The sequence below is a fragment of the Heloderma suspectum genome, chromosome 2, assembly GCF_057233095.1.
Source record: "Heloderma suspectum isolate Gila_16-S chromosome 2, 16-S_ref, whole genome shotgun sequence".
Taxonomy (NCBI): domain Eukaryota; kingdom Metazoa; phylum Chordata; class Lepidosauria; order Squamata; family Helodermatidae; genus Heloderma; species Heloderma suspectum.
The window spans coordinates 23,884,950-24,029,128 of NC_139459.1; the positions used below are offsets into that span (position 1 = coordinate 23,884,950).

Genomic DNA, 144,179 nt, shown 5'->3' on the forward strand with positions numbered 1-144,179 from the left:
TTCTTTGGGATGGATTTCGTTGCTGCCTCCTGAACAATGTTAGGGACCTCCGTCCATAGTTCCTCAGGCACTCTGTCTATCAGGTCTAATCCCTGAAATCTATTCCTCACCTCCACTGTATATTCATCAGGGATATGGTTTAGGTCATACCTGAACGGTTTAGTGGTTTTCCTGACGTTCTTCAATTTAAGCCGAAATTTTGCAAGAAGCAGCTCATGATCTGAGCCACAGTCAGCTCCAGGTCTTGTTTTGACTGACTGTATGGAGCTTCTCCATCTTTGGCTGCAAAGGACATAATCAATCTGATTTCGATATTGACCATCTGGTGACGTCCATGTGTAGAGTCGCCTCTTGTGCTGTTGGAAAAGAGTGTTTGCTATGATCAGCATGTTCTCTTGGCAAAACTCTATTAGCTTTTGTCCTGCTTCATTTTGTACACCAAGGCCATGCCTGCCTGTTATCCCGGTGATTTCTTGACTTCCTACTTTAGCATTCCAATCCCCTATGATGAAGAGGACATCTTTTTTTGGTGTTAGTTCTAGAAGGTGTTGTAGGTCTTCATAGAACCGATCAACCTCAGCTTCTTCGGCCTCAGTGGTTGGGGCATAGACTTGAATTACTGTGATGTGGAATGGTTTGCCTTGGATTCGTACTGAGATCATTCTATCATTTTTAAGATTGTACCCCAATACTGCTTTTCCCACCCTTTTGTTGACTATGAGTGCTACTCCATTTCTTCTAAGGGATTCTTGCCCACAATAGTAGATATGATGGTCACCTGAATTAAATTCGCCCATGCCTGTCCATTTTAGTTCGCTGATTCCCAAGATGTCGATGTTCAATCTTGCCATCTCATGTTTGACCACCTCCAGCTTACCTTGATTCATTGATCTGACATTCCAGGTTCCTAAACAATATTGTTCTTTACAGCATCGGATTTTCTTTTCACCACCAGACACATCCACAGCTCTCCAAATCCCTGATTGGCTGTGCTGGGTGGGGCTTATGGGAGCTGTAGTCCAAGACATCTGGACGGTACCAGATGGCCTAGCCCTACTCTGAAGTAAAGGCTGCTTCGTGCAGCAAATGCTGAAAATTTCACTTGGAGACATAATTCCTCTTGCCAAATGGTGGATGGAAAGTAGTATTTATTTATTTATTTATTTGAATTAATAGTGCATGGGAGATTTTCCTTAATGAAAGCTAGGCCAAAACTCAGTGGGAACCATCTTATATATTGGGAACTACTTACCAGTATCAAAGCACATTTTTGTGCACCCATTGGCTTGGCTTTTTGTTCTATTCCTTGATGTAGCAAATGGTTTCCATGAGACCCTTCTTGACCATCCCCTGGTAGAGAGATAATTTGGAGAAAGGTGTATTATTTGGAGTGGGAGTCCATGGATAAACACTTGCAGCAGTTTCCATGAACCAAATGGCATTTGTCTGAGCTGCTGCAGTCAGCAACCGAAATTGCCGTGAGAATCTACCTGTGGAGTGTTGCTTCAGTCAATATACTTCCCTATACAATTTGTGTATATGGGAATGGTCAGGAAGTGAGCAAAAACTAAGCAAGTTCTACATAGTTATAGTGTTTGTTGTTCAGTCGTTCAGTCATGTCCGACTCTTCGTGACCCCATGGACCATAGCACGCCAGGCCTTCCTGTCCTGTACTCTCTCCCGGAGCGTGCTCAAGTTCATATTCATTGCATCCGTGATGCTATCTAGCCATCTCATCCTCTGCCGTCCCCTTCTCCTTTTGCCTTCAGTCTTTCCCAGCATCAGGGTCTTTTCCAGAGAGTTTTCTCTTCGCATTAGGTGGCCAAAATATTTGAGCTTCAGCTTCAGTATCTGTCCTTCCAATGAGCACTCAGGGTTGATTTCCTTTAGGATGGACTGATTTGACCTCCTTGCAGTCCAGGGGACTCGTAAGAGTCTTCTCCAGCACCGCAGTTCAAAAGCATCAATTCTTCGGCGCTCAGCCTTCCTTATAGTCCAGCTCTCACAGCCATACATTAATATTGGGAAAACCATAGCTTTGATTAGACGGACCTTTGTCAGCAAGGTGATGTCTCTGCTTCTTACTATGCTGTCTAGGTTGGCCATAGCTTTCCTCCCAAGGAGCAAGCGTCTTTTAATTTCATGGCTACAGTCACCGTCTGCAGTGATCTTGGAGCCCAAGAAAGTAAAATCTGTCACTGCTTCCATTTCTTCCCCTTCTATAAGCCAGGAAGTGATGGGGCCAGATGCCATGATCTTAGTTTTTTTAATGTTGAGTTTCAAACCAGCTTTTGCACTCTCCTCTTTCACCCTCAACAAGAGGCTCTTGAGATCCTCTTCGCTTTCTGCCATTAGGGTGGTATCGTCTGCATATCGGAGGTTGTTGATAATTCTCCCAGCAATCTTAATTCCGACCTCTGATTCATCCAACCCGGCATTTCTCATGATGTACACTGCATATAAGTTAAATAAGTTATAGTGAGCCCTATGTAAATAGTACTCCTGTGTGTGTGGAATCCTTTATCATGACTGCTTGGATAAATAAGTTTCCACGGCTGTTAATTTTTTCATTTATTCATTTAAGCCTATTTATACATTTAACAAAAAGGTTTGAGATATGTTTCCAAAAGAAGATAGTACTGAAAGGGGCTTTTCCTGGGAAACTAAGCATTACAGATGCCAAGACTACTTTCTGAGAGGGGTGTTGTAGACCCTTGGGGGTAACGTGCTACTGACCACATTCAGTCAGGGAAACTGCATAGGAAGGGGCAGTTAAACACCTCGTTCCCAACTCTACTGGCCTGAACTTACTTGGGGATGGAACAGTGACTGCTTTCAAGTAAAGAAATGTTGGAAGGTATGATCCCGTATATCCCACATAGCATGATGTTTGGTCCGGTTTCATAAAAGGCAAAACCTTTTTTTTTTTTAAATTTTCTCAGGCCTTTAATAGCTTTACTCCCTCTGAAGTTGGTTTTTATGCTTTTATATGCTTCTATTGCTGATGTATTTTTTATGGATTGTATTCATTTTTAAAATGCTGTAAGTCACCTTGGGAATAATCATTTTGAAGGGCTTTTTATAAAATTTAGAATAAATCAATCAATACAGGAATGTTCATCAAACTTGGCACAGGAGCCCCAAGGCCAGGGTTGAGGGGTTCCATGGCAAAGTACCATTTGTGGGCCCTCCTTCCCTCCCTTGCCTGGACACCCATTTTAAAAGTTAAAAAAAATCTCCCCCTGATGCTTTAGTGTCAAGTGGCTTCTGGCCACCATCTTGGATTTACCATCCCCCCAAATTCCCTGGAAGTTGTGGTGCTGGCACACAGCCAGCAGTGTGGGAACGATAGCCACCACCACAAAAACTGGCACCCACGATGCTTTAGAGGCGGCAGCCCCCTCAATACTCTGGAATGATTTAACTTCTGGGGTATTGGAGGTAAATCCAAGATGCTATCTGAAAGCCACTTGGTACTAGAGTGCCCCCTCAAAAGATGTAAATTAGCTCATTTGTTTTAAGGAATGGGGCTCAGGGCAGGTGTCCGGACTGGGTCTTCCCAGAATGCTTGGGCTCCAACTGCTGCCAAAGTAGACTTTGTGGTGGTGTTGGGCCAGACCAAGTCCCAGAATACTTAGATATTGGTCAAGAAAAAGGCATAAATAGGCTAGAGTCACAAAGGACTTTGCGAATGAAGAGGGCCCATACATCAATGGAAAATCAATGGTATTATGTTGCTAATATACTGAGTATATGCATGTGAGCGCAAGTGAGGCCTTGAGAAAAAATATGCACATACTGGCCATTACAAAAATGGCAATGTGATCCCTAGACCTGGTGCCCAGATTAACTGAGCTGAGAAATTTCGTAATGAACTGTTGAAGGAGGATGCTGCTGCTGTGTCAACTGAGAATACAGAGATATTCTAAAAATAAAGATGTTTATCAGAGAAGTAGTCTGACTGAGAAAGAGCCAGCCAAGAAAATAAAAGTGAAACCATTTCTGTGTGTCCATGGAGCAGAGCTGAAAAATATCAGTGTAAATGGAAAATGATCAAGGGTTTTAAAAAAGTTTTCTTGCTTTCATTATGGCGTATAAGTTACTCCTAAATAAAGGCAGCCTTATCAAAATATCATCTGAACACCGGGTTGCTGTTTAAGAGTGACCCAAGAGAAGGCTACTGCAGGTAAACACACTCAACGAATGCACCCCAGTAAATTTCAGGCCAACATGTCTGAATGCATTATCATTCTACACGCATTCCAAACACACTCTTCTGGGTATGAACCAAACTAGAGAAGGAGGGACAGAGTGTTTCCATTTTTGTTGTGGCAGTGGGACCCTGGTTTCTTTTGACTGTAAAATTTTACACTATGCCAAAGGAAGGCTTTTAAAATGAGGCACACACACACACAACCTGGGACTATCATTTTGAAGAAACATTCATTTTTCTTTGCTTGCCTGAATTTTCTTTCTTGCCTGACTATTCCCCCCTCCCCCCATTTTTAGTGTGTGGTATAAAATATCACATTCTTGATATTATTTTAAAAAAATAATAATTAAAAATTGGTTAATTTGAACACACACACAGTCATGCCTCAGCTCGGCTACTCCTGTTCAAAGGAAGGGGAGAGCGAACACGTTCCCTTTTGTTTCTTGTCAATCCAAAATGCCCCTCGGGCCTGTTCAATCTGGTTTCACGAAGAGGATTTCAAAACCCCACCAGCCCAGCAACCCCTGCAGAGAGCCGCTTCGGCGGGTCCCACCTTCCACAGCTTCTCCTTTCTTCCTCGTCCTGTAATTAAAACATGCCAGGGAGGGGCAATGGCTTTTAACTCCTTTCGTCTTCTCTGTTTTCTCCACAAGAGGGAATCCCTGATTTATTAAGGGGGGAGAGAAAGAGAGAAGAAAGCTTCAGAACAACCACTAATAAAGGGCGGCGGGGGGGGGGAATCTTTTCTCCCCCCCCCTTCACACTCCAATGACAAGTTTTAAATTGAATCCACAGGGGAGATCTTCTCCTCCACCTACCCCGCCATCCCTTTTTCCAAGCCACAGAAGCATCCCCCCACCCCCCACCTTTTCCTCGTCCCTGCAAGAGCCTCTCTCTGCCTGCCTGCCTGCCTGCCTGCCATTATGTGCAACCATCTTTTAAAGCCAGGCCTCTCTCTGCAGGCTCCTTTGGCAGGGAGAGGGAGCCCTTAAACATGTCTGCCTGAAAGCACCCCTTGCAGGATCAGCCCCTCCCCGGGTTGGCAGCACACTGGCCTCTTGCCCAAGGCTACCAGCAGCAGCAGGTCTGTTTGCATGGGGGTGAGGAGTTTGCATGCAATGCGGGGAGTCGGGGATCTCTATATATTACGATGGTTATTTTTCCTTGCCTTCCCTCCGTCCACCCTGGTGGGGCCTGGCTGCTGCAGCTCCTTACTGGATTAGCCCTTTGCTTGGCGCGTACACACAGAGGGAGAGGCACACATCATGATTTTTACAGCTCCCCCCCCGTCGCCACCCCAGCCCCCACCTCTGGATATTGCAAGAGCGGCGTGTCTTGGGGGGAAAACGGCAAGAAGAAGAGCAGCGGCTGGTGGTTCCTCTCCGGGGCTCCCGCTGCAATGACTGCGCGGCATCGAGGAAGCGGCCGGGGCTGGGGGGCGGCGGCGGCGGCGGCGGCCTCCGCCGAAAGGGATCCGGGGAAATCTAGGAAAGGGCCCCGGCCGGCCAGGCAGGCCGCTGGAGCTTTCTCCAGCCGGGGAACGCCCGCAGAGCGCTCGCCCGGGAATGGGCAGGCGCCTGCCGCCGCCGGAGATTAGGCCATCGGGGCTGGCGGCCGAGCTACCAGACCCTGAGGGTTTCAGCGCCGGGTTAGGGTGGAGGGTCCCCGTCATAGTGCATCATATAGCTGTTCTCTAGTCCCAAGGTTGGGAGGCTTCGTGTTGCTTGTCAGATTTCTAAAGCCTCTTCTTTTTTTCCTTTTTTTGAGCCTGTCTGTGCGTGTTACATTCTTTCCCCGTGGAAGTCCTTTATTTGCAGCCAAATATGGGACCAAATCATTTACAGGGGAGGGCCTGCTTTGTGTCTCTTTCAGCCTTTATCTTACAGGACGCTCTTTAAATATCTTCGGAGCCCGTGTTCCTTCTTCGCCTCAGCCCTCCCCATAAGTGGGCATCCCTTGTATGCAAAACCCTGCAGCTCCATCGAACGCAGAAGAACTAGCACAAGTCCTGTACAATGGCCCCTGTTGTTTGTGTCTTTTTGGTCCCTTGTTTTTTTAAAACTGACAATTCCTACCCCACCACATACTTAGAGCATCATCTTTATGCTGCACAATCCTATGCACACACACTCAGAAGTAAGTGTCAGTGAGTTCAGGGGAGCTTACTCTCAGGTAATCATGTGTAGGTTTCTAGCCATAGTTACATTGGAGCTGCACAGAGGAAAGGGCCTGGAGGCCAGGAATTGTTGCCTTGCTATCAGATGGGCACATGGGTATGATTGCTTAACTTTGCCTTTGGCACTCCTTAGCACCCTTTAGTAAACAGGGGTTTACTGAAGGCATTTTACTTGTAGGGGTGGTAAAAGGATGAATCTTCCCCTCCGAATGCAGGCATACGGACAAAGGGGGATTCTAATCTGTGTTAGTGATTGTGCGAATAGACCTACTGCGTGGCTGGCACCTGTGACTACTTAGGGAGATGCCCATCTGCAGCCTGTGACTGCATAGACAAGCTCAGCATGACCATGCCTTTGTCTCCTTGGATTTCTGAGGATCTGCATTAGAGTGGTAATGCAAGGCTTAGCCATATAATCAGAAGCTACACGTAACCAAGTTTCTGGCCATGTGTCTTTGAATCGTCTGGATCTACTCTAAAACTCTGTCCACATGTAATGGATAGTGGTGGTCTTGAACTGGGAAGAGCCAGGCTCAAATCCCCACTCAGCCATGAAACTTACTGGGTGACTTTGAGCCAGTCGCTGTCGGTTACTATCCCACAGAATTGTTGCGAGGACAATATGGGGACGGGGCATGTATGTTGCCATGAGCTGTTTGAAAGAAGAGTGGGATAAAATGTAATAAATAATATGTTGCATTGGTTGATAGGGCAGCTGCTGTCAAAATCCCACTTCCATGTGGTTAGGGCTTTGTGTTGCAGCGGTCATGTCTGCAAGCCCCAGTCACGTGGTTCAGCTGGATGGCTTGGTTCCATCTCATACCAGTAGTTGTGATGGAGATGTGGCACTGGCATGGAAGTAACCATGCTATTTGTGTGGCTGGTGCTTGCACGTGTTATTCCTGCGTCATGAAGCTCCCATACCACATACGTGGTTTTTGATGTCAGCCATGTTGCCAAAGCTGTTTTATGCCAGGTCAGACTATTTCTTTATCTAGCCCAGTACTGTCTATTCTGACTGGCAGCGTCTTTCCAGGGACCCCAACAAAGGCCTTTCACATTACCTGATCATTTTAACTGGAGACAGCAGAGATGAAACCTTCTGCATGTACAGCATGTGCTCTTCCACTGAGCAATGGTCCCTCCCCTATCAATCATTGGATAATACTTATCCTGAAGGAACAATGGCTAGAGAATTGTGAGGAAGGGACAAAAAGAAAGTGGCGGATGGAAGGAGATGCGAGTGAGTGTGATAGAGAAAACATGGTTAGGGCCTGGTCTGGGGTGATGATAGGAAAACTACTCTGGACAGAGAGTAGGCCCAGCACTGCATTACTTTTGTGGAATGGTTGCCACTGTAAAGCCACTCCTTTGTGCCTGGCTCCAATCCTGTACCAGAATATATGAATGTTTGGATGTCATAGGTGGGCTGGATCAAGGGTTATCAGGAGGATCTGATCCTATATCAGGAGGATGCTAGCATGGGAAATACCTTGTGATCAGTCTTCCTGTGGTTGTATGATGCACACCTCCACATGTTTTCATTGTGGTATGGGAGCCAACCACTAGCAAGAAGTTTTGGGCTGGCAAGCTCACGAGAAAGGCACCCAATGAATCAATCATAGACAGAAGCCATTGTAATATGAAAGAGAAGTATGGGATGAAGGATTAAGGTAATCTCTTTAGGAGCTGCATTTGATTGAGGATGATGGAGACTACTTGGTGCAAACAATCAATATTGTATTTTTTACTGTAGTGTGTAGTAAACCTAGTCATGGGCTCAGGCTCTGTTTTAGGCCTGGTAATAGGCCTTTAACAAAATGGTGTCTTTAGTCCCAAAGCCCTCACATTGAATGACAATGATCAAACCAACTAAATAAATACAAAGTTCAGGGAAGCTGGTAAAAATAGTTGTGAATGACCCTCATTGCATGGAGGGGAAGGAGAAAAAGGAGTTCATTATTATTTTTAAAAGACTGTTTTCAGAAGCCATCTCTTGAGTGAGGAGGGTTATGGAAACATACAAAGATGGTGTTAAGGAACTTCACTGCTTTGGGGAGAATATATAGGGGTGGGCAACTCATGGCTTTCCAGATATCTTAGCCTACAAGTCCCATCAGCTTTAGCCAGTATAGTCAATGGTGAGGGGTAATGGGAATTGTAGGCCAAACATCTGGAGGACCACAAGTTGCCCAGCCCTGGAGTACAGAGTAGCTTATGGCTGTCTTGGTGAGAAGACATAGACAGATGTTTGAGTTAAAATTATGAAGGAAAGATGGGGAGAAGGACATCTGTTAAATGGTTACCTTGGTGCAAGATAGGGGGGCAGCCCAAAAAATTTGGCACAGGGCAGGGTTAGTGGCTCCATACTTTTAATAGTATAGAAGAAGGAATTTCAGACATTGAAGCTTGTCATGACAGTGTTTCAAGCTCGAGAAAACCTACACCTGCTGAATTTCCTCCTCTGTTTCCCTCTTCAATTAAAAGTAGATGATGGACCCCAGGATCTGGGTGAGGCACATAAAACACTGTTTTGTTTTATATTTAGGCAATAACATCCATGCAGAAAGAGACAGACACAACTTTGTGAGGCAGGAGACTTGTGTAGGTGAGAAAAAGGCCTTGCTGTTTAGATCACCTTCTAATGAGTACTGTTGCCACATGCCCAGTATTTCACATGTGCATTGCTAATGGCTTTGGGTGGGTAGAAAAAACTTATAATAGACAATATTGTGAGGGGGGAGAATGCTTTACAGCCACCCCAAATGCTAGAGTTGGTTTCTTGCTCTACAGATGGCCAGGTGCTGAGGGCAATAGGGAAGGTATGGCACTCATTAGGAGCATCTCATCCTCTTGGGGAGCAGAGACAAGGGGGGAAACCCTGCTTAGCAGTCACCCTCTTGCTCCTCTGGCCGAGTATCCTTTGTGCAGCAAAAGGAGATCCTGTGAGGATTTTTTTTTTTTTACTGCGGTCTGTCTTTGTTAGCTTCAGACACACACAGCTTTTCAGCCAGGTTCTGGGAGGTAAGTTGTGGAGGAAAAAGGCAAGGGGAAATGCTTGTCATGGAGAATGCTGTTGTGGGGGGTGGGTTGTGTGTAAGGGGGCTGTGACTGAAAATGGGGGGATGAAAGACAGAAATTGCCCTTGCACCAGAGAAGAAAACAACCGAGCCCCTCTGATTTTTCAGGATTTGTTGGCAACTCAGCGAGGGTTGCCATAGCTTTTTATGTAGGGTGACCAGAACCGGCTGAAACTGGTTTGAGGCAGATCAGCTCCTGAACACAATGCAGTCATTGAGCTACTACAGTGGGATAACTTCCTCCCTCCATGGCAGCCAAAAGCAGAGGATCTTCTAGAAAGATACCATCCCCTAACAATATGTGAATGCACACTTTAGACACACAGCGCTGGTATGTGGCTAATGTAATAGTCATAAAGGTTTCTGTGTATCTATGTACATATTTTCAGTAACTGCGCTTACTTTGGCTGGTTCATGCCTTCTTTGTTTTTTTGGTTTTTTCCTTTGGTAAAGGAATGGACAAGAGCTGAGATTTATCACCCTGTTGAAAAAAAAATGCTTGCTTTTCTAGGTGGGACACTTGTGTATCTAGATGTGTGGGTTGTTTGTTTTTAAGCTGAACAAAATAAAAATGGAATGAACGATCTGTATTTCTGCTTATTGTTTGTGACTCAGGATTGCTGCATTGCATGTTGTTTTATTTACAAGATGCTGTCTTGTGGGTTTCTTTTCAGGAAAAAATATATCAAGTGTGTGTGCGTGTGTGTAAGTTGTGTCTCTGTTAAAGGCCAAGAGCAAACAGTGTTGTGGAATTGTGCATGAATACATTTGCAAAAGAGACATACTCTTCTTTTTTCCTTGTAGGCCTATTGATTGAGGCTGCCTTTAACCCTTTCAGGTTTGCAGTGGTTATGCATCTGTGGCTATATAGCTGATCATTGGCTTAAAAAAAAAATCTGTCACAGGTCAAGGTACACAAGGTGAGCGATGGTATTTTTTGAGTATGATCACAATAGCATGGCAATAACATGTGTACAAAGCCTGAATGCAGTTTGTGATAGCACACCCTGGCACATTGGTGAATAAACAGTGATCTAAATTAGGAGAGGAAATGCTATTAAACTCATCCAGGTTTATTATTATTAAAGCTATTGTTTCTAAAGGCTTATTGATAGCCAGGCTAACAATACTGCCTTTGTTTGGTATACCTTATAGATATTTCCTCCCCACTGTTAAATCATAAAAGAACAGGCCCCTGTATGACAGTCATAAATTGTGGAGCACAGGGTGGGGAGCTGTTTTGCATTACTTGGCCATTACAGATATATATATATATATATATATATATATATATATATATATGTCTTATTTAAAAACGATTATTTCTCATCTCCCCATCCATTTTTTGGCCAAATCAGATAACCTTGTGATTATTTGTAAGTCAAAGGAATTTTGAGGCAGACCATATATTTTTGCATAAATAGGAAGGTGTACATATGCCAAACATGCTATTCATTTTGCTTACTAAACTATTGTGTTGATGGGTTTTGCAGTCTGGTGGCGGGGATGTGTTTTAAAGGTATTGTAGGACTCCAGTGGATTACCAGTAGGGTAAATTACAATACTTGAGCATTAATTACATACAAATAGGAAACCGGATGGACAATGCATCAGCTGGTAAGAAATGTCTCCTGACTCGAAACCTTCAGAGCTTCAGATAATGGATAAGACTTGTTTTCCTTCTTTAAAAAAAATAAATGTGTGCTTAGATTAGAGCAGGCATTTTGCATTTTCTACTGAAGCTGAAGGCTCCAAGAGAAAGGGAGCGGGGGAGGTAGGAGAAAGCAATAATGAATGTGGCAAAGGAAAGAACAAAGGCTCTTGGAGAGTAGATTGGAGCACTAAACATTTTTGCCTTGGGGAATCTTGTGCTAGAAACTGACTTCCTAAAACAGGAAATCATCAGCAACTCAGGATTTTACATGAATTATGATGTTACTAAAATCCAGCATGTCCTGGCTGGCAGCTGGAATTATAAATCTGCAGTCATGGAAAATAACAAATAAAGATGGAGGATAAACAGTTAGGGGGAAAATGTGTGCTGATCCAGTTTGAAATTTAGGTTGTCCATTGTATTCAAGCGGAATAAAGTAGACAATCTTAAAAGCCTTGGGAGTATTTTGATTGGGTAAGTTCCATGGAGGCTGGTGACAGGCAGGGTTCGCTGCATTTAGAGGGTGACACAAGCATTAAGGAACCTCTTTATTTCCTGATTGTGCAGCAGATGATATAAGGTATTTAAGAAATAAATTGTAGTGTATTGAAAGTCGCATGTGATCTGTTAAGCCTGAAAAATACTTGATTTTAGACCAGGTATAGGATATTGTGTTTCTCAAATCTGACAGGGCATTAAATAGCTTGCATGAGGGAGCCAAGTGTGCTGTGATACCATCTTTGTGTTGTGCTTAATATCAATATACAGTGGTTCAGTATTTGGCTGTAGATACCTGGTTTAGAAGCCACTAGTCCATTTTACAGGATGGGGAGAATATGGATGGTTGCTCTGCATTGGGTCTTGTTTTCCAAGGGTCAGCTGAAATCCATAGGGTTACATGAGATCACTGTTATATGCTTGTTAGGCTTTGCTAAAAACTGTAAGTACTAACACTTCATTTTGTGATAATATTCATGCCAAATTTAGGTTTTGGAAGTAGCATTGCACCAACCATATGTGTGTGTGTTTCTGTGGGTTGTCTGCTGCCTTTATTTTCTCTTGCTTGCTGCAAAGGTTTTTTTTTTTTCCCTCCCCTTCATTTAAATATTGTGCTGGGAACTGTTTGCTGTAACATGGGAAACCTGAACAGATATTGTTGGTGATTCTTTTGCTGTTTCTGTATAATAAATTCATTTCTGTGGGTTGAGTTTTGTTTTTTTTTAAATTACATGTAGGCCATCCTTTTTAGCTGAAAAAGCAGATTAATATTTGAGGGCTGGCCCTCTTCGCAGGAACTGCCTCCTCTCAGTAGCTGATTCTGAACAGGGGCACCATGTGTCTTAGATCTTTTCTGAAATGAAATATTTTGCTTGTTTTTCACTAAGATTATCAGTATAGGCTAGAAGGTACATACATTGATACTGATTTGACTGAGCAAGTGTGAAAACATTGACCCAACCATTTCTAGGGCCTACTTCTTGTCAGCCATTGTGTACTTTCTTGGACTTACCTCTGGCTGTCTTGAACAAAGGATTGCCAATGCAATCCATTCCATTTTGCTTCAACAGATTAAAGAAACCAATGGAAAGCCAGTGTAGTTAGAATACTATTCTTGCTTTTTGTTGTATTTATACCCTAGATCCAAAGAATCCCATGAGTGTGCCTAGCTCCTCTGGTGCATGCATGGGAGTTTTCCTGGTTTCTCCTTCCAATAGCAGCAGCTTCTGCTGCATTGGAGGTGGATCCTAAGGGTCCCCTGACTTTGAAAGAGGGTCTATCTTAGGTGGGAGGGAGGGGCTTGAGGTAGGGGGAGGGGCAGAGGCGTTGTGGTGCTTGTTTAGAAGCCATGTACATTACCCTTTCAATCTCGCCCAGGATATTTTTGAGCCTAATATACAATGACAATGGATTGTCCTGTTGTAGATCTGTACATGCATCTGGTACGCAACTTTTGTTTACGCTGGCAAAATACATGGTGCAGTTTCTACTTGACCTGGGTGCATGTGTCAATTTCCTTCTTGAGGGAGCCTATCTATATGCATCATGTTAATCAGAGTTGATAACCTGAATGTGTGATACCGTTGGCACGAGTTACCACAGATTATTGCTTCAATGGGAAAGAATCCAAAATCCGCATTGGGCAACACCATTATTAGGACCAACCAAAATGTTACAAATAGTAAGCAAGCTTTAAGGAAGTATACCAAATTGGGGGTGGAGGTGAAGCTGGGATACTATCAAAATAAGAACTGGATGAATATCCACCATTTGGTGACTGAAACTATCCATTACGGGACCTTATGCTTTTTCTTCGTTATTCATTTGTTTCTACTAACGATTTGGATGTTGAAAGATCAACAAGTAATTATTATAATTGCAACTGAAACTAAAGTGCAAGATATTTTTTTTAGAATAACATTGTGGATGGATAAAAAATTCCGAAGCCTAAGAACTCCATACCCAAGATCTTGAATACTCCAGGCATTCTGGTTGCCTGGAAGTCTGGGATTTGGTTGCTGGCAACCAGGCAATGGAAAGATGGTTTACCTCTGTGCAGACTAGCTTCTTAAAACAACAACGGACACTGGGGCCTAGGAATTGGGAATATGTATTGTAGCCTAGCACATACAAAAAGTGAATATGGACCCACATCTGTTACCACTGCCTCCTTTTCCTCCACAGCAGCACCTCACAGATCCTACTCAAGCTATAAAGCAGGGGTGGGAAGCCTTTTCCTTCCCTGAGGGCTTCAGGGGTAATGTGTTGGGGACCTCATGTTGCGGGCTGGAGGTTCCCCCATCCTTGCTATAGAGTTATAAGAGCCCTGCTGGATCAGACCAAAGGTCCATCTATCCAGCGTTCTGATTCCATTGTAGCCAACCAGCTGCCTCTGGAAAGATTACAAGCAGGGTATGAAGGCAACAGGCCTTCCCTGCTCTAGTATTCCAGCTTTTTTAGTACGAAAAAGTATACTGGCTCTGAAAATGGAGGTTGAATTTGGCTATCATCACTAGTAGAAGCTAATAGGCCTATCTTCCTCCAATTTCTCCTATCTTTTAAAAAGCCATCTTGAGTTAGTGGCCATCACCACATCTCTCTTCGTCCTCCCTTCTGTACAAGTCCCAGTTCTCTGTATCCCATCCCATTTATCCCCTACCCATAGCCCTGTAACTTGGCTTGTGATTTCTAGGGACCTTCTAATGCCACTGAAATTGCCTCCTTGACTGTGATGGATTATGGGGAAAATGTATGAATGTGAACTTTCTATTGCAGCCTTCCCATTGACCATGCTTGCTGGGGATAATGGGAGTTGTATCGTAACATTTAGAAAGTGCCAGGTTGGGGCAATCCGCTCTATTGTGTTTGTAACCTTACATACATACTGCAGGCTTTCTCTCTCTCCCCCCGCCCCGCCCCTTTTTTAAACTTATTTTTCTGCTCATTTTGTTGAACTGCCCAGGACCTGTATCTGAATTCTCTGGGAGCCTCATGTAGCTTATTAGCCACTGTGGTAACCCCTGTAGTAATACATGACTGTGGTTAAGCATTTCCGTTGTAGTCAGTTTTCTGTAATGGAAGTATTATATTGCTCTGACTGAGTATGTGAGTCAGAAACTAAAGCTTTAGGACATGTTCAGGTCATGATCAGGCATAGTCCCAAAGAGTAATGTTAGACAGAAAGCCTGGGAAAACCTTGGACTCTGCCCCATCCCTTAATTCTTACAGCATCTAAAAAGGACCGTAACTTGAGTGGCTAACATTGCACTGTACTCAGTATGGTCACTGCTTATTTATCCCAAATTTCTCAAAGCCCTGGTAATGGGTGTTGTTTATATATTATTTATTTATTTATTTATTTGATTTATACCCTGCCTTTCCACCCAAAAAAAGGTGCTCAAGTCAGCCAACAGTAATACAACCAAGATTAAATAAAAAACTTAGTTAAAACAACCATGAAAATAAATCAGTTAAAAATACAGTTAAAAAACGCACCAGTAAAAGAAATAAAAACAGCCAGTCCAATAGAACCTACTTCAACACCGATAAGCTTACATGTCAAAGGCCTGCTTGAATAAAAATGTCTTTGTCTGCCAGTGTAAGGACAGCAAAGAGGGAGCCAATGTAGCCTCCCTTGTCAGGGAGTTCCAGAGCATGGGAGCAGCCACAAAGAAGGCCTTCTCTCACCTTCCCATGAAATGTGCCTCCTATGGTGGTAGGCTGAGAGAAAGACACCAAAATTTGTTTGCAGTGGTGTTTGTTGCCCCTTAGATTGATGCAAAAGTTTTCTCGTGGTCCCTAGATTGTTCTCTTTTTCTCAGCGGCTTTGAGTCCTGGTCCACCGAGGTGAATGCCAGAAGGGGATTCTGGGTCCAGTTCCAAAGTATCCAAGAGGCTCTCCTACTAGGTAGCCTTTGGCTCTGAAGCACCACTGAGCTTTGCCCAGTCTGATCAGGAGTTGGGAGAACTTCATCCGTTGCAGTTGAGTCCATAGTGTCAGTAGGAGGCTGGGGCAGGTTTACCATCCTGGTACCAGAAAAGTTATCAGAGAAGTAGGAAATGCTGCATACACAGATTTGACCTTCTAGCGAAGTGGCAGTTGCTTCGTCTCATCAGTTTTAAAGAGGCAGAGTAGATACCTGGGTTGCAATCTCGCAAGGGTGCAATCTCGTCAAGGATGATCACAGACTGTTGTATAACACCCTGTCTCTCAATTCACAAATTTTTGTGAACTGCCCAGAGAGCTTCAGCTATTGGGCGTTATAGAAATGTAATAAATAAATAATAAACTACAGTTTTCTTAATGCTGATCCTGAGGGAGCACGTGGAGCACCTGAAAGGGAGATGGTCCATGAGGTTTTATAAGGGACTTTGCTCATAGTCACTGAGCATCCATGAACTACACTTCTTTAACTAACTGTACCTTGGTCATAGTATTTAGGAGGCAATCAAGACAGTATGAATTTGTCATCTGACCTCCCTCAGAGGCAAAATCATAGTTCAAGGACACTGAGAAGAAGATGCCCAAACAAACTGGGTCAAGGAGACAGCCCTTTTCCAGGCTGCACTTTATGGCAAAGCTATTAGACACATCCATCAAACTACACAGTGCTATCCAAACAGAAGCTTTCTAAATCGATGATCCAAGGTTTGGGGGCTGGGCTGTGTGAACAACCCACTCAAGCATATCAAAGATTTCTAGATGGATTGTATCCACAGGTTTGGAGAGTGGTGTTGCCATAAATTTTGTCAGGGGCTATGTAGTGGATATCCATGAGTAATGTTCAGAATGGAGAATATAAAACAGCCTTCCCCAACCTAGTGCCCTCTAGATATTTTGGACGACAACTCCCAGCATTCTTGACCACTCCCATGCTGGCTGGGGCTGATGGGAATTGAAGTCCAACACATCTGGAGGGCACTATATTTAAAATCACATTCACAAGTAGGGCCTAGCTGTCCATCTGAGGACCAAACTAGATGTGTAAATGCAATTAATATGTGCATTTTAAAAAAGCAAATAGCAGCTGTAAGGGCACCAGACCAGCATCAGAACCCCAGGGGGTAAGGAGGGAGAATTTAACCCTTTCTCACCTTTCCATGGTCCTGATTAAAATCACTCCTCCCTCTGCACAAAAATCCCTGGTATTTGCATTGGGAGGGAAGCCTCCATTGTCACCAACAGAGGCTTACTTCCTGATGCAAATAGCAGCTTCAGGGCTATTTGGCTGCTATTTGCCATTTTAAAGTGTGCCCTAATTGCATTAATGCAATTATTCATGTAATATATTTTTAATATCTTGATTTTCTGTATTGTACACTTTGCAAAGGAGTATAATAAAAGCAATAAATATGACTGAATGTCAGATTTAGTTTGGCCCTGAAGGGGCTGGATAATGGGATACAGGAAGGCATCAGGTGGAAGGGCAAGCAAAGAGACAGGCACGGAAAAAGAGAGAGTGGAGGGAGTCAAATAATCTTTCTAGTCTGACTAGGTCAAGGAGCACCAATAAGTTGGCTGAATGTGGAGCCATTTCAGAGTACGAGGAGTCCATTTGCCATCCAGGCTGCCATCCAAAATGCAACGCAAGCCAGGAGATTCTAGGTTCATTTTGGCAGACTCTGACACAGTCCCATTTTAAGATTCCCTTTCCTCTCTCCTGCCTCCCTGTTGTTTAACATGTTTGTGTACGATATTTATCGATGCAGAGTGTTTTAGTAACTGAGTAGTCTCTGCAAATTAACAAACTTATAATGCCATGGTCCGACCACAGTTGGAACACAATATACAGTTTTGGTCACCCGCTCCTCAAAAAGGATATTGCAGAGATGGAAAAGGTGCGGAAAAGGGCAACCAAAATGATCAAGGGGATGGAGCAACTCCCCTGTGAAGAGAAACCACAATATTTGGGGCTTTCTATATAAAATTATGCATGGTGTGGAGAAAATGGATAGGGATAACATTTTCCTCCTCTCTCATAATTCTAGAAGGCTTTATTGGTTGTTCCACAACCAACAGTGTGTCATCAGGTAATGGCACATATGTGGTAGTGGCACCCACCTTCTGGAATACTCTCCCACATGTGGCTTAAGGGCAGAAACTGGTGAGCCCCAGATGCCTCTTGAAAACGTGTTTGTTCACTCAGGCTTTCCCTGACTTGTAATCAGTTTTTGACACTGCTCTGTTTCACTACTTTTGTTGTAATGTTTTAAAGGTATTGTTTTATACTGTTTTTATATTGTTTTTATATTGTACTGTATGTGTTCTTATGTAAACTACTTGGGATGTCAAGTTGTATAGAAGCAGCTCAGATCGATTGATAGAACCCAAGGTCAACTAACGAAACTAAATGGTGAGGATTCAGGACAGATAAAAGAAAGTACTTTGCAGTGCATAGGTAAACTATTGAATTCTCTACCACAAGATGTAATGATCACCATCAACTTGATGGCTTTGAAAAGTATTAGACCAGGGGTAGGGAACATCTTTAAGCCTCAGGGCTGAATTCAATTTCGGGAGAAGGTCTCAGAGCTGCATTCCAGCAACAGGCAGGGCTGAAGGCAAAGGGGGCACTGCCAAAGGTAAAAGGGATGGAACCAAAATACAAAAAGTAAAAAGGGATGGAACCAAAAAAATACAAAGGGATGGAACCAAAATGCAAAAAATACTAGTATATTGTAGCTTAAAGCTTTTCCTGCCAGTAATTAAGCTTTAGGGGAGGCTTTTCAACCTTTTAGAATGGGGCAAAACTGAACAAAAGCTGCGAAACCACCAAATGAGGCAAGGGGGCACAGCCATCTGCGGAACCCTGATTTGGTCTCCCCAGGAAGACCAGTTTTGGTCTCTGGGTCTGAGGTTTCCCACCACTGAATTAGACAAATTCATGGAGGATAAGGCTATCAGTGGCTACTAGTCTTAATGGTCACAGATGACCTCCAGTATTGGAGGCATTGTCTCTCAATACCAGTTGCCGGGGCACATGAGGAGGGAGGTGTATTGTATTCATGTCCTGCTTGTGGGCTTCTGAAAGGCATCTCCTTGGCCACTATGGAAACAAAATGCTGGACAAGATGGACCCTTGGTCTGATCCAGCAGGGCTCTTCTTATGTTCTTAAATGGAGACTGAAGAGGAAAGGAGAAGAACGCTAGTTAAACTAGCTTTTCCTCTTTTCATAAAATATGCACTTGATTTCAGCTCAGGCTGGTTTGTGGTTTTGATGGGAAGCAATAATACTTCTGTGGTAATGAAGAGGGATGAGTGTTGGGAATAATCTATATGGATTCCCCCCCCCCCCCGCTTTTTTTTCCTGGAATCGTCCTTTGGGCTGAGTTACTCTGCTCTCTTTGGTATGTCCGGAAGTGGCAAAAGCAATCATGGTTCATTACGAGGCGCATGGTAAATCAGTTGTTTGAGTGATTCACCAAGAAGTCAAATTCAAGATGACCAGCAAGCCTGCACTGAGAAAAGAACATCACACTTCATAGACTCATCAACATCTGTGTTTGTGAGAAACGTATTTAGGGCTCAATCCTATGCATGTTTAGACAGAGAAAAGACCCACAATTCCCAGCATTCCCCAGCCTTGCCTTGCTGGCTGGGGAATGCTAGGAGTTGTAGGCCTTTTCTCTGTCTAAACATGCATAGGACTGTGCCCTTAATCATTGATTCATTCTAACAGTTGAAGAATATAAGAAGCAGGCTCTTGAAGTGGCTTGCAACTTGAAAAACCTATTGTCCCATTAAATTCAAGACAAACGTATTATTAAAAATTCATAGCAACCAAAACAATAAAAACAAAACTTGTTAATACTCCAATAAATGACCAAAGAAAGATCTAGAGCAGGGGTGGGCAACTTTCAGAGATCTGGGGGCTATTTTTACCCCGGGTGGGGGGCAGGGGAAAGAATATACTACAGTGGTTAAATTTAGCTTGTTTTCAAGAGAAACTTTCCTAGGGATGCCTTGGGGTGTGTGTGTAATTTTTAAAAACATTTGGGGTGGGGGATCACTTGTTGCCTACCCAGATTTAGAGCCATGATAATCACAGACTGTCAACTTCAGATAACTTTGTGGCATATTGAAAACTGAGCCAGCCCAGAGCAATTTAGGGGCTGAAGTAGACAATTCAGACGGCAGCCTCCTTCCTGCTTCTTCCATTCACTGTTCGTTGAAGTGAACAAAAACAGTGGAAGAGTAGTAGTGTTGTTCGTGCATCTCACTCATTTCAGTGGGGATTCCACCAGAGATCTTCACTGGGCGATTGTGTCCTGTGAGCCAAACTTCTGTCTCCCACTCATGCCGTCAATAACGGCATCCAAACTCTGCTGCCTGAGAAGGCTGCCTCACCTCTTCGTGTAGCAAAGCTGCCTCCATGCAGAAAAGTTGTAAGCATTGGTCCTGAGGTGTTTCCATTACACTATGGGCCAAACTAAGCATTCTGGTAATCCAGTGGAGAGCTTTTTCTTTTTTCTAACCTCCCACCCACACAGGATGTTGGAATTTTGGGAAAAACAGGTGGGGGGAAAGGTTTAGTGCCCCCTCCTGAATTGCTGTGATGCCCCCACCCAAATTGGTGTAAGCGCATGTTGCTGCAGTGTAAGGAAACCTATCATACATAGCTGAATGGATTATCAGAACGTTTTGTTTGGCACTATGAAACACAGCTGGAGACTGGCATCTCCAGGCAGGACTGGGAAAGACACCTGCCTGAGACCCTGAAGAGTCACTGCCAGTCTGTGCAGACCAGGGGTGGGGAACTTGTAACCTCCAGATGTTGTTGGACTACAATTCCCGTTATTCCTGACCACTGTTCATACTGTCTGGGCCTGATGGGAGTTGGAGTCCAACCACATCTGGGAGGTCTAAACCAACGTAGATGGACCAATGTTCTGACTCTGGTATAAGGCAGGTTCCTATGTTCCTTTATCTTGTGATTTCCATTTGGATGTTTCAGTTGTGGTCTGTTGGGCCAAGATACAGCCCCCAACCCTAGGGTCCTGGGTTCCCCCACGTATCCTGGAGAACTATAATGCTACACTGTACACAGCTGAGGCCGAAACAGTATTTCTCTCCACTCAAAAAGTGTAATTTCAAAAAGCTCCTTGCTTCCTGTGTGCATTCTTCCAACTATGTGCAGCATCAGTATGCCAACATTGTAGATCCCTTGTAATTACTGCTGTGGGGAGACCTGCATAAGGAGCTTTACCTACTCCAGGGTTGGACACCCTTTCATCTGTTGAGGGCTGCATTCCCTTTGGGGTAATCTGTCGGGGGCTGCATGTCAGCAGTGGGCAGCACCAGAACCAAAAGTGGGTGGTCACCCCTCTTCTATCCCTTTCCCTCTCTTCCCATTCACCAAGATGCCAGGGAAGGAATGGATCACTTCTGAACTGGTCACATGCAGAGGATTTTTGAAATTAGGCCATGGGCTGCCTGAAATCAGGCCAAGGGCCACAGGTCGCCCTCCCTGACTTACTTTGTGGTGTACCACTAAGACAATATGAACAGCCATGCTGTGTCAACATCTGCAGCTTGGAAGACACAGCTTTTACTGGAAGCCAGTGGCATGGTAATGAATGCAAGGCCCGTGGACAAGCTGCAGGATCTTAGGAACATAGGAAGCTGCCATATACTAGGTCATACCTTTGGCCCATCTAGTCCCCTACTGTCTATTCTGGCAATGGTTCTCCACAGTCTTTCCCATCAGCTGCTACTTCTACATTTTAATTGGAGATGCCAGGGATTGAACCTGGGACCTTTTACATGCAAAGCATTAGATCTCTACCACTTAGCTATCATCCCTTGTGCCTTGATCTTCTACAGAGCTAAAAACATAGCTGAGAGCCTATGGATGGGGCAGATGGTGATAGCATCCCTACAGGAGACTTTAGTTGCCCCTGGAGGTCTCTGCAGTGTATCAGGGAGAGCAGAGACAGCTCATATGAGCTGGGAATTTGCGTCAGAGGGCTCCCTTGGTGTTAGTTGTCTTGCAGATCTCCCAACCATTTCAACGAGGCCCAATGATGGGGAGGAGGAGGAAGTGTTGAATTTTACAAGTTGCCCTCAACTAGCCCAACGAATCCACAAAAAGGGCAAGAAATGCATGGCATATGTTGGACTGAGCCTGGGTTACTGTGATGTACTTGTGGGCCACGCAACACACCTATCTTTCGCTCATACACACCTGGTGTTTCTTGGTCAGCGAGGCAGTGGAGCAGGGAAGAAAGGGTTGCCTCCCACTTCTGTAGAAGGCAGGGCCTGTGACATTGAAGTTTTGTCCCACTGGAAGGGGAGAAACCCTCTCTCAGCCTTAGCTCTGCCTCCTACAGAAGAGCAAGGTTACTTGTTTGCTCCCAGATTCTTTGGGAGCATAGGCATTTTTTCTCTCTTACACCTTTCTGTCAGTTGGACAGGAATGTTAGGTTTTTCTTATATTCTGGGTTGGACTCCCCTCATGAGGATGAGTGAGAGACTCTCTCAAGACTCCCCCCACTTCCCCTCCTCTCTCTCTTTCACCTCAGGCTATTATTTCAAAAAAAATTCTATAGGGAGGGGTTGTTTTTTCAGGACTGTTGCTGCCCAAGGGAGTCCACCCCCAATATGCTGGTTGTGGGCTTAGGGAGTACCTCATGACCATGGTCCTGCTGGATCTCTCAGCATTTTGACTGAGGGGCTGTTTCCCAATATCATTAGTTCCCCTAGTGTGCACGGGGCTCCAACCAGGCAAGACTGCCTCTGCCACCAATCCAGATGCCTTGTCCTTAAGGAGTTGGTGACAATCACCTTAATATTCCTTCTTCAGATGCGGCAAGTAAACTTGCGCTATGGGAGTGGGGATGTCCCACAGTGTGGAGGAGAGAGATTTCCTGTGTGAGGGAAATTTCTTTGCATTGATAATGACAGCAGCAATAATATGTGACACAAAACAATATCAGTAGAAGGTTTTTCCCTTTGGTTTTTCCTCTGGGTGCTCATGGAGATCATGGTGGCCCTTGTGGGACACCTCAGGGTCGGGGGGAATTCATGTTTACCTTTATTGAAATGACCTACTCATCAGATCGACAACTCACTGGAAGGCGGAGGAAATCTAAGGAAAACCTTGATCTGTCTCTCAGACCACGGTTTTGGAGTGAACGTGTCCAAGGGTCACCTGTCACGAAAGCAATGTCTACAACACTTGAGTGTGATTATTGACACCCAGCAGAAGGAATGGGTGATAAACATTTTGGACACTCTGGCCTCCATGAGAGCATCAGGTAGCCCCATCCTGATGAGTTTTGCATGCCTCCTGGGCTTGATGATCATAGCCATTGATTCAGTGCCCTGGGCGGGGTTCCACTCCCGGAGCCTACAATGGTTTTTCCTCAGATTTCAAGACCAGATCTTGAAAAAGAATATGAGGCTCACCCTACCTCCAGAGGTCACCAGCTCCCTCCCTTGGTAGTCACACAGGAAGAGCTTCTCTCAAGGCAATCATCTAGAGGAACCATCACATCCAAGTGGTGACAGATGCCAGCTCGATGGGTTGGGAAGCACACCGCCTCACACAGTTTGCAGTGGACTCCTGGTCACAGCAGGAGAAAACACATCCCATCAGTTGCCTGGAGTTGAGGACCGTATGGCTTGCTCTCCTAGCTTTTTCAGAATTAGTGAGTCAGAAACACACCCTAATATGCATAGACAGCGTGACCACAAAAGCCTATGTGACACACCAGGGCAGGACAAGATCTAGCAACTTGCAGAGCAAAGCCGTACTACTTCTCTCTTGGGTGGAAAAGAATTTGGCCTTGATCACAGAAGAGTACATACAGGGGATGCTCAACATGCCAGTGGATTAGCTGAGAAGAGCGAAAGTGGACCAGGGCAAGTGAGCCCTACATCCTCAGGTATTTTGGCTCCTAACCCAAGGTTGGAGGTCTTACAATCATAGACCTATTAGGCAAGTGAGCCCTACATCCTCAGATATTTCGGCTCCTAACCCAAGATTGGAGGTCTTACAATTATAGACCTATTCGCCACAAATAAAAATGCAAAGGTAAAACTATTCCTGTCTTGCTACTAGAATCATGTTGCTGTTGCAATGGATGCCCTCCATTCAGATTGGCCAATAGGTCATCTATATGCTTTCCCACTGTTTCCCTTGATTGTGAGAATGCTACACAAGATCAGCCTTCTAGGAGCAGAGGTGTTAATTATCACTCCACACTGGCCCGGGAGGCCCTGGTTTTCAGACCTGGTGAGCCTCAGCATGTCCCCTCTTAGAGACTGCTGACCAGATCTAATCTTCCAGGGGCCAGTCTTCCATCTGGATGTCAGGTGGCTCCAACTCTATGCATGAAACTTGAGAGGACGGTCTGTAACACAATGTAATGGATACAATCCTTATATCACGAAGGTTGTCAACATCTAAGATATAAGAGCTAACCTGGAAGGTGTTCCATCAGTGGTGCAAGCGACACAGACTGACTCTGGAGAGATCCTCAGTTGCAGAGGTCCTCAGTTTCCTTCAAGAGGGTTTGGAGAATAGTCTGGCACCAACCATGCTTAAGAGACAAGTGACAGCATTGGCATGGTGCTCCACCAGTCTCCTCTCTCCTGCAGGTCAAATACTTTCTGCGGGGAGCAACCCTCATTTCTCCACCAGTGATTCATCTTTTCTTCTCCTTGGGCCTGACAGAGGTTCTCAAGGCATTGACACGTACACCTTTCAAATCGCTCCACAAGATCCCTCTACACATTCTCACCTAGAAGGTTGCCTTCCTAGTAGCATTAACTTCAGCCAGAAGGGTGGGGAAATTGAACATATTGTCTATGTGCAAAGTCCTTTGTTCTTTCCTACAGGATAGAGTAGTTTTTAGACCTGACCTGGATTCATGCCAAAGGTGAACTCCACATTTCATTGCAGTCAAGAAATTGTCTGCCTGACTTCTTCCCAAACCCTTCACGTTCAAAGGAAAAGATCTGGCACAAGTTAGATGTGCCCAGGGTGCTGAAGATTTACCTGAAGTTCATCATAGAGACAAGACATATGGAGGCACTTTTTGTCTCTTACAAGCCAGGAGCCCAGGGGAAGATAGTTACACATTCCACCATCAGCAGATGGGTAAGGGAAAGCATAGCACTGGCATACTCTTCACAGTGAACCTCCAGTAGGTATTCCAGCATGCTTGGCCAGAAGTCCAGCGTCCACAGCTGCACTACAAACCAATGCACTGCTAGAAGACATTTGTAAGGTCTTTGCCTGGTTCATATGCCTTTGCTTCATATGCCACTATAAAAATGACAAGTTTGCTTCCACTGCGGCATCCTCCAGACATTCTGTACTACAACTGGTCTTATAATTGTGTCCTACTCTACTTGGGATGCAGGTCTTATATATGCCTTTCCTCCCTGCTCCAATCCCTCGCTTACCAAGAACAGAAAGTTGGACTTACCATGAAGTGGTGTTCTGGTCAGCAAGGTGTGGAGAGTGGAGTCCCTCCCTGCATCACACACATAAATAGCAGGGGGAGAGGGGTTGCACTACTTTTGTGTTTGTGTGGACACACACACCCCTTCCCAGTTAGTTCAGGATTCCACTCAATTCGCTCTATGTTGTTCTACCTATGTTATGATGGTTAATTTATTTCTAGCAGTTATTTTGAAGTGTTATCATTTTCAAGCTCTTCTGGTACCTGCAGCAAGTCCTGTGACTGAGAGGGGGTTCCTCCCCTTCCTGTGGGACACAACTTTGATGTGATTGGCCCCGCCTTCTACGGAAGTGGGACTTAATGTGAAGTGGTGTTCTGGAGCATCTCTATACCAGCCTAACATTCTGAATTTAAAACAGGGCTTTCTGCTTCTGTTTTAAATGCAGAATCACAATGGACTCCCTTTACACGTGCTTCCTTCCCTTCTTTTCCCCCTCCTTTCCCCCCCTTATCTAAGTCTTCGATATGTTTCATTATACAACCACTAGATGGTGCTGTGGTCTAGCTCCTCTTATTGTGGGTTTCCCTCTTTTCAGGAGGGAACTCAAGCTGAACTCAAGCACTGTAATTTGATAGCTCATTATCTCTGATCTTTAAAAAAATTGCAATAAAGGTCATTTAGTGTAGGAGACGACGTCATCTAAAGGACGTGCAAACTTCTGTAACCAATCTCAATAGCAGGATAAAAGCTCCATGTGAAGAAGCTGCTGGTCAGTGAGGTGGCCACAGAATCATACTATTCTATGATTCTATGAGGTCCAGAGGTTCCTCCCAGATCCACACCTCACTGACCAGAACATGACTTCACGGGAAGTCCAGCTTTGCATTCTGCTGCTCTGGTTGGGGAAAAAATAGTGGTTGAGTAAGAGACCTCCGCTCCCCCCCCCACACACACACATGAAGTGAGATACAGTATCAGAAAGGGAGTGAGTCTGTAGCACCCTCATCTCTTGACATTCACTGCTCCACACACAGGAGCATGTAGACTGGTTTGTTCTTGGTCACTTTGCTCCCTAATATCATGCTGTCCTGTGTCAATTTAAAAAAGCATGCTGTCTTCCCCCTTACTTCCTACTGAAGTGCTCCACCTCAGCTGGACTGCTACTACAGCACCATCTCTTGGTTGTTTCCCATTGGTCCACGTGGTTTCTGCTGTTTGCCCTTGATCCTTGCATGTACTTTACCGCTACCACAGTTACTTTGGGTCAGTGGGCACATCTGGAATTTTGAGAGACTGTCATAGGTGCTTTCACAAAATGGCTGCTATGGGTGGATTGCCCACTCAAAATGGCTGCTATGGTGGGCATAGCCACTCACAAAGCACCCATTTCCCAGAATGCAAACTGGTGAGGCTAACAGAAAAGTTGCCAAGAACAAGTACAAGACACAGCAGGGATCTGAAATCCAAAACAAAAAGACATACTCTGGAACCCATTTTTCTGCTCCAACACCCATTTCAGAGAAAAGCATCACCACAACTCCCCCCCCCCCGGCAAAACAGACACAGGCTGAACACACTACACCAGAACAAACCAGCTAACATATACCACATCAAGAAAACAATAAGCGAAGCAGCCCCACTTGCTTCTTGCCATCCTATCTAGCCCCTCCCCCCCCACACACACACACATCCATCTTCCAAGGACAATGATCCCTACCACCTCCCAGCTTACCCTTTTCGTTTTTTATGGGCAACTGGACGCCTTTCAAAATAAAGCACTGGGTTGCAGCCTTCCACTTTTTTATTTTTTAAGAATGCCTCTGGGACCCATATGGGGCCCATCGGCATTCTAAGAAATAAAGAATGGTCCTGGAGGCTGGCGCATCTCTTTGCAGCACGCCAGCCTCCCAGTTTAATTTTTAAAAAATTAAGTCAGGAGAGAAGGGAGTCTGGCAGCTGCAGAAGGAGGCACCCTGTTATTCACTCCAGTTTGTTTCCTGGACACAGAGCCTAAATGCTCTGTGGGTACTGAGAGAGGATGCAATGGCTGTCCCCTGACCTATACCTCCCTTGGTCTTCTCGCCCATCCTCATTTGCTATCTTCTAAAGAACAAAATTGGAGTCCTATTGGCCAAAGTGACCTGGGGAGGATGGTGGGTGGGAGTACTAGTGGAGGAACCAGCAAGGGAAGCACAATCCTGTAGTCTTGCTGTGTGCCTTAGAGCATTTGAAGATATAAATGCCACTTAATGAAGGAGGACCCACCAATTTAGTCTTCATCTTGCATTGGGCTATAGCTTAGAGTTGGGCTGCTAAGGGCGCCATCCTATGTGTTTAGACAGAAAAAAATCCTACGACTCCCAGCATTCCCCAGCCAACCTGTCTAGGAAATGCTGGGAATTGTAGGACTTTGCCATCTAAACATGCACAGGATGGCGCTCTAAGGCAGCCTTCAACATCTACATCCTTTGATATCAATACACTTATGTAAAACATTTACATGAAATACATTCTGCCCTTAATCATAAAGCTGGCAATGTATATTTTAATATGCTTCAAACTACAAGAAAGAGTAGATTTTAAATGATACAAATTATAGTAGTAAGAATACACAGTCACAGTTTACCAAGGCCGTATGTTCAAGTCCTGTGGGCAATTCAAAGCATGCTAAAACAATCCCTGTACCCAACATTTTAGGTTTTTTCTGGAAGGTGAGCAAGGATGAGCTTTGTAGGAAGGGAATACCACAAAACTAGAGCTACAGATGTAAAGGCCCTCTTTGCCCCTGGTTATGTTCCTTTGCAGGAGTTGGCATTAGAGCAGGATCTCATCTGATTATCATAACAAGAGGAGGAGCGCTCCCTGGGGTATACTGAGAATGGTGTGCTCTGAACTCACAGTAACCTTTCCCTTTCATTCCACTTTAAAAATTAATTCATGTTCCATTTATTTTCTCTTGGATTCCGCCCCCCCTTTCCAGGTTGATTGTATCTGTGCTGTTGTTCAGTTCATAGGCCTCTTCGTATGTCCAGTTGTATTTTTTTCTAATCTTCATTTACATGTAAAACGCATTCCAATTCATTCATATCGAAAAGGATTTATTATCATGCTGCTTACTCCCTCATTGAGGTCATTAATGGGAGCAATAAATAAGACCAAGCCTACACCTACTCCACAGCACCTTCCAATTTCTTAAGAGGATGTACTGCATATTGTTAAATGCATTGACTAGGCATCAGCTACAATATCCTAATATTTACTTCCGTAACACACTGAGAGCCAGTGAGGCATAGTGGCAAGAGTGTTGGACTGGGAGTCAGGAGATCCGGGTTCTAGGCCCCAGTTGGCCATGGATGCTCGTTGGGTGACTTTGGGCCAGTCACTGACTCTCAGCCCAACCCACCTCACAGGGTTGTTGTTGTGGGGATAAAATGGAGGAGGAGGAGGATTATGTACACCTCCTAGGGTTCCTTAAGGAGGAAAAAAGGCAGGATATAAATTAAATAAATAAATAAACTTGCTATATGTACCATAAATACTTGTGGGAAGGGAGTGGTGCCTGACAAGTTGCAAGTGAAAACTGGCTACATTTGAGTAGGACAGAATGATAATAATATACATCTTATCCTTAGGTGGTAACAGGGCCAGCATCAAGAGTAGGCATGGTCGGGCACCTGCTAAGGGCTCACACCCCAGTAGGAGCCTACAGACAAGAGCATCCTGGATTTGCTTCTCTTCATCACTGCAACCTGCTTCTTCACCTGCCTCTTGCTCTGGCTGAGACAGTGGTGGTGGTGGTGGTGGTGGTGGTGGTGGTGGTGAGAGGAGCAACATATGATATACTGCCTACTAGCAAGGAAATTGTGCCCGTAATGAACTTAAGCAAGGCATTATGGATCCCTAGGCCCCTCTAGAACTTCAGGTGACCTAGTTACAGGCCTGGGGCCAATACAGCCTGTCAAGCAAGCAAGTGGTAGCAATGATGAGAAAGAGGATAACGAGCAACAACAGCTGGTGACAACAGTGGTGAGAAGGTAAATGCATAGAGGAAGGGGGCCCATTGAGAGTGCCTTGTCCAAGAGTACTCAAAACCCTGGAGCTCACACTGGTTGGTAAGCAGGGCGTTCACACCCGTAGCCTCCTTGGCAGGGCTTAATAATGTAAAAGAAGGAGCCTTGGACTGCTTTATATTCCAACCCTGGAGCCAAAGATTAAGCTGATTGTTTTAAATTGATGTACATTTTAAAATTAAATATGCCATCTTAGCATAAACCTAATGATCAGATGGCCTGAAATGGTTTTTAATGCATCATTTTCTAACATTTTTAATGTGAGCTTGATGTGATGAAATGTAACGCTTTAATGGGAACATCAGGCATTATTCAGGAAAAGTATGGTGGGGTCTGGTCCTAGAGGAGAGAAGGGTTCCTGTAGGGTGACAATCCTGAGTTTGCTTACATTGTGGTAAATCCCATATTTCTGTGTGGCTAGAAGATGGGGCTACAAAGCACACAAGGTTACTTAAGGCCTGCTGCCTAAGCAACTATTATTTGTTACTTATTTATTTATTACGTTTCAATTCTGCCCAGTACCCGAAGCTGTCAACGTGCTCGGCTTAAGTCCGTTGGCCCATGTGGTGCAACAATGTTAGTGGAGTTTGAATCCTAGCTTTCAAAAAAAATAATCCATAAATGGCTAGCAAGTGGCTGCTTAAAAGAATTTTATTTGATAGGTTATTTTATCTTTGGGGCATCTTATACCGAGTTCATGCTTCAGCCAATGTAATTATGCTAATCTGGTTTTTGTAATAATCTCTGAACAAAATAAGATACATTCCCCTTTGCAACAACACAGTTGAATGGAATCTTTTTAGTATTTCAAGATTAGTGACTGGTCTCAGCAGTTCACCTAATTTGGAGGCAGTAAGGTCCAATAAAAAAACAGAAACTTTGGAGGAAAATGACTTTGCTTTGGAGGCTTGTAATGGAAAATTTGGAAATTGCATGTAGGGATACTGAATAAAAAGTGGCCTGTGATTTGCTGTTAACAGGGCCTTTGAGCCATTTTTGTGTGACGCACAGACTCAATTCCAACTCTTCATTTTGCCTTTGGTATTTCAAATTATTTAACCTCATATCAATGTTTGATATAAATAGGTTATACAACTGGTGTTGCCAAACCAACTTTGAAAAAAGGACTTACACTAGTTTAATAGTAAGTTATTTGCATAGAACAGCTGCATTCATATGTCATGATAAACTAGGCAAGCCTCTGGCTCACATGCTCTCCCCGCCCCCATGGTCACAAAAATATCAGAAGATTTCACTTTCATGTTTATTAATCACAACTTAGTGTTGCATCTGAACCCTAAACAGGTTCATTTTACTATGGTTTGTTTGAAACAAACCAGCTTCATAACCCATGGTTTAAAGTTGCAAGCTACAGTTGATCAAAAAGTGAACGCTTCTGACAGTCCCCTTGAGACTGCGCCGGATAGAGAGAAAGAGGAAGAGAGTGTGGACCACAAGAGCCTGAGCCTTGCCTAGAGTTGCTCCGATTACAATATCATAGTTTACTGTGATGTCTGAATATAACCAGTGTTGTCTTGCAATGGCTTGAAAGTAGTTTTACTGTGACAAAAGTGACTTTGTGCATCTCTGCATTCCTAGTTTTCATTTGGTTCCCTATTCATTCACTGCATTAGGTCAGTGCTGAGAAGTTATGAAATTGGCCTTATAGTCCCAGAGTGGAATTAGAATTTGAATAACTCTATCTTTGCATTTGTTGAATTATTCTGAATAACTGGATGGTTACATCCTGTTGGATTTTGGTTTCTGTGTTCCTTCTACCTCCCTACCTTTTATTTTTAAATCATCAGTTTGTCTAATTGTATATTCTTCAGACTATTGTGAGCATTTTAGCACAATGTGGCGGCATATATAAATGAACTTTTTTAAAAAAGTTGGAATCCCTACATATATGGATTCATTCGTTTTGTATATCCCACTTGCAGGAATATCCATCAAGAAGGAACAGCAAAGGAAGGATTTGGTACTTGCCAGTGAAACAGTTTCCCTCCTCCTTCTGTTGGTCAAAAGTCTGACCCTTTATACATTCCTAGCTCTTTACATGAGAATAAAAATAAAGCAAGCTTCAGCTGCAGGCTACGTGATTAGTGTGACATGCGGTTTGACTCTTATTCAGTGATGTTTCCTTCTGTGTTCAGAACTGGAAACTGAATATTTTCTTCATAACTTTATTTCCTTGTTTCTGATCAAGAGTTTTCCTCTTGAGGATTGTCTGGGAAACTGCAAATGTGTGACACGCACACCCATTAAAATTTGTTTGCCTCCTGTCCCTAGGGAAGGACATATCTGTGTTGTGAGACTGTCCACCTGCAGAGGAAAACAGTAGAGTTTGCCCAATAAACATCATATCCTCTCAGCTACAGCATTGTAACTTCATTTTACCTGGAGCTTAAACTAAATCCCACCTCTTATCAGTGTGCTTGATGCTGGTCAGATATAGGAGCGGCACAGGGAAGACAGGTTAGAACTCTGAAGTCTCCAGTGTGGTGTCTGCAGGCACCAATATGCCTGCAGACTCCTCTCTTGGTGCCACCAGGCTCCCTCCCCTCCTGATTTTTATTTGATTTCTTAAGATTTTAGAAAAATCATTTTGTTTTTAACTGGTAGGGTGGCATGTTGCAAAGCAAACTGCTGCCCTCTGGTACCATCTGCATTTGGGCTCTGCCTTGTTCTTAGATTCTTGGGCAAGTTACTTTTCTTTTAGTCTCAGCAGTTTGACTTCTGGGAAGTGAGTGTTTTGTGATCAGCCATGTCTATCATGGGCAAGCGCCCCATGGCAGCCATTTTGTGAGAGCACCCTCAATACTTTCTCAAAATTCCAAATGTGCCCACCAATCCAGAAAGTTTGGGGATCCTCAGGTTATGTGTTTTGCTAGAACTTTCATGATGTTATATTGGAATTCGAAACTTGGATGTGATGTTTTGATGGAATCCATAATATTATTCTGAGACTGCCTGTCTTCTGCCTTACTACATTAAGTACTGGTATGGTAGGTCAGATGCTTATCACTTGTGACTGGAATTGTCCTGGAGTTTTGGTAACTATCTAGTGCTGACTTGGTTTGGGTGTACACTAGAATAAAGTTTCTGCTATGACTGCTTAAAAACAGAACTTATGTGTAAGGCCTCAAAATAATTAGAGTCATCTGAATGTTCTTATGGATTCAGTGGTGAAGTGGCAGAATTAGATCTGTGAGAACAAAGTTTAGAGGATATTAAGCGGTATAAAAGTAGTATAAATAAAGTTATTGAGCTTCAGTTACTACTGATAGAGTATTTGTGTGTTAAAAATCATAGTACTGATTTAAAAAAAAACCTTTTCTGTTCATTTTGTAGATTTACTTCTAAACAATTAACGTGACCATGGGAGATATGAAGACCCCAGACTTTGACGACCTTCTTGCGGCATTTGACATTCCCGATATGGTTGACCCTAAAGCTGCTATTGAGTCTGGACATGATGATCATGAAAGCCACATAAAACAGAACGTGCATCCTGATGATGATTCTCATGCACCGTCATCATCTGATGTTGGTGTAAGTGTCATTGTGAAAAATGTGCGGACTATCGATTCCTCTGAAGGAGTGGAGAAGGATGGCCACCATTCCACAGGCAATGGTTTGCATAATGGGTTTTTAACAGTATCAGCTCTAGAAGGCTATAATAAAGAGGAAGGCAAATCTCTCAAGGATGAGGGCTCAGTTTCGGAGACAGCACTCAAAGAGTCTGCCTTCAACCAATTTAGCCCTATCTCAAGTGCTGAAGAATTTGATGATGATGAAAAAATCGAGGTCGATGACCCCCCAGATAAAGAAGAGATGCGTGGAAACTTCAGAACAAATGTATTAACAGGGTCTGTCTCTCAGCAAGACTATGAGAAGTTAAAGGTACTTGGAGGAGAAAGCCTGATTAAACCTGGAATTGCAGGTTTGGGTAATGCTGATAAAAGCAAGATAGCTAAAAGGGACTCGGAAACAAACTCAACACCTTTAGGAATATATGAACCTTTTAAAGCAAGAAAAATAGATGACAAGCTGCTTAAAGAAAATCCTGAAAAACTTCTTGAAAATAGGGTACTTGATGGAAAAATAGGCACTGAGAAAGGAGAAGCAAACCTTTCCAGTATTTCACAGTCTAAAGCAAAGTCATCGGCAAAACTTTCTTCATGTATTGCTGCAATTGCAGCGCTTAGTGCTAAAAAAGCAGCAACGGACACTGGTAAAGACCCACAGTCTAATTCAAGGGAGAGTTCTCCCTTGCCAAAAGATACAAATGAAAGTCCTAGGGCCATTGACAAATCACCTGAATCTCAGAGTCTCATTGACTGTGCTAAAAAACCCTCTGTTAAGCAACCTGATAGTCCTAGGAGCGTATCAAGTGAAAACAGCAGCAAAGGGTCTCCATCATCACCTGCAGGCTCGACACCAGCAATTCCAAAAGTTCGCATCAAAACCATCAAGACATCATCTGGGGAAATCAAGAGAACGGTTACAAGAGTGTTGCCAGAAGTTGATCTGGACAGTGGTAGGAAACCAGAACAAACAGCTTCCATGGTGGCCTCCATGACATCATTGCTATCCTCCCCGACTTCTACTGCAGTCCTTTCTTCTCCCCCTAGGGCACCTCTTCAGTCAACAGTTGTCACCAATGCTGTTGCTTCTGCAGAACTTGCTCCAAAACAGGTCACTATTAAGCCTGTGGCCACTGCTTTTCTTCCAGTATCAGCTGTTAAGACAGCAGGATCCCAGGTTATCAATCTGAAACTTGCTAACAACACTACGGTGAAAGCCACAGTAATATCTGCTGCTTCGGTGCAGAGTGCCAGCAGTGCCATTATTAAAGCTGCCAATGCTATACAGCAGCAGACTGTTGTGGTGCCAGCATCAAGCCTTGCCAGTGCAAAACTTGTGCCAAAGACTGTCCATCTTGCCAACCTTAATCTACTGCCTCAAAGTGCTCAGACCACCTCCGAACTCCGCCAAGTGCTCACCAAACCTCAGCAACAGATCAAGCAGGCAATAATTTCCGCAGCGGCTTCACAGCCTTCAAAAAAAGTATCTAGAGTCCAGGTGGTGTCATCTTTACAGAGCTCTGTAGTCGAAGCTTTCAACAAGGTGCTCAGCAGTGTTAATCCTGTCCCAGTTTACATTCCGAACCTCAGTCCTCCCGCAAATGCGGGTATCACTTTGCCCACGCGTGGTTATAAGTGTTTGGAGTGTGGCGACTCATTTGCACTTGAAAAGAGTCTGACGCAACACTACGATAGGAGGAGCGTGCGGATTGAAGTCACCTGTAACCACTGCACGAAGAACCTTGTTTTCTACAACAAATGCAGTCTTCTCTCCCATGCTCGTGGACATAAAGAAAAAGGGGTGGTAATGCAGTGTTCCCATTTGATTTTGAAACCAGTTCCAGCAGATCAAATGATAGCTTCCGCTACAAGCAATACTTCCGTTACATCATCCCTTCTTCAGAGTCCCATCGGAGTGGGCACCCATACTGTAACAAAGATACAATCCAGCATAACTGGGACAGTCATATCGGCTCCTGCAAGTACTCCTGTTCCTCCAGCTATGCCTCTGGATGAAGATTCATCAAAACTATGCAGGCATAGCCTGAAGTGTTTGGAATGTAATGAAGTTTTCCAGGACGAGACGTCTCTGGCGACACACTTCCAGCAGGCTGCTGACTCAAGCGGACAAGTACAGTATCTTACGTTTAAATTCCAATGTTTCTGCAGTATACATAGGAGAGTTGGATGCTTTGTATATATTCTTTTACTTAGATTTTTTTAGTCCTACTTTTTTTTTTAAAGAACAATGGTAAAAGATAGGTATTTTTAAAATAGGGGTGAAATCATTCCAAAATTTGTTATTCCTTTTAAAGAACAAAGTGCTCTTACGAATTTTTAAGTAGCTCTTTATGCTTCAGTCCTCAATCAATGGAGAATAAAAGGAGGCACTTATTTGGATTTAGATCCTGCTTCTTACTGTAAACTTAGGACAGGCTATAACAGTCCAGAGGTCGAAGGTAGAGCCATCTCGAAATAATAAAGCATACAGCTCTTCTGCGTGTTAGGGGAGAGCACCCCACCAAATTTCAGGGGTTATGGGCTAAATCCATAACTGGGGTGGTTGCCAGTGAGGTCATTTCTGTGTTAGTTTTGCTGAGATCTGGAAGCACATGGTTCCCAAGAGAAACATTTCAGTCCCTATGTCTTTCTCTGTGTAGTACTTCCATGATTGACAGGCCTGTGGAGAATGCAAACCACTGCTGTTAAAACAACCAATAAGCTTTCTTTCAATCTTTAAAAGTGTTGTCCCTACATAACTTCCTCTGCAAAGCCAGCATCTTTGGTACCTTATCTTAAAGAATCATAGAATCAGAAGGGGCCTACAAGACCATCGAGTCCAGCCCCCTGCTCAATGCAGGAAGCCTGATTCCCAAGCGGTCTCCCATCCAAGTACTAACCAGGGCTGACTAGCTTCCGAGATTCAATGAAGCAGCTGCTTGTTCTTCAACAAACAGAAGTTCTTCCTGTCTCCTACTTTTCCCCCTAGTGATGGGCAGGCAAACACACTTGCATATATATTGATTCATTCCAAAACTAATTTTCCAGACACCTCCAGTGTCTGGAAAATCATCCCAGATTTCAAATTGTGTCTGGTTAGGACACCTAGACCTCAGGGCAATGTGACCTCAGGTCATGGATGCTCCCATGTATGTTGGTGTGTGATACGCCCAAGACAGCTGTGAATCATCTGATCTGTAGTTCCTTTGGCACTGAGATGTTCAGGATGCACCATGTAGGCAACTTTGTACAAGGAGCCTCTGGAACACAAAATGAATACTCCCTGGTGCATCTGATAATTAGAGGGAAAGAGACTCTTTGTATCTGAAGGCCACAGTAAGTCTCAGTCTTAAGGCCCTACACAAGATGGTGATGTCATCACCATGGTCCACTGAATCTGGAAGCAACATGGTTCTTGAGAGAGACATTTCAGTCCCTATGTCTTTCTCTGTATAATACTTTCATGGTTGTCATACCTCTTTACCCAGGCCTTTGGAAGTGGATGAAGGATGAGATTATGTTGTTTTCCCCTGTGGTGCAGCTGTGTTCTGCATTAGTTCGAATTGTTTTTATAGTGGTTTTAATGTTGCTTTATAGTGTCTTATTGATGTGTGTATAGCCCAATCTGGAACGGTCAGGTAAAGAGTGGGCTATAAATTTAAACATAATAATAAATAAATTGGAGCATCTAATGAACTTGATCCAGATTTATTTTGGAGCAGGCAAGACCAAAAGTTAGAGGTCTGCTCCAAAATAGATCTGCTGAGTGCAGATAACCAAAATCTGATGTCTGGATTCCTGTTTTGAATTTTGAAGTATTATCTCCATGTTAAAAACTGGGGTGTTGTGACTGGAGATTGGGCTTGCCTTAGGCCACCTACTGAGTCATGGCTGAAGTGAGTTTGATTTTAGCCACAATGTTGCTTAACCCTTAAAAATGATTTTTATATGTTTAGGGCTGTTAGCCACACCTTCACTTCCAGCTTAATGTTTCTATAAACACTATATGCCTTCTAAGTATGGATGGGGGAGAAATTTGTTTGGTTTGCATTTTAATATGAACCAACCTAATTTGCACTTCTCAAAGTAATAAGTGAACTGGAACGCAATTAACTCTTGGTTGTCGCACTTCTCCAAATTTTGTGATGCACCTCTCTGATCAAAAATTACATTATGTACATTAGGGGGAAATGCATACCACAGGGAAAATTGTGTACAAGAAGGCATACGTTAGGGAATGTTGCTTGCAAAAGATGCCCATATTAGGAAAAAGTATGTACAAAAATGCACATATTAGGAAAAATGTGTGTGATTTTTTGTGTGGATTTTTAACTAAAAAGTTCACAAACTGATACAGACGCAGGATGGAATGAACCTGTGTTTCAAAAAATTTGGAACTTGTAGAACGTGAAACAGACAGATGCATCTAATAACTCCCCACTCCCCCCAGTACAAGGGAGAATGATTTGGTAAAAACTGATAGCATCAGAGAAGCAACCCACCACACAATCCTCCTAGTTCAGATTTTCCAAGGGAGGCATGCTTCTCTCTACTGCTTATTAGATGGGGTAGAGGTGGTGCGCCACCATGACAGCGGAATATTCCTGCTCAGAATAGCCATTTGTGGGTTATATACAGTTAAACCCATAGAGCAGCCTTCTCCAATCTGGGTTCCTCCAGATGTTTTGGCCTACAACTCTCATATCCCCAACCATTGGCCATGCTGACTGGGGCTGAGCAGAGTTGTAGGCCAAAACATCTGGAGGTTGGGGGAGGCTGCCATACAGAATGCCTCTGTGCATGCCCGCTACATGTGTTCATGGTTTACAGTGGGCAGGGTCAAGTTTAGCTATTGTGATGGAACATAGATGAGAAAATGATCTCCAATATTCTCTATATGAAATCATTCCCAAAGCATGTACAGCCCAGTATTATTTTTAGTGGGTTTTATTTTGTTTAAAACAGTTAAATACCACCTTTATGCTATAAAAAGTCCTCAAGGTGGCATACAAAAATTAAAATCCTAGCACGAATATCAAAAGCAAACTGTGGTTAAATTGAAATAAAATAGAAGTTCAGTTTTATACAAAAAGCCATATAGGACAGAAGTAGCAGGATAAAATGTATAGAACTATTGATGTTAGTTAAGAGCTCCAATGAATAGGATGGACTTAGCCTGGTGCTTATATGATGGAAAAAGAAGTACCAAGTGAACCTCCCTGGGGTGGGAATTCCAAAGACACGGTGCCACCACAGAGGAGACCCTTTCTCCCATAGGCACCCACCTCATTTCAGAAGGTGAGGAAATATGGAGAATGGCCTAGAAAATTATCTTAATTGTTGGAGAGGGCCAGTACCACCCTCTTGTCTGCCAGTGGGCCTCAAATTCAGCTCTCCACAGTTGAGCCCAAATCTTTCTGAACTGCCCAGGATCCCTTAACTGGAGATAAAGGGGGTTAGATCTTGGTTTTCCAAATGGAGTGCAGTACATCTTTCACTTACAGGTCTTATTTTATATTAAATTAAGCTTTTTTGCCATAGGAAGATCACTGGAATATAGTCAAACACCTCTTGCGACATGTTCCCACTCATTGCAATAGAGTCAGTTGTGTGACCCCATCCTTGTATCCTCAATTGGATAACTTCCTTGGGCCGCGGTGCACCAAACACTACCTTTGGATAATCTCTGTTCAAGGTGGCCACTGAAATTATGAATTGCCCAAAAAGAGAAAACACATCACCGAAAAAGGGGAGAAAAGAGGATAGCAATTTGTATAAAATTTGCATGTGCTAAATTATATGTATGGATGCAAATTATTATTACAATTTAAAGATAAATATGGTGCATCTCACCATAGTGTGAAAGACTGACCATGTGATCTGTGTGCTTGCCTGTTCAGCCTCCTGTCCAGGTGCTAACTGTGAATGGGCCACAGTTCTTATGGGACATTATTTTTAAACTGGAATTGGACAGGGCAGCCCTTCAAATACAGGATTGTCCTTTGTAAAAGAGGACACCTGGCCACCCTACCAGCAATCTACAGTGCCCCAGCAAGGGCTTGACAAACTCTGTTCTTGCTGCCTCCCTGCAACTAAAAAAATGGGGAGGGGAGTGTAAGATACATGTGAGGCCCAGCTGTATGGGACACAGGTGTCAGGATGGAACCCAGGCTCCCTGGATTGGTTTCAGATTCTGAGTCAGATTTGGAGGTAGAGCTAGAAGAAGCCCTGTTGAGACAGAGAGCGGGGGAGGAAATTCCCCAAGACTCTCTAGGAGTCAGGGATGAATCTTCCCAGGAGCTTATTGAACAGGAGGGCCAGGTTCAGAGATCATCTCTCCCCATTCCCCCCTTGTGGGAATTCAGCCTGGGAGAGGGAGTGCCAGAACTGACATATCCCAGAGTCTACTGCAGAGTTAAGCAGGCGGAGTTGGGAGGAGCTGGGAGGCAATCCGCCAGATTGGATGCACCTGCCAGATTGGATGCACGTCAGAAGTTGGGTCAAGAGGAGCCTCCCTGAAGGAGGAGTCCAGTAAAAGCCTGTTGGGCACAGCGGGAAACCATCTGTTTAGTTGATAGGCAACTGCCTTACTTTGTTTAGCTAATTAGATTTAGATGACATCTCCAAGCCTTCACAGTCACTACAACGTGCGAAGACGTGTTTTAACTGAATAAGGACTTTGTGGATTGCACAACAAGTCTCTGTTGCCTCAGGGAGGGTTTGAAACTCTGACAGCAGGTGTGATTGGCCTGGTAACTCATCCCACGTTCTGCAGGCTGTCCTGGGCATTTCAGTAGCACCGCTTCATGAACACCGCATGCCCTACTGGAATGAATGGAGACAGTTTAACAGCAGTGTTTGTTCAGTGGAAGTGGCCTTTAAGATGGCATATTTTGAACATGGATCTAAATGATCAGGGATACTGAAAGGAGAAGAGGGGGGGGAAGGCTGGAGCCCCCATAAAGAAAGGGGAATCTGGAATGAAAAATAAGACAAATCCCTGAACGAGTATCCTAGTCATATAAAAACAACACTGTAAAAATTACCAGGCTGTTGCACAGAGGGAAAAGAAAACCATGTAAGGGGGGTGGCATCTAATTCTTCACTGTGCATTGCCCCTTTGGCCTGTAAATCTTTATATTTTGTTTTTGACAATTGAGAATGGCCTGAAAAGTTGTCTGTTTTTAACAAGTGCTTGTAGTAGTTTTAGCAACTGTTATTCAATGCTTAAATTGTACAATAGAATCTGTGTCATCAATATTTGCTAGTTGATTGACACAATCTTCAGTTTACTTTTTTCCCTGTAGTTAAATTTCTGTATAAAGTTTCTCCATCATTCTGAGCACTTGTCTTTGGAGCTCTATTAATGTGTGAAGTCCATGTAAAGACATGTCTGCTGTAGTTTGCAGGCTGTCATAAACAGTGCTGAAAAGTGGTAATTAATAGCTTCTATTTCTTGCTCTTTGGCAGGTTGTGTGCTTGACATTGCTTCTCTTGTACTTAATGGCTGTTACAGATGGACTAATTTTTTATCCTTTCCTAACGTGGACTTTGTATTAAGGTTTTTCACAGCGACTGCAAAGAGACTCATAAGTAAACCACAAAGTATCAGAGTAAAGTACAGGCGTGTAACGTTCCAAAACAATATAGTTTTGCCAGTTTGTAAAAAAAAAGGGGGGTGTACTTGGCAAGTTAAAAACGACTAAAATGAGGTAAAACACAGGCTGGCTGTCATGTGTCGGTCTTCCCTAGCCATTGACTGTGCTGTGATGTCATGGAATGTTCACAAACATTTACATAATGTAAATGCTCAAGTAAAAAATAGCACAAAAGGCCTAGGGACAGAAAAGACATGGTACTGTTGGACATACAAGGTGCAGAGACTTAAGGGTGGGGGGGGGTAAGAGGGAGAGGGCGGGGGAAGAACTACATATTTCTCAGGGATTTTTGCATCCATTCCTAGTGCAGGGCAAAACAGGATAGAGTTCTGTTAGGGATAGTCCCTCGGCCTGATTATATGTTCTTGTGCTGTTGCTGGGTATGGAGAGATGAAAAGGGCTGCATTTAGAATAAACCTGTCTGCAAATGTTCACAGGTGTACACTTGGACAGAATAAAATTGCTGTCTGCACAGTGGAGCACTCTGTTGCTTGAGGAAAGCAACATTGGGAGCCAAGTAAAACTAAGGACGTGTGATTTTTAGGGCTAAACTAGGATGGTTCCAAACCAGATAACTTCCTGGAATGCATTCCTGTACAAATCCATGACAGAGCGTATAGCTAGTAAAAACTTGCCAGCATTTACCTCTCCAAACCATCTTGGTGTTCCTTCTAATGTCTCTTATAAACAACGCAGTTCCCCTTAACATTTGTGTAGCTTGCCCTATGGTTGCTTCCCCAGAAAAGTAATTGTTTTATTCTCTCTCCCTTGCTCTTCAAAGGATGGCATCCCTGAGGAAAACTTAGGCTCTTTACCACTGGGTCAAGAGAGATAAGCAGCAAAATTGGTGCAATGCCACCCTGACCCACAGGATTCTTCAGCTGTGTTGGAGTGATTTGTGTATAGCAGTCTGGTCATTGCTGCCCCCTTTTTAGGAAATCCCCCTTTTCATTCATAAGCTCAGAGAATATGTATGGGTCAGTCAGGGGACAAATTCTTTCTCTTTCATGACCCACATCCTCCAAAGGAAGAGATGTGGATTCATTCAGAACTGCAAACGTTCACCAAGAAACCTGATGGTTTGGGAGTCATAATAATTAGATCAGATAATACTGTTTCCTATCCAAGTTCAGTTAAAAGTGTTGATAACAACCTCATCCCAGGCCTTTTAGGATTTTAAAGGTTATCTTAAGAGCTACTTTAAGCCATATGAACCTACTCAAGGTTTAATATCCACATTGGAATCCCTGCGTTCTGGCCCATCATTAGCCACGATCTGATTAGTGAGTACCAGGAACAGGGCCTTCTCTGTAGTGGTACTGCAGTTGTAGAATTCTTTCCCAGGGGAGATCTGACAAGCTGCCTCCCTTTCCACTTTTAGATGGCACTTGAAAACGTTTTTATTCTGAGAGGCGTTTTATGATTGACTCTGCTGTTTTATTGTGTTTTGGTGGGGGGGGTTGATGCTGTTGTGTGTCTTGAGTGCGTCATTCAATATTCAGATTGTGTTTTATTGTTATAATATGTTTCCATAGCAGTTTACATTAAAAGAAAAGTAGTTTGAAAAGTGTTGTATAAATAGTTTCAATAAATAAACAGATCCTTGCCCAGAGTTTCTCTAGGTCAAAAAGAGAAAACAGTTCAATAAAATATATAGTCAACTCCAGATAGTATAACAATGCAATACTTAATTCAACAATGATAATATACATGTATCCAAGTAGCCCAGAGGAGAATGATGTAGCTAAAATCCCCAATGAACAAGTGACTCGTTAGCATAGCTGTTCTTTAGTTGGTTATTTCCCATAACACACAAGACTCTGGCATGCTAAGTAGTTACGCAGGCCCTGAGGGACAAATCTATATTTTATGTAATTCTTCTTACTACTCCCATTAGAGTTTTTTGTGTGTGTGCAAGTAGCCATCATCTTGTCTCTTGAGAGCCAGGATATGTCTACCTATGAAAGAGCTTCATTCTGGATTTTTTGACTGCATTATGTTCAGCATCAGGATTTTTACTCACATCTTTCTCATGTGGATTGTTTGGATACATGTATATTATCCTTTTTGGACTATTGAGATTCCATTGGTATTGTTATATTTGCATTGCATATATTTTGTTTTATGGAGGAACTTGCAACTGTAGATATATTGTGACAATAAACAATTACTCTCTGGAATTGACTATATTTTATTTTGGGTATCCTCTGTCTCAATAGTGATATTTTTGGCAGTCTTATTGTGCCTGCTGTTTTGTTAAGTTGTCTGTGTGTCATTCTGGGTCTTAATCCAGGGACCCTTTCCCAAGATATGTCCAAGATTGATTTGCTCATAGGGCCTTTTCTTCAGCACAACAAGCCAGTTCCAGGGGCTCTTTTGGCTCCAGCCACCTGCATAGCATAACTGTGTAGCCGTTACCTTATCTGGGCAGCCACTGTCACCACTAATCTAGATCACAGTTCCAGGGTGACCAGTCAAGACCAGAGTCATCTGTCGTGAGGACTCAGCAAAGGGGCTCACTGCCAACCTCTTGAATTTCTCTGAGGGAGCAAACAGGAGCAAGGAGATGGTGGATCACCAGCTTGCACTTGTCTCTCCCCCGGGTAGGTGTCTGGATTGGAGCCAGAAGAAGGAGAGCAAGCAAATGGCCCAAACCTGAAGCTGTCATTGTGATCATTTGAAATAATTATTTCACTCAGGATCACAGCGTGAGAATCACTCCTACTCCTGAGGCCTGCTCTGAACCACGGTTGTCTAAATGGGATTATTATTGCTATCACAAATAAAGATCTTGCTCCTGAGATGACAGGGCCCCCCGTAGAAGTGAGAACAGGTCTACAAGCCCTTGCGCTCACAGGCCACTGATTCTAGGTCATCATGTTACCTACAGATGGTGTAACAAAGAGAGAGGATGGGAGAGACCAGGGGCCCATCTCCACAGAGGTGCTTTCCAATGTGATTCAGTTTAAAGCCACATTTTCATGTAATTGGATTTGGTCCTCCCATGGCCCATTCAACCAATTAAAGTGGCCCATACCCCGCCCAAAGGAAAGAAGACCCGCTTTTTCATGGCAGACTGCATGAGAAGTGGCATTAGATTGGGCATATGTGGGTGGAATCTCTTGGCATCAACAATCTTCCTTTTAAAAAAAGTCATTAACCTGCGCAGTGCAGTGGACGTCAGTGGGAGGCAGTGAGGAGCACAGGCAGTGGCAGCAGGACAGCAGCTTCTTCCTGCACCCCTGTGCTGCCCCTTTTGCTCGCTTTCTCAACATCTTCCCCTCCGCTGCTGGAGGTCCCTCCCACACCCCGCACTCACTCTCGTGAAGGCTCATTTGGGGGAAAACAAAGCCCAGTCACCTCTTAAAGTCATTAACAATATGGGAAGGTCTACTCCTGTGCACCTTCACAGATCTGAAACAATAGGCTTCTCCACCCGTCCATCCCTGCTGAATTAAGCCCCCAATAACCCCCTCTTTGGCCTGGCAAAAGGGGACAAGCAAGAGGCAGCTGCTTGTAGTGGCAAGCCGCTGCTGTCTCTTTCTCTCCCCCCCTCTTCCTTCCACCTACCCCCCCCCCCGGTGTACTTTGCACTGCTGCTCCTCTTCTCAAGGAAGTTTCCTCACACCAGTTCGCACCTCCGCATGGTGCAGCAGCCTGATTCGCACCTCTTCTCTGACTCCGCCCGCCTCTGGGACTGGGATCAAGTTCCCGCCAAGTACCACCACTACTATGGAGCCAGCTGCGCCAAAGAGCCCCCGGAGCCCCATGGCCAGGCTGGCAAGAGGGTGGCGGGGAGGGCAGGTGGTGGCAGAACAGTGGCTCCTTCTGTTGCCCCTTTGCCGCCCACTTTTGCAGCCTTTTCCCAGCTGTTGCATCTGGCTGCATCATTAAATTTATGCAAAGGCTTTCCCACTCCTCCCTCTGCTCCCCGCTGTGCTCAGTAAGTGCTGTGGAAGTCAATGGGAATTACATCAGTAGAGACATGTTTAGAGGGCTGTTAAGGCTCATTCAGGGAAAACAAAGTATGATTCTTTGCTGGTGTGCACCTCCGGAAAAGCGCTTATGATGCAACTTTCCCTTCCTCTTATCAGCGCTGTTCCCCCTAGCTGCCCGAAGCCAGTATCACAAGTTGAGTCACACAGACTCCCAAACCACACTGAAGCCAGCACAACGGGAAAATCCATCACAAAATGACTTTGGGAAAATCCATCACAAAATGACTTTGCAAAAATGTGGGTTTTCCAGTATGAAAATCCAAGGCTGCTGCAAGGGGAACATCATGGGCCAGGAACACCTGTGAGGCGCAGTAGAACCAGAGTAAATCCCCCATGTCGGTGGTGCCCAAGTGAATGTGTGCCCAAATAGGGGAAGTTCCAGTTCTGGGCAATACCCATGTAAGTCCAACACCGCCACCAAATCTCCAGCTGCTGTCACTACCTGAAGGATGCGTGTGTTGGGGGATAATGTCTTAGGTGTTCTTCCCTTAGAAGACCAGCCAGGATAGTGCTAGGACTCCTTTCTACTGCCAGGCCTTGCCAAGTCAGATTCCCAAGTTTGAAGAGCTGTTCGGTTTAGTAGAAGGACGAGTACAAGAACATTTTGTTTCTGTCCTGAATGCTTTGACATGTTGTCAGGACTGGCATCCACAGTAGGCATGGTTGGGCACCTGCTGAGGGCTCACACCTCAGCGGGGGCCCTCTGACAAGAACCACCCTGGGCTTGCTCCTCTTCACCATTGTAACCTGCTTGTTCACCCGCCTCCCCCTCTGGCCCAGAGAGCAGAAGGAGGAGCAGTAGATGCTGCTGCCTGCTTGCTCATTGAATCTCTGCCTGTCCAACAAGCAAGGGGCAGCAATGATGAGGAACAGGCTGATTAGCAATAGCAGCTGGAGACAATGACAGTGGGAAGGTGGATTCCTTGAGGGAGGGGGACCACCCAAGGGCCCTCCAGAATCTGGATGCAGCACTACATGTTGCTTCCTAAAGTGGCCAGAGCCCTTCAAATATCTTTCCTGGTTCTGTTAGAACATACAATCAAGGCGGACTGTTCATACAGCTTGTCTAAAGGCATAAGGAAGTACTTCTTCACACAGCGCATAGTTAAACCATGGAATTTGCTGCCCCAAGATGTAGTGATGGCCACCAATTTGGATGGCTTTAAAAGGGGGGTGGACAAATTCCTGGAGGAGAAGGCTAGCAGTGGCTACTAATCCTAATGGCTATGTGCTACCTTCAGCACCAGAAGCAGTTGCTGGGGAACATAGGTGGGAGGGTGCTGTTGCACTCATGCCCTGCTTGTGGTTTCCTAGTCAACAGCTGGTTGGCCACTGTGCGAACTGAATTCTGGACTCGATGGACCCTTGGTCTGATCAACAGGGCTCTTCTTAGGTTCTTATCTCCAAAGCAAGGTAGCTAAGACATAGCTCTTCCTCTGTCGAATGGAGATTTACCAGGTGATTAAGGGGTTGTGCAAGACTTAGGTGCTGCAGAGGGACTTGATCATGATTTGAACTTAGAAAACCTCTAAAATTGAGTAATTAGAGAGCAATAGTGGGTGCACCCAAACTGTAGTGGAGTGTGGACTGGTGTCAAAGATAGGCTTGGTTGGGCATCTGCCGACAGGCCACACCCCGGCGAGAGCCCACTGGCAAGAGCCCTCGGGACTTGCTCGTCTGCTTCACCATTGTTCACCTGCCTTCAGGTGTGGTCCAGACAATAGTGGTGGTGAGAAGGAGAAGCAGCAGATGGTGCCACTGCCTACTTGCTCCCTGGCTCTCTGCTTGTCAAGCAAGCAAGGGGTGGCAATGATGAGAAGGAGGAGGAGGAGCAATAGCACATGGTGACAAGGCTGGTGAGAAGGCAGATGCGGTGCCCGAGGGGGCCCATTGAAGGTGTCTTGCCCAAGGACCCCCAAAACCTGGAGCCAGCATTGAGTGAAGCTGTTTTGCAATCCATTCATCACTAGTAGTCTGCCACCACCCACCCACCCCTGACTCTCTGTTGTTGTTATTATTGCTGCCTGCTAGGCTCCCATCAGTTAGCCATCTTTCATCCCTCGGGAGAGTTGTACCATCTTGGGTCTAGCCAGTACAATCTAGCAATGAAGTTTTTGTCTTACAAATCGTATACAATAAAAGCCAGTAATGTTTATAATAATACAGATAGTTGTGGTACCTTTAAAGACTAAAGGCGCACTCCTATGGACTGTGCCCTCGCTGCTCAGAAGCCCTTGAACTCAGAGGCTTCCGCGATTCCTGTGCCTTGCCGGGCTGAAGCCAGCAGGGCGGGAGGAGTGGCGGAGTTGATCTTTGCATCCCTATCCTCCAATCTCCTGTATTTTCATTACACAGGCTTTTCAGCCCATCTAGCAAGGGCACTTTAGAGGGGGTGGGACGGAGATTGGAGAAGGCTCAAAACAAATCATATCCTGGCTTCTCCAGTCTCCTCCCCTCTCTATACACCGGAATGAGCCCTTTCCCACCTCCTCAAGATTTTCCAACCTCAGAGAGGCAGCCGTGGTTCTCTCTCTGCCGGTCACAAGGAGGCGGGAGCTGGATCTTCAACTCCCGCTTCCGACATATCCTATGATCTCTGGGATGCCCACCCAGGGACCATAGGATTGCTTTCTAAATAGTTTGCTATGGAAGTATGCTACAATGTATCTGTTAGGCCTGGTGCAGATATATGTGTCCACTTTGTTAACCATGGTTAAGAGATTGGGAGCATTCCACAGACTTCCCCTCCTCCTCTCTCCCATGCAAATTCCCTCCACCGCAACCTTTACTTTTTTCATTAGCCATGATACAGCTTTATGTCTGTACTGACGCTAATCATAGTTAGCTTTAAACCAGGGTGTGAAACTGTCAATCGTTGGCTTGCAAACCTTGATTTAAGGTAATGGTTTGCATTAACCTTGAGGCAAGTATAACCCTGCATCATGGTTAATTAAAAAAATGAGGGGGGAACCCCTAGAGCAACACAAGGCAGTGGGCACTTCTGATCGCCTAACCATGGTTAAGAGAGGGGAAATATCTGTCTGCTCGGTAGTTCATTAATTGTAAGGTGCCTCAAGACTCTCTCAGCAAAAAACCCAGACTCAATACATCTACATCTGTAGAATTAAAATCTGAACATATATTTGTTTGCAGTTTTATCTCATAATTTAAATAATGATTTTAATTCTACTGACTTTGGGGCATTAGCAAATTCAAGTTTCCACTACCGCATCATAGTATGTTATTGTTAATAATAATTATAATGTTGCTTCTACTGGCAGAGTTTGGTGGCTTGTTCTAAATCAGCATATCTATTAGAGCAGTGCTGAATTTTTGCCCATGGTCTTGGAGAAGGAAAAATGTCATGAAACCTCATTTGCTGTCTTTTAAAAATGTGCTGTTCTCTGCCTCTCTGCGGCTGCTTCCCCAGATCTCTAGTTTTGGCACATTTTTTAAAACATGGGCTTCTTCCTGCTATGATCTGTGCCAACCACAACAAATGAGGCAACATGATGATGATGTCAAAGCCAAATCAGAGTGAGGGCCATATTGCGTGCCTTCACTCTGAATATACAAACACTTTCACCCAGTTTTGCAGGCCTCCCCCAGCAAAATCAGCAAAACTGGAGGGAGATGTCTTGGAGAAGTAGTTCTTTGTGAAAGGTATCCTTACCTCCTGTCTTGGCTGAGCCCTGATATCAATTCAATTCAAAGTACTGCAGTACCACTCTAAAAGAAAAAAAAATCTCTTGAATTGTGTAAAAGGTGGAAGTTTAAAAAATAAATTTTACTTTTATTTCATTTTGCTTTTTGTTAAGTGACATTTATGCAGATCAGGGACAGGGAACCAGGTTTAGGTGGGGAGCCAAATTGTCAGGCCCTGTGTGGGATGGATGACATCAGTGGGTCTGGCCACACCTGCTGATGTCATCACCCAGTCCACGAGTTCCATTCCTCTTTCAGCACAGAGAAAGGGACTTAGCTTTGAGAAAGCAACTCAGAAAGGGGTTCAGAAGCTGTTTCTCCCAACACCCACCAAGTCTCCAGCTTCATACAGTGCATGTCAGCCCCATGGGATGGTATGCACTGTATGTACAGACTTGAATGGTGCTGGGATTCAAGAATGGGTCTTGAATGGGAACAGCCATTCTTCCCAGTGCCAGCTGAGTCCCCCGCTGCTCGCATCCCTGCTGTTATCTCCAGTCTCAGATTGGAGATAACAGTGGGGATTCCTCCAGCGGATAATTCCCTAGAGGAATCCAAGGAGGCTCCGCAAGCTGGATGGGGAAACTATGCAGGCCAGATTAGGCTCGTAGGCTGGAGGTTCCCCTCCCATGATACAGAACCACTAGTTAAAAAAAAAATGGTGAAGAAGAAATTCTAAAGACGTATGTTATCCCATTATTTGTAGAAGATCTTTAAGCAGTGTACAGTTACACTGATTTTAGATTTGTACAATAGAATTTCAGTGTGTGTGTGTGTATCTATATTACCTTTGATCCAGCCCCTGCAAACGTGTTATGCAAAACAGCTGGTGGCTCCAGATACTGATGGATAAAAAGAGGAGGGGAGGCACGTGTACAGGAAAAACAACAACAGAGAGAAGAAAATGGAGAAATCCCAGGTGCCTATAGAAAAAGTTTTATTGTAGTTCTTTTATATTGGCCAAGTATCTTGTTTTTTCCAGGTACTGATGCACATCCACACTGACATAAAAAGGCACATCTAGCCAGTTCAGAGCAGTGCAGGTTGGGATGTGTAAATAGATGCACATTGATATTGGCAGTACACATCTGAGCCTCTAGCATGGTCAGATCTTGCCTGATTTAAACATGAATTAGTTAAATTTGGAAGCATTGTGATTCTTTTCATTTACTTATTTATTCATTTTGTTTAGTAGATTTATATTCCACTTTTTGAACAAAGTCCTCAAAGCAGCTTATAATATTTATAAAACACAACACGTACAAGAACCGCATGCTCAAGAAACAAAACTGTACAACACAACCAGCTCCAATTGAGCAGGAGCCAGCCTGCATCGGATGTTCCTTCGCACAGGACTGTTGATGTCGTTTGGCCTGGTGGGGGGGGGGAGGTGGGCTTTCCAGCTGGAGCAGGCCCAGATGTTCTCTTTGCCTGCTCCTGTCTCACTTGTTTCTTTTTCCTTGGGTAGTTTCGAACAAAATAAAATCTTGATCTAAAAAAGCAGCCAGCTTCTATGTCAAATTGTACTTATGGAGTAGCATGAAATGTCTTCCAGGTTGCTAGGTTACCTATAGATTAACTGCAGAATCTATTTCTCTCTTATTTCCAGATTTAAAGCCAATCTGCACACAGAATGAGGTGGTAGAGTTCTGGATTGTACCATTTAGGACTACAGGTGATAGTGGGGTCACCTCCCTGCATGTAATCAACTAGAACATCAGAGAGAACTGTGTACTATACACCACTCTCTGATGTACTAGTTCATTGCACATTTTTTCTTAAGGAAGCATTAAAAACATGACAACTATGTATTGATGGGCAAATCTATCCATTTTGGTTTCCAGTTACAACCATAAGTTTGTTCCATCCTGTTCCCACAATTTTGGGAGCATTTCCCCCCAATGTTTTTAATAACTATGCATGACAATTTGTATGCATTTTTGTGCACATTTCTCCCTAATATATGTATTTTTGTATGCACTTTTTATAATATACACATTTTTTGGCAACCAATTCCCCCTAATGCTCATTTTTAATTGGAGAGTTGCATCAAAACCCCCAGAGAAGTAGAAGTATTGAAGGAGAAGTGCACTTTGCTTCATGTATTGGTTCAGTAGGTGCAAATGAGGCAAGTTTGCATTGAAAAGTGAACATATTTCTCCTCCTAACAGCAAATTCAGGTGGTTGAGTTGCAACAGTATTGGAACTAAAATGGGACTGCTGAAAAACAAGAGGGGAGATATCAGAATGCCCATTTGCAGAAAAACAAAGACCATTTTTAAAAACAACAACCACTCCAAAATGTTAGGGAGCAGCCCGCTAACATTAGCCCAATGAGGATTAAGCATGCTCAGTAGTCCCAGAATGTGGAGTATCAATTGGAAAAGAAAAATGGAAAAGGGAATGTGGGGGTGCCTCAAACTGTGAACAAGAGCACCCTGTTAGGAGGGAGAATAGACAGCACTATTTTCTTGTAGGTGCTGCTTGTTCTGTGTACTGGGACTTTTAACAGTCCAATCCTAATCATGTTGACTGCAGAAGTAAGTTCCATTGTGTCTTAATGGAACTTTCTGTCTAGTAAGCGTGATTAGGGTTGTGGTCTTAGTTATGTTCAGGGTGGTCTGATAGTGCTGGCTGCTCTGGGGAAGAGAAAAGGGAGTGGGCTAGACAGTGCTGCAAATGAAGATTCAACATTAGATTCACTGCCATTGTATTTTGGTTATCTATTGTTATGTTTTTATTTGGCCGCTTCCTCCAAGGTACTCAGAGTGTTGAATATAGGATTCCAATGTAGTCTCACATCCAAGTAACAGCAAAACCCAGAACAACTTAGCTTCAGAGGTGCAACCCAGCCAGCTTGGCATGGTGATTTATTTTGACTGGAGAGACCTGGGTTCAAATCCCTGCTCAGCCACAAACCTTAATGGGTGATCCTGAGCCACTCACTTTCCTCTCACCTTAACCAGAATCGTTGTGAGGATAAAATGGCCGGGGGGGGGGGGGGGGATGTCAGGGCACACTCGGCATGTACACCACCCTGGGCTCTTGGAGGAAAGGTGGTATGAACATGAAATAAACACATCCTGAAGGTTTCTGGTGGTCACTGCAGAGGCCATGATACCCTCAGCAGTCTTTGTACCCCATATTTGCTAATGCAACAGATCATAGGATGTTGTTATTTTTGTTTTCAAAAACGATGTTTCATTATTTTTTTTAAAAAATCATTAGTTACTGCAAGGGTTTTATGCTTCTTGAATAAAAGGGAATTATTTGCCCCCTTCAGTGCCTTTTAAAACAGACATAAAGTACATGGTGTTTCTTTTACAACTTAAGCAAAAGAAGGCAGGTCTCTGCCCCAAAGAGTTTGCAACCTAAGGTTCTAATCTTATCTTAGTGGAGAAGGGAAAGAGGGGTGGGGGAGGAAAGGGTAAGGAAGGATACCACCTGTACATTGCAGGTTGTACTGTACACACTCTGTTCTTCTTAACCTAGATGTATTAACAGTCAGGAAGTAAATTAAAAACAAATGTAGATAATAGTCTTTTGATTGTTTTATTGTTATTCTTTTAAACTGATACGCCCACGATAGTGCTTTGTACTGTTTTTATTTTAAAAGTTTGTTTTGAATCATGACCACCTCTGTAAAATATAATGTGTGCCTAAGGCAAATAGCTTATTATCTCATCTGTTTTGGTTTATTGTGTAGAAGACCTGCAGTATATGCCAGATGTTGCTTCCAAACTTGTGCAGTTTTGCATCACATCAGAGAATTCATCAGCATAAATCACCATACACGTGTCCTGAATGTGGCGCAATCTGCAGATCAGTCCACTTCCAAACCCATGTCACAAAGAACTGCCTACACTACACTCGGAGAGTCGGATTCCGGTCAGTATTATGCTTAATAATAATAATAATAATAGTAATGTTTTGAAACTATTCAGTGGTATAAACAATAGCCCTGCTAGTCAAAGCTCATGATGGTCAGGAAGGATTCCTCTCTTTCTTTCCAATATCTTGTGCTGTTAAGAACATAAGAAGAGCTTTGCTGGATCAGACCAAGGGTCCATCTAGTCCAGCATTGTGTTCACATAGTGGCCAACCATCCGTCGACCAGGAACCTATAAGCAGGACATGAGTGCAATAGCAACCTCCCACCTATGTTCCCCAGCAACTGGTGTACATAGACTCATTGCCTCTGGTTCTGGAGGTAGTACATAGCCATCAAGACTAGTAGCCATTGATAGCCTTTTCCTCCAGGAATTTGTCTAACCCCCTTTTAAAGGCATCCAAATTGGTGGCCATCACTACATCCTGTGGTAGCGAGTTCCATAGTTTAACTATGCACTGTGTGAAGAAATACTTCCTAATGATTGATTAGAGGTTGATTAGGTTGATTAGAGGTGGTGAAAAAACATTATTTTGGGGAGACTTGTGAGACTTTTTTTTACCCTCTGGATCAATCTGATTGTTGTGTTTTTCCTGAAGCAAGTTTTACTTACTGCTTAAGTAACTGCACGATAAATGGTGATTGTGGCGGTAATACAATTATGATCATTTAGGCCTGTTTAACTTTTAATTTATTAATTACCTGCTTTTAAACAGTTAATCAATTAAAATGTAAATATATCTGTCACCAAAACATCACCATGGGAGTTCTGTGCCCGACATACAGGAACTCCTCTGCAGACAAAAAATTCCCTGAATATACAAAGGGCTGGTTCAGATGTAATGCTAAACCATAGTTTACCATTATGAGAACAAGCCTAGGCAAGCCTTGGGATCACTCACTTTCCCTTCCTTTTCCAGTGTAGCTGCAAGGAGGCGCTCAGAAGTGTTCACTTCCATTCTTGATTAACCATGGTTTGTCATGTCGTTGGAATCCAGCAGACTGTAGCTAATGTTAACTATGGTTAGTAGAGTCAGCCAACTTCAACCCATGGTTTATGAAACTGGCTTGTTTCCACTAACCATAGTTAAGAATCACCACAGTTTAGGTTTTGAACAGCACATTTTGTTGTTATTACTTACTTGAAAAATAACCATAAGGGTTTTTTTTTTAAGTGTTGGGGAATTGGGATGTTACTATTCATTGAAAGCCCTATTTATTTCCCCATGCAGAACCCTAGGGAAGCATTATGGTAAGAACAGTTCAGAGCTTTAGCTTCCAACATCTGGCAGATGCTTAGCTTTCCAGTCCCCTTTTCTCTGAAGCAGCTTCCTGGTTTGTGTCTTCAATGCAAAAAAAAAAAAAAAAGGCACTTAGGTCAGCTTTAAAGGACAATAAGTTTCATTCCTTTTCCAGCTTATTTTTGAACGGGGGGGGGGGGGGGGATGGCAGTTAGCAGACTGAACTTGAGAAAGTGTTATGGGAACGCTTATACTGCAGCAGAAACCTCCCACCTAAGCTATTTTTTAAAACTTTTGGCTGTTCTCATGTTGTACAACAAATTAATTGTGTTTCTTTGTTTAAAAGACACATTATTAAAGTTTTCAATCTTTCTCTTTGTGTTAATTTTATCAGCCATCCCCATCAAAGCCTTGGATAAAAAATAGCAGTCTGTCTTCCCATTGATATTAACAAGCAACATACATGTGAGGTTGCCCTTAAAGAGAAATAGAGTTTTGCTCTGTTTGTTTTTCTTTTAATTTGGCTCTTGTTCGCTCTCTTTTTCCTAAGTCATCTGAGAGGCGCACCCCACGATCTCTTGGCATGTTGCTGAGGATGCTGAGATGCAGTCCTCTGATCACACGTGGCCATGCTCCCAGAGTTGTGCCCAACGTCTGGTGCAGCTTTGCCAGGGATTCTGGGACATATCTCTCAGGTCATGTGACACAGCTGCTTGGGTGGCAAAATGTCTTGGGCCAGTGCTGTCCCCTTTTGTGTTGCTGAATAGACGTTTGTGGATCCTTTTCCATGTATTTATTGCAAATTCATTTTCACCCTAAGAATCTTCCTGTATGCAGAAGTGAGCTGCGGGCTTTCTGCCAAACCTCTACAGAGGAAGATAAACCTGTTGGCCCAGTTCACAGTCCTTTGCTTTCTCTGCAGTTGCACTGAGAACCTCTGATGATATATGTACCTGGGAATTTGAGCATCTTGAAACATTTGGCATCCTTTCTGTTTCCTGTTTTGGAATGCTGTTCTGTGTGGCATTAAAGCGGTGTTCTTATACATTTCCTCTGCAGTATCCTCTATTGCCTCTGTCCTGGTGAGAGTACTGGCCCACAGACCAGGTGTTTTACCCACAACTCCCATCAGCCCTACCAGCATAGCCAATGGTCAGGGGTGAGGGGAATTGTTGGCCAAAACATCTGGAGGGCCACAAGTTGCCCATCCCTGCCATAGATCCTACAACGCTGTCATGTACAACAGAAAATATTAAAATAACTCTCCATCTCTTACAGCTGCATCCACTGCAATGTGGTGTACTCTGATGTGGCAGCACTCAAGTCCCACATTCAGGGTTCTCACTGTGAAGTCTTCTACAAGTGTCCCATTTGCCCGATGGCCTTCAAATCGGCACCCAGCACACACTCCCATGCCTATACGCAGCACCCTGGAATCAAGATAGGGGAACCTAAGTAAGCAGTACTGATCTTTGCTTCCTACTTGACCTTTTAATAATAACGACTGGTCACATTACATGCAAAATTGTGCCTATTGTGCTAAGAAATAGGTACTTTCCGTTATGATTGGGGGTCTTTTCATATGCCATTAGAAAAGCAGGAAAATACAAGGCAGGGGGCATATTTATTTATATTTCTAGACCTAATGTGCACATATTAGACATTTTAGGTGTACAACCTATTTATTTATTTATTTATTTATTTATTTATTTAATTTCTATACCGCCCAATAGCCGAAGCTCTCTGGGTGGTTCACAAAAATTAAAACCAAACACACAATAAAACAATTTAAAATATATAGAATATTAAAACCACAATATAACAATACAACCACAATAAAATCTAGCAGCAGTGCAGGAGTTTAAAATACAGATTTAAAACAGCAAAGATAAAAATTTAGAAAGCTAAAATGCCTGGGAAAATAAAAAGGTCTTCACCTGGTGCCGAAAGGAATACAGTGTAGGTGCCAGGCGAACCTCACTAGGGAGCTCATTCCAGAGCCGGGGTGCCACAGCAGAAAAAGCCCTCCTCCTAGTAGCCACCCGCCTCACTTCCTTTGGCAGGGGCTCACGGAGAAGGGCCGCTGATGATGATCTTAACGTCCGGGCAGGCACATATGGGAGGAGGCGATCCTTCAGGTAACCTGGCCCCAAGCCGTTAAGGGCTTTGAATGTTAACACCAGCACTTTGAATCGGGCCCGGAAATGGACTGGCAGCCAGTGCAGCTAGAAAAGTACTGGCGTAATATGAGCTCGCAGGCCAGTCCCTGTTAACAATCTTGCTGCCCTATTTTCGACCAGCTGAAGTTTCCGGACCGTTTTCAAAGGCAGCCCCACGTATAACTCATTGCAGTAATCCAGACGAGAAGTTATCAGAGCATGGATAACTGTAGCTAGGCTCTCTCTGTCCAGATAAGGGTGTAGTTGGTATACCAGCCTAAGCTGATAAAAAGTGCTCCGTGCCACTGAGTTCACCTGTGCCTCAAGTGACAGTTCTGGATCCAAGAGCACCCCCAAACTACGAACTTGATCCTCTAGGGGGAGTGCAACCCCCTCCAGAACAGGTTGAATATCACCTAGCCGGGCAGACGAACCACCCACTAACAGTACCTCCGTCTTGTCTGGATTGAGTTTCAGTTTATTGGCCCTCATCCAGTCCATTACCGTGCCCAGGCACTGATTCAGAACAGCCACTGTCTCACCTGGTTTTGATGAGAAAGAGAGGTAGCTGGGTGTCATCTGCATATTGATGGCACCTCAGCCCACACCTCCGGATAACCTCCCCCAGCGGTTTCATGTAGATGTTAAACAGCATGGGGGATAAAATAGAGCCCTGTGGAACCCCATGGCACAATTGCCATGGCACAGAGCAATAATCCCCCAGCACCACCTTCTGGAATCGGCCATCCAAGTAGGAGCGGAACCACTGTAGTGCAGTGCCTCCAACTCCTAACCCAGACAACCTATCCAGAAGGATACCATGGCTGATGGTATCGAAAGCCGCTGAGCGGTCCAGGAGAATCAACAGGGTCGCACTCCCCCTGTCCCTCTCCCGGCAGAGGTCATCCCACAGGGCGACCAAGGCAGTTTCTGTTCCAAAACCAGGCCTGAAGCCCGATTGAAATGGATCTAGATAATCCGTTTCATTCAACAGTGCCTGGAGCTGTCCTACAACCACCCGCTCAAGCACCTTGCCCAGGAAGGGGATGTTGGCCACTGGCCTATAATTGTTAGCATCCTCTGGGTCCAGGTTAGGCTTTTTCAGGAGTGGTCTAATTACCGCCTCTTTTAAAGCGGCAGGCACCACTCCCTCTCTCAAGGAGGAATTTACAACCTCCTGGACCCAGCCGGACAACCCCTCCTTGTTTGATTTAATAAGCCATGAAGGGCAAGGGTCAAGCACACAAGTGGTCAATCGGACTTGGCCAAGCACCTTGTCCACATCCTCAGGCCTCAGTAACTGAAACTCATCCAATAAAACTTAGATGCAATGTATAAATGAGACACATTTTTACACACATCTTTGTATCCTACAAGTACAGACATTGTAGCTGCTGAACCTCATAATGACCTGGTTCTGAATATGAATTGCCTAGCTCACATTGTCTGTACGCAATATGGAATGATTGTTATTTCCCTCAGAAGTCTTCCTATAGCTCAGAATATAAAATGAGTTGTGCACATGTAGAAAGAGTACTTTTTAGGTGAAGTCTTGGACACCACCTATTGCTCAGAGAAAGCTAAGCTAATGCCCCCAAGCTCAGATTTTTAAGGCTCCAGTAACAATGGACAAGCCCTGTGAAGTTCTGGGTCCTCAGGGAAAAAGGAAATGTACAATTCCTTAGATTTTCTGACCAGGTTTAATGTCCTATCCCAGCTTCCCCCAACATCTGGTGCTTCCCGGATGTTTTGACGTATGACTCCCATCAGCCCCAACCAGCATAGGCAATGGTCAGGGATGATGGGAGTTGTAATCCAAAACATTTGAAAGGCACCAGGTTGTGGAAGGCTGCCTTAGTCGTGGGTCGTGGGCAATTGCTTTAGAGCGACAGCCTCATTCTAGGCAGCTAAACATCCATTCCATTAGATTGAGTCAAGGGAGTTAAGAATAAGTGAGGGTGACGAGTGAGTGAAGAGAGTTAAGAAGAAAGTTAAGAATCTGTGAGTGAAGTGGGTTAGTCAGAGTAGGAGGGAATGAGTGATTAATGAGTTAGGGGGCTATCCTATGCCTGTTTAGACAGAAAAAAGTCCGACAACTGCCAGCATTCCCCAGCCAGCACTGGCTGGGGAATGCTGGCAGTTGTCGGACTTCTTTCTGTCTAAGCAGGCATAGGATTGCGCCCTTAATGTATGTTTGTTGCTTCATTTGTTTGAATAATTATTCTCAAGTTCTTTTATTATGCCTGTCTCTTGTATAAGTGTGAAGAGAATTTCTACCAGTTCCTCTGCCTGTGATACAAGCACAGCAAAGCCCCCCCCCCTTCCAATCAGCTTACTGTTACTACAAAGGCTTTAAATACACTTCCTGTTAGCTAGCCACCTAGCCATTATTTCCTTGACATTTTCAACTTATGGTGAGGCCAAACAATAAAAATAAAAAGTGTTCCTCCCCAGATGACTCAGTGTGTGCAAACACTCTAATATAATATAAAACAGGGGTGGGCATCTGTCCCGTCCCTGGCAGCCCTGCATGGGAATGAAGAGGAGCTAAAAGAAAGGGGTGGAGAAAGAGAAAAGGGGTGACCCACCTACTTTTGGCTCTGGCCCTACCCACTGATGACATGAGGCCCCTGAAAGATTGCCCACGAGGGAATGCAGCCCTCGACAGAAAAAGGGTTTGCTCAGCCCTGATATAAAGTGTAGTGTAATGGTGCTGTTGAAGGATTGTTTGGGATTGTTTACTCATATTTCTATTGCCCCATGGTTTCTCAGAGTGTTGTATGGACTTCTCTAAGGAAGGCACGGCCTTCTTCCAGGTACCCTCTTTTCCTATACATTTTTATGTGATTCTTCATTACGTTGTTGACTGATGATACTGGAGGATAAAGAGACACCCCTCTTTTTTCCCTTTTGGGATTTTGATACCTGAAGTCTTTGTTGACCTTGAGATGGCCCATGAAAACAACTGCCCCTACTCTGACTTTTGATTTGTAACCTTTGTATTTAGAACTGAAGAGTAATGAAAATGTTGGCCACTGTGGTGAAACTTGACTTACTGTGGACTTAAAATCTTAAGAGATTTTAAAGGTTTTGAGTTTTTCCAAAGATGATCGGTGCCCAAATACGACAGCTTCTTCACAGTGGTTTTGCTTTCCCCTCTAAGTAGATGTTATTGCTAACCAGCACTGTGCTCCTGCATGAAAGCTGAAAAAATTATGCAGAGCTTCATTTATTTTTAGTATACTGGAAAGGTCTGAAGTCAGAGCCAATTTCAGCCTATATTTTCTCATGGAGAACTGACTTCCATGTAGGAATTTTGTGGCAATTGGAGCGTCACTGTCTTTCTTTTCACAATTCCTTGATTTTTCCTCGGTACTTCATTGATGAAAATATAGGGCAGCCTTCCCCAACTCAGCACCTTCCAGATTTGTTGGACTACAATTCTTATCATCCCCAGCCAGCAAGCCATTGACCATGCTGGGTTGATTAGAACTGCAATCCAGCACATCTGAAGGGCACCAAGTTGGGGAAGACTGATATATAGAGAGTATCTGCACTCTCTCCAGATGTAAACTGGCTTAACTGATGTTCCCTTTCCCAAGGGAAAACTGGGAATTGTAGTTCTGTGAGGGGCTTTGGGATCTTTAACAGGGACTTGGAGCATCCTTGTCAAACTACAGTTCTCAGGATCTGGGGGGGAAGCCAAAACAATTTAACTAACGTAGAGCTGTTATATATAATATACAGCTGTAGATATATCCTTAGCTTTCTAACTACATAAAAAAGTAGGGATGTGCAAAAGCCCCCTGGGAAATGTTGCTGGCCCTATCAAAACTCCTTCGGCTGCACTTGACATTCCTGAGATGTTTTACCTGAGGAAGAACACCAAATTTTGCTTCAGGCAAAATTTCAGTGCCAGTTCTAACAAGCAGCTGATCATTATTAGCGGCAAGCATCTTCTATCTAACTTTCATCAAAATGCTCTGAAACCACGAATGATTTACAGCCTCAAGGTGTCACTTAAAAGCCTACAAACTTTTAAAATTGCCTACAAACACTACTTAACACGACTTTAAAAGTGGCTAGTACACCTTAGAATCCCCTTCATGGATCACTGCCTTGTTGTAGTGAAGGGGCTTGCATAACTCAGTGAAGCCATAAGCTATGCCTTGCAGGGCCACCCAAGACGGACAGGTCATGGCGGAGAGTTCTGACAAAATGTGGTCCACTGGAGAAGGAAATGGCAACCCACTCCAGTATTCTTGCCAAGAAAATCCCATGGAACGTATCACAAGGCTAAAGGATATGATGCCAGAAGATGAGCCCCTCAGGTCGGAAGGTGTCCAATATACTACTGGGGAAGAGCAGAGGGTATTTCCAAGTAGCGCCAGAAAGAGTGAAGCGGCTGGGCCAAAGCCGAAAGGACACTCAGCTGTGGATGTGTCTGGTGGTGAAAAGAAAGTCCGATGCTGTAAAGAACAATATTGTTTAGGAACCTGGAATGTAAGATCAATGAATCAAGGTAAGCTGGAGGTGGTCAAACATGAGATGGCAAGATTGAACCTCGACATCTTGGGAATCAGCGAACTAAAATGGACAAGCATGGGCGAATTTAATTCAGGTGACCGTCATATCTACTACTGTGGGCAAGAATCACTTAGAAGAAATGGAGTAGCACTCATAGTCAACAAAAGGGTGGGAAAAGCAGTACTGGGGTACAATCTCAAAAACGATAGAATGATCTCAGTACGAATCCAAGGCAAACCAGTCAACATCACAGTAATTCAAGTCTATGCGCCAACCACTGAGGCCGATGAAGCTGAGGTTGATCGGTTCTATGAAGACCTACAACACCTTGTAGAACTAACACCAAAAAAAGATGTCCTTTTCATCATAGGGGATTGGAATGCTAAAGTAGGAAGTCAAGAAATCACCGGGATAACAGGCAAGCATGGCCTTGGTGTACAAAATGAAGCAGGACAAAGGCTGATCGAGTTTTGCCAAGAGAACACGCTGATCATAGCAAACACTCTTTTCCAACAGCACAAGAGGTGACTCTACACATGGACATCACCAAATGGCCAATATCGAAATCAGATTGATTATGTACTTTGCAGCCAAAGATGGAGAAGCTCTATACAGTCAGTAAAAACAAGACCTGGAGCTGGCTGTGGCTCAGATCATGAGCTTCTTGTTGCAAAATTTCGGCTTAAATTGAAGAACGTAGGGAAAACCACTAAACCATTCAGGTATGACCTAAGTGGAGGTGAGGAATAGATTTCAGGGATTAGACCTGATAGACAGAGTGCCTGAGGAAGTATGGACGGAGATCCGTAACATTGTTCAGGAGGCAGCAACTCAATCCATCCCAAAGAAAAAGAAATGCAAGAAAGCCAAGTGGCTGTCTGATGAGGCTTTACAAGTAGCTGAGGAAAGAAGGGAAGCGAAAAGCAAGGGAGAAAGGGGAAGATATATCCAAGTGAATGCAGAGTTCCAGAGAATAGCAAGGAGAGACAAGCAGGCCTTCTTAAATGAACAATGCAAAGAAATCGAGGAAAACAATAGAATGGGAAAGACTAGAGATCTTTTCAAGAAAATTGGAGATATCAAGGGAACGTTTTGTGCAAAGACGGGCATGATAAAGGACAAAGAAGACAGGGACCTAACAGAAGCAGATGAGATTAAGAAGAGGTGGAAAGAATACACAGAAGAACTATACAGGAAAGATCTTAATGTCCCTGATAGCCATGATAGTGTGGTCACTGAACTTGAGCCGGACATCCTCAAGAGTGAAGTCAAGTGGGCCTTAGGAAGCATTACTAACAACAAAGATAGCGGAGATGACAGTATTTCAGCTGAGCTATTTAAAATCCTAAAGGATGATGCTGTTAAAGTGCTGCACTCAATATGCCATTTGGAACACTCAACACATTTGGAACACTCAACAGTGGCCACAAGACTGGAAAAGGTCAGTTTACATTCCAATTCCAAAGAAGGGCAATGCCAAAGAGTGTTCAAACTACCGTACAGTTGCGTTCATTTCACATGCCAGCAAGGTTATGCTCAAAATCCTACAAGCTAGGCTTCAGCAGTATGTGAACCGAGAACTACCGGAAGTACAAGCTGGGTTTCGAAGAGGCAGAGGAACTAGAGATCAAATCGCCAACATTCGCTGGATCATGGAGAAAGCAAGAGAATTCCAGAGAAACTTCTATTTCTGCTTCATTGACTACGCTAAAGCCTTTGATTGTGTGGATCATAACAAACTGTGGCAATTTCTTAAAGAGATGGGAGTACCAGATCACCTTACCTGTCTCCTGAGAAACCTGTATGAGGATCAAGAAGCAACAGTAAGAACCAGAGATGGAACAACCGATTGGTTCAAAATTGGGAAAGGAGTACGACAAGGCTATATACTGTCACCCTGCTTATTTAACTTATATGCAGAGTACATCATGAGAAACGCCAGGTTGGATGAATCACAGGTCGGAATTAAGATTGCCAGGAGAATTATCAACAACCTCAGATACACAGACAATACCACCCTAATGGCAGAAAGCGAGGAGGATCTAAAGAGCCTCTTGTTGAGGGTGAAAGTGGAGAGTGCAAAAGCTGGTTTGAAACTCAACATTCAAAAAACTAAGATCACGGCATCTGGCCCCATCACTTCCTGGCATATAGAAGGGGAAGAAATGGAAGCAATGACATATTTTATTTTCTTGGGCTCCAAGATCACCGAAGATGGTGACTGTAGCCATGAAATTAAAAGACGCTTGCTCCTTGGGAGGAAAGCTATGGCAAACCTAGACAGCATAGTAAGAAGCAGAGACATCACCTTGCCGACAAAGGTCCGTCTAATCAAAGCTATGGTTTTCCCAGTAGTAATGTATGGCTGTGAGAGCTGGACTATAAGGAAGGCTGAGCACCTAAGAACTGATGCTTTCGAACTGTGGTGCTGGAGAAGACTCTTACGAGTCCCCTGGACTGCAAGGAGGTCAGATCAGTCCATCCTAAAGGAAATCAACCCTGACTGCTCATTGGAAGGACAGATACTGAAACTGAAATATTTTGGCCACCTAATGCAAAGAGAAAAGTCACTGGAAAAGACCCTGATGCTGGGAAAGATTGAAGGCAAAAGGAGAAGGGGCCAGCGGAGGATGAGATGGCTGGATAGCATCACCGATGCAATGAATACGAACTTGAGAACACTCCGGGAGAGAGCGGAGGACAGGAAGGCCTGGCGTGCTATGGTCCATGGGGTCACGAAGAGTTGGACATGACTGAATGACTGAACAACAACAACACCTTAGAATGTAACTTTCTCATTGCCACTGGCTGATCTACACTGGGACTTTCCAGATTATATGTAGAGTGAAAGGGTGTGTGTGGAGCAGGACCACAATTGCTAGCCCCACCACGAATGTCACTGTGCCCTGCCAGCTCTGCTTCTGATCTCTCCTCATTAGCTTGAAGGTTGGAAAGGGATGCCGACATGCATACAGCTGTACATGTATGAGCAAACCTTTGTGACCCTCCAACGAATGCGCAGAGGGCAGGACATAAGTACATAAGAAGAGCCATGCTGGATCAGACCAAGGGTCCATCTAGTCATAGAATCACAGAGTAGTATAGTAGGGTTGGAAGGGGCCTGTAAGACCATCGAGTCCAACCCCCAACTAGTCCAGCGTTCTGTTCACACAGTGGCCAACCAGCTGTCAACCAGGAACCCACAAGCACAACATGAGTGCAACAGTACCCTCCCACCTATGTTTCCCAGCAGCTGGTGTACATAGGCTCACTACCTCTGGTTCTGGAGATAGCACATAGCCATCAGGGCTAGTAGCCATCGATAGCCTTATCCTCCAGGAATCTGTCTACCCTCCTTTTAAGTCATCCAAATTGGTGGCCATCACTACAGGTTGTGGTAGCGAGTTCTAGTTTAACTGCACTGAGTGAAGATGTCCTGAATCTCCCACCAATCAACTCCATGAGATGACCCCACTGGGTTCTAGTATTGTGAGAAGGGAAAAAATGTCTCCCTATCCACTTTCTCCACATCATGCATAATTGTGTACACCTCTATCATGTGTGCCCCCACCCCGCAACTCACCTTTTTTCCAGGCTAAACAATCCCAGCTGTTGTAACCTTCCCTCATAGGGGAGTTGCTCCAGCCCCTTGATCATTCTAGCTGCCCTTTTCTGTCCTTTTTCCAACTCTGCAGTATTCTTATTTTAGGCGCAGCGACCAGAACTGTACACAGTGTTCTAAGTGTCATCACACCATAGATCTGTATAGGGGCAGTATGATATTGGCAGTTGTATTCTCAGTTCCACTGGGGCAAGGCCAGCAAATTTAGCCCCACTTCCCCTTCACATGTTTACTGTATGCATGGAGGCAATGTCTGAAATGCCTTTCTATCACAGTGGAGCCTGAGGTAACAATCCTATTCTGTACTTGGCTGCCTAGCCAAAGATGGCCATAGGGGTTATAACAAGCTCTGTCCACCCAGGCCTGTCTACTATGAGTTCAGAGCATTGGGCTAAAGGCATCAGGATTAGCAACACTGGAGGTCAAGGAGAAGCTTTTATGAACCTCCAACTTCGTTTTTTAGAATTGCACGGTATAAGTGCTTTTCACTTTGGAGAATGCTTCTGACTGAGTTGTTCTATATTGATTTGGGGAAGAGAATCCACAAGAGGCTGAAGTTGCCACTGATGCCTACCTATTTTTGTGGAGCGTAGCATAGTCATTCTAAGTTGTAGTCCTTCTAAGAAATAAGTGACCATAATGGACTGATGTTACTACTTCAACTTCCTTTTGTCTTTAGAATCATATACAAATGTTCCATGTGCGACACAGTGTTTACCCTGCAGCCTTTGCTGTATCGCCACTTCGACCAACACATTGAAAACCAGAAGGTGTCTGTCTTCAAGTGTCCAGACTGTTCACTTTTGTATGCACAGAAGCAACTTATGATGGATCATATCAAGGTGTGTGGTCATCTTTATTTCATTTGGATGCAAGGCTATTGCATACAACAATAATGGAAATCCAATTAATTACATGGAAACCACCAAAGGTAGATGACAGTAGGTGGTAGACATTGTATACTCTTGAGGTGTGCAGGGTCATGAACTCAGCAGGACATCCAGATAAAACTATGATAGTCTGAAATTGCTTTATTACTAAGTCAGTCCATTGGTCCATCTAGCCCAGTATTGTCTCTACTTTCACTGACTGCAACAGCTTTCCAGAGTCTCAGGCAGAGGATTTTCACATCACCTATTACCCAATCCTTTTTAACAAGATGCCAAAGACTTGAACCTAAGACATTTATGTGTGCACAACCTGTGCTCTATACCAGGTAGCCCCTCCCCCAAATTGTAAAGAATAGGACTTTAAAACTCATGCAATGCAATGTTCTACAATCCTCTTTCAGAGACTTGTTCTTTTCCAACATTGTAGAAGCAAAAATAATAATTTAAAAAACTCTGCAGGATGATGTGGAGTTTGAAACTGACTACTGATAGTAGTTTTATTACTTTTTCATCGTCTCTGGAGTAGTGACATAACTTTGGCATTTTTATAATAGTAATTTGGACATTGAGGAGTTTCCTGATACATTTTTCCCCTTTTGCTTTTAGGCTATTGGTTTAATTCAGTGGCTTTCAAACTATGTTCTGAAGGAACCCAGCATTCCTCAGTGAGGTATCAGCTGTGGTGGAAGAGCTCCCCTAAAGGACAGCTTGCCCACCACAACTGATCTCCCCCTGAAATGTGCAGCAATAAGAGGAGTTTTGGTGTGTTCTAGGATGCATTGTCAATGCATGGAGCAACAGTGAGGCCCACTCCATGTGAACTGAGCATGTGCCCTAAATATGCTCCAGAATCCTCTGCAATTCACAGAAGCACTATGGCAGACATCTAAGTATGGAAAATGTCCTTCGCTGTATTGAGTTTTGAAAACAACTGGTTTACAGTGGAGGAGCATAACCCATGGCCCATGGTTTGCTTGTGGCCCTCGGTTGCTCCTAGGGTGGCCCTCAAAGCCAGTGGCAATCCACCCACTTTCCCCCCACAGCCCAGTTGATCTACCTGCCTGTTTTTCCCCTGGGTCTTGCCCCCTCTCACAGCCAAGAAAAGCTCTTATCTCCAATCAGAGATAAGAGCTTTCCCTGCCAGGTAGAGGGGACAGGACCTGGGGAGGAAGCTGCTGAATGATTCAGCCCTGCTTACCTCTGAGGCTTGTCCTGCTTATTTATAAGTAGACATGCAGAGGCGTTCCCCTGCTTACTTGTGAGTAGGCATGCTGCTCATGCTTACTTCTGAGTAGATGCTGGTTTGGGATGCTGGTTTGAAAGTGCTGCTGAGTAATTCAGTCCTGCTTGTTTCTGAGTAGAAAAAGGTTCTCTATCTTGCTAGCATGGTGGTGGAGAATAAAGAATATTGCACGATGCAGGTGTTGGTGGACTGGGTTACCTGAGACTGCAAGTTTGGGATCACATGTTTGAATATCCCCTAAGAATGTTGTTGGCATGTGAGTAGGGGCGTTTGCAAATGCTTGTGAGCTGGATTGAGCTGAGAAGTGTTCTGCAATGCTTCTCTCAGTCTTGCAAGTTGCCACCTTCACTTTCGGTAGCCCCAAAGGCCTTTGCAGCTGGAGAAGGGGCAATAAGACACTTCTAGAGGTCCAATGGAGGGGTGTCTTCACTCTAGCAAGTGCCCTCCACTGTTGCCACTTTTTCTTCCCTGGTCAAACGTAAATTTATGGGTGCTGGGGAAGAGGGAGGCAGGCACTTGCTGTGAGTGCCTTTGAGCATTTTGCATTCATATCGAGTGCACAAAAAAACACTTTTTGGGGTCGAACTACAGCATGCTGTTGTGTCTATTAAACCCATCTTTTAAAGAAATTGTCTTGCATACTAAAAGTGGAATATGAGGAAGAAGGCCAGCCTAGAACTTTTCTTTCTGACATGTCAATTCTCTGTGTGTAGGATAATAGTGTGGGGGCGGGCAGGGGGGATTCAGACATGCCATCCCCCATCTGTGAAGTGGTACAGTCCAGCTTTACCATGTGATTTTGCTGCCTGTGTACATTGGCCTTTGGTTCCATTGATTCAGTGAAATTTCACTTCCAAGTACCTGCATTTAGGCTCTCAGCCTTAAGTCAGCTGATCATTGCGTGCTGCATTTTCTCTAAATAGTGGGGGTCAACTTTTTTTGTTCTTTTTTTTTTTTTTAAAGTCTATGCACGGGACACTGAAAAGTGTTGAGGGGCCACCAAATCTGGGCATCAATTTGCCGTTGAGCACGAAGCCTACCACTCAGAACTCGGTCAGTCACAACAAAGAGGACTCCAAATCCATCAACGGGACAGAAAAGACAGAGAAGAAGTCCCCTTCCCCTGTGAAGAAAGCAGATCCCAAAAAAGTGCCCAATCCTGGCTGGACGTGCTGGGATTGTGATCGGCTGTTTACTCAGAGAGAAGTTTACATATCTCACATGAGGAAAGAACATGGAAAGGTAAATTTCTGCTGTAGTTTCCAGGCATTAGTAGAAATAGCAGAAATTAGATCCAAGCTTTTCTTAAGTTGTTGTTGAGGCTATTGGCCATTGAAATAATGTGTTGTTATTAATCATGTGTCTTGTGACCAAATCATCTGTTAAATTTATTGGTTACACTTGCATGTTGCCAAACACCTTATCGTAAGTATCTTTTTGAGATACTGATGGAAATGTGAGAATTTACAATTTAATAAATAAAAAAGCTAACACTCATTGTTAGTAAAGATTGCTATTAATATTTTCTTTTGCATTCCCTGCTATAGTAACATAGTTCTAAACTAGTTTCCAAAACAAGTGAGCTCTGAACTTACAGCAGATTTCTCTTTCTTCTACTGCTTTATAAATTGTATTGCTTATTGGGAATCCAGGTTTATACCCATTGCTCAGGAAGGCCTACTAAGAATTTACCAAGAAATAAATTTACCTTGAAACAAGTTACTGCGACCAACCTGTTACTTGACCCATTATATCAATTCCTATTTGCACGTGACCAACCACTATTCCCTCCTTCTCTCCTTCCCTCCCATTTACAAGCACATTTTTAAATTTTTCTCACCAAGTCACAACCCACACTAGAAAGGGCAAGTGGTCAAGGTGTTTGACCAGTAGAGTATTTAGTAAACAAGGGGGATGCTTGACCTGAACGTGACAGGAAGGTTTTTCTTTGATCTCAAAACTCTGCCCCCTTACCCTTGTTCCCTGAAGCTGACTATGGTGATTGAGGGAGATGGTACTCTAATCATGCAGTCTCATCTGTAAAGACATTCCTGGGCCAAGCTTTGTAACCCCTAGCACACATTGGATTTGACATCATTAGGTATCATGTGCCTCAAGTCAGCCAATCACTTGCATTTATGCAAAGTAACTCGTTCTGAAATAGCTCTAGGGTTTGCTATCCAATATACTTATAGCAAACTCATTCTTCAAGTGTAGAACCATATGTACCCCAAACAGCACCATCCACACACAAGAGAGACATATCAGCAGGCTTGGGGGAACCCCAAGTTTTGCAGAAGTACAAACAATCTGTAGATTAAAAAAAAAAACTAACGGGATGGGGCAGGAAAACCTCAAAACCGTATCCAGTGGAGTCCATCAGTCAGTGGAGCAGATACTGTTGTCAGAATGTACTCTCTCCCACACACCCCAGATTTGCTCCAGAGGGTTGGGGCCCCCTCTGGAGCAGTTTGAGGGACGTACACGGGGGCAGAGAGGAAGGGGAAGTTCTGTTGCACGAATATAAGCCCACTTCTATTGTGGGATGTAGCTCAGTGGAGACTGAGCATGCTCAGTGGGTGTGGAATGCTGACTGACCATTGGCGTGGGAGAGGGAACAGAACACCAGGTGGCGGTGCAATGGAGTATGCTGGAAGAGGGCTTGGCCGGAAACCTGAATAGGAGGATTCCACAGTACAACATTTTACAGCAGGTCCCACTTGTCTAAACAAATACCAGTCTGTTTCCTAAGTCTGCTTTTGGTGCCCTGCCCTGCCCCACCTCACCCCCATCCCCCCAGGCTGTGAAAAGAGTTTTCTAAGTCATAGAATTAAAAAGGAAAAGGGAGGAAAAGCTCATAATTTTTCATGACTGACAGCACAAACCCCCTTGGCGTGAGTAAACCTAATAAAAATCATGTCAGTTTTGTTGCCTGAGGTAGCGGGGGGGGGGGGGTGTAGGCGGAGAGAAAGCAACAGATGCCATATGGGAAATATCGTGAAAACGTAATAAGCTCAAAGCTGTTGGTAGAGACAGAAGAAACCTCATAAAAATCAGGGCCGTGTGGGTAGGCGATACTATAATGAAATACCCATGTAGTAGATTTTAAAGATAAAAGCTGGAAAGGGTGGGGATGGTGGACCGTGCCAGACTAGCATAACTTCATGGATGTAGAATGGCGGCTAAAATTGTTCTCTCTATGCATTGCTTCATGGATGACATAGGACCCCCACTTACCTTTTCTTTCTTCTGGGAAGCTGGGCCTGCAAGGCTGCAGTCACTCACCACTTTTGTTCTTGGAAATAAAGATGGTGCTGGAGACCAACACTTTCAGCCTCCCAGTTAAAATATATAAAAACATAAAATCAGGAGGGGCAGAGATCCTGGTGGGCACCAAGAGAGGCTTCCGTAGGCACATGGGTGCCCATGGCCTCCATGTTGGAGACCTCAGCTACAAACAAAATGAAATTGTACAAATATCAGCAAGGTCTTCACAGGTCTTCGTACACCAAGCTTTATACAGATCCTCCAACTGCTGTTTATCCCTTGTGTTGTGATCAGCTAGGGCAGCCTTCCGAAGAGAGCTGAAGAGTTACCTAGAAACATCCAGCTTGTCTTGGCCCTAGGAAAGGCCCCAGTCTGAGGCAAGTAGTGACAGTGATGGACCTATAGTCATGCCAGCCCCACAGAAGGAGACAGTCTCTAGACCTGATTAAGAGCATCACGTAGCCTTCCTGATGACCTCTAGATGTATTAGACTGTGACTCCCATCATTCCCAGCCAGTGCTGAGGAAGTTACCAGCTTGGAGGAGGCTGATTCTACTCCAACACTGTTTCGAACAGCATGGGTCTGAACAGTGGAGGCTGGTGGCTCCGATGTCAGTGGGGCTGTGAATCTGCTCCAGGTTGTTGTTATTATTATTATTATATTTATTTATATCCCACCTTTTTCCCCAATACTGGGACTCAAGGCGGCCTTACATCGTTAAAACTGCCACAGTTAAAACCTATAAATATAAATACAACTGTATAAAAGTTAAAAATATAATTAAATCATCAATATTAAAATTGTAAAGATATTAAAACATTAAAAGACAATCAGAACAACAAAAATGGTATCCATACGTCGTATTTTCCCAGGTCCAGACTAGTTATCCCCAAAGGCCTGCTGGAACAAAAAAAGTTTTTGCATGCCTGCGAAAACATATCAAGGAGGGTGCCACTCTCGCCTCCCTGGGAAGGGAGTTCCAGAGCCTTGGGGCAGCCACCGAGAAGGCCCTCTCCTGCGTTCCCACCAGGTGTGCCTGTGGTGATGGCGGGATGGTGAGAAGGGCTTCGCCGGAAGATCTCAGGGCACGAGTAGGCTCATAAGGGAGAATACAGTCTTTCAGATAACCTGGACCCGAGCCATATAGGGCTTTATAGGACATAACCAGCACTTTGAATTGTGCCCGGAAACAGACTGGGAGCCAGTGAAGCTGTTTTAACAGGAGAGTTGTACGCTCCCTGTAACCAGCCCCAGTCAGCAGTCTGGCCACAGTTCTTTGAACCAGCTGAAGTTTCCGAACACTCTTCTGAGGCAGCCCCACATAGAGTGCATTACAGTAATCCAAACGGGATGTAACTAAGGCATGTGTCACTGCGGCCAAGTCAGATATCTCAAGGAACGGGCGCAGCTGGCGCACTAGCTTCAACTGTGCAAATGCACTCCTGGCCACCGCTGAAACCTGGGCATCCAGGCTCAGGGCTGAATCCAGAAGTACACCCAAGCTGAGAACCTGTGTCTTCAGGGGGAGTGTAACCCCATCCAGCACAAGCTGTATCCCTATTCCCTGATCTACCTTTCGACTGACCAGGAGCACCTCTGCCTTGTCTGGATTAAGCTTCCATTTGTTTGCCCTCATCCATTCCATTACTGCCGACAGACACCGGTTCAGCACCCCAACAGCTTCCTTGGAATTAGATCGAAAGGAAAAGTAGAGTTGGGTGTCATCAGCGTACTGGTGACACCGAACCCCAAAACTCCGGACAACCTCCCACAGTGGTTTCATGTATATGTTAAATAGCATGGGGGACAAAACAACCACAAGCCAATGGTCAGGGAGTCGAACAGGAGTCCCCCAGCACCACCTTCTGGGTCCGCCCCTCCAAGAAGGAATGGAGCTGCTGTAAAACAGTGCCTCCAAGTACCATCCCAGCGAGGCGGCCCAGAAGGATACCATGGCCGATGGTATCGAAAGCTGCTGAGAGGCCCAGCAGAACCAACAGGGACACACTCCCCCTGTCTAGTTCCCGGCGTAGGTTTCAGTCAGGACCAGTCAGAATTCTAAAGGAGCTATCCAAGGTGCTTCCACACCTTGGATAGCTCCTTTGGAGTTCTGACTGAAACCGGGGATGAATTCACTGCCCCCATGACGCTGAAGCCACCCGCCTCCACTGGGTCTGAAGCAGGTGACAGCAGTAGTAACATCTTGTGCAAACTGCCCCTGCAGGAAGATCTGAGCACAGGGGATGGAAAGAGTGAAGTACAACTGTATATGTATCTATCCATACGCTGCCCTACATTTCATTTAACAGCTGCAATGCCTTTCTCAATCTTGGCTGTTTGCCATCTGGTCTAGTTAATTTCACTGGTCCATTGACTTCTGTGGAGCTTGGGGAATCAGCTGCAGTTTGGAATTGGGAATCTGGAAACTTGCAGAAAGACCTGTGTGTGTGTGCATGTCACACACACACACACACACACACCAATCAGGCTATCCATAACAGTTCAGAATTAGTATCCTTGTAGTAAGGGAGAAGTTGCTCCCGTTGCTTGCCAGAAGAAGAAACAATTGTCTGTCCACAGCTTTACTCCCTCTAGTGGTCACATTGGTTTGGGTCCAGACTTAGTTATACTTGGAGCAGATCCATTGACTTACTCAAGTCCCATTGATTTCAGTAGGGCTACTTTAAGTATGACTAAGTCTGGATCCAACCTATTGATTTCAAACTGTGCCTGAAGGTGCGTTATCCTTGCAACATTACTTTGGGGAGGCAGTGGTTGTTCCGAAAACCCTCATTACTGGCAAGGATCAGACCTGGGGGGCGGTTTCCTTGAAGTTTAAATGTACCTCCTCCTCGAACTTTTCCTTGAAGTTTAAATGTTTGATTTTCTTTCCTTAAAGCAAATGAAGAAGCATCCTTGTCGACAATGTGACAAATCTTTCAGTTCATCACACAGTCTTTGCCGCCATAATCGTATCAAGCACAAAGGCATTAGGAAAGTTTACACCTGCTCGTAAGTTCTGCTTTTAACATTCTTCTTTAAAAATACAGTCAAACAGACAGACAACAGTCACCTGAACTGAATGTCCTGCTTATGTTTGTTATGATAATTATTAAAAAAAATTAAACTCCTGCCCTTCTGCCAGTGAGTTCAGGTGGCATGTGTGATGTGCTAATTTATATGAAGTCAACTCTCTAGAGAAGAGGATTTTCCAGATTGATCTATCTGCCTCAGAACCCCTGCATATCTGACATCGAAGCTTGCATGTTGCAGAAGATTATGTGATAGTCTCTAAAGGTCAAACATGCATGTTACATTAATTATGTACCCACTCAGTTACCTACTCTAAAGTAGGTGTGCATGGCCCCATTCCAGATTGGGACCACCATGTGCCAGGAGGGGAGGTTTAAACCATTCCCCTCAGCTGCTTGCTTCCTGAAATTCCTCCCTTCCCCATGCAGGGGTTAAAAAGAAAAAAGTCTCCATCGATGCTAATTCGTGCTGGGCTGGGGGACTGCCGCCAGCTTTTCTCTGGAGCTACTTGTTGCAGGAGAAAGCAAGATAATGGCAATCAAGGTGTGTTGCAGGCAGCAAGGAACTTAGGGCGCAATCCTATCAGGTTGCCCATCAGCTTCCAAACTGGGAGGCTGATGGGCATCCTACGCAGAGCTGGAGGTGGGCAGAAACGATCTTCGTCTCTGCACTCCTCCCACTCTGCATTTTTGCTAGATGGGCTTTTCCACTCCTCTGAGTGGGAGGGAAGGAGGCCTGGGAAGGAAGGAGGCCAGGGAGGACGGAGGATTCTTCATAAGTGTGGTGTAGTGGCTAGAGTGTTGGACTGGGAGCCGGGAGATCCGGGTTCTAGTCCCCACTCAGCCATGGAAGCTCACTGGGTGACTTTGGGCCAGTCACAGACTCTCAGCCCAACCTACATCACAGGGTTGTGAGGATAAAATGGAGAGGAGGAGGATTATGTATGCCACCTTGGGTTTCTTAAAGGGGAAAAAAGGCAGGATATAAATGTAATACATACATACATAATAAGCTGGCCTCCCCAGTTCCCTCCCTGCCCACAGAACCACCCCCTTTCCCTCCGCTCCGAGGTCACTGGCATAGTTCCCTCCACACCGTCTGCGAGGGGGAGGTGAGCTCGGACTCCTGAGTCCAAGGTCGGTACGTGGTGTCTGACCTCGGATCCAGGAATCCAAACTATCCTGTGGCCCCCCAAGATGCTGTCTAGGCACCATAGGCTTGCTCTCTTAAAATGGCGTGTGCCTGAGAGCTCCTCCTGTTTTATGGGCCACAGGCTGCAAGAGCTGTGAATCTGTCCCTGTCCCTTTGCTTCACATCTTGTGCCTTGCGCCTTCTGGAACCTTCAGCGGCATCACGCAGCAGCTAGGGGCTTTTTTTTAATGATTTTTTATTGGGCCTGGCGGAAGTTTAAAGCTTCACACAGAGTCTTGAGTAGAGGTGGCAGAGACTTTTGTTCGGTTCACATTTGATAAGAACACACGACATTTGCACTTCCCAAATCAATATGTGAACCAGAATGCAGTTATCCACCAGTATTTGCACTTCTCAGAATGTTGTAATGCAGTTCTCTGAACAAAATACGCATACAAATATATATGGGGGGAAGTGTACAAAAGAACAAGAAATGTGTATATTGGGCAAAATTAGGTACAAAAATGTGCACAAATCTTTCTATAGACTTTTAAAAAAAAAGTTGGAAAGTGATGCAGAAATGGGATGGAACAAACAAGACTGGAAACAATGAATAACCAAAAGTAACCGATTAGTCTTGAGGGCTCCACAGTGATTCACAGGTATCAGTGCAAAATTACCTGGGCAGTTCTGTGATGCTGCTTCCATAAGTCCATCAGATCCTTGCCAGTAGTACGTCTACATCACAAACAGACTGAAGGGAACTCTCCATTTGCTCAAACATTCTGTATATGCTGGTCATGCATATGGTGATTTTGAGTCTCCCCTTTCTTTTTTAGTACCCGCGCAACTCATGTAGCACCAAATATTTGATTGTATCTGTTGATGGTCTGGTATGCATTTGATACAGGCACTGCCCAGATTCAAGGCGTACTTTTACCAAGCGATTGATGCTAGAGAAACACATTCAGTTGATGCATGGCATTAAGGAGCCAGATGTGAAAGAGATGACAGAATCAACCAATGTGGGAGAAAGTGAAGTCAAACAAGACACCAAGGTTAGAGACATTGCATATCGTGTTTCTCTAGCAGTCTATGTCATTTAAAAAACAATAAATCTGAAATACCAGCTGACTGACGTTCTGTGTACTCACAACAAATCAAGTGGGAAAGCGTACTAAGGTGAAGAAAGCACCTCCAACCGAAACAATTCTATTTTGTATCCTGTTTAAGAGATCAGCCCACTCTTCAGGGATTATGTCTTTTTATTAAACTATACTGATTTTTCAAGCTGATTCAGATACTAGGCATAGGGTTGTATCCAATGTTAGTCCTACTTAAAGTAGACCCATTGAAATGAATGGGACTTAAGTTAGACTAACATTGGGTCCAACCCATAGACACACTTACTTAAGTATTGCATACTTGAGAGGCAGGTTAAAGTGTATGTAAACCCCAGGCTGAGTTGTCTCTTGTACAGGAAGATTGGGCTGAGTGCAAAAAATTGGCAACCTAATGTCCTACCTTATATGAACCCGCCTTATGTTGAGTTGGACTCGATGGCCCATCTAACCCTGGGGCAGCACTCAATGGCCTTATAGGCCCCTTCCAACCCTACTATTCTATGACTATTCTATGATTCCCCCAACATGGTGCCCTCCAGATGTTTTGGACTTCAACTCCCACCAGCCCAAACCAGCATGGCTGATGGTCAGGAATCCTGAGAGTTGTAGCCCAAACTCTGGAGGATACCAGGCTGGGAAAAACTGATCTACAGTGACTGGCACTGGCCCTCCAATGTGGTAAGCTAGTCCTGCTACCCAAGAATAAAGGTGTTGGGCATTGAACTGAGAACTTCATGCATACAAAGCCCCTGCTCGATGTCTGAGCTGTGGTCCATCACTGAACCTCCTTCAGCCCAGTCCAATGCAGTGTATCTCTTCCTATGCACTTTCCTTGCTTTGCCCACTTTGAGTCGGTGGAAAGCTTTGCATGCATTAGTCTAGGAAATGGGACATTGCAGCTCTGTAGCGGATGAATAGGGCACACTGATTCAGATCTGAGGAACTGTGTGGAACAGCAGAGCGCATCAGAGTGAGTTTGGGATGCTGGAGTAATGCTCAGGTGAATGGGTGGAGTCAAAATTATGCGGGTAGAACTGTACGTCTGTCTGAACACACTGTGTGCCGACACTCTCTGATGCCTTCAGTTATAACTGGAGCTGCTGCCTATATTTCTTGTCAGCAGCACTATGATAAGTTCTGTTTGGTATCACTAAGGGAAGGGGAAGTTCTACATGGAGCCCTCAAGCACATGCTGAGACAGATTCCGCATTCACCCTCAAGACACAATATATTTGACATTGAAATCGGCACCTTGAGACTTGCTTGCTCTGCTGTTCAAATTGTTTAGGTTTCAGGAGCATAAAGGGCAGCCTCACCTGTCGGGCATGCCTGCTGAAGGTTTTTATATTTTGTAAATATTTGACAAATATATGCCGATAGATATCTGCATGATGGCACACTTGCCACTTTGCGGTGCCCAGTTCAGAAATGTTTGCAGAAACGTGTCATTCAATCATTTCCTCCATGACCAGCCATGTGCCTATTGGGTTAAGAATATTATTGGTCCATCAGAGTCCATGTAGTTTCCAGTGTTGCAGATGCCTTAGAACAGGGGTGGGGCAACCTATGGCCATCCAGAAGTTTTTGGACCCCAACATTCATCAGCCTGAGTCAGCATGGCCAGGGGTCAGGGATGGTGATGCTTTGCTCCAAATCTCTTAATGACGCTCCCAAAAGCTTCACAAAGATATAGAACTTTGCATATCTGGAGGGCCACAGTTCCTCACCCCTGCCATAGAAACTCACAGGCATGGTCTGAAGGTGGTGGCTTCCCACTGTTTGTTGTCTCCAGCATTCAGAGGTTTTATTATTAGCTCTCATGGCGAATAGCTGCTGAGATACCGGACCTCTATGTCTATGTAGTGTCCCCTTTTAAAGACATCTGAGGTAGCAGCTATTACCACATCTGCTGGAAGTCAAGTCCATAAGTTAGATCACACGTTGTGGGAAGAAGTGTTTCCTTTTGCCTGTCCTGAATCTACTGCCAATCAGTTTGGTTGGTTCGTTGTGTAAATGAGCTCTAGCTTAAATATCCCTTTTGCCTTCTTCCAAGTGTGGAAGCCATGAACGTTCCTGAGAACAACTGCATGATTGTAGCTGATTTTTTTAATGGACCTGTTCTCAACTTCAGGTTCCCAGTCCAAAGCGTAAATTGGAAGAGCCCGTGCTGGAGTTCCGGCCCCCTCGAGGCGCTATCACTCAGCCTCTGAAGAAATTGAAGATCAATGTTTTTAAAGTTCACAAATGTGCCGTCTGTGGCTTCACAACAGAGAACCTCCTTCAGTTCCACGAACATATTCCCCAGCACAAGTCCGACGGGTCTTCTTACCAGTGCCGGGAATGTGGCCTCTGTTATACCTCCCACGTATCTCTCTCCAGGCATCTCTTCATAGTTCATAAGCTGAAGGAACCTCAGCCTGTCTCGAAACAGAATGGATCTGAAGAAGACAGTCAGCAAGAAAACAAACCCAGCCGTGAGGAGGAGGAGTCTGACAATGCCATGTCCGACAGGAAATGCAAAGTTTGTGCAAAGACTTTTGAGACGGAAGCTGCCTTAAACACCCACATGAGGACACACGGAATGGCCTTCATTAAATCCAAACGAATGAGCTCCACTGAAAAATGACCCACCTCTTCGCCATCCCACACACATTTTCCAAAAGCAAAAAAAGGCCTTCTCTACTTCAGAACAATGATTGACATTTCTTTCTTTTTTTGTTTTCTTTTTTTTGGGTACAATAAATTTGCCACACAATAGAGCTAACAGCAGTTCTACCCAGGCAGTTGCAATATATTCTATACTTAAAATGTATCTTCCTCACCTCATCACTATAGATATATATATATAGATAGATATATATACATAGATATAGATGATATATATATATATATAAAACAATTCCCCCTCAAAAAACAGCATTAAATAAAACAGTATTTGAGTTGAACAGAGTTTGTATATATTTAAAAGATAATTTTTATACTCTTTGTTATGTGTTTGTATTGGTATTTAGTGGGATATCCTGGTGGGGGTTTTGTCTGTGTTTTTGTTTTTGTCTTTTCTAACAGCAAGTTTGTTTTAAAGCAGAGTTCTTGACATTAGGGCAGTGCTTAAGATTCCATTAAACCACTTCATGTGTGATCCCATTCTGACATTACTTAAGCAGTATGAGAACTGTTCCAATGTATGTTCTTCCCACACCACTTGGATCATGTCAGATCCTTCAGGACCCCAATGGGCAGACTTCAGACTTGTGGGATCTACTGTAGTTTTTAGTAGAACCATAAGATCCACCAACTAGAGCCAGGTGCAAAAAACATACACTAAGAATTAAGGAACAGGATGGCTCTGAGCACATCCTGAGCCTAGGAATTTGTCTTCAGTACCAGAACTGAACTGAGTCCACAGTGTTTTATGCAAACATCCACAACTGGTTACCCGAAGCTTTCTTCTTTTCAGAAGCCTCATTTAGGTGGAAAACATTTTGTTGTTGATATTCTTAAACAATTGAAAATTGGAAACTCTTGCCAATCTGCTGCAAATCACCCAGTGATCTACCAGGAGATTCTGATCTACCTTCTGCCTATCCTGGTCCGGGACATATGGGAGAAGCCCCCATCACAGTTCCTTCCCACGCCAGCATCGTCCCTCCTGGAAACCAGGGTAATACTGACGTGAAAAAGTTGTACCATGGGGTGGGCACACGTGTCATTTAGGTTTAGACTTCCGCATAATTTAAAGTGTCTGAAATTACTGCAGTGTTGTTGGGAAGTCATACACCCTGGTGGCTTGCATATCTCCAAGTTAAAAAGTCAGAAGGGAGCCTAAGAAATATTTTCAGGAGACAATTGTGTTTGACAAAACTGCACTAAAAGGCAAGGGTTAAAGGAGACAAATGAAAGGCAAATGTTGTTTGTTTGTGTTTTGTTGTTGACGAATGATCAACTGGACTTGGGCCCCCAAATAATTTAGCACATTTGTAGACTCTTATGACCAGAAGGGTCATTTTTGTATGACCTCCTGCTTAAAATCTCTAGGTGCTTTTTGAAGATCTTCCCAAATTCATGTAAGAGGGCCTCTCCATGTATCGAGGACACATTGGCGACACAGCCCACCAGCACAGTCTCTTGCACAAAATCCCCATTGGAGCTGCACAAAAGCACTCTCCTTCTTTTCAGCAGTGCTTGTGGAGGAGAAAGGTCCTGCAGGATTGTGCCACTTGGATTTTTAAGTATCACATTTGCTGGCCGTTCTCCGTTGCACTTTTGAGAGAGGTCATTGGACTCTGTGTATCCTTCTTAAGCTTAAGATGGATTTCAGTATTTTGTGTTAGTATTGTTCTGCAAAATGGGATACAGAGTAAGCTTAGCTGCTCAAAATTAAACAAACACGTACCATACTGTGAATAACTTTACAGTTGTGGAGGAATAGGAGGAAGGTCATGTGTCATATAATTTCTTAAATGTTTTATTGAAATATTCATGAAATTATGCATTTTTGTTTGATGGAAAAGGCTGATGAGTTAACACCTGGCTGATTGCATAAGATGGTAGGAGCCACCAGTTTATGTTAAATCCGATGTTCAGGGCTTAAGTGATAAATATCTATCTACCTAAAATTATGTCTAGGCTGGTTTTAAGGATGGAGCCTCTAACCTCTGTCCTAAAGATAACACACAGGAGGAAACAGCCTTATAGGAAGTCAAGACTATTTGCCCTATTGTCTCCTCTGAGTGCGAGCAGATTTATAGGATTTCACATATCCTTTTAACTGGAAATGCCAGGGAGTTGAACCTGGGACCATCTGCATGCAAATGGCCACTGAGCTGTGGTCCCTCCCATACAGTTTCCATTTGAGTCACTTGTTGAAATGTGCACTCTTGATTAGGCCCCATAATGCACAAGCAGGAATGTGGCAAGCCTCTAAAGCAGGATGGGGGGACATGTGGCCTTCCAGATCTTAGTGGACTGCAATTCCCATCATCCCATAGCCAGTGGTGAGGGATACTTGCAGTCCAACAACATCTGGAGGACCGCACATTCCTCATCCCTGCTTCAAAGCATGGGCAAGTATACTTTCTCCCAGAAGACCGCCGTGTCTGCTCCAGCCTTGCAGAATGGATAACCAATGGTGTGGGAACTGGAAGGCATTAAGAAACAGTCCTGCATGTATTCTGCAATTTTGTGCTTGTTTTATACCAGTCTTCCCCAACTTGGTGCCCTGCAGATATGTTGGCCATGCTGGCTGGGAATTAGAGGAATTGCAGCCCAATACATCTGGAGGACACCAGGTTGGGGAAGGCTGTTTGATACAACATTAGAAACTGGTACCAGGTGCAGAATTCCACATAATTTTAACAGTTCTTGTTTCATTACTTGAAAGCAGGGTTTCAGCTCTCATAGGTTGCAAAGGATGGCTGCTAAAATCTCAGAAGCCAGAGGACAGTATGAGCAGGGGTTTCCAGTGGCTTAGGGGGATGGTGCTTCTGAACATAGCCCCCACCCTTCCTTTCATTAGCAGAAGTGGAATCAATTATGTGAAGTAGAGAATATATGCAGATGTGTGTGATTTGCATAATTTATGCAGGTCACAGAATTCAGCTTTTCTTGGTGCTGAGTACACATGATACAGCTCTGGTCAGGGATGATGGAAGTTGTAGTGCAGCAGATCTAGGAAGGCTGGTTTATATAAACGAGGCAAAAATTCATGTAAGTTTCAGTGGTTGTTGAACTCTCAACAGAGATGTATGTTGCTGAGGTGATGGAAGCAAAAGTTACTGCTTTACAACTATGAATGTTATTCAGGATGCACATTAAATAAAATGGTGGTGGTTGTGTGATGATGATATACAGATATCACATTACAACGTAGAATGATGAATATGATAAGAATCATAAAGCACTTTAATTATGAAACACATTCTATAAATGAATATTAAATCAATAATACTACCCCTATGGTGGCTTCTGATTTTACAAGGGAAATTTTATTTCTAAAAAAACAGCAACCTAAAATAAATTCAGTGTGCAATTCACACATTCCATAGATTTCTTAAAGTTTTGGGATAATACCTACAGTTATAAAGTGCTTTAGAATGTTCAGAGTTTCACATAAATTATCACTGTAATCCTTACAACAATCCTGTAAGGCAGATCAGTATTATTTTCCCCCTATTGCAGATAGTGTGGGGCAGGAGGGAGGATTGGGTCTGAGCCAGTGGTTTGTTATGGCCGCATAATGAGCTCATAGTGAGTCAATCTGAGCATGGGATTTTCTAGTTCATGCTCTTAACTGCCTATGCTACTTCGACTCTCACCCACTTTGGATTGTGCCCAAAGTATTTTGGGACAAACAGTGTTAGCTTAATCCTTTCAAAAAGTATTCCGAGCATCTTATACAGTTCCCGGTGCCCACAATTCTATACTAAAATGTAGTATGTGGTGGAGTATTGGGCTTTTAAAGAACTGGCGGCCGTTTAAAAAGATGCATGTTTCTAGATCTCATGGGTATGAGACTGTAGGTGTAGCAAGGATCTGAAGATAATCTAGCCCACATTCAGGCAGCATTCTCCACATATTTGCCAATGCAAATTTGAGAGTAGACTGTCCTAGTACAGAAACCAAGTCCTGAACAAGGCTCCCTTTTCCAGAGATCCCTGCAAAATACACTTAAGCAGATTTGAAAAAGGAGAGGCAGTGGGCAGATGTTCAACTGGAGGTGCTGGTGTAGGAGGGCAGCCTCGTATTTCCTTCTGTGTTGGGGAGTGAATCATAGAATCATAGAATAGTAGGGTTGGAAGGGGCCTACAAGGCCATTGAGTCCAACCCCCAGGCCATCGAGTCCAACCCCCATGAGGTTGGACTCATGGGGGTTGGACCCCATGAGGTTGGAGTCCATAGGGAATCCTCATAAGGTGCAAAAAGCTATCCCTGACTTGTGAAGAAAATTTACACCAGGCACTTTCATTTACACAGCAGTAACTCCATTTGCACCAGGGGTATTGAACCTTAGGCCCATGGGTCAAATGTGGCCCTACTAGAGTCCCAGTCTGGCCCTCTGGGGTTCCCCATATGACAACACTTTTTTTCCCCCAACTGCAGTTTGGTGGTTTCCCAGTTTTTGCCCATTTTTTCCCCCATTCTAAAAGGTTGAAATGCCTCTACTAAGGCTTAGTTCCTGGCAGGAAGAGCTTTAAGCTAAAATACTCTGGTATTTTAAAAAATATTTTGGCCCCATCCCTTTCATCTTTGGCCCTAACCCGCAACCCCGCAGGAATGTGGCTCCCAGGAGCTTCTCCAAAAGTCAATTTGGCCCTTGGGCTGAAAGAGGTTCAACACCCCTGATTTACACCAAAGCTATTGGGCTAGTGTGAATGTTTTCAGACATCAAGCCTGTTGGACATGGGGGAAGAAGTCACAGCTTTTGCACGCCATGTGGCTATCTACCCCTATTCTCATGGTATTAATGTATTAAGTTAGCATCATTTGATTTGTATTTTCTAAGTACTCAAGGCCTCCTTGGTGCAAAATTCGGTGCTTTTTTGGTTTTGTTTGGGAACACCTCAGAGTTCCTGTTTTTCAGGAAGTTCAGAAAAGGTACCATATGCTGCCCTTTCTAAAACTGAGTTCTCTGTGAGTTTTTCTCTCTTTTTTTTTTTGCTTTTATACCACATGTGTATTCCCTGAACAAATTTTGTACTTTTTTAAAAATTGAAAACAAAACTTCCTGTGTGTGTATGTATGTATGTATGTATGTAAATATGTATAGGGAGAGAGAGAAAGATACCTGCATGATTATATCTGTAGTAAAATTTCTGTTTTTAAAATCCAAGGGGAGGTGTCACTGCTCTCGGATGTTATACATTTTGTCAATAGTTACTGTATTAAAACACATTTCCTATGTAAATAAATGTGGGGCGTTTTTATTTTTATTTTGCCCCTAAAGAATTATGAAATTCTGTTATTTATTGATGAACTTTTCATCAACCTTAGACAGGTGGGAGCAGAGGAAGTGTCGATCTTGTAATGGTTCTTCTAGGTATTCTGTCCGAAACAAGAGGTTCTTGCTCTTGGACATTCTTTGCTCATCATTTGATTGACAATGACCAGTAAACGCTTGTTGTTCTTCCCCTACTTTTTGTACTCATCAAGTGTTGGGTGGTTATGGAGAGCGTCTGGACTCTTAAAAACTGTAGCTGAATATGTGGGCACCTGTTACACTACTGACAGTGATGTATTCTAGCTTATCACTGCCTTTAAAAAAACACAAAGCTGTGTACCTCTTAAAGCCTCACGCTTGTTGATCTGCACTTTTTGACTTGTATAACAAATGGGTTGTCACTATGCGGTGATGGTGAGGTTTTTTTCTTTTGTACAGAGTGAATGAAATAATAAAGCTTACCTTTTTATTACAGGAATCTTTTAACAGTTGTTGTTTTGTGTATATCTATATTGGCTTCCCTATATTGGCTTTGTGTCACCGCCGTCGATACTTTTTGAGCAAACACAAGTATCCATCGGGGTAGTTTTCTCAAGCTTTGGTTGGAAGTGCTGCCCCAGAACATATATATTCTAGTGATGGCCACCAACCTGAACAGCTTTAAAAGGGGATTACACAAATTCATGGAGGGTAAGGCTACTAGTCATGATGGCTATATATTAGCTCCAATGTTGGAGTCAATATGCCTCTGAATATCAGCTGCTGGGGAACATGGGCAAGAGGGTGTGGTTATTTTTTTTTTAATTATTAAATTTATTAATCGCCCATCTGGCTGGTCACCCAGCCACTCTGGGCGATGTACAGGGTATAATAAAACAGTTTAAAACAATAAAATTCTACAATAAAAACGTTTTCTAAAACACCCTAACCCACCCCAAATGCCTGCCTGAACAACCACATTTTTAATGCACGGCAGAAGCTCATGGTCATGTCCTGCTTGTAGGCTGCCCGTGAGCATCTGGTTGGCCCATGTAGGAACAGAATAGGGGCCTTTGATCTGATCCAGCACAGCTCTTCTTTCATTTGGCACAGGTCTGGCTTCCTACTGTCATGTGTTCCCCTTTACGTCTAAGTCGATAGAGTGGGAAAAAGAGAAGAGTCTCCTGTTAGGAGTGCCTTTCCCCAATTTGGCACCAGTTGCATTTTTATCTTTTGGGAAGAAATCATTCTGTCATGCTTTGGTAACAGCCATGATCATGGGGCTGCCTTTGAAAGCTGGTTAAAAAACAAAACCTTTAAACTGGTCCAGAATATGGAAGCCAAATTAATTGGCACACATTGTAGGAAGCACACGTTCCCCTGTATTTGAAAGTTAATCACTGGGTCCTGGATTATTTCTAGGCACTCATCAAAGAGCTAGTTTTGACCTCTAAAGTCTAAGTGGTCTGCAGTCGGGACTTTTGAAGGACCGCCTCCCCTACAAGCCTGTCTGTGAATTTTTAACAATTCAGCAGGTGTCTGTGGGGAGCGGGAAGGGCCTTCTCTTGTGGAACCCCTGAGTGTGGAATCCCCTCCATAGGTAAATTCACCTGGCATCGACAAGAGAGTAAATATAGGCCCCAAGCCAAGGCTGAGTGTACACATGAAAAATAAGCTGGTAGAATGGACTATATTACTTCACACTGCTGGGCGGGGGTAGGGAGACACTCACATTTTTTAAAGCTATATGTAAAACAAAAGTATCCTTTAAAGTAGAAAATGAGCACACTGGGTGGAAGGCTAGGTTAGGACTGTTCTTGATGTGTCAGACTTCCAGGGAAGGTTTGTGTGGAAGAGGATTCGAAAATGGCATCTCCTGCCTGCAGTCTGTGCATTCCGTCCTATCACTTTGGCATTCTGCTCCAGCTTTCCACAACCCAGTTCTCTCCAGATGGTGCCAACCTAGTGCCATTGGCCATGCTGCTGGGAATTATGGGAGTTGCAGTCCAACACATCTGGAGGGCATCAGGTTAGGGAAGGCTGTTCTATTCCCTCATTTCATTGCATACTATTTAGACCAGACCTAAGTTTGTCCTGCTTACCCATGCTTTTAAAATTACGTATCTTTTTATTGGCTGTCATCTGTTTATGTTATGTTCTTGGAACGTATTATACTTCTACTTATTGTACTTATTATATGTACCACTTTTATTTAATACTGCTTCTCAGTTGTTGTTGTTGTTGTTGTTGGCTTTTAGGCTTATATAAGACACCTTCAGGAGCTATTTAAAAAGGAAAGGTGAGGTAAAACATGTTAAAATAAATAATCATTTGAAGGGAGGATGCGCTTGGACTCTATGCTGCAGATTGGTTTCCTCTTGGTTCCAGAACAAAGGAAAAGGACAAGAAACTGTTCCTCTTCATCACTGGTTCTCCTACTCCCCTTTAATCCGGCTTCCTCTTTTATAGTTGTCCTCTGTCACCAAAGCCGTCTTCCAACTCGCCCACTTCCTGGCTCCACCTCTTCGTTGTCTGCCCATGCTTTGTCTTCTGTGTCTGAGACCACTTCCATGTCCCTTGCAAGCTTCTGTACATGGAGTTGTCCTTCAGCCTTCTCCAAGCTGGTGCCCTCCAGATCTTTTGGACTTCGATTTCCATCAGCTTCAGACATTCTGGAAGTTGTAGTCCAAAACATCTGAAAGCCACCAGGATGGGAAGGCTACCTTAAGGCCTTTCTCCATTCTGAATCTATTTTGAAGGAAGATGCAGGAAACAAGATCTCATGGGGAAGGAGGCTGTGGCCGTAGCAAGGAAGATGTTCAAAGCAGCACAGAAGATTTTATTGGGCCAATATGATGTCTGAAGGTCTAGTTCAACTTTCCCCAACCTGGTGCCCTCCAGACATGTCAGACCACAACTTCCATCACTCCCAGCCAGCATGATCATTGGCCATGCTAGCTGGGGAAGGTAAGAGCTGCAGTTTAACACATCTGGAGAGCACCAGGTTGGAGAAGGCTGGTCTAGTCCTTGATTTAATCCTTTGGGGGTCAAAGCCTGCAATCTGACAATCCATCCAGCCTCTGTTCCATAGACAAGCTTGCCACTCTCTTCTCTAAGGTAGGCTTGTAATTCAACAGGTATGAGCAATTGTTTTCTAGGGTTGTCAACAGCCTAGGAAACAGATCTCTGTTGGGTTGAACACACCCAATGTTTTTTGGACATCAGAACACCACTGGTCAAGCATTGGGTACAATGTGCTCACCTGGTTTTCTAGGCTGTTGAGAAACTTGAGGAACAGGTGGTGGAGGTCCATCTGCAACATGTGGCAGTCTTAAGATAGTGTTTTGGGCGCCTGTTTGCAGATTTATGAAACGAGGGCAAAACTAGGTGTGATGCTAAAAGTATCATTGTGAGTTCCGTGTTGTTTTCTTACTCTTCAAAGCAGGCACAGGGGTTGGATAGGGATTGTTGCATAGGGGAAGATAGGGGTTTATCCTCCCCTGCTGCAGTCCCAACAAAAGTCTTTTCCCCAAAGTTGCTACTTAATCCCAGAAGGAAGCTGCCATGGGTGCCAATGATGGCTTCCCACCTGGAATTAATAGCACCTGGGGGACAGACTTTTGTGGGTGCCATGGGAAGGAAGGAAAGGCTTAAACCCTCCCTTCTCACATGCCATTGCCCTGATCCTGATCAGCCCCGTGTTGCCGGCCTTCAGAGTAAAAACAAACAAATACAGAACTTATATAGAAATACAGAACAGTGCATTTAGGGTCATATTTAGTTTGTGCAAAGTGCAAAGACAACCATCACCCCAAAACAGGTAGCACCAAAGCATAGTAGGCTACCACGGCAGGTCAGCACTTTCCACAATCATGCGCACAACTTGGGAAGTGTGTAAATGTGGGATAATTCTGACACTGAGATGAGAGCATCATCTTGATCCCTGGAATGAATTGCAGCAGGTGGGTAAAAAGGGCAGAGGAAGCAGCCCAAGGCATCCAAGTTGAGTAAACACCAGTGCACAAAGAACTTTTCATGCTTGGAATGATTTCCATCATGCTGCAGCTGCTTTGCAAAGCACGTTGAGCCTTTCGGATTAAGGCGAGGTGGTTGTATCGTCTGCTCAGCTATAGGTAAAGGGCTCAGGGCCCTTAAATACAACCCCAAGCCTAAAGTGAAGATGCCCAGAGATGAACAAGAGAGGAGGGGAAATGGTGGCCTTTGTGCTCAAGCTCCTCCTGCTGCCTTTGCTACCTGGTGCTTCTTCTGCAATAAATGTAACTCTTGGATGCTGGGAAGATGTCACTGAATTCCTTTCTGACTTGAATGCCAAAAAACCCAAAGCTTATGCTATCATGAGTAAGTAGATTTTTTTTTCAAGTGTGCTTGCATTCATTGTCTTGCGCTATTAATTTATTTGAAATATTTATAGCCCACCTACTAACTTGACAATACAATATATTGAAAATACAATTGAACCAACAATTTGCATGCTTAGACTCCATCACGGGGCAGAACTTCCTTCCCACACTGCCAGTGTTATATCCCACAATTCCCAGCTTCCTGCAGCAGACTAGGGCTGCTGGGAAGGTAAAGCTGCTTACCAGCCTTCCCCCAGACCTCTGGATTTGAATCTCTGGGCTTGCAGAGCAAAGCACCCAGATTGTCATGTCCACTCTGGAAGACTCCTCTTCAGAAGATGACCTGGAGCTCTCCCCCCACCTCCCAGCCCAGCCCAGCCCAGCCCAGCCCAGACAAACTTCATGGAGGAGCTGCCTGTATCAAGGGTTCTTGAGGTAGATCAGGGGGATCTTGGGCCCTCAGGGGAAATGGCAATGGATGCTTCCCCTCAAGATGGAGTTTGCCCCCTCTTGGACTTGGAAGCAGATGTTGAGTGGCCACTTAGCCCCAGGGAGCACAGACACTTAAAGGTTCAGGCTCAATCAGCTGCCAGATGCAGAAGTACCTGCCTGAAGAATAAGGGCTCCTTGTGAGTAAAGATATCCTTGTGAGCAAGGCTCTGCTCATGAGTAGACCGTTCCTCAGGTGGCACTGATGGCTTGGAGCTGTGCTCTGGGTGGGGCTCTGAAGGCTCAGGCTTAAAAGCCTTCAGTTGTAGGCACAGAGTGCTGGAGCAACATTTGTACACTAGCTCCTTCCCTTATATGTCCTTGATAACCTAGCTGGTTTCTCGAATTCCCTGATTACCTAGAGACCTTGCCTTTGGTACTGACCCTGACTAAAATCTCTGGTGCTCTGTCCCTGCACCACTGCCAGCAGGACACAGATGTTCAGCTGTCTTCAGGCCAAATGTTAAAAATGTTACTAGATGTTATTTTGGGTTTTTTTAACTATTAATTGCTTGGGGTGGGGGATGGAATTTTTGCCAGGACCATGGCACATGGGGAGGGTGGCTTAAGCCTGGTTCAGCTAGCGCTTCTTAGCACTGTTCAAAGGGGAGAGGGTTTAGTACTTGTACTGGAAAACATTAAGAGGGGGAAGCAGAGGTAACCAGGTCAGCACTTTGCGGAGTCATGGCTGAAGACTTGCCAGGAATGTCTCATAGGGACATAGGGGCAAAGCACTGGGAATTGTTGGCTAGTTAGCATCCATGCATCCTGGTGGCACTGAAGTAGCCACTCTGTGACTCTATCGCTACCACCTTGAAGTGCTTGCTGGTGCTTGCTCACCCTTGGCTGGAATTTAGCGGTGGCCAAATATTGCCTGCCACACCAGCTGATGCTATCCATGACTGACATAAGGAAAACTGTTTGAGTGGGCAATGGCTTATTGTTCAACCTCTTTCCTTTGGCATTACAGGGTATGATTCTGTTGGGAAACCCGGCAGCAATGTCCTTGGTCAGCATATGGATAGGCTGGGATCTTATACCGAATGCATTTCTGCTGAGCTCCTTCCAGAAGATTCCAAGGGCAGTACTGCAAACTCCAAGTACAGCAGGTGTGTGGTTACCTATTGCACTGCTATTGTTTGATTTAATGCCTGTTGTATACCGGTACTGTTGTTAAGGCCACCTCCCAGAGGACCCCTCTAGCAAAAGAAACTCATCATGAAGACAGACACAACCCTGGTAACATTCTAAGGGTGAAGACAGAGGTAATGTTTTATGGTGAAGACGCAGAAGTCATTTTAACATCCGGCATGGTGCTCCTCTCCAAAGTTTCTGGTAGGGGCTGGATTCTGGGACCTTCAACAAGACTGTAAGTTTTTTAAAATCAGAACCATTATCTCCATTGTTTGTCCTTGTGTTTGAATAAATTAATGTCTTAAATACCTGGGCTCAAATCCCTAATCATCCATGAAGCAACAGGGATGGCTTTGGGCAAAACACGATCTCAGTCTCGACTCAAGCTATCTCACATTTTGTTCTGAGGATAAAATTCAATAACTCCGTGCATACTGCATTGACTTCAGGATACAAATGGAGTGAGTGTGTGTGTGTGTATGTGTGCGCGCACACGCGCGCGCGCACACACACACACACACACACACATATAAATAAATAAATAGAGAATCCTGTAACTTCTAAATAATTATGAAAAAGAAAGATTTTAGCAGGTACCGCTTTTCTGTGAAGCCACACCTAGTCTCTCTTCCAAGTCAGACCACTGGCGTTGTCCCTATTGCACGAACTGCAGCAGCTCTAGAAGGTTTCAGATGAGAATCCTTCCCCTGAGCCTCAGTTCTCTAGTGAACCTGCTTTTATTAAACGTATTTATTATTTCACTTTTATCCCACTGTTTTTCCTCTTGTGAAGAACCCAAGGCAGCTTACACAGTCCTCCTACTGTCCATTTTATCCTCACAACAATCCTGTGAGGTAGTTTAGGCTGAAAGTCAGTGACTGGCCCAAAGGCACCCAGTGAGCTTCATGGCCAAGTGGGGACTAGAACCCAGGTATCCTGAGTCCCAGTCCAACACTCTAACCACTACACCACACTGGTTCTCTTGCTTGCAGTGCTTGTTCCATTGATTGTACATAATCCTGAGCTTTTTCTGGTTTTGCTTGAATGCTGTTAAAACCGATGCATGTTGGGTATCCACGTTATTTGGTTGCTTTTGACAATATCAGCCCTGTTTTCTCTTACATCTATTCAGTAAGGGAACTAAAATGTATTATACATAGAGCACATGCTTTGTGCACAGAAGGTCCCAGGTTCGATCCCCGGCTTCTCCAGGTAGGGCAAGGAAAGAATCCTGCCTGAAACCCTGAAGAGCCGCTGCCAGTCAAGTCTTGACAATACTGGGCTAGATGGACTAATGGCCTGAGTCTGTATAAGGCAGCTTCCTATGTTCCTTCTAGGACAGAATGGATTACTACTGTGGAATATGTGTCCCCAGTTCCTGCCAAGAAGAAGAAATTACAGCACTAGCCATACTAGGTAAGTAGATGGTTCTTGCGTTGCCCCTTACAGAATTCCAGCTTGTGGATAATGAAACTTTTACATAGATGTGACGTGGACCTCCCCAACCTGGTGTTCTCCAGGTGTGTTGGATTGCAACTCCCATCACTCCCAGCTGGAAGTGATGGGAGTTGCAGTCTAACACATCTGGAAGGCGCAAAGATGGGGAAGGGTGACCTAGTACAAACTGATCTGCTATACACAGTGTGTGTGAGTTTCCCTTTATTACAGTGAGTTAGACTTTACTCGCTTTCAAAACTCTGAGCCTGTGTTTGCTGTCTAATAAATAGATAAATACATTTTAAACATTGCTCCGCCTGGGCATGTTGCATTTTTCTTTGTCCTTGTTTTTTAAACATGTTTTCCATGATTAAAATATCAAATTAGGAAGGGTGAGAAACAATACGGAAAGTCCCATTTTGCAAATGAAAAATAAATTAGAGAGAAGAGAGTCAATGTGTTTGTTTGTTTGTTTGTTTCTATATCACCCAATAGCTGAAGCTCTCTGGGCGGTTCACAAAAACGAAAACCAAAAAGCACACAGTAAAGCAATATAAAATATAGAAGCATTAAAACCACAATATAACAATACAACCAGACTAAAAATTATACACACTCATGTAAGAACCAGTCCAAAGTTTGAAGACTTACAGAAATTAAATGCATTGGATTCAGACTCCCTTTTCACTTTTCTGCTTGAAATTCTTCCCTACCCCACTGCTCATGTAGCAGTGTATATTCTAAGACAGGGTTTGCTGTTGGTAACAGGTAATTTGGCCCTTAATCTGGCACTGGTCCAAATCAGCCCTTCATATGTATCTACTCTGCTTCTTACAGGGGAGGAAGACATGAGAGAGATTTAAAAACAATGAAGACTGCTCCAAGTTTACTACTTTCCAAAAAATGAAATGTGCATTAAAACCTCTCTGTGCCAAATGGAAACACTTATGGAACTTTAAAGGAGCAAATGTTTCCATTTACAAGCTGCTCAAACCTGTGATCACAAAATGTTTTTTCTCCTGATTCTGGGAGATTAATGTTATTCTTTCTTGACAGATATATTTAAATTCAAGACCATCTCTTTTCTATCGCTTTTCCCATCTCTGTTTGCTCTGAATTCAACAGTCTCATTCGCGACAGTAGCCAAATGCGCCAAGGACCTCTTCCCCACTGATGCATTTGTAGCTGTTTGTTTGTAAGTCCTGGAGTGGGGGGAAGGTTTAGTCCAGCCGCTGCTCCAAAGCACCGTGCTTTCCAGAGGCAATTGTCACTCTGCAGTAATGAGCTTCTATTTTCCCTAGGTTTATTAGCATTTTCTTCATCATCTTGCCAGCCTCTGGAACTATTTACTGTGCTGATGTATGGACGAAGGCTAAGCACAATGAATTGCCATCACAGAGTTTGCTTTCTGCAAATTACGGGAGCACATCTTCGTTTAAAAACGATGCGAGTAAATCAAAAGCAGAAAGAAAACATAGTCATGAACCTGGATCAGCGTTGCTTACTGTACTGAATGGTTCAAAGCCAAGCAGGCTTATTTATTTATTTATTTGCTGGATTTTTATCCCACTTTTTCAGACAATTATTGTCTCCGAAAGCTTTTTGCAGCAATACAAAAAGAAAGACAAGCCCTGCTGTCCAGCTTACAAACTAAAAATGACGAGACATACAAGGGAAGGGCAGTGGAGGGAAAAAGAAGAGGAGGGAGATCAGTTTTTCAAGGCCAGAACTAAGTGGCATTTAAACAGGCATTGAAATGCACTTTGGGCTGGGCTGAGTTTCCCTTGCTGGTGTTCTTGCTTGAATGAGGCTCTTGTTCTTGTGTCTGGTGGATGGGGCCAGAGTGTTCTTTCCCCTTCCTTCTGCAGTCCCAGGCCAACAGTCAGTTGGAGCTGAGTGTTCTTTCTGGAATGGAGGCGGAAAGAGAGCTCCCTGCAACTGCCCATTCTCTGGCCAACAAATGGGCCAAGCTGGTCTCCCCCTTGGCTTGATGTTATTCATGGGAAGCAGGGGGTGCAGCCTTGATGGCAGATGGCAGAAGCCAGAGCATGCTCCCTTTCTGCTCTCCACTCCCAGGGTGGTGGTGGTTGTTATTAAACTCCAGGTTTATGAATGAAAAATGCCTGCAGCAGTGTGTAGCTATCTTTGTCCCATAGCAATAGAGACTAAGCGTGTGACTACAATTCTTCAGTGTTTTCAAACTGGACCTGCAAGGCTGGTGTTAGTAACTTTCATCCATGGGCAGCTACTAGGGCCCAGCATAGAAGGGTCCCCATAGAACAGGGGTAGGCAGGAATTAGACCTCCAGATTTTTGGACTTCAACTCCCAAGATTCTTGACCATTGGCCATGGCAGCAGGGGCTTCTGGGAACTGAAGTCCAAAACAACTGAAGAGCTGCCTTCTGCCCACCCCTCCTGTTGAAGACCCATCCCTGAAGGCAATGAACAGTATTGGCAATTCTTCGAGCATTACTAGGTTGCTGGGTCTGGCTGTCCTTTTAATTTCCTACAGTGCACCAGATGCAGTGTCACTCTGGGACATTTTGGGAAATTAAACAGCAGGTAAACCCGACAACCCAGCAATGCTTGCAGAACTGCCGATGCTGCTCACTGCCAACAGGTAAGGTCTTCTATGGGGGCCCTTTTGTGAGTGCCTTTTTAAGGGGAGGTAGATCTGCAAAGGAGAGGGATTATTCTGTAGTGGTGCCATGACTGTGGAGCTGACATTACAATTTTGGGGGTTAAGAATTTTGTTTTACTTGACAAGGCATTTTAAATTGTAAATGTTGCCTCTGCCTCCTTTGATAAAATCTAGAAATCTATACAATCTATAGATACTTATAGTTATAGTTATTTTTATAGATATTGATAGATATGTATATTTATAGATCTATTTATAGATTGTATGTTTTGCCTGATTATTTTTATTCATGCCTTTCATGGCTTCCAGACAGAGGCCAATGGTGTGACAAAAGTGTCCCCTGGAATCCCCTTTGTACACTGCCCGGGAATCCAGCTGGATGAAGGGTGGTTTAGAAATATGCAGAATAAATACACAAATTGTTGCAGCTGGATGCCAGCAATGGTGCAGCTAGGGTTAGACCTCCCGCCAAAGTCCTGGACCCACAGCCCCGCCCCCCGCCTGCCCCACGAATGAGAGCTATAGGCGATGGGCAGTCACAAACAGGCCCAGCATCTGTGATGCCCTAGGCATGCCGGGGCTGATGCTGCTCGTCATAGCATCTTTAATTTAAAAACAACATTGTATAATGGGGCTGCTGATCAGACACGCAGTTGGTTACAGGCATTCATTTTATTTTTACTTTTAACATTATATTATCCTTTTCTAGAACAAAGTGGCACCACAGAAGTCATACCACATGGCCGTCCACAGCGCCTCTCCTCCCTCATAAGTCGTTTAAGTTCCAGGGTCTAAAATTACCTAGCTGTACGGTGGCCACTAATGCATCGCCCAAAAAGAGGAAATGCCACACCAAAAAAGAGGACACCAATTTGCATAAATTTTGTCTGTGCTAATTTACTTGTATGAATGCAGACTCAGAAACGATTATTAGATTTTATATAGTATTACAATTCATGGTGGGGAAGATTGTGACCAGGTGACCGCTATGCCTGCCTGTTCAGTTTGCTGTCCAGTGCTAACTGTGATTGGGCAACAGTTCTTATGGTTCATGGTGTTGAAACTGGACTTGGGTAGGGCAGCTCTTCAAACAGAGGATGCCTTCAAATAGACGACTATTCCCTCTATTTGGGGACGCATGGGGACAAATGGCCCCCTATGTAACTGCACCACAGTGATTGCCTATTAATAGACACCTGTTTTCCCAGGTCTCAAAGACTTTCTCTTCACATTGCATGACAGAATGTGTATAACATATGCTATAATGATAGAATTAAAATGAATGTTCTGATATTCTTAGATACCTTGTATTGTGTCCTGAAATGCTTTTCCTTGCAAAAAAATCTTCCAGCCATCTGGTGAGCAAAACCTACATGAGAAGTCTCTTCGGCTCTAAATGGTATCAGAGCCCTGAGTCTTTTGTGGATAATTTCCGGACATATAAGTCAAATGACAGCGTGGCAATATTTAGGTATGAGCTGAAGTTGCAAAAGCAGAAATATTTCTGATATAAAGAACACTCGCTTGTCTCTTTATGCACTTGCTTATCAACTTCATATTTGACTTTTGGGGTTAGGGTTTGTGGGCTGCAACTTGATGCTAAATAGTCCTGGCTCTGGGTTGTTGTTTTTTACAAAGTATAATCAATTATGAAGAGACAGCACGGGACAATGAGATTTGTTTTAAAAAGCTATAAAGCTGCAAACAGCCATGTTTGAGAGGCCTTGCTTCATATATCACATTATTGCAATGTGTTTTGTGTCGTTCCCTGAGCCCTTTAAAAACAGTTTGGGACGAGGAGCTGCTGTTTGGGGGGGGGGGGTGCGCACGCACACACTTTACACCAACCTCTACAGTACTTCCGAAAAGCGACTAGCATCCTTAATGGATCCAGCACCCAGAGACGTGGAGTTGAAAAATAACAACAACCAAAACCATCCTATGTATGCTGTATTCCTTCTAGCTTAAAATATATTTTAAATACTCTGTTGTTAGTCTTTCTAACTTCCATGTATATATTCCTTATATTTTGCTCCAGATAATGTGTTGGAATGGGAAGCTAAAGTGCTAGAAAATCCTGTTTACATATATTCTCAGAGTGGACCATACTCTTTAGGTGTTGATACATTTTTCCTCATCAGGTAAGTCAGATGCTCTTGGAGGTGCCTGGCCCTTCCTGCATTTATCTAGCATTTAAGCTACTTGCAAGATGCTGCTGCTTCTGCTGAAGAGCTAATGTCTCATGGCAGTGTACTTTGCATAGTCTATAAAGAGAACTAAAAACATTTGCTGATGGAAGTTGAGACTTAAGAACACAAGAATCTACGTTATACTGAGTCAGACCGTTGGCCCATCTAGCCCAGTATTGTCAAGACTTGACTGGCAGCGGCTCTCCAGGGTTTCAGGCAGGCTTCTTTCCCAGCCCCCCTATCTGGAGATGCTGGGGATTGGATGCAGAAGGTGCCAGGTTCAAAGTATGTGCCCTACCGCTGAGCTACAGCCCCTTCCCAGTTCTTGCTGGGTAATTAGTTATATTTTTTGCCCTGGACCAGGACCCCCAAACCCTCAGACTCGGAGGAGACTCCAGAGTTAGGAGTTCAGGAAGACAATTCAGTTAGAGAAAGGCATCACAGGGCTTCCACCTCCCCGGGACCTAGTTCCCCAGAAAGATGCAGGGGGTGGGCTCCCCAGCATCCAGAGCAGGTTGCCTTGCTATCTTCAGTCTCTGAAGATGCCAGCCATGAGGACACTTGCATGCCACAGCCACTCCCATGTTGATGCAGTTTAAGGCTGCTCAGACAGGACAGGACCCTTTAAGAGACAAAGCCTCAGTCAGTATAGAGGTGGAGCCAACCAGCCTAAAGGCAGCCAAAGTGCTACTTAAGGCTCAGTTTTGATCTGCTTCTTGTTGGAGTAAGGTAGAGACAACCCTGTCTGGCCTCCAGGCCCAGAACCACTTGGAGCTTTCCATGGGGCTGATCTTGCGTCTCTGAGAAACCTGACCTAACCTGACCCCTGATAAAGATCTGATCCACAGCAGAACACTGCAACCCAGGCTACAGCGGAGAGCATGGCCTGAAACGCTACAATTTCACACCAGTATTGTGCAGCTCTAGGGGTTTATCATGGGCCAGCTCATCCTCCTGGTGGTGCACCCTCCATCACATCGGGGATCACACAAGGCTGCTGGTGGGCTCAGAGCTCAACCAGCCAGGGAGTGTGTGGAGGCACTGATCTTATAAACTGGCAGCTTCACAAAGGACCATCATGGTCACACAAACTGCAGTGGCTAACTACAGCCACCACATGGAAGCATTTCTACGTGATCCAGGTTATAAGCTATAATAGAGGTGTTGAACCTCAAGCCCATGCCGCTTTCCTTTGGCCCTCAACTGCCTATCATTGGATGGTTTCCCAGCTTTTGCCATTTCCCCCCCATTCTGAAAGGTTGGAATGCCTCTCCTAAGACTTCGTTACTGGCAGGAAGAGCTTTCAGCTACAATATGCTGGTAATTTTGCTATTTTGGCTCCACCCTTGTCACCTTTGGCCCAACCCACCACTGGAATGAGAGCCTCAAGAGGTTCTCCAAAACTGAATTTGGCCCTTGAGCTGAAAGAGTTTCGACACCGCTGTGCTATAGGCTATAAGCCTGCCACAGTCCTGATCACTTGGGAATGGGAACTATTGGTTGTATGAACTCGGTATCTTCTTTGTTTTGTTGTTGAGTTTTATTTGTTATTTTATTTATTTATTTATTTATTTATTTCTATACCGCCCAATAGCCGAAGCTCTCTGGGCGGTTCACAAAAATTAAAACCAAACGGCAAACAATAAAACAATATAAAATATATAGAACATTAAAACCACATATACACTTATATATATTCCACTTATACAGCCATAAATTAGCATATGTAAATTTTATAGAAATCCGTGTCCTCTTTTTTGGTGATGTGTCAGTGGTTAACTGAGCAGCAGCAGTGTGACGGGCTTTCTCCACTGAATGGGGCAGGGAAGAGCCCTGTTGCGGGAAGAAGAGCCTAATCTTGCTATGAGGGAAATGCACATTTTAGATGGGAGGACAGAGAACAACCCCTGGTCTTCATGCTGAAAAGGGACTAAGGGTGCAATCCTATGGCCGCTAGTCTGGTTTTTCAGGAACCGACCTCAGAGCCCACGCTGAGTGTACCCATTTTGTTAAAAAGCTGCAAGGAGAGTCATTTGTCAGAGCATAATTAGTCGTGTCGGCATGCTAGATTATATTTACCTCGTCTTTTTCAGTGTTTCAGCAGAGGAAGGTGTGAGTGAATTAGCATATTCATGGCTTAGACCAGCTTTGGTGCCTGCGTGTGTGTGTGCGTGTGTGTGTCTGGCGGGGGTGGGGGTGCTCTTTCGATGGTAATACATATATATATTAATTCCAGTGGAGGTAATGATTACTTCCCTTGCTTCAAAACGTGGTGAGCCAGCCCTGCTGTGTTCAGAGGTCCTCTTGCTCTTTCAGCTGTGTGGGGCCCTCAACATCTATCCCCAAAGGCCTTCCCTGAGAGCACCACTGACTATTTCTCACGTTTTAGATCCTATGTTTAACCAAACTCCCAGAAATTGGGAGCACACGTGTCGTATACTTCCCGCCTAGATGCAAATATCTGGACCTTTTCATTGGTCGTGATGTTGAAAAACTGGATCCATATTAATGACCACACTTTTTATGATTCAGATAAACCAGCCTTCTCTAAGCTGGCACCCTCCAGATAGGTTGAACTACAGCTCCCACCGTCCCCAGCCAATGGGCCTGCTGACTGGGGATGTTGGGAGTTATAGTCCAACACATCTGGAGGGTGCCAATTTGGAGAAGGTTGAGTCAGATTTACAAAGGCATTGGAGAAGCTGAGGGGACAGGGAGGGAGAAGCTGGCTTGGAGGCCATGGCTATGTGTGTAGCTAGGTTTGCTCCTTCCTTGCCATCCCCAGTTGGGGAAGGTGAGGGAGGAGCAAAGCAGACTGAGCTACAGGCTTGAGGAGAGCTCCTTGAGGGGATAATATAGTTGTTACCTTGAGGTGATAACATAGCCTCTCTTCCTTTATGGAGGGGGTGGGGCTTGGGGGAGAGGATCTAAGGCCAGATGGGGTAGCATTGCAGGCCAGAGCTTTCCCATTCCCGGCATACAGGGATAAAGTTAAAGGAGGAGCGTGAGCCTGCCTTGCAAGTGCAAAGGGTAGTAAGTGCAGACAGTTGAGGAGACGACCCAAGAGAGCGCCTTTTTGGTGGCTGCTCCCAGGCTGTAGAACTCCCTTCCAAGAGAGGCTAGATTTGCTCCCTCTTTGATGTCCTTCCACCAGCAGGCAAAGATCACTTTATTTAAGAAGGCCTTTAACCTATAAGCAGGTCTGGTGGGTTGGGTGCTGTTTCTAATAATAATCTTTATGTAAGTGTTATGTTTTTATTGCATTTTAACATATTGTTTTAATCAATTTTAATTGGTTCTGTAAGCTGCCTTGAGTGCCATTTTTTGGTAGAGAGGCAGGGCACAAATAAAATAAATAAATAAGAAAGCTTTGCAGTGCCAACAAGGTGCTGAAAAACACGTGCCTTTATGCAACCTAACCCCTTCTCACCTTGCTGCATTTGCAGACTTCAGCCGCTCCATATGTATTCAGTGTGTCTTTTAGTGGCGTTGTATACTGTTGCTCCTTGGGGAGCATTATGGGAGTTCTCGAAACTTGAGATGGATAACTGTTGAAGAGTGTGGTGGGCCAGCCTGTTGCTGATTAACAACTTCATCACTGGACCCAAGGCAGTAAGTCTAATGTAGTGGAATGTTTGCTGGGGCTCCATGGAATAAATCACCCACACAATGGTCCAGTTTTCAGGACTTTCTTCTCCAGCCTCCCAGGTTTGGCTTGGGGGAGAATTGTATGACTCAAGTCATCATACAGACAGCCATAAACATGTCACCCTTTATGGCAGGGGTGCAAAACCTCAGGCCTGGGGGCCAAAATACATCCCAATCTGGCCCTTTAGGGTTCTCCTATCAGAGGGTGTTGTTTCCAGACAGCCCTGAGACTTGGGCATCTGTTTTCCTAGAAATTAAATAGTGAGTATTAAGAAGAACAAGGGTATTTCTTGATTTTCATTATGAATCCTGAGATTCAAGAATTGTACCAATCAGTAACTTACAGTAAAGAAGCAAAAATGTCCTTGTGCATGTATTTACTAGATACCTATGAAGCCTTAAACTTCTTGGGACCTGACAGAGTGCCTCTCCCGATATGAACCTGTTTACACTACGCTCAGCATCTAAGCTCCCCCTCCGGGTGCCTCCTGTGAGGGAGGCTCAGAAGACAGCAACAAGGGAGAGGGTAGCCCCCAATTATTTAATGATCTCCCCAATGAGACCTGCCTGGCACCCACATTATTATCTTTTCAGCACCAGGTTAAGACCTTTCTCTTTTCTCAGGCATTTGGCAGCCTATGATGAATCTTAATTAGATTCTGCATTTGCCTTATGGTTATGGTTGATTGCCCAAAGGTGTTTTAGATATATGTTGTCACTGAGTACTGTCTGTTTCTGCGTTTTTATTTAAATGGTTTTAAAACTTTGTATACTGTATTTTTAATGGTTTTTAATCTTTGTAACCCGCCCAGAGAGCTTTGGCTATGGATCGGTAGAGAAATGTAATTAATTATAATTATAATAGTTACTTTTTTAAAAATGTACATTTTCCTTTCTCCCCCCCCACCATTTTCAGTGTAATGCATGGACACGGTATCTTGCAAATGACTTCCAGTTCTATTTCACAACACCTCTGCTCATCTTTTTCTCTGCTAGGTAAGTATTTTGTTTAGGGAATAAGCTCCTGGGGAAAAAATGGCAGCATCAAGAAGCCTCCATCTAAGTCAGCTTTCCTGCTGTTCTTGCTTCTGGAGACAGGAAAGCTCCTTCCACCCCACTTGGTATAAATGGATCCAAATGGGAGTCCTGTTTGTACCCATATGTGCATTGGTTTTAGACCTGGTTAAAATTAACTGGCTCGGCCACATATGGTTCAATGTTGTCTTTATTCCAAAATGAATGCATATTCCTAGCCTCTGGACAATTAAACAGTGAATTACCCTGATTGTCTGGAAAGCTAATATAATTTCATTTATATCAGGTAAATAAATGTCTTCCCCACCCCAAGCAACTCCCTGGCTATATAGATGAAAAAGTTTAATCTGTTTCTTAAGTTTCTATTGTTTTGGCAGAAGGAAACATTGGCTTATCATCTCAGGGACTTTTCTATTCTTGGCAACCTTTACAGTTACTGCCTTGCTGTCATTGTTTTACAGACTTCCTGTGGCAAATCCACAGGATATGAGGTAAGAATCTTGACAAGATCTCCATCAATAATAGGTCACTTACTGATAGGTTGGGAGGGACCCAAATCATGGTTATGAACCGAGCTAAGGTGAGTCTTTCCAGGATTATACCTGCCATTTCCCTCTCTTTAAAAAAAAAACAAAAACAGAAGGAGAAAAGACAGGAATGCAGACAGATGATGGAGGGTATTGGGGCCGGGGGGAGAGAGAGATGGACATATATAGACAAGTGGATCCAAGGTTGGGGTTAAAGGTGGCTTCCACTTCTGAAAAGGTTTAACATTATGAAAATATGATACAAAGTTTCTGCATTGCTATGGTCAGGGCTGTACCATCATGTGAAGAAACCCGTTTTTGTGATGTAAAAGTTTGATATGTTCAACTGTTTTGTTTTGTTACAAGGAAGGAAGATGAAGGGGTGAACAGTACCAGGGAAAAAATGTGTGTCTTTTACTCAAGGCTTGTGCCCAAGGAATGATCCATTGTAAACATGGGGTAGCATCCAATGTTACTCCTATGTAGAGCGCAGCCATTGAAAGTTAGTTGTGACTAACTTGTCTTATTCATTTCAGTGGTTCTACTCTATATAGGACTAACATTGGATATTACCCATGGTGTTCTGGTAGAGTGGCAGTTCCTGTTAACTCCTGCATTTTCAGTCCTTGTAACATAACAGTTGAACATATTAAACCATTACCTCACAAAAATCAGTTTCTTCACATATGGTGACCCAAATTCTGTGCTAAGAAAAGCTAAATTATCCATTATGTCTACATGAAGCAAAAATTCATATGTTTGCTTATTTTAATTCTCTTGCTTTCTCCATGATCCAGTGAAAGCAAGAGAATTCCAGAAAAAGTCTATTTCTGCTTCATTGACTACGCTAAAGCCTTTGATTGTGTGGATCACAACAAACTGTGGCAAATTCTTAAAGAGATGGGAGTACCAGACCACCTTACCTGTCTCCTGAGAAACCTGTGTGCACTCAGCCCTATTACTGAGTGAATTCAGCCCTATTACTTACCATTTTTATTTATTGCTTTAAACTAACTGTATACTGCTTGATGTGCTAAGATCTCTAAGCGGTTTACATAAAAAATAGATACAAAACAATATAAAAACCAATGTTAAAACAATATAGAATAAATACATTAAAAGCATTACAAAAACAGTAGAACAGAGAAGTGCAATTACAAGTCAGGGAAAGCCTGAGTAAACAGATATGTCTTCAAGAGGCATCTAAAGCTCACCAGTTTCCACCTGTCTGATCACACATGGGAGAGTGTTCCAGAAGGTGGGTGCCACTACTAAGAAGGCCCACGTACATGCCGTCACCTGACAACATACTGGGGCCTTTTGTAGCTGCCCAAAAGAGGGAAAATTGAATTTTATTGGGATTCCCTCTTATGTGCACAGCTCTGCCCAGATAGGAAAGGATTAATCATGCCATCTGCTTCTACTTCTAAAGGCTGTGGATAGACTTGGGAATGTGTGGTCAACATCTGATGCCTCTCCCTCTGGTTTCTGAGAGTTCAGGTGGGAGTTCTAGCAATAGAGAGTGGAACTTTAGTATCTAAGAACACTTTTAGTTGCTCCCCATGACTAGCCAAAGCAGAATAAATTATGCAAAATAAGAAAATGGATGCTAATCTCCTTAATTTGCATAATTAAATTTGCAGAATACCAGGATTTTTTTTTTGCAGAGAATTGGAGTAGCCATGTTGTAACATTTTTATTTCCTCCTTCCTTAAGTGTAGAGTACACACACAGGGCTTAGGCATGCCTAAGTATTTTCTGGACTGAACCCATTTGGCTGAAATCCTGCACACAATGTTACATATGCTCATGCATACATATACACGTGTGTGCGCACGTGCGCATGCAAATTTGAAAAGTAGTATTCTCAAGAAGCCCTATATTTTATTTGTGGACCTATGACTAAAGAGTTTCAAATCAGGCCTGCCTACCAAAATATGCTTTCTGCTGTGCTTCTTCCTTCCCTCCGTCCCTAAAACCCATGTGGCACCCTCATGTATTATTTGGAGTGTGACTCAACACCTGAAAGATGAAACTTTTAATTAAGACTCAAGAGGCTTATTTGACTTGAGTAGAGATCAGATCAACTCTCCATATAACACTGATGAGAATAACCTGTGTAAATATTTCCTCCAGATTGAGAAATGGATGCTTCTAGGTAGACAAGCCAGTCTAGTTTCAAGCACCGAAGGGCAGAGGATGAAATGCCTCCCAGGATCCAGTTCTCATTTGCAACGCAATTCTGGAGTCAACTAGCCTCGTCTTGCTACCTGGACAGATATGTTCTTGCTGCCCTATTACTTTTTCTATACATGCAACAGCAAAACAACGACGGTTATTGTGCAGAAAAAAATGGAACAAGTCAGCTTCCATGCATTACACAGAGGTGAATGAGACCTAATAGTAGGCATGTGTGTCAGAATGGAGTTTGTGCATGCCAATTTACTATAAAGTGAGGTGGGGACCACAGGGGGTAATACAAAGTGCGGCAAGAAGGAAAGAAGAAGGCAAGAAGAAGGAGTGCAGGACTGTTCCCGCTCCGGTGCTTTTCACCCTCCAACCTGCATCTCCCCAGCCGTTCCCACCCTACCCCAGGAGAGGCTATTTCAAGTCCTGGAGAATAAGTTTTGCTCTGGAGGGAAACATCTCTTCTTGCCTGCCCATGCTTGAGCTTTAAATTGCCCCCTTCCCGTTTTATAGGAAATTGGCGGCAGCCCAGTTCTGACATATGGATCTGCCACGCTTGCACCAACTTTGCCCCTCTGTGCTCTAAACAACTAGGAACATGTACATACGCAAGCCAGGAGCAGGCTGAAAGTGCTGATCGGGTTTGGAAGTGTGCTTCTGCTGTGCTGAATTAGCCAGGAAAGGTGGGATTACCTTGCCAAGGAGGCAGACGCTGGTGGCTGCACCGATAACCAACCTGTCCATAAACTTTATGCAGAACAATGCAGAATGCCAACCTCACAGAACTGAAGGAGATGGATGGTAGAATTTGCTCTACTGCTTCAGAAGGCAGGCTATTTTTGAGTGGGTCTATGTAAAACAGGGGTGCTGAATTTCATTTGGGATAAGCTCTCTGGGGCCACATTCCAATGGTGGGTGAGGCCAAAATTACCAGCATATTGTAGCTTAAAGCTCTTAATGCCACTAACTAAGCCTAGAAGGGGAATTCCAACCTTCTGGAATGGGGAAAACCTGGAAAGCACCAAACATTGGTGATTGGGGGAATGGGGGCGTGGCCAGGGAAGGGGCATGGCCATCTGGGGAACCTGGGTGGGCCAGGTTTGGCCCCCGGGCCTAAGTTTCTGCACCCCTGCTGTAAAATAACATCCTGCAGGTCAACAAACAACAAACACAAGCTAACTCTGAACACATCAAACAGAACTGCTCTGCCAGGCTGTGCTGGTTTACTAATTGCAGGGGGGGAGGGGTGCAACATAGATATTGGAAGCAGTAAAAATGTAGTGTGCCCCCTCCCTTTACCTGGGAGAGTTCAATCCATTCTGCCATCTAATTTCCATTTCATTCCAGAGCCAGAATACACCAGGCTCTCTCTGCCTGATCTTATCAGTATTCTGGAGCCTGCACAGCTCTAGGCACTTGATCCCAAGCAACACATTATAGTACTGTTCAGGCATTCTTTATTCATGTAGAATAAACACAACAGGAGCACTCTAGCCCTGCGCCCTGCACTCGTGGAGGATAATGGTCTGAAGAGGAGAGCCTCCTGTATTTGTGGGGGCTCTCCATGTGAACCAGCATGCAGATTTTCCAGAGTAGAGAGCCTTCATGGATACAGGAGGCTCTCCTCTTCAGACATGTGATGGAGAGAGGAGGGAGTAGAACACTCCTTCTCACATGTTTGCTCTGTTCAGATATAGAATGCCTGAATTAAACCTACCCGTATACTACACTCATCGTCTAAGGCCCTTCTCCCCTGAGGGAGGCTCGGAAGGTGGCAACAAGTGAGAGGGCCTTCTCAGTGGTGGCCCCTGATTATGGAATTATCTCCCCAGCAATGCCCACCTGGTGCCAAAATTGTTATGTTTTCAGCGCCAGGTTAAGACCATCTTCTACTCTCAGGTATTTGGCAACATATGATAAGGTTTTAATTTGGGTTCTGAATTTCTTATTGCTATTAAAATTGTTTAGGGTATGTGTGTGTGTGTGTGTGTGTGTGTGTGTGTGTGCTGTCTGTCTGTTTATATGTTTGTATGTAACAGTTTTTGTATTATGTACAATATTATATTTTTAAGGTTTAACCTTTGTAAGCCACCCAGAGAGCTTTGGCTATTGGGAGGTATTGAAATGTAATAAATGGAATGAAATGAATTGGGCTAATAGTACCCGCCAATAAAAGGTATTTGCATTTTAAGAACCCTAACAATTTGTTACTATGTAAGTAACAAATACATAGTGGTTTGGATCCAGACATTGTTAAATGAATTTTGGTTCCCCTGATTTCAGTGGGACTTAAGTCATAACTAACTTGTCCCATTGTTTTCAATGGAACACAAGTTCAGCTAACTCGGCCTGGATCCAAGCCATTGTTATGATGCACCCCAATTCTCCAAGTGGTGAGACGTTCCAGAGACACAACGTTTACCCACGTTTGATTTCTTTTGGAAGCTCGCTGGAGGCTTATTGATGTTTTGTGAACTTGTGTAATATTGGGCTTCTTTACAATCATACAGTTTGAAGCCAGCTTAATACCAAACAGAGAGCTAAAGTCCTCTGCTCTCATATCAACTCAAAACTCAGCTCTGTCTGTTCTCAGTCTGCCTCAGAAGTGCAGCCTATACCTTTACACACACACCCCTTGTTGACATCTTCCCCAGCCAAGGAAGGGTGGGGGAGGCATATCCTTATTCCCAAATGACTCTCTGTCCAGAAGAGTCTACAACTATGGTCTAACAATTAGTTCCTGTCATGCCCCCTGCTGGACGATTCCTCTTCAGAGGAGGAGCCACCGGAGACAGGTAACACTGAGGAACAGCCCATAAGAGAAGACTAGGAGGAGCCTGGACCTTGCGGGAGATGGCCATGGGTCCATCTCCCCCAAGTCAAAGGGAACTCTCACTCTGAGACAGAGGCTGAGTGACCCCCTTGCGCCCCAAAGCAGTGGCATCTCAAGAGGCAGGCCAGAAGAACCCTATGAGAAGGAGTGCCCGTTTACAAAGGAAGGCTTCTCATGAGTAAAGGACTCCTTGTGAGTAGGGCCCTCCACACGAGGAGAACTTCTTCCAGAAGCCTCTGAGTTGCAGCTGAGTCTAGGATGGATCTTGAAGCTCCAGTTCATAACCACTCAATTGAGACTTTCTGCTTGCTGGAACAACAGCTTTATTTAAGGTCCAAGTGCCTTGAAATCCTGCTTCCTTGGCTTTGCTTCTCCTTGGACTGATCTCTCATGCTGCTGCCCCCTGAACTCCTGATAAGATCCTGCTTTTGGACTGCCCCTTTTCTTGACTAGCAGTACTGTGCTTTTGACCCTTTCCTTGCCTACTGATTTTGCTAAATGGATTTGCCCCAGAGCTGAACCCAGCCCAGCCACGCCAAAGCAGGGCAGTTAACATGGCAACATATCACCTGAATGCCTAACAACAAAATGTGCCAGGCCAGACGTGGGGCTGATCTACATTGTGCCTGCCATCACAACGAAGTCGGGGTCCTGTCGGGTTAAACGCACTCGCATTAGAACATGATTATCCACACTCACCCTGTTTCCCCGTTCCAGCACTTCCTCGAATGCGCGAGCATGGTTCACGCTCCGCCACCATGCTGTTTCCCTGCTCTCTAGCAAGGCGGCTCTCATTGGAGGAGCGGCAACTCTTCCGCTTCAGCCAATACCCCACCCACCATCCCTCTCCTCCCCCTCCCTCTGTGTTTTTCTGTGGTCAGTCAAGGGAAACCCCTCCACACCTGCGTTACTTCTCCCCATTGATAGTTTGCGCGCTCTTTTTGGACACATTGTATCCTTCAAATCCTCCAGAGATCACAATTCTGCTAGAAGCCATGCTTCGAGAAATGCCCACATATTACTGGCTGCTTTTTGTCTCTGCAAATGCCCTCATTGCGCTCTTAAGGCACTGATCGCTCTTGACTGGCTGGCATCCCAGCGCAGGAGGTCTTGGGTCCAGATAGTGCGATGGTACCATCAGCACCATCTGAACATGGCTTCACGGATGCAACAAAACATGGTCACCCTCGCACAGAACGTGCATTTTCTCCCTGTCCCGAGGGTTTTCTGGAGGTACTGGGTATACCTGAGCAGCCAGGACTGGTGGGAGAGACTTGTTCTGAAGGTCTGGAATGACGAAAGATGGATCCAGCACTTCAGGATGTCTGTCACAGCTTTTTTCAAGTCGTGGCCGAGGTGTCCCCATTATTGAGCAGACGATCGACACAAATGCACAGAGAAGAGGATGGAGAAGAAGGTGGCCATCGCAATTTGGAAGCTCGCCAATCCCTCCTTGTACAAGGCTGCGGTGGAGCAGTTTGGCATTGAAATTCCACGGTCGCAGAAATTTTTGTGGAGGTCTGCCTTGCTCTGGAACATGTTCTACTATGGAGAATGGTGATCCTGGGTGACGTGGATGTGGTGAGTGCGGGTTGTGGGGGTGGGGTGGGCGCACGGCTTTTGGGGGGCGAGGGAGCATCTTCGAAGATTTGAATTTTCAAAGAAGCGATGCTCCATTGACTAAAGCTGTGGAGAAGTCAGCTTTCCGCTCGTGCGATATGCTCTGTGGAGAATTTTACAAATATTAATAAACGAATGATGATGGCTGTCCTCCTGGATGTGTGTGTGTGTGTGTGTGTTTGTGCATCCCGGGGCGTGGGATGTGACCATGGAAGTTGCTGCGGGGTGCTTTGTGGTTGACGGGGCTTGTCCAGGCAAGTGTGCATGGAGATGGGGTAACGAGCAGGATGCATCATTTGCTTGGCAACAGACAGGCATCCTTTTGCTGCTTCTTACTAACTGGGCTCTCCCCTCTCTTTCCAGGCAATGCTTGACTTCTCCACCCTAAGGTTCCCTGGAGGATTCGCTGCTTGTGACAGGACACATTTTGTCCATAGTCTCCCCAATCAGACAGGGTGGCAAATTTATTAATAGGAAGCAGTACTACTCCATGCTTCTACAAGGCACGACGGACCATGCTGGACGTTTCATCAATGTAGAAATTGGATGGAGCGGGAGAAATCACGATGCCTACGTGTTTTGGAACTCTGCGCTCTGCGAGGCCATGGATGCTGGAGCATTTGTCCCGGGCAACCCGACGTGGAGAGTTGGCGGCGTGCCGATTCCCCCGCTGATACTTGCTGATGGAGCTTACCCCATGTGACATTGGCTGATGAAGCCCTTTGGAGGAAACCTCTCGCCACAGGAGGCTCGCTTCAACCGCCGCCTCAGCAGAGCCAGAAACGTGGTGGAGCGTGCTTTTGGCAGGCTGAAAAGCAGGTGGAGATGTCTCTCTGGCCGACTGGAGGTGGCTAAGGAAAATGTTCCCTCGGTGATTTCTGCATGTGTCATCCTACATAATATCTGCAAGACGAACGGAGGGGCTTTGACAGATGCGTTGGGGGACTGTAACTATATTGTGTTGGACACATTGGGGCTTCCCTACGTCATTGACAACAATCTGCATAAGGAACAGGGGGAGGAAGTTTGGAGGGGGCTTTGTGAGTACCTGTGGGAGAACAGGGGATGATTGTGATGAGGGGACATGTCTCAGAACCCTCTGAGTGCAGGTTTGTGGGGGGACGGAGTTGTTGATTCCGTTTGTACTGTTTTTTCTGCTAGCTCTCCATTGCTTGCAGCTATTTTGTGGTGTTGTTGTTACTCTGATTACAAATGTTTGAAGACCAAGAACGCTGTCTCCGAGCTTTTTTTGGTGGCACCCGCAGGACACAGCCTTCCCCCACTTCTCTTTCAGGATCTTCAAAGAATCAAAGAATCGTTTATTCGAAGCTTTGTCAACAGGTGGCGCTGTGCTGAAACCGCGGTGGCAAAAGTACTCTATGGTGTCTTGAGAAATCCCCCGGTGTCATTCGGGTGTAAAAAAAAATGGCGTCGTGCAGGCTTGCCTACTGGCAGGACAGCGAGGTAGAGCTCATGCTGCAGCAGCTCCTGCAGGGTGGCTGCAGCTGCTCCTGCAGGGTGGCTGCGTGGCGCACATTATGCACAGCTCCACAAGGAGCAACGAGGCCATCTACAGGGTGGTGGCGAGGGGACTTTCACAGGTGGGGTTCCCTTGCTCCCCCCTGCAGGCAAGAACCAAGTTTAAGGCCTTAAAGGCCAGGTTCGTCAAGGCTCTGGAGCGGCACTCCTCCCCCCACCTAGGAGCAGAACCACCCCACTACAGCCTGCTGCACGAACTGTGGGTCCATGCAGGCCAGCCTAGCTGGATGGAGCAGCGCAGCGCAGGTCAGCCATGGGTACTCGCGCTGGCAGAAAACTCTTGGGTTAGCTTGTCGCGGTTGTGACACGGGTGGATGTGAGGATGCTTGCAGCACTTGCCCTTTCAAGAAAAAGGATGGGTGCTAGCCCACTGTGGGGGAGGGTTTCCTGGGATAAAACCAGGGGCCAGTCTCTTTCAGGGCAGAGTGCTTTTTGGCCCCCTTTGCCCATGTTTTGGACTCTAGTCTTCCTAGGGGTGTGTTGGCAGGGCTGCTCTCTCCCCTTCACAACCATTCCCCCGCCAACTTCCACCATGACTGGACCACTGAGTGAGAGATGTAGCATTTGCTCTTTGCTCTGGGACAGCCAGGCAAGAACTGGATGGAACCTGCAGTGCTGATGTGTGACGGGCAACACAAACCCAGAGCAGCCCTCTCAACGGTTTGTTTTAAGTGAAGCAGACAACTGTCCCGCTCTGTGCCATAGAAATGCACCACACGGATATTTGGCCCTCCCAAAGTTGAGTCTGCCCTTCAACATAGAACACCGCTATGATGGGTAGCCATGCCTATGTTTTCTTGCTGGCACAATCACTGCACGAATGGGGCTTGGCGTACCACACCAGAGGTCTAAACGCGACCTGGACGGCGTGTCATGTTAGAAGATGCATTCACCACCCTGGTGAACAAGTGAAATGTTTACTGCCAACATCTTTCTTCCAGCCATGCAAAGAGCGATGGCCAGGAAGCCAGCAGTTTATCTGCTCCTGCTGGAGCAGGGCCCTTGTCTTCCAGTGGTAGAAGCAGGGTGGGGGATGGAGGCTGTGGTGCCCCAGCAGCGGCCTCTGGTGGGCGCGCCTCTGCGAGGGAATGCGGATAAGACTGTAGCCAGCTTCTATGGCTCTCTTTCTAGGCATGTCCTTTGATGCTAGATATCGCTTCTGAGGCAACAGCCACCCTGGGCTAGTCCCGTGAGTTTGGCCCCTTGAAATTTCAAATGACACCATATACCCTTATCTGAGAGCTTCCCAGTGTGGCCGCCCAAGGGGATAGCCCCCCAGTGTCACCGGCTCCTTGGACTGCCAGCCGCGTGCTGCAACTCTCCTGTTGCCATCCCTACACTGTTCCCCATTTCCCCCACCCCCAAAGTAATGCCAAGCAACAGCCCAAGGTTGGCCTGCCCTGTCCCCTGCCCTCCACATGAGCAAAACTGAACAACCTGGTTGATCTTGGTTTACCTTCCATGACAACAGGGGCTTCAATGCCGGGCATGGCAGGGCAGCGCGCTCCCGGCCATCCTGGGGCGGCCATTCCTGGGACAAGTGCGGGTGCGGCGGGGCACGAAGAGTCCACCTCCTCCATTCTCGGGGCCGTGCTCCGCCTGGAGGGCACAGTGAAGTGCGGAAGTGGGTATTTTCTGCGAAAGATATTGGGGGTGGGTAATGTGTAGATGTATGGACAAGGTGGCTAAAGTAGGGATTTCTCCTTTATTTGCAGTGAGCAAGATGGAGAGGCGCATTTCCTGCCTGGAGAAGGAGGCGTGCCTTGCAAAGAAAAGTTGTGGGGAGGAAACTTGGGGAAGAGGGAAGAAGCATTAGGGGTGTTTTTTCTGTAAAAACGTTTTCTCAATAGCACTTAAATCGTTTTTCAAAGAATCCAACCTGTGTCATGTCCCTTTTTTTTTTTTTTAATTCCATCAGACAAGCGTGGGGCGAGACGTGTTTTCTTTTTGGAAAAACTCACTATTTTAATCACTTGGAACATGGTAGAGAAAAGATTACACTTGTTCTTCAACAGTGATAGAGGTGGGCTGTGTACATGCAGTCAACTCTCTGTCGAAGCACTCCAAGCTACACAGGGTCATCCACCATCCGGCTTCCAATTCACAGCACTTCCAGGCAGGGGATGTCCCAGGAACTTAACATAGAACAAAGACAACACTGCAGAGAACCATTAACAGGGGTTTTTAGGTTGAGCAATGCCAGGGCACTTCTAGGCACTGTCCCGCCCACCGAGGGGAAGCTGAATACAGTGCAGGACCCTCGCTCATGGGGAAAATTGATGTGGGCATTTGTGCAGGCGTGCAGGCGTGATCCGACCACCCCCAGGATGCTTGGGTGTGGAGGTTATCCTGCAACGATGTGCCTGGAGTCGCCACGTCATGGGGGTGTGGGCTTGTCCACGGGGCCCGGACCCGGGGTGTGTAGGGGTTTGTCTATGTTGGGTGGTTTTGGGGTGTTACGGGGTATGTCTATGCTGGGTTTCCTCCCTCCCATGGTGCACCGCACTTTGCCCGGAGCTGTAGTCGGGCATTTTATCGAGCATGGCTCTGAGAATCACAGAATGGGCATCTATGGAGCTGACAAGTGCCCTCCTATCCCTGCTTGCCGCCTCATCATCTACAGCAGATCTTCTCACATACTCCCTAAACACCTCCGCATCTCTCCCCATGACTGCGAGGACACGATTGTTCTCCTCTGTAGCATGATGCATGATGCATTCAGCAATGTCATTGGCTGCTCTACAGGTCTTTCTATTTCTGATCAGTGACAGGCGCGTAGCAGGGGATAAGGTGACCTGTTCCCTGCTCTGTTAGAGAAATTAGAAATGGTTTAAGTGTGCGTTGCAGTATTGCCTGTGGCGGCAACCAGAAAAAAAGAGCCACGGACAGAAATTACTGGGAAAGCGTCCCTCTCAACATACATGCATTGGGGGCATTCGTCTGCCGTAGCCCAAGCTCAAACTGGCCATATTCGAGGGTCAGTGAACGGATGCTGGTGGTGAATTATAGCGCCTGGTCCCCGGGATGCTCCTTCCCTCAGCTTGGCTCTGCGGGCATATATCACTCATTCCCTGTTCTCAGGGAATGGTGTGATTCCCTTCCAATACAGTGGAAAAGTTGAATTTGCCTCCCGCGGTGGCCATAAGGAAATCTTTTTGAGATCCAAAAGGGGAGGGGTGGGTAATGGGACAATGGTGGGGGCCCCAGCCAGTGCACCTGTGGCCCAGAGGCTGGAAAATTTCTTCTACGGGGCACCAGCCCATGGAAGTGCATGCATCCCCTTCCTTACCTGTGTCCTCTAGCTCATTGTGAGTGCTCCCAGTTGCCCTCTGATCACTCGAGCACGGCTCCCCACCTGAAATGCAATAGCGGAGATCAGCCATATTACAGTTCCAAGCAGTCCCCGAACAGCCATCTTGAGTGCGTGTGTGGCGGAATCCCTCCCTAAATTGAAAATGGTGTGTGTGGGGCGGTAGCACTATTTGCCCTGAGGAAACGTGGAGGGACTGGTGACACCAGAGCAAGCCCCAAACAGACCGGGAAGTCCGTTGGAAGAGAACCCATTTCTGTTTTAGCCTTGGGGAGGCACATCACACCGTGGAGTGCAACAGCGTATACATGGGGGGGGGGCGGTTGGGGGAAGTCACCAAGTTTTCTGCTTGGAACTAGCCCAGTGAGAAAAAGAATGTGGAGTGGCCACCTCGCTCAGGCTGGTGACTTAAAGAGTTGCGGTCCAAAAGACAAGGTTGTGTGTTGCTACTCACTGCTCCCTTCTATGGGCGGGTCCGCGTCTTGTTCTTGGGAGGCCTATTCTCCTTCCATGTCCTGTGAAACGGGAGAAGCATGTTAGCTCCTGTGTTCTTTGTCATGTAGGCGGGGAAGGAAACAGAGACCCATCAATGCGGGTGCAGCGCTGTTCCCCACACGCCCCCCAATCCGTCCACACAACGCAGCCTGGCATTACTGGGAAACAACAGGGTGGGTCTTCATTAAGGTTGGAGGCAACGCGAGCCACAAGTATAGGTGGTGCTGTTCTACTTGTAGGGCTATTCCAGGGCCACCCGGAGCAAGGTATGTAGTGATGCGCGACAAGGACATCCAACACACGGTGCTCAGCATTGGGGATACGCACCCAGTCCATAACACCCACCAATGTCATAATGTCAACTGTCCATAACACGCTCCATGGGAATGTGCTCCCCCTCTCCTGCCGAGGCTCCTGATAGCTCCAAAGAACACGCTTCCAGAGGGTCACAATCTGGACACTCAGTGCATGAGGTGCCCCGAGTAATCTGCAAACTTCCGGATATGCGCTTCGGACGAATGGTGGTGTCCCCCCAAAGAATCCCGTGCAGCTGCGCATCATATGGGCAGGTTGCCACATTGTTGCCTGACTTTGAGTTGTGGTTCACCACCCTCCCATAGTCCTGGCGCATGGATTTGGTCTTGGATCTGCACTCTATGGTGCTACGCTGTTGGCACCGTGCAGTCATCTCTCTTGCGATCTCCTCAAAGAAGTCCAAGTTCCTGTGGCTGCTCCACAGCTATTCTTGGATTTTCTGCTCCCCCCAAATGTCCAGCAAGTCCTCTATCTCTGTGCACCTCCATGACACCCCCTTTTCCTTGCTAGTAGATGCCATTTTGGATTGGCATTGATGAGAGAAGATGACGAAATGGGTCTACCCACCTGCTCTTCCTTGGACCAAAATGGGTGCAATGGCTTGCAGTGATGGGATCTACCGTAGAGGGTCCCACAGCAGTCAGTATTTGAAGAGTCTGATCAAGAAAAGAGGACAACACAGCAGATCCCAGAAGAGGGAGTGGACTACATGGTTGTTTGACGCTAGAGCCTCTCTTGTCCTCTCAATGCACCCCTGCCTGAGCCACACCAGGATCCAGAGTGGGGAGGCGGGATCAGAGGGAAGCCGCATCTCTCAGCTGTGTGTCTGAATGTGTTCCTTGGTGGTGCCCACCCCTCTGTGTTAGCAGCAGTAGGCTCTCGAGGTGGCGCACTGAACTCGCATTGAGCCTCGCGCCTCCAGAGCGGATCACATGACACAGACACAGCACGGCTTTGCAATGTTGGCAGAGGAAGGTAAAGCTGTGCAACCTGCCGTGATTCACATGCCAGATAAAACACCCCCCCAGGCGCTGTGTGTCCAGATGTGGGCCGTGTCCGTTGAATCCTCAAAAGCAATTCCACACAGAAGTGTCAGAATGCAAGTCCCCCTGTTCACCTCCATTCTTTCGCCAACTACGGGCGTGCCTCAACACGCAGGGTGACAGGAGACACATGCTGCGAAGAGATCATAATTATTTGGGAATGCTATTCAGAAGGGGGACCAATCACTCAGGCAACACCCCAAGTGGAGAACGACAGCCATTGCTGTGGTTTTGTCCGTGCTACCCAGCGAGGTTGCCCTCAGCGAATACTGTGGCTCTGGGGACAAGTGTCGCACAGACCCCAAGGGCAAACTCACAACATGCACTGAGCAGGAAATTACCGTGCACAATACCTGGGGAAGTTCTTTCAGGACCCACAGCCACCTCGTGCAATACATTGAGGAAGTCTCCCCAAAAACATTTTCTGCACGCCGCTACAGCGCGAGCCACTCCCAGCCTTGAAATGCCCTGGCAGCAGAGAAAAGGGCCACATGAGGAAGAGAGTTTGCAGATAAAGGGGGGGTGCAGTGGGGGGCAAGCAGTTGTGTCATGTGCAGAAGGGGGGAGCGGGAATACACAACGCCATTACACCAGACACTCAGAAAGGGGGAAGGTGGGTGAATGCACTTACCATTCGATCACGGAAGACAGGGAAGCTATAGTGACACCCTCTAAACTCCAATTCTACAAAGATTCGAAGATAATCTCCGAAAGAAAAGAAAAAAACTAAGGGACGGCGTACGGGAAGGCTAAAGGTGTGTGCTAGAACGCGGACTGATGAGGAAGCGATGCTATCGGTAGCCAGAAGACAAAAGGGCACCATCAAGAACTGTGATTGGACAGGAAGGAAATACAAAAACCGCCATATATGGACAGGCATGGGAGGGGACCACAACCATATACAATAACGAACGCGGTAACAACAGAGCACATTAATGGGAAATACTGGAATATCAGGATGTTGAAAGTGGTAAAGCGGAAGCAGGAAATTCCACTTCCGATACGAGGTGAGTACTGAGTAGTGTGGAAGACGGAGGATGAAAGCTCTTTGGAAGTGTAAAAAACCGTAAGTGTAGATCAGCCTATGGTCAACCTGTTTGACTGCTAAAGTAATTCAACGCTCAGCCTTCCTTATAGTCCAGCTCTCACAGCCATACATTACTACTGGGAAAACCATAGCTTTGATTATGCAGACCTTTGTTGGCAAGGTGACGTCTCTGCTTTTTACTATGCTGTCTAGGTTTGCCTTAGCTTTCCTCCCAAGGAGCAAGCGTCTTTTAATTTCATGGCTACAGTCACCGTCTGCGGTGATCTTGGAGCCCAAGGAAATAAAATCTGTCACTGCTAGGGATGGCGGAGAATTTCTCCCCGAATCTTCGGGAGGCCAAGCGCTGACGCATTCGGCCCCCCGAAGTTGGTTGGGAAATTCTCCGCCAGCCCCCCGCCCCCCCCGGGACAGGACTTACCTTCGGCGAATGTCCCTCTTGGCGGCGGGTCCCGGCGGCGGTTCGGTGGCGGTTTGTCGCGGGCGGGGGCGGCGGCTGGTCTCCCGACCGGCTGCTGCCGCCGCCATTGCAAAAAAAAACACCCGTGATAGGCTACGTAACGATTTACGTAGCCTATCACGGCTAGATTTCCAAAGTCAGCCGTGATAGGCTACGTAAATCGTCACGTAGCCTATCATGGGTGACTTTGGGGGGGGGGGAAAGCGCGTACGCAAATGGCAGCACCCATGGGGCGCCGCCATTTGCGTTCCTTATTTTGGCACATCTACGGCGAAAATAAGGGCACGTTGCCTATCACGTAGTCGTCACGTAGCCTATCACGGGGTCTTTTTTTTTTTTTTACTTTTTGTTTCGCGGCCGGGGAGATGGGGCGCTTCTCCCCGGCCTGAATTTTGGCTGGGCAAGGCGGGGCACCTCCCCCCCCAGCCTGAATTTTGGCCGGGTGAGGCGGGACGCCTCCCCCCCTCACCTGAACTTCGGGGGGAGAAGCGAAGTGCCTCCCCCCCACCGCGAAGCCAAGCTGCGAAAAGGTAAGTGACTTTCTTACATCCCTAGTCACTGCTTCCATTTCTTCCCCTTCTATATGCCAGGAAGTGATGGGGCCAGATGCCATGATCTTCGTTTTTTTAACGTTTCAAACCAGCTTTTGCACTCTCCACTTTCACCCTCAACAAGAGGCTCTTTAGATCCTCTTCGCTTTCTGCCATTAGGGTGGTATCATCTGCGTATCTGAGGTTGTTGATAATTCTCCCGGCAATCTTAATTCCGACCTGTGATTCATCCAACCCGGCGTTTCTCATGATGTACTCTGCATATAAGTTAAATAAGCAGGGCGACAATATGCGGCCTTGTTGTACTCCTTTCCCAATTTTGAACCAATTGGTTGTTCCATGTCTGGTTCTTACTGTTGCTTCTTAACCCTCGTACAGGTTTCTCAGGAGACAGGTAAGATGGTGGTCTGGTACTCCCATCTCTAAGAATTTGCCACAGTTTGTTGTGATCCACACAATCAAAGGCTTTAGCGTAGTCAATGAAATAGACGTTTTTTTGGAATTCTCTTGCTTTCTCCATGATCCAGCGAATGTTGGAGATTTGATCTCTAGTTCCTCTGCCTCTTTGGAACCCAGCTTGTACTTCTGGGAGTTCTTGGTTCACATGCTGCTGAAGCCTAGCTTGTAGGATTTTGGGCATAACCTTGCTGGCATGTGAAATGAGCACAATTGTACGGTAGTTTGAACACTCTTTGGCATTGCCCTTCTTTGGAATTGGAATGTAAACTGACCCTTTCCAGTCTTGTGGCCACTGTTGAGTGTTCCAAATTTGTTGGCATATTGAGTGCAGCACTTCAACAGTATCATCTTTTAAGATTTTAAATAGCTCAGCTGGAATACTGTCATCTCCGCTAGCTTTGTTGTTAGTAATGCTTCCTAAGGCCCACTTGACTTCACTCTCGAGGATGTTAACACTCTCAAGTTCAGTGACGGCACTATCATGGCTATCAGGGAGATTAAGATCTTTCCTGTATAGTTCTTCTGTGTATTCCTGCCACGTCTTCTTAATCCCATCTGCTTCTGTTGGGTCCCTGCCTTCTTTGTCCTTTATCATGCCCGTCTTTGCACAAAACGTTCCCTTGATATCTCCAATTTTCTTGAAAAGATCTCTAGTCTTTCCCATTCTATTGTTTTCCTCCATTTCTTTGCATTGTTCATTTCAGAAGGCCTTCTTGTCTCTCCTTGCTATTCTCTGGAACTCTGCATTCAGTTGGATATATCTTCCCTTTTCTCCTTTGCTTTTTGCTTCCCTTCTTTCCTCAGCTACTTGTAAAGCCTCATCAGACAGCCACTTGGCTTTCTTGCATTTCTTTTTCTTTGGGATGGATTTAGTTGCTGCCTCCTGAACAATGTTACGGACCTCCGTCCATAGTTCCTCAGGCACTCTGTCTATCAGATCTAATCCCTTCAATCTATTCGTCACCTCCACTGTATATTCATAAGGGATATGATTTAGGTCATACCTGAAAGGTTTAGTGGTTTTCCCTACATTCGTCCACTTAAGCCAAAATTTTGCAACAAGAAGCTCATGATCTGAGCCACAGTCAGCTCCAGGTCTTGTTTTTACTGACTGTATAGAGCTTCTCCATCTTTGGCTGCAAAGGACATAATCAATCTGATTTCGATATTGACCGTCTGGTGATGTCCATGTGTAGAGTCGTCTCTTGTGCTGTTGGAAAAGAGTGTTTGCTATGATCAGCGTGTTCTCTTGGCAAAACTCTATTAGCTTTTGTCCTGCTTCATTTTGTACACCAAGGCCATGCCTGCCTGTTATCCCGGTGATTTCTTGACTTCCTACTTTAGCATTCCAATCCCCTATGATGAAGAGGACATCTTTTTTTGGAGTTAGTTCTACAAGATGTTGTAGGTCTTCATAGAACCGATCAACCTCAGCTTCTTCGGCCTCAGTGGTCGGGGCATAGACTTGAATTACTGTGATGTTGAATGGTTTGCCTTGGATTCGTACTGAGATCATTCTGTCGTTTTTGAGGTTGTACCCCAGTACTGCTTTTCCCACCCTTTTGTTGACTATGAGTGCTACTCCATTTCTTCTAAGGGATTCTTGCCCACAGTAGTAGATATGATGGTCACCTGAATTAAATTCGCCCATGCTTGTCCATTTTAGTTCGCTGATTCCCAAGATGTCGATGTTCAATCTTGCCATCTCATGTTTGACCACCTCCAGCTTACTTTGATTCATTGATCTGACATTCCAGGTTCCTAAACAATATTATTCTTTACAGCATCGGATTTTCTTTTCACCACCAGACACATCCACAGCTGAGTGTCCTTTCGGCTTTGGCCCAGCCGCTTCACTCTTTCTGGTGCTACTTGGAAATACCCTCTGCTCTTCCCCAGTAGTATCTTGGACACCTTCCGACCTGAGGGGCTCATCTTCCGGCGTCATCTCTTTTAGCCCTGTGATACGTTCCATGGGGTTTTCTTGGCAAGAATACTGGAGTGGGTTGCCATTTCCTTCTCCAGTGGACCACATTTTGTCAGAACTCTCCGCCATGACCTGTCCGTCTTGGGTGGCCCTGCACGGCATAGCTTATGGCTTCACTGAGTTACGCAAGCCCCTTCGCCACAACAAGGCAGTGATCCATGGAGGGGCTCATATATTATATTGTACCCCAAATGCAGTACCCCAAACTGCATTTATTATATTGCAAATAGAGTGGGAAAATGTATTAACCTGCTAAATATGTTGCTATATAACTGGGATGAGACACTGCAGGGGACGTCTGAAAGGGAAGCCAAGATCTAGGTCATATTAATCCATTCCTGGGCACCAGGTTGCCCTATTCCAAACTATCCTGTATTAGTATTTGTCAGATAAGATTTTCAGCAATGTTTAAAAAAAAAAATTGATCTTGATTATATTTGAGATTAACAGTGCAATCCTATTTGTATCTACTCAGAAATAAGCCCCATTGAGTTCAATGGGACTTACTCCCAGATAACTGTATATAAGATTGCAGCTTAAATTGTTTAAATGCAGTGCATTTTAAAGAGCATGTGCAGTAGTTACTTTTTAGTAGATACTTCACATTCCCTAAACAGGTCAAAGTCACCCTGGTGGGTTGTTTTTGAAGCAAATGGATTTGTGCCTTTGGCATGCATAATATAGTAGATAATCACATTTCAGTTTTTACAGCAATGGTCAGAGTGTAGTACCAGAACTATATGAGTGCTCTTCATCAGTAATATCTGGTCTGAATTCTGGGGGTAGGGGGAATGCCCCTTCCCTACTGATGCCCATACTATTTCCTTCTTGCTGTGTTAAACAGTGGCAGAACTGAAGGTACAGAACAAATCCGTGGCAGGATGAAATCATAAGCATAGGCCAAAAAAATGTCAGCTACAAGTGGGAAAATCTCTCAGCTTCGGTTTCTCCCATATTCATTCTTTTTTTAAAAAACAAAACAAAACTCAAGTTGTTTCTCTCCCAAATATGAAGAACTTTGCAAATTTTGGTAAATTCTTATCAAAAGTGAACTGAAGCCAAATTCTCACCCATCTGCACCAGCCAAATTCAATAGATACAGCTATTCCCAACATGGAGTGTCGATCCTGCCTGCCAAATAGCTTTTAAATGAGGCACCTGTCAGAAAAAAGAGCTGACAACCTGAATTCAGCACAAATACGGTCGAATACACAGGGATTCAAACACAGACTTTTAAGAGCTAAGCACTCAAAGTCCTTTGCCTGGATGAACAAATCTGTCAGTTTTGGTTACTCCCATATGCATTTAAAAAAATAAATAAATCTCAAGTTCTTTATGTCCCAAATATGGAGCACTTGGCAATTTTTGGTAGATTCTTATCAAAACTGAATTGAAACAAATTTTTTCACACAACCTTAACATCAGCAGATGTCAATAGCAGGATTAGTTACTATATACAAAGCCTCTGATTCAAAAGACTGAGCAGTCAGACCCATATACAGCAGGGGTCCCCAACCCCCGGGCCACGGACCAGTACCGGTCCGTGGCCTGTTAGCAACCAGGCCGCAGGGGTGTGCGAAACCCCCTCACCTGGGGTCCGCGGCAGTAGAAGGTGATCCGTCCCTCCCCCCTGGAATCCTCGCTGGCCCTGGCCAGCTCCGGTCCGCAGTGAGTCTGTGGAGCTGCCGGCCGGCTCTGGCCGCTGGCGGACTTCCGGTCGCTGGGACGCAAATGGCGTCCACATAGCGGACGCCATTTGCGTCCCTGTTCTTCAAGTAGTAGGCTACGTAAATCTTTACGTAGCCGATTACTGCAAAGAATAGGGACACAAATGGCGTCCGCTACATGGACACCATTTGCGTCCCAGCGGCCGGAAGTCCGCCAGCGGAACCTCCCCCCCAGTCCGTGGAAAAATTGTCTTCCACGAGACCGGTCCCTGGCGCCAAAAAGGTTGGGGACTGCTGAATGCAGCACTGGCTTTCTGGGGCCTCACTTGCAAAGGCAGATCTCTGTGTCAACTGGCAACTCCCTTGCAAAATATCAGTGATTATTGATGATCTTTGGACATGGTCTCTGACAGTTGCACCGGGGGGAGGGCGGGATGGACAGCAGGCACCCCAGTGAGATTTCATAGTAGAGGTCTTCAAATAAAATCTTAGAGTGACATCAGGAGCATTGTGGGGAATTAAAATGGCAGGTAGCCCCAGCAACCTGGCATTGTTTAGAGTAGTGTTGATGCTTCCCACTACCACCAAGACTTCCAAGGCCCGCTGATGGAGGATGGGACACAACAGAGGGCTCAGAGGATCTGAGAAGCCATCCCTGAGCTGCTCCTTAAGCAATCTAAGACCTTGGGCCACTTATTTCAGAATCAGCCCAGCACTGTTACAAGAAGGGGGAAATGCATGGAAATAAGATAAGGACAGCAATATCCGGTGCTGCTTCTTGTTCACAGCAGGGACTCCGGAAGATAACAGAACTGCAAATGTGTGGGAAACGATGGCATTTGATTTGTAGGTCAGAACAGATAAATTATTGGAAGTGGGGCATGAGGGAGAGCAAAATGACCTCCAGCAATGCAATCAGTCACTTAGCACAACAGGAAACTAAGGCTGCCATTTTTAGTATACACACTTACCTGGGAGGTAAGTGTGTATACTAAAAATGGCAGCCTTAGTTTCCTGTTGTGCTAAGTGACTGATTGCATTGGATTCCTATTGAATTCAGAGGGGCTTACTTCTGAGGAGGCATGTAGAAGATTGCACTGTTAAGCATTTGCAAAGTGATTGCAACAACATCACAACAGGTGTTAGGGTAGGAGAGGCATTTTGAGCTGATGCACAGACCCTACGGTGTTATAATTGGTAGTGCAAGGGCTACGATCAAATCTCTATGAACGTAATGGAGTAGCTGTGTGGTCCAAGTTACAAGGTCCTTGCAGAATGCCTTTTCCTGCTCGGGACTGGAGCAGGGCTCCTCTTATGTTCTTAGTGGGTGGTTAGGGGCACTTATTCACTAGCAATAAACTCATACATTATTCTTTCTATCTGACGTGGAATAAGAGACAGTGCTGAGTGAGAGAACAAAGGAAATGATATTTGAGGATGGAAATCAAAGGCTAAATTAAAAAGAAAAAGAAACTCCCATAAGGTCATGTAATGGCATTTCTTTTTGTACCAGGTTACTTTATGGCGTAAGTACTTTCCCAACTTATTTGTGTTGTAAAAGGCACATAATCTGCTTGCCTTGTTCATGTTGACAGGAGAGCTAATGAGACCTACTTGTGGAGTAAAGGTGTTAATTAATCTAAATCCTGATCCATGGAGATCTCTGTACTGTTAGATATTTTTGGAGAGCATTTATTCGTGAGCAGTTCAACCTGTCAAGCTGCCCAAATGTTGCAGGTTTTAAAAACACCTACACGATGTCTGCTGAGAATTTGGTATGCCAGGCATATTTAGTTTAAAAAGGAATTTCCTATAATTTTCTGACCTTTTCATTCCGTTAATATTACTTCTCTCTGAGCACTCCAGAGTATGCACTTAGACAGCAGACCAATAATGGGGCACTTTAAAAGCTACTTTGTTTAAAATCTTTCACAAATATTGGGACATGCTAGGAGTGGATTTCTCTCTATTTGAATTTCAGATTACTGTTAAAAGGTTATCTGTCTAAGCTCCCACAAGGAATGGAGAAAGAGTGAGAGGAGCAGGAAGAAAAAGAACAAGAATATATTCTAGCAAATGCCCTGGACTTTGAATGCCAGTCAGCCTTGATGCTTCCATTTTATACACAGCTGCCTGAGGTGAAAAACAAGATGGCGCCCCCTTCCATTCCAAGTACAAAAGCCAGCTGGACTGGTTGTTGAATCTTACTTCAATACTGAAGATGGGGGATTCCTCCATTGCACCTGAAGGCAGCAGTCTAGCTCAGGGGGTGTAGGGCAGGCTGTTTGACATACAGCTCTCTCTTCCAACACCATGTTACCGCCTCACTCTACATAAAGGCAGGGCCAGCGCTGCATATACAGCTTGTGATGAAAGCAGATACAATGAGAAAAGTTGGACCTTTCTCCCAAAATGTTAACATTTTTCACCTGCTCTCCTATTTTTACCAGCCTCCCCTGACCTGGTGCTGATGGCCTTGCTGGCTGAGAATGATTAGAGTTGCAGTCTAACACATCTGGAGAACACCAGGTTGGGAACTGTGCTATCAGTGTGCATGATGCTGTACAAAATACAAGATGACTGGTCCTGGCCAAGAGCAGTACACAGTCTAGAATTTGCCATAGCTGGAGACAAGAGTGGAAAAGGAGGTAGATGGAGGCAGGGGTAAACGGGGGGATAATATGCATTTATATATCTGTTACATTTTGGGAGTTAATAGTCCTTGTTTTATCTATTCTAGCCATTTCCAGCCCAATCCTGTACATGTCTACTCTGGGATAAGCCCCAAGCTACCGAGAATGACCTGATACCTTTAGCTTCTTTAAGTATTACTTTTGCTATACACTTAGTGAGAAGAAAAGGAAATTATTTTTAGTATTAACTGACTAGTTAGATTATACTGAACTTAGTGGTCATGAATGTAATTTATTCTCTTAATGTAATTTTGTAGAAGCTCTTACCCAGTTTGCTAACATTATATCTCCTGGCCTGCCTATTTTGAATTCACCATTTCCAATAGTGTTACATTTATAAAGATGTACTTAACCCATTAAAGTAGATTTGTGCTTGAACCTCTGCTGAATGGCTTGTTAGCCAGACACAGCCATCTTAGTATTCGAGGTCAATGGGAGAACATAATTTCTGTTTGAAGTTACTGCCACTTTCTCTCAAGTTAAAATGCAGAGTAGCTACCCAAGAAAGCAATTCAACCATAATTGGACGACATATTGTCTCAAAATGTGCTGCTTGCTCACTGTATTTATATCCCATTGTCCTTTTGGGGAAGGAATGTTATCCTTGTTTGTATGCAAATAAAGATCTCTTACCAAGCAATTTCCAGAGGCTATCTGGCACAGCTACAACCATATCTTTTCAAACTTGCTTCCTGCGCTTCCTGCAGACTCAAGCTACAAGGCCGAAACCACAATCCTGCATGCCCGACATAGCTGGAGTAGCTTGCACATATGGGGCCATGCTCCGAGGCCTGCAGCACACGAAGGCGGCAGCAAAACCCCTGCCTTAGCTCTTAGTGAATCAGAAGAACCCGAGCTTGGCTAAGCTCTCTGAATTCCATCTTGATGCTCTTCCAACTCGAGTCCATATCAGATTGCAAGCTTTGTTTTTTTTTTTTCTCCTTTTCACATGAAAATCCTTTCTTATTATCATGGGCATTTCCGCCCTTCATCTGTGCACATCTTGAAATGTATGCATTCTTCTCCCATTGATTAAAGCATATTTGTGTGCATTTTTTTTAACTACATATTTTTTCATTCACATTTTTCAAATGTACACATGATGTCCATGAATTGCACTGCAAGCTTGGAAACGTATGGACTCTGACTGCAGATTGCATCCAAGTCTGGGTAAATCCTGATCAAAAATGAACTGACATTGATTTCTCATACATCCCTACTTAGCACAGCTATTTTCAGAGCAGAACCTGCAGGAAACCACTAGGTTATGGGCATCCAGAAAGACTTCTGCTTTGATTGGTATCTGGGGTTCTGGCACAGATTCTGATTGAGGTGGAACTGTGCCCCATCTCTAGTGATTGGTTCATCCACATGTGTTACAGTTTCCCTGATTGGTTCACCATCCCTCATATAGAGGAAGGAAGCAGACCAGCTTTGGCCTAATTTCAGAAGCCTCTGATCTCTGGCAAGGGCAATCAATCTCTTTCCTTTCATATCACTGGATGGGGAGGAAGGGTGAGGAGATAAGACGATGACAGAACAGGAGAGAAAAAGGGTGGCTCTGCCCATGTTTCATAGAATCATAGAATAGTAGGGTTGGAAGGGGCCTACAAGACCATCGAATCCAACCCCCTGCTCAATGCAGGAATCCAGGTCAAAGCATCCCTGACAGATGGCTGTCCAGCCTCGTCTTGAATGCCTCCAGGGTGGGAGAGCCCACCACCTCCCTAGGTAATGCGTTCCATTGTCGTATTGCTCTAACAGTCAGGACATTTTTCCTGATGTTCAGCCAGAATCTGGCTTCCTGTAACTTGAGCCCATTATTCCATGTCCTGCACTCTGGGATGAGCGAGAAGAGATCCTGGCCGTCCTCTCTATGACAACCTCTAAGTACTTGAAGAGCGTTATCATAACTCCCCTCAGTCTTCTCTTCTCAAGGCTAAACATGCCCAGTTATTCCAGTCTCTCTTCATAGGGCTTTGTTTCCAGTCCCCTGATCATCTTCGTTGCCCTCCTCTGAACCCTCTCCAGCTTGTCTGCATCCTTCTTAAAATGTGGTGCCCAGAACTGGGCACAGTACTCAAGATGAGTACTGGCTTTGGCCCTGCTGACCACTGACACCTGACAGATTACCCCTGGGGAAATGTGGCCCTTGACAGAAAAAAAGGGTTCCCTGTCCCTCCAGTATACATCTACAAGGGAGAAATTCCCATTGAACTCAGCAGAACTTACTTCTGACTAAACACGCTTAGGCTCAACACTGCACCTCTGTGTTAGATTGGGGCCACTCTGTGCAAAAATCTCCGTTCTAGGGGACAAACGTGACATCTTTTCTATCTGTCCAAAAATGGAGAATGTCTGTTCTCCTTTCAACCTTGCCCCCTGGACCCCTATGTGGGCTGCACTCCTGCTGCCACCATGCCATTGAATTGGGCGGCAGAGCTGCAAAATGGGATGGGGGCATATGTGCCCAGGGCCACATGTTGCCCACCCCTGCAGAAGAGTGCTGCCACCTTATTGACCTTTCATTTGCAGAGCAACTTGTTTGGAATTGTACAATGTGAGATTATTGGTTCATCTAGCTCTGTATTGTTGTCTCAGGCAGGCATCTTTTCTAGACCTTCTACCTGAAATCCTTTAAATACAGATGCCAGGACTGAACTGTGGACCTTACGTATGCAAAGCATGTATCGTACTCCTGAGCTAGGACCTCTCCCTGTAAATAATTACCATTAGAAACTGCCTTTGTACTAAGTCAGACCCATTGGTGCATCCAGAGCCCAGTAAAGATGCTTATGAAATCCTCCCATGACTCCCTCTAATAGCAAACTCAGCTCCCGTGCCGACAGAAATGGAACCAAAATGGGGCCACTGACAAACAAGCAGCAGGTATCAGCATGCTTGGGGAAACCTGAGGTTTGCACTACTGTAACAAATCTAAAACACATGAGTACATCCTGACAAAATAGAATTGAAAAGGGAGGCAAAACCGTAAAAAAAAATCCAGTCCAATGCGGACTGAGCATGCTCAGAGGACACCAGGAGCTATAGAATGTTAGGTGTCATTTAAGAATATAAGGAAAGCCCTTCTGGATCAGACCAAGGGTCCATCTAGTCCAGCATTCTGTTCATTAACCAATGAGGATGCACTGCGAGATTTTGTTGCAGGATGCTGAGGAGAGAAGAGGTGATAAAAGCTCCATTTCACCTTGATACTATTATTATTATTATTATTATCATCATCATCATCATTATTTCTAGAGACCTACATTAACCAGGTGTAGATAAATCAAAATAATCTACATTAACTAGATTGTACATAAATCAAGATAAGGCACTGGCCCTGCCCTCGGGTTACCACTGTACACCCAAGGAAAAGGGATTAGGAGAGTGAGATCAGGTGGTGAGGGAAAGTGATATTTCTGAGTGCTTTAGCGGTAGGATTAACCCAAGTATCAAAAGACAGGCGTGAATTAAAGAGGTTTTATAAGAAATGGCAATGCCGATTAAGGGCAGAAGATAAGGACATAAGGTAACATCATATTTTATGTCCATCTTATACATTCATTTCTCAGGGGATAATTTTAATAGTGAAATGACTGCCATCCAGTGTGTGCCTAGCATTCTGACGCTTGGGAAGAGATACTGAAACGATGGATGGGTAAATCAGAATGTACTACAAAAACAAGATAAAACATTGTGACAGTAAACAGGCCCAGTGGAAGCATATAGTGTAAATACCAAATAAAACAGAGAGCACGCTCAGTCCCGAGTCAGTGTTCTTGCTGCAGGCCAGTTTCAGTCATCAAACATCAAAGCATCAATGTTCCTTCAAGGTTTAGCACAGACTCGGCAAAACTGCTCCTCCTGTTCTGGCACAAGGACCCAGAACTGGTGTCCTCCAGAATGGATCCTGTTGTTGCAATCGGTTTATGGTTGCCATATCCTAGTTCCACAAAGTCTGGTGGCCTCATTGGCATAGTGATGCATCCTGTTCCCTGACCAATCAGATACAGTGGAGGCTGGTGGCTCTGATGTCAGTGGGGTGGTCGATCCGCTCCAGGTTTCAGTCAGAACATTAAAGGAGCTATCCAAGGAGCACCTTGGATAGCTCCTTTAGAGTTCTAACTGGTTCTGACTGGAACCTGGAGCAGGTTCCCTCTCCTCACTGGCATCAGAGCCACCAGCCTCCATTGATCAGATGCCTCTGAGAAGCCCATAAGTGGGTCTTGAGGTCAAGAGCCATCTCCTGCTCCTGCTGCTCTCCAGCAACTAACATATTTGCTCATGTCAGTGTCTCTTGTCAGCAAAAACAATGGAGTCTTGTGGCACCTTAAAGACTAACAAATTTATTCTGGCATAAGCTTCCATGCGCACCGTCCTCTTCATCAGATGCGTGAAGTGTTCACCTCAAATTGGCAGATTTACACATGCATGCTGACAGGGGACAGAGAACTGGTCCAGCATTCTTTTTTTTCAAGAAAACAAAACACAAACACAGGCCTGTTTTCTTCTGTTTAGAGCTTAGTTGGCAGCTCATTTTTTCATTCAGAAAAGATGAGGCTATTCTGGGATTCGGGCACCAAATGGTCATTGACATCAGTGGAAAATTCTGTGTGTCAAGTATGGATAGAATATAAGCATCGCATGTACTAAATGTAACATTTTCATCCTTCTTGGCTTCTTCTTAATAGTGGGAAATTGTACCAAGGCTATTTTCCTTTATAGGAGAAACCACCAGACTTTTACCATTTCTTTGTATTTCCAAGTGGGAACAAAGTGTCCTTCCTCTGTCACACAAGGGCTTTTGAACACGCTGAATTTTAGCAGGTTACTCTTAGAAAATAAGGAGATGCCTTATACTGACTCAGGCAATTGATCCAGCTAGCCCAGGGCTGCGGAACCTTAGGCCTAACCTAGCCTGCACAGCCTCTTTGGGGTCCTCCAAGGAGCACGGCTTGGCCTCCAGTGTCATTCATCCATGGTGGGCCCGATGGGGGCGGGGCAATTCAGATGCCAACCTGATTTATATTCTGCACCCCTGATCTAGCCCAATGCTATTTACCTGGACTGGGGACGCAGTTTTTTGGTATCCCACAGAGAGGGAAGTCCATGGCGCATAGTTAAACTATGGAATTTGCTACCACAAGATGTAGTGATCGCCACCATTTTGGATGGTGTTAAAAGGGGTTAAACAAATTCAGGGAAGATAAGGTATGGATGGCTACTAGTCCTGATGGCTATATGCTACCTCCAGTATCAGATACAGTATACCTATGTACACCAGTTGCTGGGGAACATGGGTGGGAGGTTGCTGTTGCATTCATGCCCTGATTGTGGGTTCCAGGTCAACAGCTGGTTGGCCACTGTGTGAACAGAATGCTGGGCAAGATGGATACTTGGTCTGATCCAGCAGGGCTCTTATGTTCTTATGAGAGGCCTTTCCTAGCTTTGCTATCTGGTGAGAGAGAGAGAGAGGGAGGGAGGGAGGGAGGGAGGGAGGGATCAAAAGATGCCCTTCCATACGCAGAAGGTCTCCTCTGCTTATGGGAAAGCAGAGCAAAGCTGTTTGACTCCTCCTGTTATGTGAGAAAAGTGAAACTAAATCCAGAGATGTCCTTTTACTTTCATGAGCAGAAGTACAATGTGTCAGGATTGATTCTGAGCACATGGAGATAGTTAGCACTTCAGATTCAGAAGGGGAACAGCCAGAACAGGGGGAGGCATCTTCCCGAGCAAGTTCAGATATGGATAGGTGTGCTTCGCAGGATGCTAACACCCAGATGGCTGGACCTGAAGCCCCCCACCCCGTGAGAACCCAGGAGGAAGAGGAGGAGGAGGAGAAGAGCGTGGGGTGCGACCCGAGGAATGCTAGAGTGCAGCGCAGAGCAAAGCGGGAAAAGTTAGAGGCGGAACTCAGACGGTTGACCCAGTTGGTGATGCGTGATGGTCATAGGGGAGCATCACTGGAAGGGAGGGGTTTCCCTCCCTAAGTTAATCCAGCTGGCAAGTCCTTGTTCAAACTGCTGGCAACATCGTAGCTCCCATTTGGATCCCCTGTTGTCATTCCTTTGTAGCCTGAGAGTCTTCGAGGATTTGCTTCTGTAATGAACCTGTGGATAGTGAATTAAAGGCATGAGACTGAAGCCTCTCTTGTGTGTGTGTGCATGATGTTATAAGTGGCTCTCTAGCACTATAAAATAGAATACTGGACGACAATGTTTTTGGTGAAAGGAAATGTCTTTATTTAGGCACAGTCTTGCAAGAACAGGTGCGCTAAATTAGTAGGCACACCTGACACACAGAGCATCACGCTTTTATCCCTTCCCGCGGCCGAAGCGTCCCTCCTTCGTTTCTCCATTGGCTGAATACTCCGAAGTTTACAGCCTATCCCGAGCACCTAAGCAAGCCCACGGAAGTCCTGCCTCTGCTTACATCTCCCACTACTCTAATTTTTATACCCCCTGCCCTTATTTATGTATTGCCCTATTTGGTATGAGTTTCCTTGCTTCTACAAGCTTCAGCAACCAGCCTAACCGCATTAGCTTAACCACACACTTTTCTATTAATACATTTCCTGTTCCAGCTGCAAGTGTTGCTGTTATGGCTGTATCATATTTGCCCAGGTGAAAAAGTAACATCTTGCTGTTTCTTACAGTGAGGAAGGTGGGGGCCAAGAGAATGTGACACAATGTCTGCTGTAGGATTTAACTTGTGCAAACTCAAGCACAAGCATTTTCACAGCTGCTCGAGCGGGTGTCCTGTTCTGTTCACAGGTTGTTTGTGTCCAATGGACTGAGCTATAGCACCAGTGCTGGCTGGCTCCAAGTTCAGGGGGCCCCTATCCGAGTGAGCCCTCTTCCTCCTCCCCAGTGAAACTGCAGCCCATCCACTCTCCCTCTCCCTCTGCTCAACTGCCTGGAGGGAGAGCGCAAGGAGAGTGGAGGATGATGCTCCATCTTGTCACTGCTGGCATTCTTGGGGCAGGCAGGTAAACAGGCAGCCACAACAGGGAGGAGAAGCAGCTGTCCAGGAGGCTCTGGGAATTGGGCAGTAAAACCTAAATTAAGAACCAAACTACGCAGAGTTCACTGCACATTACACTGGCATGTAGTTTGCCACTTGGTTTTTATAGGAATTGGAATCCAGGATTGTTAAAAGAACACCTGTTCAAGTATAAATGTCCCTACACGCTTATGCTAGCAGCGTCTGCCCTCTCTCTGTGGAATTCCCTAGCAGATAGGTCTTCTTTTGGATTTTAGAAGGTTGACGAAACCGTTCGATGGGGAAGGCTAGCTATTGGTTCTGTAGTTCTTTGGTAGTTTTAATTTGGACAGTCTGGCCTAAATTCAACATACCATTAGCAGAAGAAATGGCTGTGCCAGTGGAGCTCTGCTGCTTTTTCCCATTTTGCAAATTGTTGGAGACAACCCTCTGAATGGCTTTGATAGAACAGTTTGGATAGTTTAATTGCATTTTATTATCATTCCTTCTAATATCAGTCTCAGACAGTGAGTGCCACCAGGGGTGTGGCCAAAATGGGGCCACCGAGAAATGAGAGGGAAGTACCAGCGTGCTTGCAGAAACCCTGAGAAAACAAACCAACCCAAGGGGCCAGTGAGGACTGAGCATGCTCAGAAGCCACAGAACTTGGAGCAAGAGTTGGAAAAGAAAAATGGAACTCAGAGTGGGGTGAGGGAGGGAGAGAGTAAAATGTCCTGCTTAGGGGGCATGGCTGGCTGAAGCAGTCCTTTGGGGAGGGAGGACACACTGCAACATTTTGTTCCAACCCATAGGGTCTCAGTGATTTTGTTTAATGGCCAAGCTAGATGTGATGTTAAGGGTGCAATCCTATGCATGTTTAGACAGAAAAAAGTCCTGCAACTCCCTGCATGCCCCAGCCAGCCATGCTGGCTGGGCCATGCAGGGAGTTGCAGGACTTCTTTTTCCTGTCTAACCATACATAGCATTGTGCCCTAAATGTGCCTTTGCATTTAACACGAACTTTAAAAAAATACATATAGCATCCACTGGAGGCAGAGGGGGGCTGATAACTATCAGGATCATATTAGGTGGGAAGGGCAGGTTAACCCTGGGCATTTCTACAGCAGCCTAAAATCCTGCATTTAAAATGGGGCTTTCTGCTTCCGTTTTAAATGCAGGATCACCACCGACTCCCTTTACTCCCACCACTGCTTCCTTTCCCCCCAACCCTTCTCCCCATATCTGAGTCTTCCATTATCTTTCATTGATCTCGCTCCTCTTCTTGCTGCTTTAACTCTTTTCACAGAGGAAACTGAGGCAGAACACAACGGGGTAATTTGATAGCTCATTATCTGCTATCTGTTTAAAAATGGAGCAAAAGGCATTTAGTGCAGGAGGGTCACAGCAGGGTCACAGAGTCAGATTTCCATGAAGGAGTGATAGAACCAAAGAGGCACCATCTTAAAGTATTGGCAGCCATCCGAGGCAGCCTCCTACAGTGGAAAAGTCCCAGAGGAAGATAGTCGTATCAACTGCCTTGTTGAAACCAACAGTAATGGTCTGTTTCATATTAGGTGCAGCCAGAGGAGTCATCCCCACGCTCAAGTAGCCGCCACTCCTGCAGCTGGTTAGAATCCGTTCCAGCTACATCGCTTTCTGTCCAGCTTGCAAGGACAGGTCAGCCGTAGAGACATGTCAACTACGCATGCTGAATGAAGTTCATGAATATAATGTGGCCCACCCCGCATAGCTAATGAGGTCATTATACTGAATGTATATAAGCTGTACCATCTAGGGTGTGGTTCTCCTTTGTGGTGTTAGCCGTGAGAATCCACCCGAACAGCGCTGTTCGTCTCCTGCCAAATAAAACTGCGTTGGACTGAATCTCAGAGTTCTGTGTGTCTCTAAGGGGATATTGGCATATCCCTCCTAGAGGGAACGAACTTAAGCATAATTTGTGCAACAAATGGCGACTCCGCCGGGACTTTTCCTCGAGTCGACCCCTGTAGCCAAACAACCTCCAACGGCAAGGAATGACGTGCGCACCGGAAGCCAGAATTAGGATCCGCCATTCCCCTGCTTCTTGGACGTGTGTTGACCAGTGCTGGGGTCCCTAGAGGGGAAGTCCCTTTCTGGACACAGAACAAACAGTCCTCCGCTCAGAGGTGACAGTTTGAAGCAGCCGGACGCGGCCACTTCAGACGAGGTGTGTTTCTCTCTTGGAATTAACATTGGAACAGAGGCCAGGAGAGCCATGGGTTCTACCTCTAGTAAATGTTCCGACAGCACACCTCTGGGGTGTATGCTTCAACACTGGAAACAGTTTAAGGGTGATTATGGTGTTAAAAGACTAGAGATCTCTTCAAGAAAATCGGAGATCTCAAGGGAACGTTTTGTGCAAAGACGGGCATGATAAAGGACAAAGAAGGCAGGGACCTAACGGAAGCAGATGAGATTAAGAAGAGGTGGAAAGAAGACACAGAAGAACTATACAGGAAAGATCTTAATCTCCCTGATAGCCATGATAGTGCGGTCACTGAACTTGAGCTGGACATCCTAGAGAGTGAAGTCAAGTGGGCCTTAGGAAGCGTTATGAGCAACAAAGCTAGCGGAGATGACAGTACTGCAGCTGAGCCATTTAAAATCTTAAAAGATGATGCTGTTAAAGTGCTGCACTCAATATGCCAACAAATTTGGAACACTCCACAGTGGCCACAGGACTGGAAAAGGTCAGTTTACATTTCAATTCCAAAGAAGGGCAACGCCAAAGAGTGTTCAAACTACCGTACAATTGCGCTCATTTCACATGCCAGCAAGGTGATGCTCAAAATCCTACAACCTAGGCTTCAGCAGCATGTGAACCGAGAACTACCAGAAGTACAAGCTGGGTTTCGAAGAGGCAGAGGAACTAGAGATCAAATCGCCAACATTCGCTGGATCATGGAGAAAGCAAGAGAATTCCAGAAAAGCGTCTATTTCTGCTTCATTGACTACGCTAAAGCCTTTGATTGTGTGGATCACAACAAACTGTGGCAAATTCTTAAAGTGATGGGGGTACCAGAACACCTTATCTGTCTCCTGAGAAACCTGTACGAGGGTCAAGAAGCAACAGTAAGAACCAGACATGGAACAACCGATTGGTTCAAAATTGGGAAAGGAGTACGACAAGGCTGCATATTGTCACCCTGCTTATTTAACTTATATGCAGAGTACATCATGAGAAACACCAGGTTGGATGAATCAGAGGTCGGAATTAAGATTGCCAGGAGAATTATCAACAACCTCAGATACGCAGACGATACCACCCTAATGGCAGAAAGCGAAGAAGATCTAAAGAGCCTCTTGTTGAGAGTGAAAGTGGAGAGTGCAAAAGCTGGTTTGAAACTCAACATTAAAAAAACGAAGATCATGGCATCTGGCCCCATCACTTTCTGGCATATAGAAGGGGAAGAAATGGAAGCAGTGACAGATTTTATTTTCTCGGGCTCCAAGATCACCGCAGGTAGTGACTGTAGCCATGAAATTAAAAGACGTTTGCTCCTTGGGAGGAAAGCTATGGCCAACCTAGACAGCATAGTAAGAAGCAGAGACATCACCTTGCCAACAAAGGTCCATATAATCAAAGCTATGGTTTTCCCAGTAGTAACGTATGGCTGTGAGAGCTGGACTATAAGGAAGGCTGAGCGCCAAAGAATTGATGCTTTCGAACTGTGGTGCTGGAGAAGACTCTTACAAGTCCCCTGGACTGCAAGGAGGTCAAATCAGTCCATCCTAAAGGAAATCAACCCTGACTGCTCATTGGAAGGACAGATACTGAAGCTGAAGCTCAAATATTTTGGCCACCTAATGCGAAGAGAAAACTCCCTGGAAAAGACCCTGATGCTGGGAAAGACTGAAGGCAAAAAGAGAAGGGGACGGGAGAGGATGAGATGGCTAGATAGCATCACCGATGCAATAAATATGAACTTGAGCACACTCCGGAAGAGAGAGGAGGACAGGAAGGCCTGGCGTGCTATGGTCCTTGGGGTCACGAAGAGTCGGACATGACTTAACGACTGAACCACAACAACATGGTGTTAAAATGTCTAGAGAAACTTTGGAGAAATTTTGTAACCGTGAGTGCCGTCATGGTTATTGAAATGTAAAATGTCTCAGTGTAAAATAATAATTGTCCACAGAGGTCCCCCGAAGGCTGCAGCTTCAGATGACCTCTGCCTCCCGTCAGCCCCTGTTATTCCACCAGCACCCGAGCACCTTTTAGGGGCCCCCCTTTATATCCCAGCCTCCCACAATCTGTGCCCCAGGAAACTCCGGCCAAGATTCAGGCCGAGAAAAAAAATTGGGAGGATTTTTGGAAAAAGGAACGTGAAGAGAGGGAGGCGGCCGCTGCCAAGGCTTGGTTAGAGTCTCTCCAGAGCCACAAATCAGACTCGCCCGAAAACAACCCTGAGGCAGCGCCAGAAACATCTCTCCAAGCTCCCTTAAGGGAAGTCCTTGATTCAAAGGGACACACGGCTTATGTGTATGTCCCTTTTACTACCAGTGACCTCTATAATTGGAAACATCAAAATCCTACCTTCTCCGAAGACCCGGGCCCAATGGCTGGGGTCTTTGAGACTACCATTGATACTCACAAGCCCACTTGGCAAGACATGCAGATTGTCATGCGCACCCTATTGATAGCTGAGGAGTGGAGACTAGTAAAAACAAAAGCAAGGGAATGTGTTCTTGAGACGGCTCGAGGACAGGGCGAGGACGAAGATAAGATTAGTGGAGCCAAGGCCATCCCTGACACTGACCCCAGGTGGTCACATGGGACTGATGCGGAGCGCAAGCAGCATGCCAGCTATGCTAATCTGCTTGTAAAGGGAATGAGGAAGTGTATTAGAAAGACTATGTAGATTTTAATACACCATAGTCTGCAATCCATAAGCGACAGAATCCGGTGAGGCCCAAGAACGCCCGAAGTTCACGCGGGCAGCTCGGGGAGGGGTAGTCTTGAATGGCCTGTATTAAATCTAGATTAGATTTAACTAGACGCACCATCCTAGGGCCCGCCATGCACGCAGAGGCACAGAGAATAGTCACATACTGCCCTGTTTGCCTAAAAACACACAGCAAAGGGAAACAGTCTCCCACCCCGATGGGAGGGAGACCGTGGGCTCACTATCCATTCCAAAGGCTTCAAGTTGACTTTGCTGAGATGCCCCCATGTAAAGGTTTTAAGTATATGCTTGTGTTTGTTGATCAGCTCACTGGATGGGTTGAATGTTTCCCAACCTGTACCTGCCAAACCCAAGCTGTGGCTAAGGCCATACTCAATGAAATAATATCTCCGTTTTCCCTCCCTGAGTCCACTGAATCTGATATGGGGAACCACTTTGTCTCCCAAGTTACTCAGAGAACCGCCCAGGCTCTGGGGATCCAGTGGCACCTTCACATGCCCTGGCGGCCCCAAAGCTCGGGCCAAGTTGAACGAATGAATAGGACCCTAAAGGAAACTTTAGTTAAGATCTGTGCTGAAACTCACCTCAAATGGGTTGAGGCCCTCCCACTTGCCCTGGCTAAAATCCGGAAAACACCCCACAAAGGGATTAAGTTGTCCCCTTTCGAGCTCATGTTTGCACGGCCACCCCGAGTTCTGCCCCTGGGACAACGTGAGGGAGCCATTTTGGAAGTGGGAAAGCAAATGTTGTGGGACCATGTTACTGGTTTGCAGTCTGTTTTGTTTCAGTTACACTGCCACGCCGCAGAGTTCCAGTCTTTGCCACTCGACCAGACCATCCACCCTTTCCGCTCCGGAGACCAAGTCCTGGTCAAAAAGGAGCCCCTGACTGCCAGGTGGAACGGACCATATACTGTGGCCCTGACTAGCCACACAGCGGTAAAACTTTTGGGGTGGGATAGGTGGACTCATCATACTAGGATAAAAAAGTATCCAGACCAGACCTCTGCATCCTGTCCCCAAGGAGTCCACAAGCAACAACCCTCTGCCCTCCCCCGACCCGATAAACCCGACCCCGGACGCTCAGGGAGGCACAGGGCAAGATTTAGAGACGGCGTGGGACTATCAGGCTCTTGAGGGGCTGAAGAGACTTTTTCGCCGAAAATGAAGTGGCTGTGGGTCCTAGCACTACTTTCCAATGGAGTGGTGGGAGCGGGGCAATCTTGTTGTCAAGAAAGTGGCCAAACAGTTTTAAGAACCTCTTTAGGGGCAGAATATTATAAATCCATGAAGTCCATCGCCTGCCTAAGAAAAAGGGTTTTTGAGGTACAACTAATTAAACCTTATACCTACTACACGGGCAGCCAGAAAAGCCAGTTACCATCAGTGACCAAGGTCTGCCTCACCAAGGGAGGACAGTGGGGATTAGATCAGTAGAGCCCGCTGCGGGTCCATAAAACCATTAAGCAAGTCATACAACAGGCCAGATTAATTACAAAAGCCCCTCCCAAGCCACCCTTAGTGCAAATCCCAGAAATAAAAGACCGCCCTTGGAGAGCCCGGTTAGGGATCCCAATGACAAAAGAAACTGATAATGTATGGCTAGAGTGGGTAAATTACATAGCCAAGTCCTTAAACAAATCCAATTATTTTGTATGCGTGGCCGGAAGATCCGTCGCCAAGGTATTACCAAGGTATGCAAGTAAGGAGGGAAGGGACCAGCCTTCCCTCCTTATTTGCATGATCCATCTGTTTCAACATCCCGATGTGTGGGGCGACGAGAGTTGCCAAGACCTCAATAAACTCTACCCCCCCTCAAAATAGAAGGTCGCGTCCTACCCCCTGTGTCTTCCATGGAGGGATGGAACCACACCGGATGCATCTACCGGTCCCTAGAGCAAGATAGTACCCTTCTGGGCAATCTCTCAACCTGCCTCAACACTACAACATTCCATAATAACTCTCTGCCCGTTCCCTGAGCTGACCTCTGGTGGTATTGCGGAGGCCTGGAGCTCTTTGAAACCCTTCCCTCAAATTGGTCTGGGATTGCGGGCTGGTTCAGCTCGTGGTCCCCTTTTCCATTGCTTTCCACCCACCCCAGCAGCCCGCCCGTTCCCACCGAAGGTGAAGTGCGACCCCTTTTGACAATCGAATATATATAGATTCAATAGCAGGGCCGAGAGGAGTCCCTGATGAGTTTAAAGGGCGAAACCAGATAGCCGCGGGATTCGAATCTACTCTGTTTTGGTGGACAGCCATTTACAAAAATGTAGATTGGATTAATTACATCTATTATAATCAGCAAAGGTTTATAAACTATACCCGAGACGCTATAAAGGGATTGGCTGAACCATTAGACGCCACTAGCCAAATGGCCTGGGAAAATCGGCGTGTTCTTGATATGATGTTAGCAGAAAAAGGAGGAGTATGTGTTATGCTAGGCCGGAGATGCTGCACCTTCATCCCCAACAACACCGCCCCTGACGGCATGGTAACGAAGGATTGCAAGGCCTCACCACCCTATCTGAAAAACTAGCCGAGAATTCAGGAGTTAACAACCCCTTAACCGTCTGGCTGGAAAAATGGTTCGGTAAATGGAAACACTTAGCAGCCTCTATCCTTATCTTGCTTGTAGTGGTAGTCAGAGTTTTGGTACTGCTTGGCTGTTGCATCATCTCCTGCGCTAGGGGTATGTCCCAAAGATTAATTGAAGCTGCCTTGTCAAAACAAATGCTTTTGCTTTATGACAAAGTTGAGATGGCTGACTAACATGTTTAATGCTCGATGAAAGGCTTTTAAGGGGGGATTGATAGAACCAAAGAGGCACCATCTTAAAGTATTGGCAGCCATCCGAGGCAGCCTCCTACAGTGGAAAAGTCCCAGAGGAAGATAGTCGTATCAACTGCCTTGTTGAAACCAACAGTAATGGTCTGTTTCATATTAGGTACAGCCAGAGGAGCCCCCCCCCCCCCCAAGTAGCTGCCACTCCTGCAGCTGGTTAGAATCCGTTCCAGCTAGATCGCTTTCTGTCCAGCTTGCAAGGACAGGTCAGCCGTAGAGACATGTCAACTACGCATGCTGAATGAAGTTCATGAATATTATGTGGCCCACCCTGCATAGCTAATGAGGTCATTATACTGAATGTATATAAGCTGTACCAAAACCATCTAGGGTGTGGTTCTCCTTTGTGGTGTTAGCCGCGAGAATTCACCCGAACAGTGCTGTTTGTCTCCTGCCAAATAAAACTGCATTGGACTGAATCTCAGAGTTCTGTGTGTCTCTAAGGGGATATTGGCATACCCCTCCTAGAGGGAACGAACTTAAGCATAATTTGTGCAACAGCAGCAATCTCAATCGCAGAATAAAAGCTCCGTGTGATGAAGGCCCTGGTCTCCCTTGCTGTGATACTGATGAAAGCAGCTCCTGAAAAACGGCGACTTGCATTGGGAGGAAATCCCCCATTCACACCAACTGCATCCCAGAGGGGCTGTTTTCATCAGGACTGCAAAAAAGAGAGCCCCTCCTTAAACACCCCCTCCTCTTCTGATGCAATCCTGATAATTTCCAACCCCTATCTTGGGGTGAGCTACTTTGGGTGGTCCACAGGATTTAGCGGGGACCCCAAACCCCCAAACAGATTTGCTGCGGAGTTTGGCAGCTAACCACTATAAAGGCCAACTTTAGCTGCCATGAATTGGGCGGTGGCGTGGGGCTGAGGGAGCTGCACCAGCGGGTGGCGGGGCCAAGCCTGCAGGCCGCATGTTGCCCATCCCCGCCCTCCCTCCAGGAGCTGCTATTTACACATCTAGTTTATCACATCTAGTTTGGGCTGCAAGTCACCTTGGAGATCCTCCTGAAAGGAATGGCAAAATAGAAATTGATTAAGGGCGCAGTGCTATGGGGATGGGCGTAAAAATTATCCTCTGAATTTGGAGGCTTACACCCATCCAATGCAGAGTGGGAGCAGCGGTGGGGGTGATCTTTGCCTCCCTGTACCTCCCGTTCTGCTTTTTTGCCCATCTACCTGAGGTGTCGGGGAGGGGGAAGGAAGGAAGCTGGAGAGGCTGGGGGGATTCCTTGTAATCCAGCCTCCCAGTCCCCTCTCCTCCCCACCCATGGGAACGCCCCCTTTCTGTCCTTTCTGAGGTTGCAACCTCAGCTTTTTAAGCTTTTATATTTTATATTGTTTTATGCTGCACTTTGTGGTTTTAATTTTTGTGAACTGACCAGAGAACTTTGGCTATTGGGCAGTATAGAAATAAATACATAAGCCGGCATGGTTCTCTCCATGCTGGCTGCAAGGGAGAGGGGGGCGGGGAGCTCGGACTCCTGGGTCCGAGGTCAGAGCTCTGGCCCTGACCTCAGACCCATGAATCCGAACTATCCTATGGCCCTCCAGACTCTGTCTAAGTGTCAGGAGGTCGCCCCTGCTGCCTTCTGAAATCCTCAGGTAGCCAGAATCAACACACAGACAATAGGGCTCTTTTCTAAGGCTTTATTTCCATTCAACCTAATGACGCTTACAGATGCTAATTGCTTGCTCCTATGAGTGAGACTTAAGAGAGCTGCCTGCTCGGGGGTTATAGCCTTAGGAATCAGTTGATCTCCATTTGGAGGGTAAGGCGGGAAACCTCTGAACTTATGGGCTAGGAGGAGAGAGTCTACCCCTTTCCTGTGGGGCATTGGGGCGCCGCTGCTGCCGTTGCGCCAAGCGGGCTGAGTGCCTCCTCCCCCTTGACACTGCACTGGCGCCTAGTGTCCAGAAACCGCTATTGCGCCTCCCTCTCCCTGCTAGGGTCACTATCGCTTTCAGGAATGTGTACCAGAGGGGCTCTCCCCCTGGCTGCGCCTCTGAACAGCGAGCGGGTTCCTCTCCAGCGGTTACTATCTCTTCCTCAGAATCAGAACTGCTTTGGGGCTCTCTGGGCTCTGATTCAACCCTGACACTAAGGGCCATACGGTTGCTGTCTAAGTAAAATTATATTTAATAAATACACTGAAAAAGCCTGAGGCATCCGTTGCCATTCTGTGAACATGTGCGAGAGCAGCTCCTCTGAGGTGAGGAGGACTGTGGCCACATTAAGTTGTCATCAGCAGGACTCACTTGCCTGTTGCCATTTGGATCTGGATTTATACACTTCTACAAGCAGCTTTCCAGGGCTGCAGAATGAAATGAAAATGAAAGTAATTGTTCCTGAGGTTCTTTCAGGGAAGCTTTGCAGGACAATTATGGATGTTGTTTTCTTTGCCCAGGTGCCAAAATGTAATAAACGATGTTTGTATAGCTCTGTCTGTTAACCTACATTTCTCAGCTCAGAAAGAAGTTGCTAGCTATTCAGAACTGAACAGCTTTCAGAAAGCCAAGCAGCCTCAAGGCAAACACTGCTTATTCGATAGATGGGAAGCAATAACACCTAGAAATCTATGAAGACCACAATGGAGCTGTCTATTTACACATATCCACTCCTCCGTTCTAGTTCTGTCCGCTGAAGACTTGTGTGAATCCATAAATTGGGGTGGGGTGGGGAGGAGGGGGCAACAGCTAATCAAAAGCAGAGAGAGAAAAAACTGCAAATGCTTTTTGCATCAAGTGATTTCCACATTTTCAGAGATAGATGCATCGAAGCCCAATGAAATCAATTACATGTTATTTCAGAACACTGAAAATGTGTTAAGAAAATCCTCATTCCATCAAAGACATTATAACTGTCCAAATGTAAACCACCTGTGAAGTACAAAACCAGTAGCTAGCCTACCTCCTCAGTGGCTTTGGGAAATAGATTTCAGTGGGCCTCAGGATGCCTAGCACGGCATAGAAGTGGGCTGAAAATGTACTGTCAGACCAGGTCTGGAATGTGGTGCATGGTTGGAGTGTTGGGCTAGCGCTGGGGAGGCTGGAGTTCTACTCCCGACTCCAACACGATTTATTTGTTCATTTGTTAAATTTGTATCCAGCCTTTCATGGTGCTCAAGGCAGCTAACAACAATAACGTTATAACAAAACAGCAATAAAATAGAAAATAATAAACACAAAATCAAAGCAGGTAACATCAGTAAAAACAACCATCTAAAACCAATTTCAGCATATTTACCACTCAGCTTTTGGGCCCAAGGCCTGCCCAAACAGGACTATCTTTGCTTGCTCTTAGATCATTAAGAGGCAGGGCCAACCAGGACTCTCTAGGCAAGGAGTTCCAGAGGCTGGGAGCAGCCACAGAGCAGCAGAGCCCAGAAGCGGCCACTGACTTGGTTCGCACCTAACAAGAAGCCACCGTGGGTGAATTTCCCCATGGATTTTCTTGTCATGGCAGCTGCCATTTTGAACATTTGGGGTGCAGCAGGGGCATGCCGTAGCTTTTTGTTACATTTGAATCCGGCAAGGTTGGGTTGACGGGGTGGTTGACAAGCCACCCACAACCATAAAACAACCCATGGGTTCTAGGTGGCTTGTCAACCACCTCAACAACCCACCCTTGCAGGGTTCGCACATAACAAGAGGCTACGGTGCACCCTTGCCATGCCCCAAAGATTCAAAATGGCAGCTGCTGCTGCAACCAGATGCCATAGGGAAATTAACCCACAGAGGCTTCTGGCTACGTGTGAACTGGTGCACTGGCTGGGTTCATACAACCCTGTGCAGTTTTGAGAGGCAGAAAATGTGGTATGTTTTAAATGGCTTCTGAAAATGCACCTGTTTAAACAGGCTTTCTCTGGCTTATAATGAATCATAATTAATCATGCTGCTGCTCCATTTTATTGTTTTTGTATTGTTTTTGTATTGCTTTTATTGTTATTGTAGCATAAATCATTTTAATAGTGCATTTTAAGCTGCGATTTTAATATTGTTATACAGACCGCTTAAGGGTTTTATTATATTAAGCAGTATATAAGTACTAATAATAAATGAATGAATCAATAACAGAGGTGGGACCAAGTACCACTCCAAATCTCTATCTGCTGACCAACAATTTTGACATGACATTATCAAGCAAGAGGTTCCTTGTAATTCTTCTGTGTCTCTAAAACAAGGATGGGTGACCTGCAGCCCTCACTTCGTTTCAAAAGGGCTTTGGAAGTGATCAGTTCAGACCTCTGGCTAGCTTAATCCCTCCCTCCCCCATTAGCCTGCTGGACAGAGGAGGAGATGGAGAGAGAACATGAAATCTAAATGGCCACTTTCTGTCAGGAACTACTTCAAAATCCATATTAATGTAATAATACCATGGTATCCTTCTGGGACGGCTCTCTGAGCTGGGAGCGGGAGGCACTGCGTTGCAGTGGTTTCGCTCCTACTTGGAGGGTCGCCTCCAGAAGGTGGTGCTTGGGGAATACTGCTCAGCCCCGTGGATTCTCCAATATGGGGTTCCACAGGGGTCAGTTTTGTCCCCCATGCTGTTCAACATCTACATGAAACCATTGAGTGTGGTCATCCGGAGTTTGGGAGTGCGTTGTCATCAGTGTGCTGAAGACACGCAGCTCTATTTCTCCTTTTCATCTTCTTCAGGTGAGGCTGTGGATGTGCTGAATTAGTGCCTGTCTGTGACAATGGACTGGATGAGGGCTAATAAACTGAAACTCAATCCAGACAAGACTGAGATGCTGTTGCTGGGTGGTTCTGCTGACCGGATGGAGGGTGTTCAACCTGTTCTGGAAGGGGTTGCACTCCCCCGAAGGAGCAGGTCCGTAGCTTGGGGGTCCTCCTGGAACCATCTTTGACACTTGAGGCTCAGGTGGCCTCAGTGGCACGGAGTGCCGTCTACCAGCTTCAGTTGGCAGCTGAACTACACCCCTATCTGGACAGGGATAACCTGGCTTCAGTTGTCTATGCTCTGGTAATCTCCAGGTTAGATTACTGCAATGCGCTCTAGATGGGGCTGCCTTTGAAGACAGTTTGGAAGCTGCAGCTTGTGCAAAATGCAGCGGCCAGATTGCTAACAGGGACCAGAAGGTCTGAACATATAACACTGACTCTGGCCTGCTTGTACTGGCTGCCTATATGCTTCCGAGCTCAGTTCAAGGTGCTGGTTTTAACCTATAAAGCCCTATACGGCTTGGGACCGCAATACCTGATGGCACGCCTCTCCCAAAACGAACCTACCTATACACTACGTTCATCATCTAAGGCCCTCCTCTGTGTGTCTCCTCCAAGGGAAGCTCGGAAGGGACGAGGGAGCAACGAGGGAGAGGGCCTTCTCAGTGGTTGTCCCCCATCTGTGGAACAAGCTCCCAGATGAGGTCCGCCTGGCACCAACATTATTATCTTTTAGGTGCCAGGTTAAGACCTCTGTCTTTTCCCAGGCATTTGGCAGCACATGATGAGTTTTAATTGGTCCTGGATGTGTCTTTAGTTATGACTGATAGTTCAATGTTGTTTTTAGTTATATGTTGTTTGTGTATATTGTCTGTGCTTTTATGTGCTTTTTTGTAAATGGCTTTTAAACTGTTTATATTGTATTTAAGGTTTTAACTTCTGTAAACTGCCCAGAGAGCTTCGGCTATGGGGCAGTACAGAAATGCAAATAATAATAATAATAATAATAATAATAATAATAATATTATCAACAACAACTTTATTTGGTCAAGCAAAATATCACAAAAGTTATGCAAGCTTTTGAGAACTCCAAATCTTTTCATCCGGTAAAATGTTATAAAAAGCAGGTGGGGTAAATAGGGGAGATGGAAAAATCTGATTTCATAGTGAGGTCAGAATATCTGCATGTTCAGAGCCCCAAGATGAAGGGGTGGGTAGGTCTCTGCAGAGATTCAAATTAGGCTCTGCAGGTCATGTGATGGATGGACTGGGAACCAGAAAGAAAAATGTTGGATCCTGCATTTTGGAAATATAAAATCCAACTGTTACTCAGGTATATGTTTCCATCCTGGGGGACGCACACTGGCCCCTTTTACCAGAGAAAGTAGGTAGTCTTTATATTAACCAAGCTGAAGATAATTTTAGATGCTGTACTAGTTTTTAAAAAGCCAGATTGGGTAGCTTTATCTAGCAGTTCAAGGGGATGAACCTTCAGAGAATAAAGTCCTGGCTTCAGGTGATGTAAAATCCTCTTCCTCAGTGTAGGGTCCCTGCTGTAGAATGGCTAAATTCAGTAATTCTCCAGGTCACAACCGCCGCCCCCTGCAAAGGTAGCTGTGTTGACCATAAGAACTAGAATCACTTCCAGTACAATCCTATGTATGTCTACTCAGAAGAAAGTTGCACTGAATTCAATGGGGTTTACTCCAAGTGGGCATAGAACTGCAGCCTAAACTTTCATTCTTCTTGTGGTAGAATCAAGCATGCTCAGTTTTTTGGGATGGACTCCAGAACTCTGCTTCTGTTTTAAATGCAGCATCACAACTGACTCCCTTTACACGCGCTTCTTCCCCCCTTTCCCTCCTCCTTCTCCCCTTATCTGAGTCTACTGTTATTTTTCATTGATCTTGCTCCTCTTCTTGCCACTTTTCCTCATTTCATGGAAGGAACTGAAGCGGAACACAATGGGGTCTTTTGATAGCTCATTATCTGTAATCTACTTAAAAATGGAACAAATGGCATTTAATGCAGGAGACCCCTTGGAGGGCCACGGTGTCATGTAAAGAGCCGGCAAACTTCCATGAAGGAGCAATTTCAATTGCAGGATAAAAGCTCCATGCGAAGGAGCCCTGAGTAAACCTACACAGAATTGGGCTACAAGTCAAAAGCCATGACTGTCAAAAGCCATGAAGTAGGCTGCTGCATATGTATACTCAGAAGTAAGACTCACCATGTTCAGTGTACCTCTAGGTAAGTGCGTATAGGTTTGCATCTTCAACCAGGTAGTTTCTAAGACAAGCAAGCCTTGCTCACCTTGACAATTCCACAGAGTTAATGACCTGGTTTGGACAGCCCACTGTGGGTTAATTAACCCTTGGGATACCACACTGTATTGCCATCCACCTTTATGAATATGCGAGCCCTGGTTGTGGGTCGCTGTGGCTTGTTGTGTTGTCTGAACCCGGGCAGTGGGGGTTATTTCGGGGTTAAACAACCCTCACATAACCCACAGTCTGTTTTAGGGTTATGCAAGGATTGTTTAACTCTCAAATAACTCCCACTGCCTGGGTTCCCACGGATGACACAACAAGCCATGGCAACCCCCAGCCAGGGCTTGCATATTCATAATGGTGGATGGCATTCACCACAGCTCCTCATGGGTAAATTAAGCCACAATGGGCTGTCATGTCATGCAAACTCGTCTACAGAGCCACTATTCTACTAGGAAACATCCTGCAGAGCTTAGAAGCCTAACCTGCATTCATCATTTCACTAACTCCTGGATTCCCAGTTCCATGGGTGCTGCCTTCACGGGTTTTGCAGATATCTGACTGCCAGAAATGTCTGGGTAAAAATTAAGTTATCAGACATATAATTATGCAGCTAGAACAGACTAGAAGGCTATCTAAATCCTTCCTCTGCAGTGAGTCATCCACCCTCCATCTCCTACACCAACCT

General features: G+C 45.1%; 2 protein-coding genes across 3 annotated transcripts; both read left to right on the forward strand.

Annotated features, from left to right (window-relative positions):
* The first annotated feature begins 9,690 nt into the window (after positions 1 to 9,690).
* ZNF532 (zinc finger protein 532) lies at positions 9,691 to 76,839 on the forward strand. Of its 2 annotated transcripts, XM_084832997.1 has the most exons (8): positions 32,485 to 34,824; positions 51,761 to 51,942; positions 54,463 to 54,639; positions 64,172 to 64,334; positions 66,589 to 66,867; positions 71,793 to 71,905; positions 73,968 to 74,115; positions 76,313 to 76,839. In XM_084832997.1, the coding sequence occupies exons 1-8, from the start codon at positions 32,485 to 32,487 to the stop codon at positions 76,805 to 76,807; spliced, it is 3,897 nt and encodes a 1,298-aa protein (XP_084689123.1). In that variant the 3' UTR covers positions 76,808 to 76,839. The 2 variants fall into 2 exon arrangements, with proteins under 2 accessions (XP_084689124.1, XP_084689123.1); XM_084832998.1 differs by lacking the exons at positions 71,793 to 71,905; positions 73,968 to 74,115; positions 76,313 to 76,839 and adding an exon at positions 9,691 to 9,800 and having other exon boundaries at positions 32,458 to 34,824; positions 66,589 to 67,142.
* Positions 76,840 to 107,620: 30,781 nt separating this feature from the next.
* On the forward strand, positions 107,621 to 109,603 carry LOC146351988 (uncharacterized). The gene is made up of 4 exons (XM_084832033.1): positions 107,621 to 107,661; positions 107,826 to 107,982; positions 109,208 to 109,360; positions 109,452 to 109,603. Exons 1-4 carry the CDS (start codon positions 107,623 to 107,625, stop codon positions 109,550 to 109,552), a joined length of 450 nt encoding a protein of 149 aa, XP_084688159.1. The 5' UTR covers positions 107,621 to 107,622; the 3' UTR covers positions 109,553 to 109,603.
* The last annotated feature ends 34,576 nt before the right edge of the window (positions 109,604 to 144,179 follow it).

Excerpts from the sequence above, each read along its gene's own strand:
- ZNF532 (XM_084832997.1), top strand. The coding sequence starts at position 32,485 with ATGGGAGATATGAAGACCCCAGACTTTGACGACCTTCTTGCGGCATTT. Across the intron at positions 51,943-54,462 it reads ACTCGGAGAGTCGGATTCCG|CTGCATCCACTGCAATGTGG; the intron begins GTCAGTATTATG and ends CATCTCTTACAG. Across the intron at positions 54,640-64,171 it reads ATCAAGATAGGGGAACCTAA|AATCATATACAAATGTTCCA; the intron begins GTAAGCAGTACT and ends TTTTGTCTTTAG.
- LOC146351988 (XM_084832033.1), top strand. The coding sequence starts at position 107,623 with ATGGCGTCGTGCAGGCTTGCCTACTGGCAGGACAGCGAG. Across the intron at positions 107,662-107,825 it reads CCTACTGGCAGGACAGCGAG|GCAAGAACCAAGTTTAAGGC; the intron begins GTAGAGCTCATG and ends TCCCCCCTGCAG. Across the intron at positions 107,983-109,207 it reads GATGGAGCAGCGCAGCGCAG|GGGCTTCAATGCCGGGCATG; the intron begins GTCAGCCATGGG and ends CCATGACAACAG.